The sequence below is a fragment of the Xenopus laevis genome, chromosome 2S (genome assembly GCF_017654675.1).
Source record: "Xenopus laevis strain J_2021 chromosome 2S, Xenopus_laevis_v10.1, whole genome shotgun sequence".
NCBI lineage: Eukaryota > Metazoa > Chordata > Amphibia > Anura > Pipidae > Xenopus > Xenopus laevis.
This window is the reverse complement of record NC_054374.1, coordinates 85,388,843-85,522,795: the sequence shown is the minus strand read 5'-3', so window position 1 is coordinate 85,522,795 and position 133,953 is coordinate 85,388,843. Positions and strand designations below refer to the sequence as shown.

Genomic DNA, 133,953 nt, shown 5'->3' with positions numbered 1-133,953 from the left:
GCAAGGCAGAGGGAAGCACAGGCAATGTTAACTGGCAAACAGAGGGTGAACAGACAAGCAAAATACAATGTAAAGTCCAATGAAAGGCACAGCAAGAACTAATAAAAGAACTAATAAAAGAATTAGGCAGTGGGTCTACTGGGTGTCTACTGAGTCCTAACAACAACCAGAGATGGTGAATTGGAAGGACATTTGTCTGAGTGGAGGACACTGGATAAAGGTTGGGATAGATTTAAGAAGTGGTCCATAGTGAAATATACAGGAGGGTGCCCAATTTAATGACAAATATTCCTGGAATGTACCTGTATTATTGTGAAAGATACAGGTACCTTAGCTTTACTTCTTACATCAAAGCTGGATAATATTCATATCAGTATTCTCAGTAACTCTTTGATGTCTTATAGCTATAGAATCCAGTGTATCCATCTGATTTTCTTTTCTTTTAGCCATTAACCTGCAGGAAGTATTGCACTTCACAGAAGCTTATAAGAACCTACAACTAACCCACTGTGAATGACAAGACCACCAATCTGTTGCAGTCATCATAATAATCAGGGACAAAAGGTCTTTGTCATTTGCAGGCTTCATTACACAGCATGAATAAGCACTGACATCCCTCTTGATGGTTTTTCAGATATTTTGCAATGTGATTCTGTTCAAGAGCAATAAACATTCCCTTTCAGTTAACTACCTTTTGTCTTGGCCCACATTATAGCTTCATAAAAGTGATATGTGATCCATTTAGAAGTGTAATAAAGTTACACAGACAAAATGTTTCTAATGCAGGGAAAGGACCTAGTTAGCAATTCATGCTTTGAAGCATATACCTATTACAAGCAAATTATATTATAGTGTCATAATAGGGGTCTCACCAGATGAGGTTACGGGTCATCTGCGCTCCACCCGCAGGACTTCGAAAGTGTAAGTAATTTGGTGATTGATGTTTTGACTAGCAATTCTTAATTTGCAATTTTGTTTTAATGCCAGTTGTATGTTGACTATATATATTAGGGGACTTCTCACCCCCTATGAGTGGCATTTGTCTCAGGTGCTCTGCCAGAGGGTTCTGCACAGTATCTTGGCTGTTCCCGGCACTGAACTCTTCTGGACAGAGTTCTCTGATGTTGGTCCTGGGATCTATTGGAGCCACTCTCCCAGCTTATGAGTCCAAGCCCCGAGTTCTCCTACCACCACTGGGACCACTTTGGCCTTTGCTTTCTACATCCTCTCTAGTTCCTTTTTCAGGGCTTGGTACTTCTCCAGACAGTACCAGTAATGTAACTAGATTGTGCCAGGCCCCCCTGCGGAAAAAAAACTCACATGCATTACCGGCTCACTCTCCGCTCATGGTGTGGGAAGGAGGAGAATTTATTTAAAGCTGGAAGGAGACCCTGCGGTCTTCCACCTGCTACCACGAGGTCTGCTTTCTCTATAGTTACTCCACTGTCTCCAGCACTGGGAACACTGCACATTTCTATTCCAAATCAAAATCAAATTATCAAATTTGTGTTATTCCTTAACAGAAAGTTCCTTGGCCTGCATTTGGTGCCTGTTACATTCCACAATTCTTATGTATTTCTTGGTTTTGCTTCAGAAACAGCATTTTTGATGTCATTGCAACATTTTTCTATTGGATTAAGATTGGGATCGGGCTGGTCACTCCATAATAATAATCTTGTTGGTCTATAACCAAGATGTTGCCTCTGGTGTATTTGGGGTTGTTGTCTTGTAGAAACATCCATTTCAAGGGCATTTCCTCTTCGGCATAAGGCAACATGCCCTCTTCAAGTATTTTGATGTATTGACACTGATTCATGATCCCTGGTATCTGATAAATAGGTCCAACACCATAGTAGTATAATAAAAATCCCCATATCATGATACTTGCGCCACCATCCTTCACTGTCTTCACAGTGTACTGTGACTTGAATTCAGTGTTGAAACTAGCCATTTTTCTTAGATTTACAGAGGGAATGAACTATAACCAGTATGCACAACATTTGCTGCCTTCCTTCCGTAAATAAGGGCCATAATTGACGCCTGTTTTTTCACACAACCTCACTTATTGAACTCCACACTGCTATTATTTGGAACAAGCCTTTAATTATTGATTCAATTACATAGAATCAAAACAATGATTGTATCAGGTTAATGATGTCAGACTGCTATTATTCTGAACACAACTGTACGTGCTGGGCAACCTTATCCTATTAAAAAGCAAGCCCTGTTAATATATTATTGTATATAGAACATAAATCACACTTTTACACTCAAGCTTCATAAAGGAAAGACTCTGACATAGTTTTTGTCCTTTTGTAGTGTGAAAAACCAAGGCTACCATGGTGAAAACTGGCTAAATATTAGCCATAAATGTCATGCAAAAGGAAAAACAGCACATTCTTTCCTGAAACATATTCTGTTCTAAGTTTTATTGGTACATTTTATTGTTCTTTGTTTGCAATACACAATATAACATTTTTATTCAGCTTAGAATACTTTCAGCATTGGCACGGAATGTAAATGTATGCATGGCAATGCTGAGAAGCAATGGTACATCACAGAAGAGGTGGTTATCTAAATGGTACAAACACATGTAAAGACTGGTCACGTTACCAAGTCTTGAAAAGTTACAAGATAGACACTTTGTGCTCACATAATATGTAGTTAGGCTAATTAAAAAGGTTGGAACCAGTTTTCATATTACATTTCATCTAACATCAAGTTAAGGGAGCTACTAAGTTACTACTGTGGTCTAGAATAATACAACAGACAACTCCACACAATGACAATAACTGGTTCTTAACCTGTGTCACATTGGAAAAGTCTTGGTCAGGAAACATCTAGCAATGCAGAATGAAGCATTTAGCAACTGTGTAGTCAAATAAATGGAGTACAAGACACAAACCTGAACAATGTAGGGGGTTCCAGTCTTCGTGAATTAGAAGAAAACTAAGGGCTAGAGTTGCCTGGTGTCTGACAATAACCCAAGCAGGCTTAATTCATTACATAGCACTAAAAGGCAAGTGGACCCACATGTGAATATAGATAACGAAATCAGAAGTGCTTCAGAATTTCTAAGAATTCAAGATAAAGGTTGTTTTTTTTCTTAAAACAGCCATGGGCTGGATTATCCACAAGAAATAAGAAGTCATTGGTATAGTTGACTCAGATTATATGGAGAGTATAAGTGTATATGTAGAACCAGGCTCATCTGAGAATTTTCACTTTCAGTTCTTTAGTATGGAGTCATACACTTGGTAAACATAGTTACACACCTCTGGGGCACGGCACTTCAAAGAAAGCTGGAAGGAAAATGAAAATACTTCAATCACTCGGCTGAAGGCTAGAATGCTATCACAATTTTTCACTTGTCATAATATACACAATTTTCTTATTTTGTGTGATTACAATGTGTTTGAATCTTCTATTTAACTGCTGGGTCAAAATTGGTGACTAGACTGGCTGTGAAGTTGGCTTTTAGCACCTTTTTGTCTCCAAACAGTATTACAGTTAGATCTAGGAGACTTGAATGAACACGTTTTAATGGTTATAGAGTATATTTCATTTGGTATGTGTTTTATGACAAACCTAACACAACTGTATTGCTGTACATTTACCGTAAGTGTCATCTCAACATACAGTCATTATTTGCATAAAGGTATAAAACTAGAAAAGCAGTATGGCTTAGGGCATGTTCTCTGATAGCTAGGGGGCAATGCCAGAATTACAAGAGCTTGTATTACTATAAATAGGCACAGCAAAAACAAAAATCTTGAGTTGACTGCACCAGAGAACCAGCAACCAATCAGCAACTTCTGTTTGAATTGGTTGCTCTGGGTTACCACACCAGGTACAAACTTGGCGACTTTTATGAAATTGCCCTTTGGACTCACTAAACATGCAGAATGTTGGCCTTAAATGAAGTGATGAACATAAAGGCTAGTATACCAGCTCTATTAGTTAAATATAGATAACTAAACACAAAGTCATAATTCAAAAGTGTAATGTGTCGCCTTACCGTATAATTGGGATTTCCTGGCTGGATCCTCAGTTCTGCTAGGATCCAAATACCATTGGTAAGTTTGAGAGATTGGTACAGCATATCCTGCCCTTCCACATTCCGCTTGGCAATGGTATACACGTTGTTATTCTGAAGCTTGCTGGAAACGTTGTCTATTCACATAATTAAACAAGAAAGAGATCAATTAGTCAATAGGTACAATGGCAATTACATTTGGAAGTTAATAATAGACAAGATTGACAGGTGGATAAATTACAAAAATGGTTGTGATTTAAAAATTTGGGAACTCAGGGAAGGGGAGCACTGTGTATAATTTATTTTACCAAGGTCCCTGTACTTTCTATTAAAATGTCAGTGTGGTTACCTATTAGGTGCCTTGCTCTGTGCATAGTTGTGGGCAAAGTTCCCAAAATGTACTCATGCAAAATCTAGACACTAATTCAAAAGCTTGAATTCATAAAATAAGGTAGATAGGGTTTCTTTAATAAGAAAGATGAGCTTCTCCATTCAATAGGGCGGATTTAAACAGTACAATGCATTTGCTAGATTTGCTTTCATTATTGTTCATCAGTGCAGTACCTATTGCCATACTTCACTTGAAAGAAACAAAATGGATTACACAAGTATAACAGCAAAGGGCCGCTTTTAATGGAATTTACAGTTGTATTCAGAATAATAGCAGTGTGTGTAAAAAAAAGCGAATAAAGCTAAAACTCCTTATAATAGTTTTTATTTCCATACACCAAAAATTGCCAATATTGCTTTCATCTGTCTACAAAATGTTGCACCATTTCTCTTTAGGCCAGTCAATGTGTTCCTGCCGATAGCTTGGCTTCTCATAGGGGTCTTCCAATTGTAACAGTAATCACAGGTAATCACAGGTTAGACCATCTTTGATCTTCCTGGAGCTGATCATTGGCTCAGTCTTTGCCATTTTGGCTATTCTTCTATCCATTTTAATGGTAGTTCTCCATTTTCTCTGGTGTTCCAGGTTTTGCTTGCCATTTTAAAGCATTTGAGATCATTTTAGCTTAGCAGCCTATCATTTTCTGTACTTCTTTACATGTTTCCCCAGTCCAATCAACTTTTTAATCAAAGTACACTGTTCTCCTGAACAATGTCTGGAACTACCCATTTTATTCCATTAATGATTGAATGACAGAGAATCAGCAGCATGCATGTCATGACTGTTGGGTCTGTTGGTTTTCTATTACTCTACTACAGCTACTAGTAAATTACTTGCCATGTAGAAATATAATTTGTACCAAAAACAATGCTTGATCAGGGTAGTGATGTCGGACTGCTATTATTCTGGACACAACTATAAATCAATCTTATATGAAAAAGCATGTTAGAATAATCACAGATACACACGCAGTGATTCTACAGGGCAACGAAAAAGCCAATTTTCCCCCTAAATACTATAACAGAAGATTAAATTCCTTGAATAAGAGCACATTTCTGATCTAATGTTATGGCTAAACAGCTCCCTTTCTGGTTTTACAATATGGGGATAAAAATGAAAGCTCTAAGAATAAAAATACGATGGAGAAGAAATCCAGTCCAGTTAGCGCAGGCTACATTTAAGAAAGGATCATTTATTGAAGCAAAATACTTCTCCTTGGAGGCTTTTTTGTGACATAATTTTAGCAGTAAATTGCAGCTAGTGTACAAAGGATCTTCACATGGCTGAGCTAGTGAGTGGTGTAGGCAGATACAGCTACAGATGCATAATACACAGCAGATGCCTGCACATATCCAGACTCCAGTTACAGTCAGGACAGCATTTCCAAGTAGATACTAGCAGGCAGTGTCATTCCCTCTGCCATGGGCGCACAGATGTTACTGACAGCTAAAGGATCACAGTTCTGATTTATAACCCGCAGCACTGAATACATTGAATGCAGCAAGGGTTGATTTGCTTCTTATGGTGGAAAACAATAGCAGGCACTCTTTAATGATCAGCTGCAGCGCACATTGTGCTTTGATATACTTTCACATGCTCAAGCTGCTGGCACACATCCGTGGTATTCCCAAGGCATCTATGGGTTAACTCTCCATCTCACACAATGTTATTCCTGCAGATGGTCATGTGACCGAGTGCTATTTTTAGCAAGCATCACTCTCAGTGCTAAGCGGCTGAACTGAAATCCACTGCACTGCTTTCCACAATGTTCCCCATATTTCTATGCAGGAGAGAGCGGGTGGTCTGGGCACATGAGTGCATGTGGTGGAGATAATAGAATAACAGGTTCACTCTTAAAGCAAACGGTTGACTTTGGGGTATTAACTGCCTGCACCTCTTTATCTGTCAGCTGGAAAAATAGGACACTCCCCTGGGGCACAAATGAAGGTGCAGGTCACCCCTTAGCACCTTATGCCGCTTACACTTTAACCACAGCACATCGGTGGGTCACTAACCAAAGGTTATGTAAGGCTTTCAGTTAAGTGCATTCAGGTAATAGCCATACGTGATGTGCTTAAAGCAGTCTGCCATAAAAGCTAATTCTACACTGTGTAGTTTTAAATAACCAAACTGCATTTCAGATTCAGTTTGAATGAGAATAGGAGTGAAAATTGAGCAACCATGGCTTTTGCAGGTAACAATCTCAGTCTTCTGCCATCTGCATACCTGACTCCTCTTTCATACCCCTTCCTCCTTTGTTTGTAATCTTCTCTCACTTTTTTTTATGGTTCCTTTTGTTTTTATTTATGTTATTGACCAATATCCGAACACAGTTTATGGTCTTTTTAAAAATAAATGAACAGTGTGTCCGGAAGTCACTGGAATTATAAAGCAACTAATAAATCACAGCAAACAAGGCTACTAATGACCACTTCTCTTTCACTATGATGTATCATTTCATTGAAGTGGCTGATGCCATTTACTAAAAAAAAAACCATCTGTGAGCTTCACCTATGGTCTTGGTAGAATCATCTTCATTGTCTGAGACAGACCTAGCCAACAGAAGGCCCTGCAATCATCATCACAGTGAACAGTTGTAAGCTCAGCAGGTCATGGACACTCCACCTTCAGCTCTATATTGTTCTCATGTGAATACATCAGTGAGATCAGAGAGGATGAACACTGATGAAGCATGAGACATATAGGAGAATAAAGCACTGCACATGACAAAACCCTTCCCCCTCACTTGGTCTGATCAAAGCAATCCAAGTGGGGAACACTTCAGAGCTGCAAAATCGACTCCTTCCATAGGAGAATCTGAAGGTGACTTCTGATTATGCAGGTTTATGTGACCCCTCAATATGATAGTTTGACCCATCATTAGGCTGATTTGTAAACCGCAATAACCTTAAAGTGGCCGAGGATTTCTGCCAGTGCAAATCTAGGACACGCATGTCTTCAAAGATAAAGGATAAAAGGATAGCTTGACAAGAATCCTACTAGTATTTAGTGTCCACTGACAATGCTCTGCATAAAAGTGAAGGAATCATCCAAAATTCATGTAAAATATGCTTGTTCTCCCGAAAACATTTTAACAGTAAGGCAAGTTTAAACCTTAGCTTATTGGAATTTTCTCTTACCTGCATTCAAATGACAATCTTTGATCTGAAACTGCAGCTCATTCTCATTTGGGATGTCCTTCCATGTGGCCAGGAAGACTTGACGTTCTGTGAAAGAGACAGCACATGCACATGTATAATATAAAGAAACCGTGTATGCCATAGGGCAGGGATCCCCAACCTTTTGAACCGTGAGCAACATTCCAAGCCAGGAATTCAGAAATAAGCACCTGCTTTGAGGCCACTGGGAGCAACATTCAAGGGGTTGGAGAGCAACAACACATACCATGTCTGAATGTCTATTTGCAAAAGCTGAAGGTTATGATTTGATGGGTCCATCTGGGCTACAGGTTTAGCATACTGCATCTTTGGAAACAGTGGTTGAATCAGAGGCAATTGAACTACACTTATCAGTAGAGTTGCACACCATTACTAAACAGTCAGCCTATCTGTCATAGTTTCAATATTGTAAATAGCTCATGGATATGTATTCAAATATGATTCATATGATTCTTATTTGTAACAAAATACTAATTTGGCAAAATGAGGAAATAAGAGTACATAACCAAGAAAATCAGGCCAACATTGAATGTGTTTCTCTGCAAAAAAGCTGTTAGAGAAATCTCAGTACCCATGACTGCTGGCCCCATATGCCATTTCTACAATGATGTACACCTGTAAGTATCCCCATGGGGCAGAATTTGGCCCCAAAATACACATTTAAGTGTTTTAGGGCAAAAATATACCAGATACTTTAAGCAATGCCAATAAAATAAAGCAGATACTTTAAGCAATGCCAGTCATAGATGTTAGAGCCCCTGCCACATTTTAGAGCTGGTAGAGAAAACGCCTCATACCTTAACCTTAATAAATGGTTAATCTTGCAGAAAATTGCCTAGAAATTGCCCAAAGTTACTGTGGATGGAAGTATCCAGACTTGCATTGGAGTTGGTGGTTTTGAGTAAGTAAGTAAGCCAGGAGCGCAGAATCGCCGTTTAAATCGGCGTTTTACACCATAAAATGTGCCTTGCACCTACAAATAAATAATTTCTTGTCGACAACTGCGTAATCCTAAATGAGAAAGTTTTCACTCTATAGGTCTACAGTGAGCATTTGGCTTCGTGCAACAACTAAAACCACTGAATTCTACACCGCTTATCTGGTATCTGCTATGAAAATATACACCCTATAGCCCAATTTCAATAATGGAGAAGTACACTGGTCACTGCTGATTAAAATTATATTAACTATAATAACAACTCATCAAACAGGGATTTAACATGATCAAGAGCCAGAAGATTAACTAATCTATACTAAATATTGGGGCTCATTTATAAAAACTGGGCACATTTGCATAATGGGCATTAACCCAAAGCAACCAACCGGTGACTGTCTTTTTCTTAGGCAGCTGCAGGCAGAACAATGAAAGCAAACATTTGATTAGCTGGCATAGACTGCTGTTCAGGTGCAAATTTGCCAAGCGTTAATAAATGAGCCCCAATGGGTTTAAGGTGCTACTGGTCTAGCAAACCATTTTCAATCAACCAGAAGGTATTATTTACTTGTCACCAAGATACTGTCAAATTTGGTAAATCTTGGCACGGTTTATCACATTACTGGATATAATTTCAAGATCTTTAGCCATGGCAAAGATGGTTCAAACCAACAGAGCAAGAAATGCAAGTGTCTGTAAAGCAGATAGATACTATAATTAACATGCTTTCATGCACATAACAGGATTCTGACACAATCACCAAGAGACATAAGAGTTTGTGTTGTCATAATTCACGATTTAACCACTGGCATTGTTAGACTGGGAATACATTATACTAAATTACTACTCTTACAGCATTGGAACATTTTACAGCTTTTCCTAGTAGTTGAACGTTAAGATGTCCTTCAGCACAGGACCAAACCTAATAAATCCAGGCTATAATCTGTAAGCACTGCTGCAAATGTCTCTGCATAACCAATGTCTGCCTCCAATACCTTTTTATAGCTCCCCTGTTGGGTTTTTAAACTCCAAGTAAGCCCCCAGTAGAGAAGGTACCAGCTAGCATGGAGTTAGCACAATCTTTACATTTGAGAGGAACTACCATGCTCCATTACCAAATGCAGTATAATGTAATAGAAATGCATGCTATACCAAACAAAATCATGATAAATTGCCAATATTGCATTTTATATGCATCCTACAGAAGAATTTAAATGTCATCAGTTTTCGGACTGGCCCACAGGGATACCAGGAAAACTCCCGGTGGGCCCAGGTGTCAGTGAGCTCTCCTGCTTCAAAACATTTGGCATATTTCACGGCCATTACCTATTTCTATGAGAACAAAGAGACTAAATAGATTGAATATATCATGTAAAGAAAAGAGACTAGCAGAATAGAGGTTGCACAAGGAGAGGAATTATAATAATACTGAGAGTGGGTCAATGATCTAAGGTCTTTTTGTGGGCCCCTGGTCTAAGGTTTTTGGGTGGGCCCTTGGTGTCCCAGTCCGACATTGAATGTCATCACTAAACCTTACAAGTTGGTTTATTTTGGTAACATTGTGCCTTAACTTACCCATTTTGCCATCTTCCACAAACAGCACATGTAGAGGGATGAGGCAACTGAAGTAGAACACGTCAATATTATTTTTCACGGCCACCTAGAGTGAAACGTAAGAATTGTGGCAGGTTCATAGCAATCCTTTAGCCAATATCAAGGTTTCACAACAGCTATTAACACTTTTTAAGCAGCTTCTCAGAATTCATCTTCTCAGCCACAAAACTGACAAGTATACATCTACACAGTTCTATAAACAAGTGGGTGGCTTTTTAATTACAACCCGGTTAAAGAACTTGTACAATGACCTGATCCATTTTATGCCTTCTGGCTATTTTCTTGCCTTGCATAAATTAAACAAAATATGGTAAATGTTCACATTTAGTACTGGAATTTGCCAAGTGTATTATGTGCAGAGTTTCCTTTTTACTCACCATTGCTGTGTAATATGATATTGCTATAGCTCAATAAATATAGACATTACATAATCATCTGGGTCATACATACATACATAAGATATGTCCTGAAGCTTGCTTGATTTAGCATTTACTCTGAATGCACTGCTAACTCCAACTAAACTATACTTAGAAAGCAGGTTTTGATGTGATTATTCTGTTCCCCAGAGTACTCATAAATGAACAAAACCCTGACAGCCAGTTAAGACCCAAGAGACAGAACACTGCCTCAGTATGGCCTTGTTCAAATCAATTTCCTAGCTCCATGTAACTGAATTATAGTACATCAATGACACAACTCTTATCTATTGAGCAATATGAAAGTCAGCTATAGGTCTATTTCATCCTCCATCCACATACAAAAGTATGAACTTGAAACATTAATGATACCCATGTAAAAAATATGATGCTGGTTTATTTGGGATTAGTTTCAGGTAGAGGTCAAGGGAGTAGTGTTGCACACCTGTTTGTTAAAGGAAACTATACATTTAAAAGCTACAAAAGTATAAATGTACAAAAATAGTAAGTAGCTGCACCATATTATAAACAAAACTCCTGCCTAGGGGTCCCAGACACACCAGTAGTGTGGTGTTCACATTTTTGGCTTTACCATAGTGGGTAATGATCGGCGCATTCACCCATGAATTTTGTATGTAAAAAAATGAATGATCTCTGCTATGCTCTTTAAAGCATAAATAGGCAAAATGAGCAATGTGTTATTATTCTAATCTGACACTAGATTTTCAACATACGTACAATAATATTTAAATTTAAAAAGTGAATAAAAACGAAGTTGTAAAATCATATCCTTTCTGTTCAGATGAAATACCCGACAAATACAAATGCTATGAAATGGCATCATTTCTGAAAAAGCCTGGCACTAGTTAATAGAGTCTTTTGGTAATAAATGGTAATAAGCCCCACATCATGATCATAAAAACTGCTACAATGTAAAAAAAGGAGATTACATTTAAAAAGGTGATATACATTACCTGGAGATTGTTAAGGGGCTCCATTTTCATAACAGGCCCAAGAGTGTTAAGAGGAAGAGAAATGTCAATACTTTGGTTGGGCATGAGGGGTGTATGAATGGCCAGAGGGGCACTGGGAATGACACCAAAGCTAAGGAGAAAAAACAGAAAGAAATTAGATACTTCTGCACAATCCACGTGTCATGAAATAATTATTAGGGTAACTATCATTTCTTAAATCAACTATCGCAGCATGTGCTGAGAATCCAGTGTGACATGATGCAGGAAACTGCTCAAAATCAGCAGATGTAAGGGGCTGCTCTCACGTGGTACAGGTACAAAAGCACAGCACAAAACTAGCTAGACTGAAAAAAGCAGGGCGATACACAGAGATTGCAAATCAGCCAATTAGATAATACCTAATGTACACTTCATAATCCAATTATTCAGTGTCCACACATGAATTTACCTTCAGTTGACATTATATTAAGAAAATGAATCAATCACAACATCCTTTAAGGCAGGGGTTCACCAAGCTTTTTTACCCGTGAGCAACATTTAAATGTAAAATGAGTAGGGGAGCAACACAAGCATGAAAAAAAGTCTCTGGGTGCCAAATAAGTGCTGTGATTAGGTAGCCCCTATGTGGACTGGCAGTCTACAGGAGGCTATGTTTGGCAGTACAACTGTTTTATTTGCAACCAAAAGTTGCCTCTAAGCCTGGAAAACAAAAATAAGCACCTGCTTTGTGGCCAGTGGGAGCAACATCCATGGGGTTGGTGAGCAACATGTTGCCCACGAGCCAATGGTTGGGGATCACTGCTTAAAGGCATAACAAGTAGTTGTCTTGCCTATTCTGTTGAGACTAATTTTGGCAGTTCACTTTCCCACAATGTTTTTGGGCCCTCTTTACTGCTTGCATTGGTCAATAGTTGCTGCTAGTTTGTACGAATTTAAATATCCTTTCCTAATTTTATATCTTTGCATTATATAGTGATGCTTTATAAATACTTCAGAATAATATAGAAACTGGCTCACAGAAGAGTTTTTTTCAGTAAGCTGAATGTTAATCACTCTCGGACCTCTACAGTAAACTAAGCCTGACTTTCCATTTGATCCTTACTTTTAATTTAATTTAATTTAATGACCAAGACCTTCTGTGTTACTTAACACACTATATCTACTGTTTTATCTGAACACTTTTTATGGTTGTTTTTTCCTTTTTTTCATTTATTATGTTTCACTGTATACGGTAACTGGGAATAAAAACAGTTCCCTTTAAAAAAAAAAAAAAAAAAGTGCACCTTCTCAAATTTGCCAACCATACCAAATTTGTGCCTATCAATGAAGAGAAATAGGCCATGATACATGCAAGATTTGCAGCTTAGGGCAGATTTATCTGAAATTAGAGCTCACAACAGAAAAACTCACCCATTATCTATTTATTCCTATGGGAATTTTTAGAAGTGTAATTATCAAATGGCAAACTATGACTGTCACCAATAAAAATCCCATAGGAATGAAAAGAAAGTAGTCAGTTTTTCCGGTCATGAGCTCTAATTTCACACTTTGGGGATTACTGGACGATTACCAATATTTTATGACCTTCTGACCAAATAGAACATCCCTTCTGTATTACAGAAAGTAGTTTAGAGGACGAATATTCTACAGGACAGAGGAGTAGTGAGAAAACTTTTTATAGGCTGAATAATCAGTAGTAAGAATTGTCACTTAAAAAAAACTATACCCAAAAATGAATACTTAAGCATCAGATCTCTTGCCTTGAACCACCATTCCATGATGGTCTGTAACAAAGTGTTGAAGCAAAAGACAGAACTCTGTCTGCTAATTGGCTCATGTGACCTAACAAGTATGGTATGTTTGTGTGCACAGTGAATCGTACAATGCCAGGGGGAGGCCCTTATTTTTTAAAATGCTTAAAATTTTCTATTTATGATTACCCAATGGCATACTAGAAAAGTATATTATTATGAAAATGGGTAATTTACATGAAGCAGGGTTTTACATATGAGCTGTTTTATGCAATATCTTTTTAGAGAGACCTACATTGTTTCAGGGGTATAGTTTTCTTTTAACAGATTTCTCAAACACTTGTCCTTTTTTAACAATAATGTTAAATATCATTATATTATAAACACTTCTGTTTAATTTGCAGTACTGCAACAATGCTGGTAATTTATTAAATTACAGCTGAATCATGTGACATATAGATTTGTACACATGGAAACAAAGAGCCCAGAGAGATATAAAGTAATAGAAATATGAAACATGACTACAATGTTGAAGAACCCAGTGGGCTGATCTAAAGCAAACACCTTATGAAGAAGCTGACCCTTCTGGGTGAAAGGCATAAAGGACCTTATTCTGTAAGCTACACAGGGCAGGGACAGATATACTGTAGATAAATAATCTCTGTGAAGTGCAGATAAACATGTTACCACTATAACAAACACAAATGTAAGTGTCTCACCTGTTCTTATTAAATTGTATTGCAAAGTCAGTCATGTGCTGCAGAGCTTTGTTGGTGAAAGTCATATCCATGTAGATATGTGCTTGCCTGTGGGAGAATGTACCAGAGATCTCCAAGCCTTTGGCTTTTACAGCAGGTAACCAGACCTGTGAGAAATATTCCAGAGTTTCATGAGTTGCAAAAAGTGTTATTTACATCACAAGTACAAAAAACTCACATACATTTAAAGGGCTACTGTCATTGGAAAACATGTTTTTGTTCAAAATGTATCAGTTAATATTGCTTCTCCAGCAGACTTCTGCACTGAAATACATTTCTCAAAAGAGCAAACTGTTTTTTTATGTTTAATTCTGAAATGTGACATGGGTCTAGACATATTGTCCGTTTTTCAGGTGCCCACAGTCATGTGACTTGTGCTCTGATAAACTTCAGTCACTCTTTACTGCTGTACTGCAAGTTTGAGTTATACCCCCCCCCCGCTGCAGCAAAACAATGGGAAGGTAAAAAGATAACAGCCCCCTAGTAGATAGCACTCAATACTAAAAATCCCACGAGACACCTTCAGTTACATTACGTAGGAGAAACAATTATTGTAGCAATGCAGTATATCTAAAAACATAGAAATCTATAATGTGCTAGTGCGTTTTTAGCAGTGGTGTCTCCCAGGAGATAAAACTGAGCTTGCTAAATACAGCACTTCCACCACCACTCCTAACTATTATGGTCTAAGAGCTAAGACATAAGCAAATCATAAAAAAGAACAAAAGATAAGTAAGAGTGTGATCAATTGGGGTGGGGTAGTTTGGTGGAAGTGGAAATAAAAAATAGGTACTTAAACGTGAAACATTTAAGTGCAGGAAATGAAGTTATAACAGGTTTTCTAGTTCGAATGCATGCTTATGGTTGCTATTACAGACAATAAAAATGATGGCCAATCTTGTGTGTAAAGTTAACATTTCACAGAAATAAGTGTATGGAACCGACATACAGCTTTTTGGGCTGCATATCCTCCAGGTGCCATCCCAATACCAGAAGAGAGTTCAAACAAGTCATTCAGTCCACTGCTAACCACTGCTGGTGTAGGGGATGGAGCGAATGTTGCCGGGACTGAGGACGGAATGAAGGTTTGCCCAACCTGTGATCCAATAAAATAGTAAAGTAAGTTAAGAATTTAGGCAGTTTATTTATTATTATTATTATTATTATTATTAACATGTATTTATATAGCGCCAACATATTTCGTAGCAGTAAAGTAAAGTAAATGTGTTTATACAACTAAATCACATGAATTACATACATAGAACATATGGAGTTACATACATCACAATCAATACCGGTACAAAAGGTGAGGAAGGTCCTGTGCAGAAAGAGCTTACAATCTAAAGTTTAGTGTAAATTGTAGCTTTCATACTCTCTGCAGTTACTTACAAATACACAACATAAACATTTTTAGATAAAAAGATTATCATATACCTATATTATATACCTTTTCATGCCTCTGCTTTTTACCTGCAGCCACTTGCCTAATAGAACAGATACCTTCCTTTTAGAAACTACAAGGCTCTGCAAGCTTTAGGAATTCATTAGGGAAAATACTGGGAACCATCACTTTCCTGTTCTGTTAACTGCCTTATAATAGTTATATATAATCTAATTATTATGGAATGCTTCCAGATTCTGTACAAGTATTCTGGACATAAAATTTGAATCCAAAAGGAACATGGCGTGCGGTGTACTGTGGGACAATGCATTTTTAATCCACTTACCGCTGGACTTCCACCAATGCCGCCACCAAGGTCACTTCCCAGCTAGGAAAAAAAACACAAAGTCAGCACAAATAAATTTGAAACAAGACCAATTCTTATGACAGCTCGGGATCCTGTACCTAATTCACTTAGAACATTTATTCTCTTTTCTTGTCTCACCTGAGCACATTCTTTTAAGTGAATTTAAATGAAAAACTGTTAGTAATGATTTATGTGTCTAAATACAAAAATCTATGTGCGGTTGACATTTGTTTTTGTGTGCCGGTGTCAAGTACACTGCTTAGAGGGAAGGCTGCTATTAAAACAGGATCTGTGAATGTAATGAAGGCACAGCTTCTGAATCAAAGGGTTGCCCTTTCCTGGGCATTTCAAAGAGCAGATTATTATTCAACAAAAAAGCAGATAAATATTAAATAAAAAAAATCCTGTTAGCTCCATGCTGAAGCACCCAACAGCACTAAGTTAACCGTTTCCTTGCCAGAAAATCCCGGAAAATAGGGAGAATAATGTGCATTGGGCAATACCTGGAACAAACTTGAAGGGCCCTTAAGACAAAAGGCTCAGCAATCAATATACATTTTAAGGAATCATTAGTTTAACACTTGGGTCTTTACATGCCTTTGACAAAGCCACTAACATCTGATGAATGATCAATGAAATCACCAGGATAAAACCTCCTACATTTAGGTCTCTTCTATATCTACATAATATCTACAAATTAAAGGAAAACTATACCCCCCAAACAATGTAGGTCTCTATTAAAAGATACTGAGTAAAACAGCTCATGTGTAAAACCCTGCTTCATGTAAATGAACCATTATCATAATAATATACTTTTTTAGTAGTATGTGCCATTGGGTAATCATAAATAGAAAATTGCCATTTTAAAAAATAAGGGCCGCCCCCTGAGATCGTAAGATTCACTGTGCACACATACAAACCACATGTAAGGTCACATGAGCCAATTAACAGACAAAGTTCTGCCTTTTGCTTCCTCACTTCTTCCTGTTACAGTTAGTGTTGTAGTATTTCTGGTCAGGTGATCTCTGAGGCTGCACAGATAGAGTCACAAAATGGTGGTTCAAGGCAAGAGATATAAAAGGGCAAGATTCTTTAATATGTCATTCAATTTGATATAAACTATCTGTTGCTTCAGTATTCATTTTGGGGGTATAGTTTTCCTTTAATTACATGGAAAAGTGCATATCCAGTCGTTAGTTGTGCAATATTTAAAAGAGGGGATTACTGTTTCTTGGGTGTATTTTTCTGTGCCAATCTGCAAAGATGAACTGTGCCTTTAAAAGGATATTTATCAAGGTGTCTTGTCTATTCCTCTTATTCAGTGATGACATATATGTCATGTATGTATCCAGTGTACAGTATCACAAGTTATGTTTATTTACATACAGCAATAATGGCACATCCTTGCTTCAATATAAACATCCAGTTCAGAGTAAAGCACGCAACATAATTCTCTCTTCACTATATATATATATATATATATATATATATATATATATATATATATATATATATATATATATATATATATATATATATATATATATATATATATATATATATATATTTTGAAGAGAGAATATTATATATATATATATATATATATATATATATATATATACACACACACACACACACACACACACACAAACATATATAAAAACTGGAAAACGATATGACTAAATTTTTGTAAATAAGCACTTATAAAATGAACATGATTTCACAGCTATTTTTAAGCCAAGAATTGATAGCTGCATTAAAGCTATAATAAACTTAGCTAATGATAGATTTCAAAGCAGCTAGGAAGGACCCATCATTAGAGAAACACATAGGGTACAGTTTGGAAAGTCAGAATGAAAAGTACTCTTCTTAACTGGTCTCATTATAACACTTAATAGTCAGCAGGGAAAAAACTAGGACTAAAGGGAGCACTATATGGAACTCTGTAATGAACATTCGATGTAAAAAGTAAATGGCATGTGTGGATCTAGCACTTTGAAGGTAACAAAGGAAAAAGGGCTGAGCCACAGTGCCCAACTGACAGGAACTGAACAAAAGGAAGGAATTTGTTCTCATTCACAAAGTGAAACTGGATGTTTATAAACCAAATGTTCATATCTAGATGTTAATGACCATGCAAGAAGGCCACCTGATGAGAAGAACAGTGGCTCGGTAATGAAGGGGGAAGTAAAGGATAACTTGAGTCAATCACAAAACTACTGAGTGAGAACCAGTTACCCATTGCGTATCCTCTCCCATCTGCAGTGGTAGGCGGGACGCAGGAGGAAAGAAGCAAAGAGGTTACTGTCAGAGACAGCTCAACTATATAAAGCAGAAGTCAGTGCCCATAACAGCAATTCTAACCTGACAATTACCAACTGCAAACAAGTAGTTGCTGTGCTCATCAAATCAGCGGGAGTGCTGCTTATAGTGTTTGGGTGAGAACAGGATGTTCCAGGCATGAAAAAAGCAAAAATGTCTTATGACATAGCAGGTTACAAAAATCATTGTTTAACTTCTTCAGCCTTGGAGAACCCCTGTGGGGTCAAACTACAAAGCATTCTACCTCTTATATCATATGTGTAAAGAACCATGCAGCGAAAGGGAGAATGATCTTGCTGGGAAGGTTATTTTAAGCAGTGTGCAAGAATCTTTTGTAAAATGGCAAAATACCCATCTGCCTGCTTTCTCTATTATGTTTCTGACTAATAAAAAAAATACAAGGCCATCCAACTGCATACAAATTATGATGACTACAAAGTGTCCCTGGAGGCCTTGGGGTTGATTAATAAGGTCAACCAATGAGAACTTGAGTAAAATTGCACATATATAAAACTGAGAAAGACTGGTTTAATTGAATAGAAGCAATATAATCTTGACAGCAGGGAAAAGGTTATTCTTCAATAAGTAGGGTGTCCTTTGGCAGCAACCTGAAGATAAACCCTCATATGTAATTAAAGGCACATTCTTGTCCAAATGCAGCAACCCAGAGCAACAAATAAGATATTTGCTTTAAAATAGGTGACCAGTAAATGCTTCCTGCTGAAATTGGCAAAAAAAGGTATAAAAAGCTGTGTAACATAAATGACTATATAAAGGTGTGTTTTATTTAAAATCATGCGAACACCAGATTTATTATTTTACACAGCTTTAGGCCTTTGTAAATAAGTTATGACGGAAGTTGCTCAAAGTAAAAGTACAAAATGATGCCATTTTTTAAGATGTTTTTTACACCACATAATAAATCGGCCCCTATGTGTGTTATATTACAGAACCCAAATAGACAAATCAAATGAAGTGGAAAGGGATCAGAAAATAATAGTCTTTCTTGCATCCTCAGTTCTCAGTCTAATGGTGGCCATACATGCTACAATTACAATCTTTCCCATGACCATTGGTCGGCAAAAGATCTTTTGTCCACTCTACTAACGTTAAGAGCTGAATCGTCAGCTATGAAGGTAAAAACAAAAATAATTGTTTAGCTCTATCTGATGATTCAGCATTAACGATACGATGTTGGGCTACCTTCAAGGTGTCCAATCATAATTTTCAGTCCTGCCCGATCAACGATATTGGTCATCGTCTCCCACCACACATACACCAATTATCGTACAAAAGATCTTTGTACGATAATATCTGTGTGTAGCACCTTAAGGTTTGACCAATTAAAAACACAAAAGGCATTCTTTTATCAAGTCTCCACCCAGCAAAAGTTCATATTGTGATAGTGGTTCAGCAATTACATTTACTTACCAAACTATCCAGACCCCCACCTAGGAGGTCCACTGCTCCCATCTGCATTGTGGACACCTGTGGCACATTTCCTGGAGGGCCCAGATCGAGATTAAGAAGATCTCCAAGGAGGTCACCTTGTGATGGAATAACCTGGGTTTGTTCGATTCCAGCAGACGGAGTGGGACCAACAGGGCTGTCTCCAGTATCAATGCTAGGTACAGAATATATCATTTTATGGAAATATCAATTAAGCCGATACATAAACAGGACATCATAAAATGACATTATGACAGCTCCATAATGCTCTGTAGTAAAAAGTGATTTGGGTGGGAATAAATAGAGCAATTAAATTCTACCTATCCCATCTAGGATAGTAAAACCTGGCACTGGTTTAAAAGAAAATTATAAATGCATTTAAAAAGCAAGTAATTTTTTACTAGTCAAATGATAATTAAATAATAATGTAGGTGTCCACTCAGTCTCCATTTTGGTTATAGATAGGCTTCAGTGTGAATGTACCATGTGCTGTTCACAGAAAAAAAATGCACTGGTGGCTTATACAATTTAACCAGCTGAAAGTGACCTAATCATATGATAGTGCTGTCAAATATGGACACCATAAGACTTCTGATTATATCAAAGTGCTGACATATTGCTCTTCTAAGCAGCTTAGCTTGAAGAGCAGTTTTTCTTCTTTATATACATTACCAGCGTCAATGAACAACCACTAGGTATCTAAAAGTATGAGGTATCTAAGCTAAGCATTTACAGTAAATCCTTGATTCTAAGTACCCCGATTTAACGTTTTCCATGGTTCTGCCTGTAAATAGTCAATTCCAATAAGCCTGCACCTCATCCAGTCCTGTACCAATCACTTATTGCTTTAGGTTGTGCATGCGAGTGGCACATGCTTAGCCCTTGTTATTAAAGCAGTAAATATTATATTTAAAAGTAAAACTGACTGCTGTGCATATATTCTTTCAGAAGAAGAAAAAGTCTCTTTAATATAATTCCCTTGATTTTACATTTTCCCGGATTTTAAATAATTTTTTCCTGGTCACCTGAAAAATGTATTGAAACTAAAGAGATTTTTGACAAAATGCAAACTCCTTCTGCATCCAATTTAGCTTTTCTTCTCCAAAGAAAAGCTACTATATACCAAGGAGTTAAAACATCTCTGAAAACACAAGGGGATAGCCCAGGGTCAGTTTTCATATATTACAATGCCACTACAGATGACATTTCTTCATCTTAAAAACAAACCTATATTAAGTCACCTGGAAAAAGCAGTGTTTCACATTTCAAAACACTCTTGGCTTAATAAATGTGATTCATTATTTCAAAGTCCATTTACCAAAGGCATAAACAACAGCATTATGGGATTAAGGAATGCAGTCTGTGATGGAAGAATCAAAATTTGTAAAAGCAGGAGCAAATTCTGAATGATCAACATCCAACTGATAAAAAAAGCCAATGCCAACTGGAAGGTAAAAAACAGCCACTCATATACCAGTATTTTTCTCACTCTTTATCATCATCATTGTGATAAGAATGCAATGATAAAATGTGAGAGGTTCCCTTTGTATGTGTAATGGATTATGAGTAATTAAATGTATAATCATTATTTTAGTGCATTCAATGCCTTATATAAATGTAACTTGCTATCTTTCCCTACAGAACTTTTTTTTTGCTTTTATGCCATGATCCTTTTTTATCTCTTAAGTCTGCCATATTTAATCAGGTCTAGCTCTTAAACATGAGGGCATTTTGGGTTTATTTGATTATTCAAAGTCAAATTAAACACCTCCACATGTCAGTAGCAGTCAATGGCTAACAACAGGTTTAGCTGGCAATTAACCTAAGATGGCCATAGATAATATAATTATCTACCTCACAAGGACCAAACATAGAGTAGCATACATTTTTCCTATTTGACCTGTTTAGCTGAAGAAATAAACTGCAGATTTTTCTTGATTAAAACAATAGGCAAAAAATATGTTCAGCACAAGCCGCATTTCTTAAACTTATGTTGAACAGTGAGGTATGTTGGCCCTTTAATTGTAGCAACTGCTTTAATAATAATCACAAATAAAATAGTTAATAATGCCAAAAAAATGCAAATACATTATTAATCAAAACTATTTTTTTTTAACAGTATGTTATGTGAAAATGCCCTTTAAGAAGCTTAGTGGAATGTCATAATTTACAGGGGAACATTACGACAATTTAATATAAGCTTCATCCCACTGAAATAAAAAATATAAATCGATGACATTGCTGTACCATATCTGAAATAATCAAGTTACTCTACACTACTCTCCTCTCGGCATATGTCTGTTTTCATTTTCTCTTCATGTAGGATCTGATTGTCAGATTTTGATTGACAGTTAGATTTAATATATCTTTTGTTGGGGAGAGAGGCATGTAGAAAGATTTCTGGCGAGGCTTACATTAAGTTTTTAAGTTCACACAAGTTTTTTTTAACGGAAAGCAGGCAAATTAAATTGCTTTAACTAGTTAAATCAAAAGACATAGGTGTTGCAAAAACCTACAAAAATGGTGTTGAAAGACCTGCATATTAATATACTTGACAGATTATGCTCACCTTCCATGCTGGATTGGAAGGTGCTTGCGATGCACTCCATGACTCCCTTCCACAAAGGCGTTAGGTGGCTTGTGGTAGACAGAAGCCAGTGAGCCAATATGGCAAATTAATTCATCCAACAGAGTGGGTTCAATCAAGTCTGTCTCTTCAGAAATCAGTGGCTTCTCCGAGAGCACCACTTCTTTGGCAGTTACTGGATCAGTAGAGAGCAGTCGCCAGTAAATATAGCCTCTATCTCTCAGGTCTGGATTATCGGAATCCTGTAAGATTGGAAGAAACTACTGAACACAAAATGTAATATATCAAATCTTTGCCAACCCATTCCCCAACATAATTTTTTAATGTATAAATTATAGTCTTTTCAGGGAGCTAGCACTAAACATTGGAAATGTTTTTTTTCATAAACAATAATGAAACCACACCTCTAGCACTGCTTCATGCTGCTAAATAGCTAAGCTTAGATAATTTGCTTTGTTGCAAGTGGAAGGTGTCTACCAAGGCACGCAATATGGCAGCTCACATTCACATAAATAAATATTGATATGCAGAAGAACTTTCAGTGCATACAAATCACCCATTTTTTCATAACTAAAAATTTGCCTTAAAGAAGGCACTACTAATGCAGAAACTAGAAAAGTATGTTCCTTAACGTGTCGGTGTCTAGCCCAATTGCAACAGCCTTATTCTATGTTTTGCTACTGAAACACATTAAGAATTGTTGAAGATCGTTGATACTGCTGCAAAAAAAACAAGTTCTAGGAAAAGACAAATACTATCAAGAATTTGCTAAACACAGGGGGGCAGGGTTAATCCGTAGCCTGGGCTGTAACCCATAGCAAAACCAATTATCAGTTGAACAATGAAAGCAAACATTTGATTGGTTGCCATGGGTTATTGCCAAGTTGCAAATTCACCCAGTTTGATAAATGAGACTTGATTTGATTTCAGAACTGAAAGGAGATCTTGAGGAGTGGTCAAAATAATTTATACCATGGTTTTGAAAAATACACGCTGACCTTCTCTCCAAACATTTTATTTTTAAGCAGGACACTCCCAATACAAATGCCTTACAAGATACTAGATAATTTACAAAACACATTTTTAACAGCCCTACAATGTTTAGCCATCCATTGGCGGGAGGGTTAGGCCTTCCTCATCTCGAAATGAACTGCAATACAGCTCAACTAGCATAGTTGGAAAAATTTGCATGCTCAACCCACTGAAATTAGCAGGCCAGCTTTGAACAAATGTTTGGACAAATATGCAACCCTCCTATAAGTTTAACCTTTGGTTACCTCTTTTTGAAAAAGTCAACATCTCAGTCGAAGAGTTTAGTCAAAGTTAATTTGGTGGGCTATACAGAAAAAAACACTGTTACAAATCAAAAGAAGACAAAACTAAAGATTTGTATTTAAGATCAACACTGTAAAACTTGACTATTGTCAGCATCAGTTGGTTTCTGTAGATAGACAATATTATACAATTATCAAGAAATATGTATTATTAAATTCAGCAGTCTTTACAGCTGTACAGTTTCTAACTGCCTGGTCTCAACAGGACACATCTCTATTCTGGCATACCCATGGAAAGGTTTGCCAGAAGCAAGCTGGGCTAAATGTAATGGATTAACAAATGTGCACTTGGAATGCACTGGTGGTTGAATTCTCTTAAGAACTGAGACTAGAGAGCCTATTGTAAGCATTTCCAAGCCAGCATCAAGCAGTAATGAGTGCAATTAAAGGTTAACAGCTGTTTCCTGTTTTAGAATATTAACCAATCAATACCTGTGTAGCCAGGCTGAGAACCTGCTGAACCAGCTCTTGGGTTTCTGATGGCTTCTTCAGAAAGAGTTTGACAATAGCAGTAAGTAGGGTGAGTTGAACCTAAACCAAGAAGGAAAAAGTATAAATGAGAATAAATGAGTACAGTTTTTGAAAATCTATAGATGAAATATAACAGTGCATCATATACATCATATGTCAGCAAAACAATTCTACAAGAACCTTGCTTTATCCTCAGTGGCATTAACTTGCAAATACTGGAACAGGCTTGTGTTGATAACTGGCTGCAGATGGGTGTTTGATTACTATCGGGGGAATGTAATTAAAGTCGCAAAGCGCAAAACAATTCGCGCCGATAAGATTAGAAAGCCACATCTCGCAATGTAAAATTGTTCCTTAAACTGTTATTGCATTGCGAATTGTAATTGCGCATTGCGAATTGTAATTGCGCACTCTAAGAAGTGCTTGAAGGTGTCGTAATCTTTTGGAGCAAACATAACGACTTTTTCAGTAAGAAGTTTTATTACATTGACTGCGCATTGTCGCAAACTATAAAATTCGCAAACGGTCTTCCACTGTCGGAAGCGGTCGCTAAACAGTTTCCGCGCTCGCAAAAGCTATATTAAATTTGCGCAAAGCAAAATTTGTTCGCGCAAAGGCTATTGCATTGCAAATAGTTTTTCCGTTAGTGACTTATATTACATTCCGCCCTATGTTTATATAGTGGGTAACCATCCCCCTTCCAGTGTAATTCAAACCCTATTATAAGTACAATTTAGCACCCAATCCAAATTTTTTTCACATCAAACTAATATGAACTGTCTTGTATCCTTCAAAGGCACAACACATTACAGAGTTCAAAATTGTAAGAGCTGCATTAAATTGCCTCTGCATAGTATTTTACCGCTTCATAAATCACAACTTAATTTCCATGACTGCTGGAACAACTATGTCAATTGTGATCTAATGATAAAGCAGAAAGGGCTCACTAATGAATCTCTGTTACGATGTGCTCCACTAACTTACAATTACTCCAACAACACACCAAAATGTTTGTACAAAATCTAATCTACAACAATTTTATTATTGTGTATTACATTTGGAAGACAAAGAATCATTTAATAAAACGTATTCTGATAACTCCAGCATTGATCATAAACTGTCTTTTTGCTTAAGGCACACATGGCATTTTGTCTGCTTTTGTTTTTAAGATGATTCAGCCCCATCTGTGTGAGCATGGCCAGGAATGGAATCTGCACACAGAGAGCAGGCTTCAGACACAATACTCACACGAGCATTTGCTTGCTGAAATCTTCACTGCAGGAAGATTCCAGTCCTGTTAATATACACGCATACAGGGCAGAGGATAATAAACAGTGGGTATATCCACACCTAGGCAGTAACCCAATGCAAACAATCAGATGGTTCCTTTAATCACTCATTGGTTGCTATAGGTTACTGTCCAGGTACACATTTTCCCAGTGGTTTTTATAAATGGGCCTCACACACACAGTATGCTGTATTTTATGCAATGGGCACATATTCATGCATGTTGAACTATTGAACACACAATTACCATTTATTTCCATTACAAAAAATATGACATGCTTAAAGGAGAAGGAAAAGCTAAAATGAAGTAAGTTTTATGAGAAAGGTCTATATAAATACACCAGTAAACCCTCAAAATAATGCTGCTCTGAACCCTCTGTCAAAAGAAACACCACATTCCTTTCCTTTTATTGTGTACACATGGGCTTCTGTATCAGACTTCCTGTTTTCAGCATAAACCTCCAGGGAAGGGCTTGAGCATGCTCAGTTTGCTCCTGGAGCCTGATTTACATAAATTGTGTTGAATTCACTACATATTAATGGAGTTGGGAGTTAGGGAAATGTTCCATTGTTAAAACTGCAATGGCACATGGAAAGATAAATCACCCGGACTAAATTACAGCTCCCAGCATGCTTTAACCTTGACAACATGGTAAAGTATTATGGGATTTATAGTCAAGCAACAACCTAAAGGTACTTTTACAAAGTTTGTTGCTAAACCGAACTGGACTAAGGAGCAACGGAGACAAAGATCATTAGGTTCAGTAATTCACAAAAGCCAACAATTTCTCACTTTTTTACTGATCCAATAAACTTAAAGTAATACAAACAAACAAATAATAAGGGCATGGCAAACTCTGCCTTATGTGAATACATAACCTACTAAATTTTGGGGGCATTTTCTCAAATGTGCATATGCCAAGTGGGGTTTGAGAATTTTCTTGTGGAGGATTTGGTGAACCCAAAGATTATGAATTCCCATTTAAAAAAAAACAAAAAAAAACTGGCTTGTCTGCAGCAAAAAAAATGCATCACAAAAGGACAATGTATAGCAAGAGAATACATTTTTAACTTTGATTTGATAAAAATACAATGGTGATTCTAAGATATAAGTTAAAATTGTCTTGCATCTCCAGCATTACCCTCCATAGAAGTGGCTTCAACCTTGGAAAAAGCACCTTTGGTTCACAGTTTGGCCACTGATGCTGTTAATGGCAAGCCAAAAAATGTACCTGTGTACTCTCATCATGAAATCCCTCCAAGAAGCTTTCCAGTAATTCATCAGCATTGTCAATGCGTTCGGCATATTCGCCAACAATCCAGATCATGGCACCACGGGCGTCTGGTTCATCCAAAGAATCCAGATTTTCACACAGTGTGGCAATTATGCTCTCATACCTGGCATAACACAGTGAAAGATGGGAAAAATACCAGAAAAGGTTATTTTTTTAAATATTAAAAGAGTAAAAATTGAAGTCTGTAAAAAGGGAAACCCTTAAGGCAACCCTCCAGCATCCATATAATGACATTTCATCACTGCACACTTTTAGGAGCACAAGTAATGTATCTAGTAGGTAATATCATTTGGTGTTATGAAATTCATTAGATAATACTGATGGCCAAACTTTCTGTCACGCAAAATCCCTGTAGGTGGTATGAATACAGTGTAAGCAATAAATACAGACGTATATTGACCATGTTCATAAATATCTGTAAGGAGGATCTGCATTTGTTAGAAAGCAAGCGATATTTTACAAGATGGAGAGGACACATACTTGTTGGGATACTTGCGGAAGATGTCTCTGATGACAACTATAGCTTCTTGAACCACATAGTTAACCTTGGTCTGGATGAGGTCCAGGAGGGTGCTCACACAGCGCTCTGCAGATTGCTAATTTTCCAGAAACACAAAAAACAAAGGCACTGATTTTTTTGCTGACCACAATCCTAAATCGATACAGACACATTGTTATAAAAATCATAGGAACGCGTCAGTATGAAGTAAATGCTGCACCCGTAATCATTTCCCTGAAAAGCCCCCCTCAAAGCTGCCACCAGCCCCACAAACCTGTGTGCTGCTGACCCGCTGAAACTACTAAAAGATCTTCCAGGTTGCTTCAGTGACGCAGGGCTGGAGCGATCCTTCCATAGGCTGAATTCCTGTTTTCATTCACAATCAGCCTATGGAAGTATTGCTCCACCCCCAGCCCAGCGCCACTGAAACTGCTCAGAAGGTATTTTAGCAGTGTTGGAGGGTCGGGTGAATGCAGGTTTGCGGGGGTTGGGGGTGGCTTTGCGGAGGGCTTTGAGGCGAACGATTATGGTGCAGCATTTACTTGATACTTTACTAGGATTTTTATAGGAACGTGCCAGTATCACTTTAATACACTAAACACGTTTTTGCATTGACAGGTTTTTATTCACATTTTTTCATATCTGAAAACTGAAATATTAATACAGTAATAGAATTGCATTGCATCCATGTATCTTACCTTTTACTGCATGTGTGTGCATAAATTATTGTATGCGATGATTTAGATGGAGAAAGTGCGAAACATACACCATAAAAATAAGAAGCCTTATGAATATTTATGCTTTTTAGTATTACCTAAACAAATATACATATACTTTCTGGTACCCTACAGAAAGGGGTGTTCCTGGTTTGATTTGCATTTGTTGTTGAAAGTGAAATATAATAAAGTCTAGGAAAGTTGTTTTAGTAGAAAATGCCACCCTGGGCAAAATAATGGCACTGGGAATGTGATGCATAACATTTTGAGCCACTACTATATAAATAAGTATTCCCTAAAGACTTCAAAAAACATAAGCTAATCCATTCTTACTAAAATGATCTTACCTCAACTTTAATGGCACAGCGACCAATGGCACGGACAGCTTTTCTAACAAAATCAACATCCACCTCTGTGGCATATTCTTTAAGCTCAGCCAAGACCTACAAAAAGAAACAAATTGTTAGATACTGTGTCAAACTCTAGGTTTTAAAAACCCTATACTTTAAAGAAAGGCTAGCAGGTGCAAAAATCCCATTTTATAAAAATCATGAAGCAAAATCTACTGACCTGAGCAATGTTAGCCTGTGATGCCAGGCGAATCATTATATCCAGTTTTTCCAATTTGACATAAATAGGGTCATTGTACTTTACAAAGAAAACTTTAATTTCTTGTTTAAGAATTTCAGGTCTGTAGAAAGAGGCAGTGTACATGGTTAGCCAAAACCTAGCTTATATTTACATATACAATGTAGTAAAAGTAAAAAAAAGGGTACTGTGGGGCCCCCATGGGTCTGGTTTGTGGTCATGATTATGTACTGTTCTGTGCAACTCAAAGCAGGTAAAAAGATGTTGTGTGAATTACAAGGACTGGGACTCTAGAATGGATGTGGAGTCATTTGACTCTCCATGGGTTTTAAATGTTCCTGCATCCATCTGCATGGGTCTCTAGTCGGTACTCAGGTTTTTTTCCACACTCCAGATATATTAGGTTAAAGTGGACCTGTCATCCAGACACAAAAATCTGTATAATAAAAGTCCTTTTCAAATTAAACATGAAATCCAATTTCTATTTTTTATTAAAGCATTCATAGCTGTTGTAAGCTCATTTAAAATTTCAGCTATCAATTAAATATCGTCTGCCCCTCCTCTATGCCTTAGGCATAGAGGAGGGCCGGCGATTATTTCACTTTCCATTTTCAGCACTTCCATTTTCAGCTCTCCCCAAATTCCCCCTGTTCTAGAAACCATTTAATTGTGTAACCAGGGCATGGGGATGGACATCAGGTCCCCCATCTGGTGCACAAACCAGATTTTGAGATAATGCAAGGCTTGCCTTAATAACAATGTCCACAAAATGGCTCCTGCCTGCTTGCTATAATTCTGAATTCACAGACCGAAGGAAACAAGATTCAAATAATTTATATTGTATAATTAAAGTTCATATTGCTTGACTAATGTGATAAAATAGGATTTTGAATAATATTTTTGGGTGACGGGTCCCCTTTAACTGACTCATGATAAAAACTGATCCTAGCATGTGTGTTGTGTAAATGAAATAGGAAACTTAGATTGTAAGCTTCGCTAAGACAGGGACTGATCTGGACATTGGATAATCTCTGTAAAATATGAGCAAAATGTGGACAAAGGATGTTAAACAAATAAGATTGCACAACTGTGTTCATGAAAATTGGGTGGCATACACGCTTTTGACTAGCTTAGCATTGGGTGCACTTTCCCCAATGTCATTGCTGCTGCTCTTGATGTAAAATATGAAATGGATCACTACCTATGACTTTTTTTGCACAATTGTTCAGCCAAATAAAGCATTTTGATCAATATTGGTCAAAAGTATACCTTTGGTTATTGGTATGTAGTATGAGAAAAAATATCTTTCAAGAACATAGTTTTTTCCATAAAATATACTATGTTTAGCTTTAATTAGGATTTTTAATTTTTTCAGACTACAGCTAAATTAACCATACAACATTGCATTGCTTTATTAGCCAATGTCATACTGTTTTCCATTTTGCTAATGACATAAGGCTGAGCATGCAGGCCTATGCTTTGCAATCATTTTCAAGGCCACTTGATAAAGCTACTTCAAGAACTTGATAAAGCAAGTCATCTATCATAAAAGTGAATCCATATGTTGTTTATACAACTGACAGTCTTGACTAATTTTATCCTTGATCTTTATAGATTTACTGCATTGTTTCCGGTTTATACTTTACTGAAATAATATCTAAATGGCTTAGTCATTATTGACATTCTTCATTTGCTAAACAATTATTGGCAGTTTTAAATATGCATATTTATTCATTGTTCAACGTGTGAGCAACTTCTAATCCGGCTATACTTTACCACGAAAATATGTTTAAAAAAAAAATGAAGTAGAAAGAGCATTACTCTATAATTTACCTTTTCTGCACAATAAGGTTGATGTTACGAAGTGCTACATACTGCACTTCAGGCTCCCCAGAGAGCAAGGTGACCAGAGGAGGAGCCAGTTTCTTCAACAGCATGGTATAGTAATCAGAGTCTTTAGGCAGTAACTCTAGGAATTTCATCAAGACTTTAACAGCAGACAGCACCACAGCAGAATTGGCATGGGAAAGCCGAGGAGTGACACGTTCACAAATACTGCATAAACAACGGTAAAAAGGAACTTAAAAATTGCAAATAAGGCTGCAAATATAGATGCAATATTTTGTTTAAATTGAATGACACATGTAAGCAATAAACTATGGAATTAGTAAAGATGCACGTGGCCTTTAAACCCAAGATCAATGGAAGGTTGCAATTTGTCAGGTACAGGCTTAGTAATTTTAAACACTAACCTAAGACATCAGTCAATAAAACAAAAAAGTATCTGTTGCCAATAGCCATTTGTTTTAAAAAAAAAATAAAAATAAATGTCTAGGGTGTTCTAATGATTACTGTGTGATTTTGACCGTTGGTGTAGGTCAATAAATGTGTGCAGACCTACTCCATTTTAAATATATAGCATTTTTTTAATTCTTCATAGGAAAAAAGAGAATAGCCATATCTGAGCTGGAAAACAAATTGCATTGATATTTTTGAACATATTATCAAGAGTTCATAGAGCTATTTGAGAACAAATAAACAAACTAGCAATGAGCATGAAAATCTGTCACTGAAATTCTAGCAATTTTCCAACTCTGACTAAATAAACTGTATTGTATTTTACAAAATCAAAGGAAATTGCAGTGTTACTTGAGAGACAGTGCCATAGATACAATTATTGGTGCACAATCAGTTACAATAGGCTGCAAAAACACTTTCCAAATGTATTTATATGATGTGGGGGTTGCTATGGTGGTGATACGTACCTCTGCGCCTCCCTCTCATCCTTGGGATTATAATTTGATAGACAGTCCAAGATAAAGATCTGCCCCCACTCAGTGCATTCATTTAGAGCAGTCAGCAGTTTGTTGATGTTCTGAGGATTCAGATCCAACAGATTGCTGTTTGGGTGCGACTCGCTTATCTCTGACAGAGCAGCTACTGCATTGGCTACCACCTGACAACAAGAAAGAAAAAAAGAACCATAAGAATGATTTCAATTTATATTTACAAAAGTGACATTAATCAGTGACTTTAAGGACATAATATCTCTCTCTAGAACATTTTCAGAAAAAAAGAAGGAACTCACATAAACAGTCCTATACATGCATTAGTGAGAATAATTTGGGAGTCTGCCAACAGCCCCCGAATTAGGTCCCTCCCTGTTGGAGATGTAATTGCACCATTTGTGAAGCTTTGTTGATATGTTGTCTGCAAACAGCCCCTGTGGGGATTTGAAATGGTCTCCTACACCTATAAGCCTGTTTTGAAAGTATGGGTGGGTTAAAGCAATTTGCAGTTCTGGCTTCTTGTGTTGAATGCATTATTCACTGTATTAACTTGCTTAAGCAATATAACCTCCAAAGCTCAGATGAATGGATGCTTATAATTGGAAGAGTCTGAAGTCATTATCAAGGTGATTAAGAGTAGTTATTGGTGAACTGGGCCAAAACACACATCAACCAGTATACCTGCTGGTAGGTCAGGTTGGGGCCAAGAAATTTTCCACCAGATACAGGTTCTAATGGGTGATTGGCCAAAATGTAGGTGTCCTCCCTGTTGGTGATATACTCACACCATTTGTGATGCTATTGGAAGTATCAACACCACGTTAGACTTCGAGAGAGGAGTGTTTAGTTCTAAAAGTATATTTGTACATTCACTTAGGCGTGCAGTCAAACATATATGGATAATTGGTCTGTGAAATAACTGTTAAAAACTAGTTCAACATAATCTGAAAAGTGGTTCCTGACTGAAGAAAGTGTAAAGTATCGGGACTAGTATTCCCTGTATCGGGACTAGTATTCCCTGTATCGGGACTAGTATTCCCTGTATCGGGACTAGTATTCCCTGTATCGGGACTAGTATTCCCAGTATAAGCGAGGATAGACCCTGATTTGAAAGTGTAAAGTATGTTACTGCAATGCTCTAAATATATTTTCAAGTGTAATCAAACAACTCAGACATTTACAACTGGGCAAGGATCATAAGCAGCAGATCATGCTAACGCAAGCCTTGCTCAAGAATTATTTGTAGGATTTTTTATCTGTACTCTAGCAGCCATTTCCAACTCACTTGTCTTTATCTGGAAGTAGCTTTGAATCACTGCTGCCAGTACCTGTTTGATTATACTGAGTAGATAAAGTTTTACAGCAAACATCCTCAATGTGAATGGTTCAGAAACTAAGTGATTTGAGAAGCACTGTTATGGAAATGACACTTACTGAAAAATTTGAGAAAATTAATATGTGCACAGCAAATGATCATTTTAATTAAGATTGCAAATAAGCCAAAGGCCCATAAAAGTTATTAATGTATCTATAAAATGCTCCCAAATTCTAAGTCTAGCCAGGCGATATCTCTAAAAGCAGAAGGGAGATTGAATGGGTGTTTTAAAAGAGGAAATTAGGTCCATTGCCTCTGTTACAGTTCATTCTTTGCAGCATAACAAATGTAAAGGAGTTATAACTCATCAAATCAACCACCGAGTCTTAGATCTGTATGCTTCAATCAAGAATAACATACCGGATCAATCCCTTCAAGCTTCAAATACTAATTTGGGCAGAACATTCTCTGTGTGCTGCTTTGTACGCCGTATTTCTCAAAGGGAACAAGGGAAATGCAAAGTGTTCACACTCTGTCTAATCAAGAAAAGACAGAGCAGACAAAAGTCAGAGGCGTTTATTTCAGCAAACCACCAAGGAATTGCAACAATTGTCATTATCAAGACTGTAATCTAAACTTGTGCTCAGTTACAAAAGATTATAGAGATGGGAACCAAGTGGGCATTGCACCAACAACTTCATTTAAAATCATTCTCCATTCATCAGATGCTGGTTCTGACTGTACACTACAGGAGACTGGAATGAGAAGCAAGGATTGGTAAGGAAAGCCGAGACAGCAGCATGAATAAGAGTCGGCCCTCAGACTGCTTTGTTACTGTCAGAGGGTAATTGGGAAATTAACTGAGTGTGTAACACAGCTAATGAGGTGTAATAAGCTTCTGATTAATAGGAATCTTCCACTTACCAACCTGTTAAGAGATTATCATTAGAAGTGTTGGTAGGGGTGTACAGATAAGGGAGGAGGTCGAAAATAAAAAAAAAAAAAAAGGTCTTGAGCCAAGTGTTGAACTTCATCACAAACTCAAGCACTACCGCCTTAAAGAATATTAACTTAATTTTACAAAGCAAGAGGGTGTAGACAAAAAAAATCACTTGTGTTTTTGAATAGGAGTTTTACGGTGGTGGTACACGAGGCTACTGGGGGAGATTAGTCGCACGGTGGGATGGCACTCGGATCACTTGTGCTTAACACTAAACACATGACTGACCATACACATAGATGACCAAATGCTATTGTTAGTTTCGCACAAGCCAATGGCCAGAACAGCTGGATTTAATTTTCTGATCTCTAAACAGTTTCAGTGTCAGTATAAAAAAAAACATAGTTTTGAGGACTGGTAAGTCTCCCTGTACAACAAACACTCTGTTTGCTCTTCCCACTGAATGAATAAATTGCTTGCTTAAAGTCATCAAAAAGTCATATATAGATTACATTAAAATAGTTGTCTCACTGTTTCTACACCAAGGAAACAAGAACACATTTGCGTCTGGCCAGTGAAAAGTCTGCAGCAAATGAAATGAACATGATCAAGCAAATGTATACTCCCTTGTGGCTTGGTTCTACACATATAATACAGTATAGCATGATTTTATTATGCTACACAGACAGAGCAAAAACCTAATGTGCTCTATATCAGTTGCATAATTCCGTCACTTGGCTTTTTTATAGTAAACACCCAGCAGTTATTCTGAGAATTATATATAAGATGTTGGAGAAGGGACAGGAGTGGATCCACATCTCTCTGCCTGCAAAAATACACAGGCTTAGGGCAGTGGAGCCTACAGTTCCATGTGCCCATGGCCTAAGGGCTACCAGACTACTAGGACACACATAAAACATATAACACAAGTAAGATGGAACCAAGCAGAATTACTGCATCATGGTTTATTTGCACAAGTTGAATGATAATGGGTTCATGCTACCACAACAGATATTGTGAGTATCCCTACTTGGTTCCAGCTTGCTTGTGTTATATATAATTTAACCAATGGTAATGTCAGGAAAGGACTTATTAAGAAAGAATTTTGGTATCATCTTGTTGTTTGGTGGTGGACCATATTTTAGTAATAGGACACAGATTGTGACTGACACTTTTAACTGAACGTTGCCATTGTTTTTAATTTTGTATGGTTTCTAAATTATTTGGCTATTTGTTCAGCAGCTATTTGTTGGCTAGGGTGCAATATACTCTAGCAACCAGGCAGTAACATTAATGAGAGAGTGGAACATGAATAGTTGGAGATTAAGGGGCAGATTTATCAAGGGTCCAATTTCGAGGGTTAATAAAAGTAAAATCCTTCGAATTTGAATATCGAATCCAATGGATTTTAGCGCAAATACTTTGATTGAACAGTCGAACGATTTTTACTTCAAATCGTTCGAGTTGAAGTCGAAGTACCCAAAAAATTACTTCAAAATTCTAATTTTTTTTTTTCCATTCGAATCCTTCACTCGAGCTTAGTAAATGTGCCCCTAAATATAAAGATAGTAATAACAACATAGCATATAGCCTTGAAGAATTATTGGGCTGCCAGGGTCAGTAGCCTCCATTTGAGAGCTGAAAAGGGACAGAAAAGTAAGGCAAATAATTCATAATATATATATATATATATATATATATATATATATATATATATATATATATATATATTAAAAAAATAAAACTAATTAAAAATATGATAAGAATAGGCTATTCTTTAACATACTAAATGTTAAATTAAAGGAGAGCAACACCTTTAAACTGCAGAAGCTGATAAAAATAATGATTGCCGAAGGGCCTTCACTACAAAACTTACATCTGGTTTAAAGCATGCAACGCAATGCAGGCTGCCTTTAGGATGGTTACCCCTTTTAGAAATTGCATCAGGGCATGTTACAGTGCAAACAAAAAAAATCTAACAGAAGGTAACATATACCTGTTACAACAGCAGTTTAGAGGTGGATTAAGTACTAAACAGATTTTGGGGTTTCTGTCACTTTAAGACCAATGAAAAAAACCTTGCTAAGGATGTGTACTCATATTGCCAGGAATACTTAATTGCCTATTTAAGAACCAGGATTAATTCTGCTCTTAAACACTATAGCGGGCAATGCAAAAACTTCTGCAAATTAAATATTCTATCTTTCAATATGGAAAAGGCAAAACAAAAATAGTTACACATAATGACTTTTAATAGAAATTAGAATCTCAGCAGACTGAGGATAAACCAAGAAAGACAGGTCAGGTTGCAAAGCAACCAACAAACGCCGCACTGATCCAGATCATCACTTCACACAGAGACTGCCAGAGATGGGACCAGAGTGTTGCTAGGCAACCTGCTGCTTATGCATGCAAATCAACAAAAATCTTGCAGGGTTTATGGAGTTACTGTCAGCACAGGGAAACTGCATTAGATGTTACTATAGCAAAATTTCTTATTTTCATTGTATTATGAAATAAAATTCTAATCTATTAATATGTGCTTATTTTTAAACAGGCATTTTATCAAGATCAGACTCAAAATGATTATTATAATTTACAGATCAGAAATCTTAACAGTGTGTAGAAAAATGTACAGTGAACAGTGCAGACCATCCAATCCCCTGCCTTAAAATTCAGCTGCACATAGCTTGCAGACACAAATACAATTGTCATTTACACCCCAGTAAGGTAGGATGGAGGTAAATTAAGGGCATATTTATCAATGTTAGAATAAATAATTTGGATTTTCTCCTATTTATCTTTCAGTTAAACATTTAAAGTCACATTATTTCCAGCCAATTGATTTCCAGCTCATTGTGTGGGCAGCAAAACTTTAATACTGGTACAGTATTAGTTATTGGCATTGACAAAGGCATTCTTTCCACAAGGAAATTCACAGTATTTTATCACCCACAACATACAACAAAAGACACATACACTATGTACTGCAAGAGTCTCTAACTTATTTATTCCAGACACAGAAAGTAACAAAACAGGATAACATTTCAGGGGACATGGGAGTCTTTCCCCAAAACACTATCCTGTTTTCTCATGTTCTATGGCTTCTATGGTTAAAGGAGAACTAAACCCTAAAAATTAATATGACTAGAAATGCCATATTTGATATACTGAACTTATTGCACCAGCCTAAATTTCAGTTTCTCAGTAGCAGCAGTGATCCGGGACTTCAAACTTGTAACAGGGGTTCACCATCTTGGAAAGCGTATGTCACATGCTCACTGGGCTCGAGCAGCTGTGGATAAGCTAAGCTTAGGGTCATCACAAATAATCAAGCAAAAAAATGAGGTTTGTCTGTAATATAAACTGATGTTACAGGGCTGATTATTAAATTCTGATGCTAGTTGCACTGGTTTCTGTGCGGCCATGTAATAATTACTAATCAGTCTTATATTGTGACATTTCTATTCTATGTGTACTGTATTTTGTGAGTGGGTCCCTAAACTCAGCACAGAGCATGTGCAGTGATTCAGCAGAAAAGAAGATGGGGAGCTACTAAGGCATCTTTGGAGACACATATCTTTACTGCTAAAGGGCTGTGGTTGCCTTGGGCTGGTACAGAAGCACAAAACATAAGGTACAACATTTCTACCTACTTCTTTAGTTAAGCTTTAGTTCTCCTTTAAACACCTGCAGTATATAGTTTGTGCAACTCCTATTCTATGTTACGGATATGTTGATGTTACAATGAACCACTGAAAAAGGTGTGGAAGAGTTCATGTGCAGGAAAACTTTAGCCTGAGCACAGGAAAAGTCATTATCTGCCTCTATTCCGTAGCAAGGCAACACAAAAAAAAAAAAAGATGATTATGCACATACTTTATACATGATATCCACTGGACCTTATATTACCAAGCCAAACATTTCAGTTATACATACACAATATATACATATAGAAGCCATTTACTACAGGACCCGTTATCCAGAATACTTGGGATCTGAGGTTTTTCGGAATAAGGATATTTTCATAATATGGATCTCCCTACTTTAAGTCTATTAGGAACTAATTTAAACATTAATCAAACCTAACAGGATTGTTTTGCATCCGATAAAACTATCCCAGAGGCAAACACAACTCGCTTTCCCATTTTATCTAAATAGTGTGCTGAAAGAAAACACGGCCCACCAGTTATCAGTTGCACATTGGCTGGCTAGATCCCTTTGTGACAATTATAACAAGCTATCTTAACAGCAAGGGAATTCTCTGAAAAAAAGTATTTTGAAACATTCTGTTTTTAATGGGAGCAACTTTGTCTAATGGGTTGCATGGGAATTATATTTTTATGTTGTTGCCACCCTTTCAGGGTAATGGTCTGCTGGGTTTCTTGCCATAGAATACTGGGCTTAGCTCCCAGTAGAGCAGAGAAATAAATGTACAAAGGAAAATTTCTTCCTTAGAAATATATCATTTCGTCTATGAAATAATTAATATAAATTTTCTTTAAATATTATAGGTTTGCTCAACTAATTTATAAAATGCAAATAATTTTTATTTTGATAAAACCAGATAAGGGGCAAATGTAGCAATAAAGCAGTAAAAAAATATTTAATTTGATAAGTCATTTTGTTGTCAAAATGACTTACATCTAAGGAATACTAAACTGTATCCAGGGGTTCCATTTGCGACCCCTTGCCCCAATCAGTAGTTGCAGAAAAGAAACCTAGCAGAACTGGCCTGATCCCGACTGCACTTGAATCCCAGCCATCGCTTGCTGCTGATCTTCCAACCCTCTGTTGTTTGGTGGAGATCAATCAAGAGCATGTGCACTTGAAGTAGGGAACAGTTTGTCTTCAAGAGCTCATGCTCCTGGTCAGCAAGGACTGCCAGAGACCTGACACCAGAAGTGAAGCAGCCAGTCACTGCATCCACTGCATTGCCAACCAACCTGTCCTTTCACTAACTACCATAACATCTCCCTTTTTTAAGATAACTGTAGTGATTTTGTTCAGATTAAAGGGCACCTATAATATAAAAGTGGTTATAAAGCATGAACCACAACTTGCCTTGTTTAACACAATGTAGGTATGGAAAAGGACATTTAAACTAGCAAATTCCAAGTACATTTGGCTACTTTCACATATATAAACAGGTGTATGTGTTCTGTTGCCCTCATTCTGCCTAAATATTCATGAAACAAAATACTTGAAATTGCTCTGCCATAACCCAAATACAAGCTGTTTAAGTACAGGTATGGGATTCGTTACCCGGAAACCCGTTATCCAGAAAGCTCTGAATTATGGAAAGGCTGTCTCACATAAAATCCATTATAATCAAATAATCTCAATTTTGATAAATTTCATTTGTCTGTAATAATAAAACAGTACCTTGTACTTGATCCAAACTAAGATATAATTAATCCTTATTGGGGAAAAAAAACAATTTATTTGTTTTTTTTAATGTTTACATTAAATTACAGAAAAATCAGTTAGCATTCTGGATAACAGATCTCATACCTGCAATAAATTTACATATAGTTTACATATGTCTGAGATTTTTGTGATGGCAGAACCTAACCTACCCTATATTGTATTGCATGTGACAAAAACTATTAAGTTATTGTGTACAATGAATAATTCCCTACATCTCTGTAGGAATGATCAAAGAAACTGTCTACTTGCTATTGTGTTTTGTCAGATATATGAATGTTCTTTCAAAATGTTAACTTATTAATAAAAATGCATGGCTAGCCTTCTTTATTCCAGCTTCTCTTTTTCAACGCCAGTTTTTTTTTATACAGCAGCTTACCATTGGGTTGGAGTCAGCAATCAGATCCCGCAGTGAGTCCAAAAATCCCTGATCTTCCACCATCTGGGCATTGATGTCATGGAGTTTGGCTACACACACTGCTGCTGTCTTGCGCACATAAGGGTCTTCGTCCTTCAGGCACTTCCGCAAAGGCTCACAAAGGTATTCTGTGATCTTATCAACACGTATACAACCCATGGTGCGCACTGCCAGGGCTCGGATTAAAGGGTTTGGGTCCTCACAATCCTGAGTAAAAAGACAATTTAATCAATGCTATTCAACACTGCAAGTCACAAGGCCTGCTGAATTTAATGTTTAATTTGCTTAATAAATCTGATTTCTATAAGAAAATAAGACATTTAAAATATTTAATTTTATCAAGTAGGCTAAATCCTACAAATACTTCTGGCACTGGTATATCAATATAAAAAACAACATAACCAAGACACAAAAAAAAAACAAACCCAGACAGATAGCCACCTTGACAAAGCTATTTACAGCCATGATTGCCATGTCTGGCTGGCTTTTAGCATAGTTCATCAGGTACAGGTAAACAAGTTTCTTCAGTTCCAGATTGTCTGTTTGCATGCAGTTCACCACATCTGGAAAAAGGGAGCTGTAAATATTTAATTAAAGGGATAAATTAGTGAATATATACAGATATGCTGCACAAGCCAGTCAATACTCCTTTCAAGACTAAATTTTGCAGTAAACACATTTTAGTTACCTCTTCTTACCATGAAATGCAAAATGTGACTGATATAAAACTAACTCAATGATGAAATAAAAATATTGATGCATGTGGACTACATATAAGCATAGATGAGAAATTCACACTTATAATAATAATATAATATATATAATAATAATATTAATATAATAATATATTATTTCTGTCTATTTTTACGGAGGCTGAGGCCACCTAAAACCTTGTGCTTATCAAATCTCTAAAAAGGGGGGAGATAACAGCATGCTCAGTGTACTTCACTTATGGTAATCCCTATGGTGTTCATGAAAATGTATGTTTTTTAAGCTGTTCTGTTCGCCATATAATATTAGGTTTGCATTTTTACAATCTATATTTCAAACAAGGATAGAACAACAAGGGAAAATAGGAGAAATAAAACAAGAAAGAAGAAAACACATGATTTAGTAGAGGTGCCAAAGCAGATTCTGTAGGTTGCAGGGAAATAATTGACTGGGTGAAGTGTGGGACCCTGCACCAAACTGTGCACCAGGATACAAGAACTCTAGCTCCTCAACTGACTTTCCCATAATGCATTTCTTTTTTCTCTGTTTTCGTTTTAAAGGACAAATAAAGTGGTGAATACAATACATTGCCTATTCAGAGGTGTCCCTCCTGAACAGCTCAACCCGCACTACCCTATACGTCTCTGTTCTTAAGGGTATGGTAGTAAACCCTAAGTTGTACTGTGGAGTTGACAGCCACCATATCTGGTTGGTTCCTGTCCTGGTTGCTATGACTCATCAGTAGCATTTATTTGAAGCTGATCTGGTCCTTACTTCAACTGTGCATTGTTTAGGTCAGCGATTGCCATCAGACAGCTAGCAGCAGGAATTTAAAGGCCAGACATCATTCAGACATTGCTTTGCTATCACAGGTATGGGGATGCTGTGCCTCTTTAGGAGTCTGTGATGAATGCATCAATTTCTATGACCCTTAATAACACGTAATCAGCACATTGATTATCATTGCTACTGAAAAGTAGTAATTCACTTTGAGTAGTCTTCAGCAGAAAAATAGAGAGTTCTGTTGGCCAAAAGTTGCGGCTCCAAGCTAGACTGAAGAATTCTATATTCAAACAATTAACTCTGTGTAACATCGGTTATGAATACTGGCTGTATTTAATTGTTTTAATACCTGACATCCTTGCCCACAGTCATTGCAGCAATAACCTTCTTTACAGCTTCTTTCCGTTTCTCTTTCTTCTCATTATTCAGTTCAGCTTTCAGCTCAAAGATCTCCCCTAAACACAAGTGGAAACCTTAATTATGCATACATGCACACTGACAAGAGATTTTTTCTTTTGAGACAGACCAATGTTGATCTTAACAATAATTCAAATTGTTACATTTGTTTATAGGGATGCCCTGAATTGAGTAAATCCATTTGGGATTTGGCCAGGATTCAGCCTTTTTCAGCAGGATTCTGGTGAATCCAAATGCCTCGCTGAACCAAATCAGAATTCTTAAAATTAGGTGACATTTTGTCACACCTAGGAAGTTATATATTTTAACACATCCTAGCCATAATTTGCATATGCCAAATTCAGATTCGTTCAACAGAATCTTTCAGCCAAATGTCAAAATAGTGGATTTGGTGCATCCCTATTTGTTTACATCACTTCAAGCTTTTTCTGAAAACTAGATAAACAAAGGATACAAAACATACAGGCATCGGTCCTCTGTTAAATTAATAATGCAGTATGCTAAAGTATATAAATACCAGGCAAGCCAAATTGCCCAATGTCTGGCAATCATGGCTACACGAATAGTGGTTAAGCTGATGCTAGCATGAACGTCTGAGCAAGAGACATCAACAAAATGGAGCTATCGTGGACCTATTGTCCATACTGTCAAGGAACGATTTTTGTACATTACTTAACATGGAATCTATATATGTAGATATATAAATATATTCAAAAGATCACAATAACAGTACCTTTTTTGTTAGTTGTGAAATACTTTGAATCCGTCATATTTCTTTCTGACTTCAATTACACTAGAATACAAATTTCTTTTGGTTAACATCACATACATCATTTGTAAAACTAATAAGGTAACCAGAGCCTTACACATGTTATTTAATCATTTACCCACAGACATCTTACCTGTGAACTAGCTACTGGGCAAGGTAAGTACTAGCATCACTCAGCTTGGCACGCTATGTCTATGTCAAATCACATATATCATCAAAGGTGTGATGTGGCAAAATTCCTCAAAAAGTTGGTCACCAAGCCTGTTTGAACTATGGGCAGTTGTGAATACTCTATATGCATGTTACTCCTGTGCTGAATGAAGCTTATCTAACTTGCAAAACAAATACAAAGGAGGCGAACTTCGGTAAACATAATTCACATTGCCATGCAGTTCTCTAAAATCTAACAATAAAGGGTTTATTCACCTTCCAAACACTTTTTTCAGTTCAATTGTTTTCAGATTGATCCCCAGAAAAAAATGACTTTTTTCAATTACTTTCCATTATTTATTTTTGACTGTTTTTCCAAAATCTAAGTTTAAAGTTGAATTTGTATCTGGTGTTTGAGTCTGGCAGCTCAGTAATTCAGGTGCAGACTCTAATTTTGCAACATTTAGTTGATGCATTTCTCAGCAGCATCTCTGGAGTATTAGTAACTATTGTATCAATTCAATCAATTCAACAGCTGCCTGTAATGAAACCCAGGGATTCTGCTCAGCGGGGACAAAGATAAGAAATGCATTAACTAAATGTATGTATGTATATTTTTATTTGTATAGCGCTCCTTGAGGGCACTGTATCAATTTAGAACAATTTATATGGTCGTGGACCCGCCCCCCTCAAAGAGCTGCTTTAGAAGGTAAAAAATTACACTTTAAACTGTGACACATAGAACAAAGAAAGTAATTGGAAAAAGTCGTTATATCTGAAAACAACTAGTTGTTTTATGGTGAGCAACCCCTTTAAGGATCTAGATTAACTAGAATCTCCCTTGAAGAACTCTGTCTTCAATACTGTAAAAACTTCTTCTACGATAGCAATTAAAAGACTATATTTTATTTGTGACTTGGCCAACAGTGGTCTGACAGCTCCTTAATGTCACGTAAGTAATTTTAATTGTCTCATTTGAATGTGTCAGGCACTATAGAGGGATTGCAATATAGGTGACCATTCTAGAGAGTTAGAATACCAAGCAGCTTGCCATAACCTTGCATTTTCTACGTGTCTGTCATAGGCATCTTTGAGTGATTTTGAATGCACTGCCATGACCATGAAAAAATAAATGACACTCAAGGATCTTCATGGGATCACATAGGTTAATGATATTGTGGATTATAAAAATCAACACTTGTGTTCAGAGATGCTTATTGGCATTGAGAACAACCTTCCATAGGTGCAGTAAATGAATGCCCAATTAACATACCTCCTAGCATAGGAATTCTCATGAAGCAGAAATCCTACAACAGAAAGGCGGCTCCCTGCGCCCTGCCCATCCCTATCTCCGCCGCTATTCTACTGCACAAGGCACGAACAGATTTAGTGCTTCGACTTACCGATAACCTATTTGAAAAAAAGAAAGGCTTAAGAACGAGAGAGAAATGAGCAGATGAAGACAATCCCAGGGTTTAGGTGCTGCACGGATAGCTGCCCCGGAAATTCAGAACAAATTACACACTGCTACCGTCTGCGTTCCATACACCGGAAATGCGTAAAGCGTCTCAACAACCGGAAAAAGGATTGATTCCCTGCTGTCACTTTGCGTTCCAGGTTGTGAAATTGCGAAGTAGTGAATGCGATGTCGTGATTGGTGTTGCGGGGCTTGCATTGCTTGTAGTCTGATCAACTCGACGAGTTCGGAGGAGACTGAGGACTGGGCAGAAACTCTGAAACAACATGGTAATTGTTTAGGTTGGGACACACGTCCCAGTGTATGCTATAGAGAATTGTGTCTCTGGAACGCATGCACTGTCACACGTGTGCATATAATACGACCTTTCACCTTAGTTTCGCATTGTATTTTAGAGCACAATGATATATACTAGGGGCCTTTAATATTTGACCGCCTTCTGCTACTGCTTTATTGGCTTGGGAGGGGATGGAGACAACTGCAAACTCCTTCTGATCAGTTGTTTAGCTTCTTCAAAATGTGCTATTTTTCCACAGAAGCATGTATGTGTATGTCCTAGTGCATACACCGTATTTAAATGCACAAAGTTGCCTGGTCTATAATATATTTCTTTATGGCAATTATTCCAAATTCCCCCCTCTCTTAATTTACTGTAAATTTACTTTTTTAGTCTCCTTGGATTAAACAGGAACATTGTGGAAAAGGTTAAAGTTGCAACCAGCAAACGTTTAAACTTTGCCAGTGTAATTAAACCTCCGAAATGGCAGAGCGGGGGGCCCACATTACCACCACTTCAGCGTCTGATGACCGGCCCAGTATTTTTGAGGTGGTGGCTCAGGAGAGCTTGATGGCAGCTGCCAGACCTGCTTTGCACCATATTGTGAAGGTGAGTGCAGACTGGAACCATAATATATTGTATGTCTGATTCTATAGATCTGTTTTGCAGCTTATTTGCACTGTAAGTTCGATCATTTTCTGTTTTTAGTGTCCTCATTCTTGATACAGTCTTAAACATATTTGTAATTCACTAAACAAGTAATGGTGGGTTTTTATGCTTTGTCTTTTTTGATATATTGTCCTTCTTTGATATATTGTCCAATGTGCCGCTCATGCTTAAATGGATGACATTGGCTTTAGGCATGTTTTAAACATGAGTAAATTGAACTTTATGGTCTGTTTAAAGCTTAATAGCATTTTCCCAGAGTGTGCCTTATTATCTTAAAATTCAGATTATCTTCACCCTAATTATTAGAGAAACTTCTGACATTCTAATAAAACATACATTGTACAATAATTCCCCTAGCAGTGGCATTTAAATGTGCTTAGCGTCTTTGTGTGCAGCAAGTCACCGAGACAAAGCCTGCTTCTAGCAGAGAACAAAATCAATTAATTTGCAGTCTAAAAGGGTGCCAGTCCTCTGAGCTTCTAATGAAAGTCAATAGGGAATAACACTTAACTTGCCTCAGACCTTGCCAATGACCTGAAAATTCAGGTACATTTATAAAAACAAATGTTGGCTAAATTATATGACAATACACAGTAGGATGTAAATGTATAATGCAGCCTTATAAAAGACTAATATAAAATCCGAAATTATGACTACTTAGTTCTAACTTATCCCTAGTTAATGCTGTCTATAAATCTGCTCACCCAATTAAGGTATAAACTTTGATAATGTACAGTATTTTTTTTTATATTTTATTTATTGCCCCAGTATTGCAAAAACAGTTTTTCTTGTAACTGGCTCTAAGCAAGATTGAGTAGAGGGGAGCCAAGAGAATATAAAAGGAATAGAGATCTTCCATGGGAAAAGACCAGCATTCAAATGCTTCAGTGGATATTTCACCCACCCTTTATTCAACTTTCTCTGTGACTTGTTCAGAGGTTTCTGAATGGTTTACTATTTAACCATTACATGTCTCTTTGACCTAATACCCTCATGCTACCTAACACTGTTCAGTTATCTAAACACTCAATTTTTCAGATAGTAAGATATTTATTTATTAGCTTCTACACCCTGACTTTATTTAAAAGGACACTGTTGTCCATTTACTCCACAAACTATGCAGCTGCTTAGTAAATGAGCCTTTCAAAACATTATTTTACAAACCTACATTAGTTAACATTTTACTTCTTATCATTTTCAGGATTAAGCAAATAAATATATTTGTGATGACAGTGTTCCTGTAATATATGTGCCCATATGTTCTTGAACATTTGCTTCACTCCTGACCGTAATTTCATTCTTTACCAGCATTTCCAAACAATCTCTTCTGCCTTTAAGGGAATGATGCATAGGCTTTTTAGACACTCACGTGATTTCTTGCTCAGAGCTGGGCAACAAATTGTCCCATATGCCATAGCTGAAATCTTTCTCTTTTTGTTCCACATCTCTAACATTCAGTTGTTTTCTACATATTTCAATGGGCTGCATCTGTGTTTAATCACCGCAAGTTCACTGGTTATGAGTTTCCTCCCTCCTGAAACACTGTAAGCTAGTTGGAGTAGGAAACTACTCCTCTTGACTCTCACACATCACAAGGCAAATTGCCACACTATGAACAGGATTGGAACTGGGGCCAGAGAACCCTAGTAAAATTGGGGTATTTTAGAATGGGTGGGTCAAAGGCATGAAGGAAGTTAGCCTACATGTTTGTAAAATTGTAAACCGTACTATTCTAAATCTGTTTGCATCTGGTATCCATTTTGTTTGACAACTTGAACAATTGTTGGAATACACCAAGTTAAAACAGTGACTCACCATATAGGTTAGTTGAATAGGGAAAAACATTTTTTAATAAAATAAATATTTTTATGTGAAGTACAATTTTTTACTTTCTTTTGTATAAAATCTTTGTTTTCTTTATTTTTGTTGTTATATAAATGTTATTGTAACAGTATAAAGAAGAACTAAACATAAAATCACTGGGGGGTGTTAAAATGTTAGGCACCTCCCAGTCATTAAGATCACTTACCTGACACCCTGAGCCTAACATTTGGTACCTCCAGTAGTGATGGGGCAAATTTATTCGCCAGGTGCAAAGTCGCGTGTTTCGCCGCTGGCAAATAAATTTGCCGCAAATTGTCCCTGTCAAAATGTGCGTTTCGCAAATTTTACCAGTTTCGCAAATTTCACGAAATTTGTGCCGAAACAGGACAAATTCGCCCATCACTAACCTCCAGTGATGTTATTTTAGTTCTCCTTTAAAACATAAAATAAAAGGGGGGAAATGTTTTCTTTGACCACCTGAAATATAAAAAGCTTTGTGATTTCCATGGGCAGTGGCCTATATTAAACAGGAAGCAGCCTTTTTAATTGCCAGGCTAGATTCTTATTAATACTTGTGACATTTTTAAGTTCAAGCCCCTTTCTGTTCACCTTCCAGTTTGTCTTTCAAGCTAGTGCCTGTTTGCTAGAGGCAGTGAATCCAACAATAAGATTTAAAGCGATACTGTCATGGGAAAACATGTTTTTTTTAAAAAACGCATCAGTCAATAGTGCTGCTCCAGCAGAATTCTGCACTGAAATCCATTTTTTAAAAGAGCAAACAGATCTTTTTATATTCAATTTTGAAATCTGACATTGGGCTAGACATATTGTCAGTTTCCCAGCTGCCCCCAGTCATTTGACTTGTGCTCTGATAAACTTCAGCTTCAGTCACTATTTACTGCTGTACTGCAAGTTGGAGTGATATCACCCCCTCCCTTCTCCCCCCAGCAGCCTAGCAACAGAACAATGGGAAGGTAACGAGATAGCAGCTCCCTAACACAAGATAACAGCTCCCTGATAGATCTAAAAACAACACTCAATAGTAAAAGCCAAGTCCCACTGAGACTGATTCAGTTACATTAAGTAGGAGAAGTAACAGCCTGCCAGAAAGTAGTTCCATCCTAAAGTGCAGGCACAAGTCACATGACTGGGGCAGCTGGGAAACTGACAATATGTCTAGCCCCATGTCAGATTTCAAAATTGAATATAAAAAAAAATCTGTTTGCTCTTTTGAGAATTGATTTCAGTGCAGAAGTCTGCTGGAGTAGCACTATTAACTGATGCGTTTTGAAAAAAACACGTTTTCCCATGACTGTATCCCATTAAGTAATTTAAATTAGAAGATGTGGAGCTAATGTCAGGGAGCCAAACCTTGCTGAAGGTAGTTCAGTAGTATATAATGTTTTTTGTAAGCCTTTGTTATATGTATAATGTATCCCAATGAAGGGAATGTCCACCTGTTTGCAAATACTAACAAAGTGGTAGGACTTTGCAAAATATAGACTTTTCCCAGTGCAGCCTTTTAAGATAAATGGCCTCTTAAGTAATAATTAACTCTACAGAGTTGACATTCACCGCTAGAGAAGAGGGTTCACTGATCTCCTTTTTCTCCTGCAGAAGATAGGCAGCGGGAGAAAGAAACTGGCTGTCTCAGCTTATAGTTGTTGTTTTTGTTATTCATTTGCATACCATAAACCCTATTGACAGCCAATATTAGTGATATGTAAATGAACATAGTGCATCGGCAGTGGCTCTTATTAATGATCATATCAGTTTGACTCCACTCCTGCTGTCAATCCGTGCATAAGAAGAGTAACCAGAGATGCTTCATTGTAATTTAAATACCATTTTGTTACAGGTGGACAATATATGTTAAATGTATAAATAATATGTTACTATTTTATCTTTTATATCAACTTATTTATCTTAAAGGTCCTTGCTGAGTCTAATCCTTCTCGCTATGGCACTTTGTGGAGGTGGTTTGATGAACTTTATACCTTGCTGGATTGGCTTCTGCAGCAGCATTACTTGTCCTGGGCCAGTGCCTCTTTCTCTGAGAACTTCTATGGACTAAAACGCATAACACTGGGGAAGGAAGTAGGGCAAAGAAACTTGCCAAGGAAAGAGTACTGGAAGTCCCTGTTGCTGCTTGTGCTTATACCTTATTTGCGGGTTAAACTAGAGAAAATAGTGAACAGGTTACGAGAGGAGCAGGATTATTCCATACAAAATCCAACCTCTTTTCACAAAAGATGCTACAAAGCTATACTGGCATCCTACCCCTTTGTGAAGCTAGGCTGGGAAGCTTGGTTTCTCTTTTACCAGTTGAGGTATATTCTCTGGAATGGAAAGAATCACTCTCCACTGCTCAGGTTAGCGGGGGTGCAGCTAACTCGATTAACTATGGAAGACCTGCATGCCATGGAGAAACAAGAAGAGATGACAAACACTTTATCTAATGCAGTGAGGTGAGTTTTTGCCTAGGGGCACGAGACACTATGTCTTCTTGAATATACAACTATGTTAAAAGATTACCAGAGCAGGTTGAGTTTACCAGAACACTGGAAGAATTGTGGATACTTGTAGAAAATTAAGTTTAGAAGGGCTGCACTGATTGCATTTTATTCAAATGTTTCCAATCAGTGTAGCCCAGCAAATATATTTATTGGAAGTGTCTTCAAATGGTCTGGTAACATTATACTAGATAACTAGATTGGACATTTTATTTCCTACAGCAATATTCCATAGAATGACGTTATGCCTAAGGTGCTAAAAAATTTACCACTTCTGTCTCCTACCGTGGGATCCCTTCCTCATTGTCAATTCATGAGTGCATGTTTGTCCACACGTACTTGGCAGAGGGCTAGTGGCTGGCCCTGTTTTTGGTTTTTTTGGGTTTGAAAAAAAGGGCTCACAGGTTTTTCCTTTCCTTGTGGAAAGTTATGCCCCATTCTGCTCCAGTGAGCAGTTCTGTTGTTGGACAGGAAAGCACAACTGCAGTATATTTTCAAAGTTAGACGAGGTAAGTCCCTCACCAGTGATCAGAGCACTCTTTTAGAGTGTGCCGCTTTCCTATATTGAAGTAAATGACCATGGGAGTGTACAGTGGTGCTTGAACATTTGTGAACCCTTTAAAATTTTCTATATTTTTATATGGATGTGACTTTAAACATCATCAGTATTCACTTACTTTTACTTAATGTTTGTGTGTGCAGCAATAACCACAACTAAACGTTGTGGTAACTGTTGATCAGTTCCTCCATATAGAAAAGCTTCAGCTCTTGGATATTGGTAGGTTTTGTCACATGAACCAGTCGCTTTACATTTCAATTGGATTAAGGTCAGGACTTTGACTTGGCCATTCAACCGTTCTGTTGTAGAACAACTTGTGTGTTTTGGATTTTTGTCTTGCTGCATGCATCTCTTGACAGATGTCTTGATATTTTCCTTTAGAATTCTCTGGTATAGTTCAGAAATCATTGTTCCATCAATGATGGCAAGCGTTCTAGACCCAGATTCAACAAAACAGGCCCAAACCAGAACACTCCCACCACCATGTTTCACAGATGGGATATGTTCTTATGCTGGAATGTAGTGTTTTTTCTTTCTCCAAATGTAACGCTTCTCATTTAAGCCAAAAAGTTCTATTTTGGCTTCATCTGTTCCCAGAACATTCTTCCAGTGTCCTTCTGGTTTGTCCACATGATCTTTAGAAAACTGTAGATGGCCAGCAGTATTTTTGGGAGAGAGCAGTGTCTTTCTCTGCTACCCTGCTATGCACACCATTGTTGTTTAGTGTTCTATTGATGGTGGACTCATGAACATCAACATTCACCAATGTGAGACAGGCCTTCAGTTGCTTAGAAGTTACCCTCGGATCTTTCGTAACCTCTCAGATATTAGAAGCCCTACAGTTGGAGTTATCTTTGATGGTTGACCACTTCTGGGTAGGATAACTACAGTCTTGATTTTCCTCTATTTGTACACAATCAGAAGGCATCAGAAACCCAAGAATAGAAAGTGATTTATAGGGAAACCAAGAAGTAGACATAATAAAAAAACAATACAATTAGAAGAAAATAAAGCATTGAATAATTGAGATAGAGGGAGGGATATGAGGAAAATTGGTCAGTAGGCCTCTGGCAACTCTGTATAGGCATGGATTGGTCACAGCAGGCAAAGATTTGATGCAAGCTATCTAAAATAATTAATAGTTTGCCTTAGCTGGCATGTATAGGGATATTGAGAAGAGTTGGATAGGTTGCAGAGGGCAGGAGGTGATCAAAAGAAATAAAGGGGAAGTTCATTTTAGAATGAAAATGTAGGCCTGTGGAACACCAGGAAATTTCCACCTCCTTGGTTCTCTTGGGGAAATAGGATAGTCAGTATACCATGCTTCAGTGGTTGTTGCTATCCATTTAGGAATAGAGAAAACTATTGCAATGGCAGAATCTTGTGAATAGTCCCCATGTTCTATAATATGTTAGCAAAGTAATGAATATAACGCTAGAGGAGATGTAATGTTTGCTTGAAATCTACCCCCCCCCCTTTTCCTAATTTTTCTACTATCTTCTTTCACTCTGCTTCTTAATTTTATTTGGTTATATTTTTGAAAAATCAAATACATAAATGGTAAATAAAAATGTAGAGCAGTTTTTATTTGCATCATTTGCATATAAAGAATGAAAATCAACTATGAAGTTGCTTAGAATAGGCCATTCTATAATATACGTCATTGAAATTATTTATTTGTGAACTACCCCTCTAACCTAAATGACTACCAATTACAGTCAGGGGAGGGAGTATTGATTACCATATCGCTAAATAAAAAAAAGTTCTAGTACTTTGCTGCGTTTACCTAATACAGAAAATATTTTGATCCTTTGAGCCTGACCACTTTGCTTTGAGATATTTTTGTTTGAGTGTCCAGTGCTATTCTGACAGCTCAATTAATTGTTCCATCTACAACTGAAGATTTATTCCTATGAATTCATATATGGGTTTTTGGTTTCCCATTTAATAAAATGTTTTACAATATGTTCTAATGCCCAATGTGGGCCAGTCTGTCAAGTGGTATACATGCAACTGTCTGATTATTATAACCATAGACTTTATCTCTTACCTTACAGCCTCAGCCAGCGCATAAGGAGTATCCTGAAGAAAGCTCTTGGTGCCGTTGCCCTGTCCGTTTCCTCCAGCTTATCACTTGGCGTTTTTTTCTTACAGTTTCTAGATTGGTGGTATTCAGCAGAAAATCAGGAGACCCTAAAATCCTTGAATAACTTGCCTGTGCCTCCTCCCCCAATCCATTTTGAACTAGAAACTTATTCTCCACTGCTACCCAAGTTAAAGACAGTGTGCCCCCTTTGCAGAAAGGTGCGGGTAAATGATACAGCTCTAGGCACATCTGGCTATGTCTTCTGTTATCGCTGTGCATATTACTACGTGAAGACTCACCAACGATGTCCTGTGAGCGGTTACCCTACAGAGCTTCAGCATCTCATCAAACTGTATACACCTGATGGTTAAACTCTAACCAAACTCTTCGCTAATTCCCATTTGCTAAGTTTACATCTGATGGTGCAGAGGTAACACCAGGACACACATCTGTCCTAGAAAGGTAGAAATGAAACCTGCAATGTGTGTACCTAAAACCGCTTAGAAATGTAGACTTGAGCCGTTTGATTTGCATGAATAAGCATTAAGTTAAATGTGGCCTAAACCAGAATTTAAAATGAATGTAAATGTAGAGTTCTCCTCTGCAGTTTGAAAGTTATTTTTATAATTATTGATTTGGAATTAATATTGGAAGTTTTAGACTGCTATTAACAGGCTAAGCTGACTCTAAACCACCAACATAGTCTGTTAAAAAAAAGACTGAGGTTGGGCATACGCCAGAATGTTAACTAAGTAGAAAAAGACATAATGAGGTGCTCAAGAGTATATAATTGTGCACAAAAGAAGAAAGACCCTGCTGTTTACCCCCCAAGGGTTAGAAAACCAACATCTCACCAGGGACATCAGCCAAGCTCACATTATAAACAACATACATGGCATTCTCACCATGCCTACTTTGGTATAGCTTATAATTTATATGGATGCACATTTTGTATAAAAGCTTTATCAAAATGTTGAATGATGGCGTTTGAAAAGTACTGTTCTTCAGAAAGTGTCTGAATATATTTGGCAAATGAAATTATATTTCCCAGCAAATTGAGATGGTATGGCAAAGCCACAAATCCCTACCTGGATTAATAAATTAAAAAATATGAGCAGGCTTTTTATTCCATTTGCATTTTTGAGCTATTTACACCATTTGTGTATTTTAGCAGAGACAATTTTTAGTTTTATCTATGGCAGGGTATTTTCTGGCATTTTGTGGCCACAACAAAATGTGGGCAACAAATAGCACTGTGTGTCATTGCCCTAAGCATAAACTGTCTAAGGGAGGTTTCCTTTCTTCTTATTTGTGCCGTCTTTTCAACTTAGGGTTGCTGACACAGTAGCTCTAACATATGTTGTGCCAAAAGTCTGTTATTAGCAGTCTAAAACTGTTAATATGGTGTTTGGGTTTAGATCCCCCTTTAATTTTTTTTTTTGCTGCTATAAATCTAAGCCAGTTTTGCCGAAATGTTTTTTTTGTAAGTAAGCAACATGTATTATTTGATACAACTTGTTTGAGTTTCACAGCTTCCATTGAAGCACCAACTTTCTACAAAACAGACTGCATTCTAGTAGTTTGCCCGTATGCCCCTAAGGTCAGGGAATGCATATATAAATGTAATGTGGTACTGGATTGGACCAAATACCACTCTATACTCCTAAAAGATAATTTTTACATGTGCAGTCTACAAGAAGTTGCAGGTAATGTTGCTTTTTCTGGCAACACCTGAAGCATTTGAAATGCATTGCTTCATTGATAATGAAAATTAGAAAAAAAAAGTCTGTCCAAATATTCATGGACCTAACTCATTTCAAATCATCTGGTAACCTTACATACTGGATATAGATATACCCAGTGCCATATGCTAGTTCAAGAAAATTGAAAACATTATTTTTTTTTCATTTTCTGCAACAAATGTATGAGACCACCACTAGGTGGTGCTGTAATAGTAATTACCAAATGTTCTAGATGCAACGTGAAGCTTTCTGAAATCAGAAGGTATTTACTTGTTTAATGCCATACACACATTACTGCCTAGATACCAAAATAAGAGTTTTAATTCTCCCATAAGGCATCATGGGCAGAGACATGCAAATCACTCCTTTATGTCCCTTTGGCCAACTATGCATCCAGAACCGCTGTTCTATAGCACAGATACAGTCTATTGGTTCAGAGCCATACTGTATATCCAAACTTGTTTCAATCTTGTTAGATCTCATCAGTGCAAGATATTGGAACATGGCTTCTGAGAGGTAGGACTTGGAGAGTAGCGAAATGGGAAACTGCACCTGGTTAGGGCGAGAAGGGCTAAAAGGTTCTAGAGAAAGTGTGATGAGAACAACTGAGAACTAAAGTTTAACTAAAGAAATAGGCTAGAATTGTTGAACATTATGTTTTGGGCTTCTGTACCTGCCCAAGGCAACCACAGCCCTTTAGCAGCACTAAATGTCACAATATAAGGCTGATCAGTAATTAATACAGATAATTTCAACATGGCAGCACAGAAACCAGTGTAACTAGCATCAGAATTTAATAATCAGCCCCTGTAGCATCAGCTTATATTACAGACAAACCTCATTTTCTGCTTGATAATTAGTGACGACCCCTAAGCTTAGCTTCTCAACAGCTGCTCAGAGCCCACTGAACATGTGAGAGTCGCAGACACTTTCCAAGATGATGACCCTCCGTGACAAGTTTGAAGTCCTGGATCATTGCTGTTATTGACAAGCTAAAACTTTAGGCTAGTGCAATAAGTTCAGTATCTAAATTATGGCATATTTAGTCACATTCATTTTTAGGGTTTAGTTCTCCTTTAAGTAAGTGATAAGTGTTACAATGAGCATGTGGATATTTTTAAGTTAACCTTTAGAACACTAATGCTAAGGGTTTTCTGTGTATTATGCTTTTCTTACAATGCAGCAAGGACACATTTTAATTTCTTCCCGTACACTTCATTGTAAAGGAAATATTAGACACTGCTGCGACTCACTGCTGCTAAATTTATGGAAAATTAATTAAATCAATATTGACAAAAAAAGTATTGGGCACAGATCTTTTACATTTTCACTTTATATGTTGAAAAAAAATATGGGCCCCAAGCTCAAGAGTGGTCTGCCATTGCTGTATGTATATTTACTGTTTACAGTGATAATACTGCAGTAAAATGCCATTTTCAGAACTACAGCTCTGTATATTATATTGGACAGTCCTACTGTGTGTTCACTTTAAGGATTCACCGAATCCACTATTTTGGATTCGGCCGAAGCCCCAAATCCTTTGCGAATGATTCGGCCGAATACGGAACCAAATCTATATGCTAATTTGCATTTGCAAATTATGGGTGGGAAGGGAAACAGTTTTTACTTCCTTGTTTTGTGACAAAAAGTCATGCAATTTCCCTCCCTGACCCTAATTTGCATATACAAATTAGGATTCGGTTTCAGTTCGCCAGGCAGAAGGATTCGGCTGAATCTTGCTGAAAAAGGCCAAATCCTGGATTTGGTGCATCCCTAGTTCATTTTGTCTTTGTCCCTTTTCCAAAACTAGTTCAATGATACGAGCTTGTGCATACATTTGTTTGTTGTGTTCATTGACAGTAAAGTAACAGAGTCTACTTTTAGTTCTTATGAGCAAGTTAAAACAAATCAGCAGTCCACTTAGGATGGCCATAGTTGCACCAATGATATCGTACAAAACAATATTTGAAGCGCGTATGGCGGGAGACGTGCCTACTAGTGATGTGCGGGCTGACCTGAAACCCGTGGTACCCGCACATCACTAGTGCGTACTGATGGCGGCAAAAGACTTCATATCATATCATTCGGCTCGTCGATTTGGCCAGCCAGGAAATTTGGATTGAGTTCCTCAACGCGTCTGTATTGAAAACAAACAATCTTTCCTGTGACTTTCGAAAGATTTATAGCATCAATGGTGGTTCACCTTAAAGTTAACTTTTAGTATCTTGTAGAATGGCAATTTCTAAGCAACTTTTCAGTTGGTGTTCATTATTTATTTTTTATAGTTTAAGATATATTAGCTTCTTCTACTGACCTTTTCTCTTTCAAATGGGGGTCAGTGACCCCATCTAAAAAAAACAAATGCCCTCTAAGGCTTCAAATGTATTGGTATTGCTACTTTGTAATACTTATATTTCTATCCTGGCCTCTCCTATTCATATTCTAGTCTCTTATTCAAGTCAATGCATGGTAGCAACCAGATTGCTGAAAATGCAAACTGGAGAGCTGCCAAATAAAAGCTAAATAACTCAAAAACTACACATAATAAAAAATAAAAACCAATTGTCCCAGGATATCACTATCTACATCATACTATTGAGTGAATTTAAAGGTGAATAGCCCCTTTAAGAAGCCCTATGTAAAATTAGCTGTTATTTACATCAAAGGCTAATAAAGGCTGTATCTTGGAAAACGGAGAGTTTGTTTATACAGGGCTTCTCAGTGGAATGGTGAAGAGTATAAAATGTCCTTAAATAGGAAGGAAAATGCAACTTTGCTTTCAGTTCAAGAGTTTGCTTGTTTTGACTGCAAGTAAAATAGGATTCTAGTTTGACTAAGGCAACATCTAAACTCTTTGTAATAAAAACCAATTGCCAACTCAGCTTAGAAGGATTTTGGTAACGGCAAAATTGTCTGTGGGCTTCAAACTGGTGCTGTTTCATGCTGGAGTCAGTGAGAAATCACCTGCTGAGATTCTCAAAACTTTGATCACTGTACAGCCTGTGGGCCACAGAGCTAAAGAAATTATAACAGAGGTAGAGGTGGTAGATGTTGTTGGATTACAAATCCTGCACAGCTTAATCTGATGTCCATGCAGTCTAGTGGCTGAACTATAATACAGGATGCTTAGGACCTGATCTTTTTCCAGGTAAGGTTTTCTGTAAGTAAATCAACTAAAAACATTCACACATTAAATTAACCCAAATAGGATTCGTTTGACATTAATGATTTGTGCAGCTTAATTTGGATCAAGTATATGGCACTATTTTATCATTACAGAGGAAAGTGAAGTCATTATGAAAAGGTTAGAATTATTTGTTTAAAATGGAAATGGGGGCTTGCCTTCCTGTAATTGAATGTGAATAGGCCTTGTGCTAAATATACCTTTTGCCAATAGTTTTAATCACCGAAAAAATGATGGTTTCTGTTAATTACTGTATTGAATTAAGCAGGGCAAACAGAAAAAATGACCCCTACCCATGTTAGGTCCTTGCAAAAATGGTAATATGTAAGATGGTGAACAAATGCCTAGAAGTTTTAAGTATAGCAGGCACTAGGTGTCTGAGTTAGGATAGCTAAAATGGGTAGCTTGTTGCCCCAACAAGGACTTTGGTGGGAACAGTTCCCTGTGGTTATCCCAAGAGATAGGGACCCAGAGGAAGGAATTAGGTGAGTTAGGGTTAACAAGCTCTTAAAGTCAGAGAGCTGCCAGTGAACCCGATCGGAATTACAAAGGGGTGCTGGACGAGCACCGGATTATTGAACTAGGCAGAGGAAAACCCCAGCTGTAAGTGTTAACCCGGTACGGGAATTGTGACCTAACCCGGGGAAAGTGAAATGGTGTCTGATGCTTGTGTTTAGATTGTGAATGTGTCTGTTTGGATTCTTGTTGCCAATAAAAGAGAAAATGTTTTTATTCACAACATTCTGGCTCAAATCGATTGTGTGAGGGACTAACAGCTGGTAAATACTCTTACAAATTAGATTACCAGGGCACAGAGAGACAGAAGTGCAGGAGGTTTTGTCTGAGCTCTGGTAATCTAATGTAGGGTGATACACTGGGCTCTGTGCCACCAGGGATTGAGAAGCAATGGTGTCTACAAGTGGTGTGCAAAAGTTTGATGTGTTGAACTAGGATTTGCCTCCAGTCATATAGACACATGTGTTCAGAATAGTAGCAGTGTGTAAAAAAAAAAAAATTAAAAAATAAAAAGGGAATAAAGCTCAAAATCCTTATAATAGCTTTTATTTCCATACATGCAAATGCATTGGGAACACTGCACAGTCTATTCCAAATCATCATCATCATTGGCTGAGTCTTTGCCATTTTGGCTATTATCTATCCATTCAAATGGTAGTTATCTGTTTTCTCCTACGTCTTTCAGGTTTTAGTTGCCATTTTAAAGCATTTGAGATCATTCTAGCTGAGGAGCCTGCACTTTTTTTTATATGTTTTCCCCTCTCCAATCAACTTTATTATCAAACTACACTGTTCTTTTGAACAATGTCTGGAACAACCCATTTTGCTCAGATTTTCAGAGAGAAATACACTATAACCAGCACATTTGCTGCCTTCCTTCCTTAAATAAGGGCAGCTATTGACACCTGTTTTTTCACTGAATGAATGACCTCACTAATGGAACTCCGCACTGCTATTATTTCGAACACTGCTATTATTTGGAGCAAGCCTTAAGGGCAAGGCCAGATGTGGCGTTTTTGCAGCGTTTTTAAGTTGCGTTTTTAAAAAAAGAACACGCAGGCGTAAATACGCCACTGAAACCACATGCGCCCGTCAACATGCGTTTTTCATACTTTTTTCAGCACGTAGGATTCTTTTCCCAACATTCACTTCTCGTTGTTCTCATTTAGAATTTGGACGCCATATGTAAAATACGCTGCGTATTAACGCAAAGTGTGGTTTCAAACATGCAGATCCCATAGAGTCTATTGATTTAGTAGTTTCTTGACCTATTGGTATTTCTGCTAAAAAACGCCAATACTGGCGTCCTGTGGCGGATTTCAGCTTGCAAGCGCCCTGTGTGAATTGCCATAGTGCCTTTTCCATTCGTTTCAGTGGTAGTGCAGTTTATGCGTATTTACGCCTGGCTGTTCTTTTTTAAAAACGCAACGTCTGGCCTTGCCCTAATGATTCAATTATACAGAATCCGCAGCCTGCATGTCAGGACTGTTGGGTCTGTTGGTTTTCTATTACTCTACTACACCTACTAGTAAATTATTTGCCATGTGGAAATGTAATTTTTACCAATAACAGTGATTGATCAGATTAGTGATGGTGGACTGCTTTTGTTCTGAATACAACTGTACATAAGAGACTAGGTAGAATGGCTTTATTTAATTTATCTCACACAGTAATTATCAATCAAGATTTGGCATAACTTTTTTTCCTCATGCAGAGGATCGACACATCTCCTCTACTCATCAAGGCCACGATCAGGGTAGTCCAAAAAGACACATTTTCATTGTGGATCCATTCTACTTGTTAACAGGAATCATCTCCCATGGGACCCTGGTGATCAGTGGGCTAATACATTGTGGCATTCTGTAATTTTGGTGTCGATGTAGATTTTATGCAATTTATTGTTAACGGAATATGGGGCCTAATGCATATAGTGTCAGATTGGGGTACATTGGAACCATCACAGACCTGCACCCTAGGGGCCCACCAAAACAATAAATGCTCCTGTCTCCACCCCAGCTATGGCTGCAGTGCACCACTATATACACAGATAAGCAGGGTCATTTTAATAATATATAGGGGTCTAACGTAAAAGAGAACACTGGTGCCCCACTACAGCATTATTACCCAGATATGCCGGTATGATTACAGAAATACCAATGAGCACTCAATTAACTCCAGATATGCCAGTAAGATTACAATTAGAATTAATTCATATATTAACCCCTTTCAAAAGCAAGCGTCTGATTGCAATAAGCCTTATTGACTACAATATCACAACCAGAACTGCTATCCTTGAAGTGAGTGCTTTCTCCTTACTTATTATGGATTTATTTAATGGTTAAATAATTTTAAGTAGAAAGGGGAAAGATCCCCTAGCCAGAGAATCCCAGGTCCCAAGCTTTCCATATAATAGATCCCAGTTTTGTCCCCAGGAAAAAAATGTAAAGGAGGAGAAAAAAGGGGTCTGTCAGGGATTAAAAAAAAAAACAAAACAGGATTTTGCAGAGCGGTTGGACTTTGTGCACTTTGGGAATACATCACTCGGCCCTAGTGGCTTCCGTTAAGTTATTATTATGGCATGAGTGAGGATTATTATGGCGGTTGGTTGCGGATGACAAGCCAGTCAACCACAAAAACGTGCCCATGGTTGAGTCCACCAAAAATTCTCTGGGGAGAACTATGATTCTTTACCTGTATATGATAATACACCTTCTGCTGTAATTGATGAGTCTATTTCATGTCACTAAGGAGTCACCAGGATTACAAGGCCACAGGCCAAGTGCTTTTCTATTCTAGTGTAGCCTGTTATATAATCATTTTAGTATTTACAGTATTAAATGTTATGCTGTTGGCACTAACATGGAAATTGCCTTAATCTACCTGTAATTTCATTTTATTGCATCAATTTAAACGAAACACGCACACACCTTCATCTGCACAAATGTATCCCTTTTAATGTGTCCTACAGTTACAATATTTTATTTGTCAGCAGAATTAGTGAGCATCATTCTAATATAGTTTTTGATGGGACATTGTGTGTTTCTATGGCAGAATTTGAGCTAGGGTCGGCCATCTTTACATGTACAGGTATGGGACCTATTATCCAGAATGCTCAGGACTGGGGTTTCCAGATAATGGATCTTTCTGAAATTTGGATCATCTTACCTCAAGTCTGCTAGAAAATCATGTAAACATTAAATAAACCCAATAGTTCACTTCTGCTTCCAATAAGGATTAATTAAATCTTATTTGGGATCAAGTACTGTTTTATTATTACAAAGACAAATGAAATAATTTTTTGGTATATTTGGTAGACGACCATTCCGTAATTCATAGCTTTCTGGATAACGGATCCCATACCTGTATTGCCAGTAATGGGAGGAAGAGCAGCTAAAATTGTATTTAAAAAAAATAAAACCAACCCAGTTTAATCACATAGACTAAAACAAAAATAATTTATGTCAATGGAAAAAAAGTTTTACATTTCATCTCTGTGACAAAAGTCTTCAATATATAAGTTTTTCTTAGTTATTTTTCCATTGCATACACAGTTGGACAACCACAAATGTAAATGAAAGGGAATGCATGTGATCCATAGCACAAGACAGAAGCCATGATAACAGTCACTATGCATCACTCACGAAACAGTCTTGATGAAACCATAATCTAGGCATTTAACCAGGGCTTCCCTAGCCACATTAATAATGTGCTGCTTGTTGGGAACATCTGCCTGCTTTCCAATCACTGTTAAGATCTCCAGCATCTCAGATTCCACCAATTTCTTTGCCAATTCTTTTTCTGCACTAATAAGGTTATATGTAATCACAACTCCACGATGCTGAACTTGCAGGTCCTCATTTAGGCACAGTCTCTGCAGAATCTCCAGCCACTGACTTGTCTAAGAAAAATGAAGGCATGTTAATGTTATTTCAGTACTGTTGCTCATGTTAGATGACCCTCTGAATATGAGCATAGCTCAACTGTGGAAGCAGTACATACTGTATGTTATATATTTTCATAGAGTTAATTGCAAATTTAAGAAAAGCAAATTTGACCTTTTTTGCCACACTGAACGCTATCAATACTTCAGTCTTACTGTGTGCAGTGCTTTACTGATTACTGAGCTTGGAAAATTCGCCAGCGTGACGTCATTTCAGAACTTCGCCGATTTACTAACGGGCGCTGGGTAACTTCGCTAGCGAAGGAGATAGGCTTTAGCGGTACTTCACGCCCTAATGCCAGGCGAAGTTGCGCTCTGGCGAACGAACGTAACTACGCAAATTCACTAAGATTGAAATTTGACTGAACGTTACCTCTTGCGCCAGACTTGCCTTCGCCAGCTCAGACCAGGCGCAGTGCAATAGAGTAGATAGGGCTTGGTTAAAAAATTGTTGAAATTTTTTCTAAGTCCCAAAAAATGCTGGCGTCTTTTACTTTTTACAGGGTGATAGGCTGCAAAAGGATACATTTTTGGGGGGTACCCGGCTCCCCCTCTACATTTCCTAACATGGCACATAAACTATACAGTGGGCTCATGCGTAGAGCAATATAACAACTCTATAGTTCCCTGGGCTTTTGTAGTGTAATGTATTGGCTGAAACATATATGTCCTTTTAACTTCCCGCCGTATACAAATTAGTCAACGCTAGCATAACTTCGCTTTGCAACTTCAGATCTTCGCAAATTAGCGTTGTCCTGGCGAATCTACACCTGGCGAAGTTTTGCAATGTCAGTGAAGCTGTGGCTGGCGCAATTTCGGAGATAAGTAAATTTGCCCCATAGGCTGTAGGAATGCATAATAAAGTAAATAGAAATATTATTATGGACTAACCCCTGCACATCTGTTCTCTTTTTAAACCCTTGCTAGCCTGATATCTAATATGACACCCTATTGGGCACCTGAATAATTAACAGAGCAAATAATAGAAGTTGGTTCCTCCTCCAATGCTAAAGCTAGAACAACCGGTGAGGCCTGTCGCTAAATTCTGAGCATACATGTATTACACTGGACCTACTATTTACATATACTCACCACTTCTGTCATCTTGTGACAAAGCTTCTTCTCAGCAGCAGTCAATATTGCCAGTGTCCCAGCAGCTGCCCTTTGCAGCTTCACCTCCTCATCCTCCCCGCAAAGCAGCACTATCAATTTGAGGCGGTCATTCCCTTCTGCCGTAAACCTCTCCTTAACCTGTTTAAATTCAGACCATAAGAAGAGTCACTGAGAATCATTATTCTGTTTCACTGCCACATTATTTTTAGACTGTGCACACATTTTAAATGATGAATTCAGTCGGACGCAGTGGGTTGCTGCAAAAACTGTGTTTTTTATTTTAACACATGTTTCGAGCTGTGCTCTTTGTCAAGTGTGACACTTGACAAAGAGCACAGCTCGAAACATGTTGTGTTAAAATAAAAAACACAGTTTTTGCAGCAACCCACTGCGTCCGACTGAATTCATCACTCCTTTTCCTACAAGTTATTGTCTTCATTGGACGGAAGCACAGTGAATGAACAGTCTAATTGAATCCGATCGATTTACATTTTAAATGATGATTATGTAGGTCAGTGCTTTCACTCACCTCTTTGTTGACAGCTAGGTTACACATACATTCGGTGGCCGCTTGCCTGATCTGTTCATGGTTTTCAAACATGTAGTTTTCAATTTCTGGCAGAGCTTTCTCCTTAACAATTTTTTGCCTTTTGAAATGAGAGAAAATATAAATAATAAATAGTAGATATGTTACAAAAACATATTTAAAGCGCACAGAAAAATGTATAATTTCTCAACCAATAATGAAGAGCAAATTGCAACCAGATAATATTCATATGCATCAGGACCAACAGTAAGGTACTAGTGATATGGGAAGCCTTGTCATTGCTGGGACCCGCTAAATACAAATTTATGATGGACCTCCTCTCAGGAATTCTTGGAAATACATGCAGAATTAATAGGTGTCCTTTCTAACATTCTCTTTAAGGCTCTCTCATTACCCCCTCGTTTATAAAGCCAGTCCGTTACACAGTACAAACGTTTCCAATGTTCAATACATTAATGGCTTTTTTAAAAAAGGTAACCTAGCGTATAAAAAATGATTGAACTAGTCATTCTGTTCAGTAGCAGGCACTAAAAATTCATATTGTTTGAGCAGTGGTGTAACTACAGCCTCCCCATAAATCTTAGTAGGGGCCCCGTGTGCACTGCAACCTCTGCCCGGCCACTTCCTTACTCTCTGCACCTCCACTTGGCTCCACCGCTCTCCGTCACTTGCTCTCAGGTAGGAGAGTGGCCATGGAAGGGGATTCTCTACAGCTATAGAGGAAGCAAAACCCCGTAGTCCAGGAGGGTGACCGTGGGATCTGCTGCCTCTATAGTTTTGCCACTGTGTTTGATGATACATTGGCCTTGGCTACATATAGAATTGTATTACATTTATCTTGTTTGAGGATAAATAGGTTTAAGCTACATATAGGGGCAGATTTACATATGGTCGGATATTGAGGGTTAATTAACCCTCGATATTCGACTGCCGAATGTAAATCCTTCGACTTCGAATATCGAAGTCGAAGGATTTAACGCAAATAGTTAGATCGAAGGATTAATCAATCGATCGAACGATTTTTCTACGACCAAAAAAAACTTAGAAAGCCTATGGGGACCTTCCCCAAAGGCTAACACTGAGCTTCGGTAGGGTTTAGGTGGCGAAGTAGGGGGTCGAAGTTTTTTTTTTAAAGAGACAGTACTTCGACTATCGAATGGTCGAATAGTCAAACGATTTTTAGTTCGAAACGTTCGAAGGAAAACGATGGAATCCTTAGAATCGAACGATTGTACCTCGAACATTGTACCTCGGTAGGTTTAAACTGCTGAATGTATGTAGTCGAAGTTTTTTTTAAAGAGACAGTACTTCGACTATTGAATGTTCGAATAGTCAAACGATTTTTAGTTTGAATTATTTTGAGTCGAAGTCGTGGTCGAGGTCGTAGGTCGAAATTCTAAGTTTTTTTACTTCGAATCCTTCACTCGAGCTTAGTAAATGTGCCCCCCAACGTTGCAACGCTGGTGAATAGTAAGGTACACTTACCAATACTGACAGGGGGTCCAGGTGCTCAAGCCCCAGACCTTCAGCTTGTAGTAGTATCAGACATGTAGAATTCAGTGGTCATGCCTATGACTAAGTGCCCCTGAGGCAGGAAACGCGTAAGGCCACCCTCTGAGATGTTCCTTTTTGCATAATAAAACTTTAAATTTGCATCTATTTTGGAGTGAAGTCCAGTCTTTGTGCCAGCTTACCACTGAATTCTACATAACTTTACATTTGTTTAATACAGGTATGGGATCTGTTATCTGGAAACCCATTATCCAGAAAGTTCCGAATTACAGAAAGGCTGACATTATAATGAAATAATCAAAATCTTTAAAAATGATTTCCTTTTTTCTCTGTGGTAATAAAGCTGCACCTTGTTCTCAATCCAAACTAAGATATAATTAATCCTTGTTGAAAGCAAAACCATCTTATGGGGTTTATATAATATTTACACGATTTTCTGGTAGACTTAAGGTATGAAGATCCAAACTACGGAAAGATCTGTTTATAAAGAGCAAGTCATGTAAGCAATGATGAGCTTTATTGTGGTAAGACAAACCTCAATTTGTCGCTCTTTCCAGATAGATTAGTCAGAGCAAGGAGGGCTTCAAAGTTTTGAACCCCATCCCTTTCTGTATTTAATAGACTGACAAGTGGCCGCACCACTTCATACACCTGTAAAGAGACAAAATAACCAGTTAATACATTGTGCTTTTTCCTAGTACTCAGATTTGATTGCTGCTCCTAGAATAATAACATAATCATGTCTTAAAAAAATGTAAACTTCTAATCAAGCAAATCAAGTAGCCAATAACCAAAATGAGTTACCCTCTCTCCAGGAAATGCAATATCAGGATTTGATACAGCTGCAATTTTAGCCAACCCATGAGAAGCCTTTGTTTTGCCAACATCTGTTCCTTCCAGTGCCAGAGGGATCATAGCCTAGACAACAAAAGAAAATACTCTTTATAGAAAGCTCCTAAAATATCATATTTCTTTGTTTGATCTGCTCCTTTGGTTTTTGTAGCAGAATTACCATGCTTCGAAAAAGACCAACCTAAATTTCTTAAAAAAAAAAAAAAAAAAAAATCAAATTTTTTAACTTCAGATGAATAAGCGGTATTCGATCTTTGGATTCGAATTCGTATTGTATTAGATTGAATTCAAATCGAGGTATTTTCTAAAAACCATCAACAGGTTTTAGATGGTGAATAGACAAGGTTGAATTTCTAAAGAGACAGTACATTTTGATATTCGAATTTTCAAATTCTTTTCAAAATCAATTCAAATTTAGACTATTCCCTAAAATTACCTAGAAAACTTCGGACCTTGATAAATCTGCCCCTAAGTGTGTGTGTGGGAGGGTCTTGGAGAGCTTTCCCCTATAAAAACTACAGTTGGGGTGGATCAGCCTGCCAATCACAAAACCCTTTTTACAAAATAATGACGCCAGTGAAGGAGGTAACAGCCTACGAAAAATATCACTGTGGTAAATAGATCTACTAAATGAGGTTTAACTTATAGGGTTACTTAGCAGATTTTGCGACAATAATTTTGTGACTGTATACTAGAAAATGTGTGGTATTAACAAAACATGGGGACAGGCAATGTGCATTGATGCGGCCTCCTTCCACTTGTGTCTCAACACTTTAATGTTTAATCTACAATGTAATTACATTTATTGCTTCGATTTATTTTTGTACTGTTATATTGTCTCCTGTCTGTCGTATTAATGTGTAAAAGTGAAGCTACAGAAATAATGTTATAATAATACATACTGTACATCATCTCATTTTTAGTATGTTTTATTAGTGTTTGATAGTCTGTGATTCGGAAGTTAGACTTGGACTGCAAAAGAAATTACCTTGCCTCCTCCTTGAGCAACAATGATACCTCGATCCTTAGGCTCGTCACAAAGTGCCAGGAAAACTCTATTAAAGCAGAATGAGTGATCAGTAAAGTATCATCAGTTTTCAGTGAGCTTCATCAGAAAGCAAGACACATACTGGCAATCCAGTGTAGCAAAATAGTATTCAAGGTCGGGGTTGTTGTTCAATACAAATAATATGTAATTGGATACATGCAAACAAACTACAAACTGACTCAGGGCCAAACCAATGACTATACAAATGAGCTGAGTTCAGTCATCTGTTGGCCAATTATCTTAATCATGAGCCAGACAGGCCAACCTGATGCACGAACAATTCAGATATAAGTTCTGTAGGACAATAAAATCTGTTTGGCCAACTGAACTGAACCGAACATAATACTGCTTGACAAGGATCCCTATTTTATTACACTGATATCAGCTTATTTTTGGTATGGCAGAAACTCTATTGTACTATTTTGTTTATTGTACCTTGCTATTTGTTCTTTGGTTTGGTCTGTAAGGATAGAGTTATCAGCTTTCACCATGCAAGAAAGAGCAGAAATAACATCTGCCTGTAGCAACTTCTTGACACGTTTCAACACAAAGTCCTTCTTATCCTAAAAGGAAAGGAAAACAATAATTTTGGCAACTGAAAAATATAAGTCAGTATATGTATATGAAGAATTATTGCAATTGCTGCAGACATTCAGTTATTGGTCTCAAGCTTAAAGGGGTAGTTCGCCTTTATCTTTACTTTAGTTTGTCATAGAATGTCCCATTGTTAGCTAACTTTTCAGTTGGTCTCCATTTTATATATATTTCTATATTCCTATTTTTACATAAAAAAACTCTTGCTATGTGAGGTGCAAATTTTGTCCTAAAACAAAATCAGAAACCATTCTCCAGTTTAAGTTTTGTTCTTTTATGGTGCTTTAAGCCAAGTCTAATGTTTTTCTGCTGTAAACGTAAAGGGACAGTTAAATAGAAAAATAAAAGTGTATTAAAGTAATGAAAATAACTGTACTGTTGTGCTGCACTAGTACATCTGGGGTGTTTACTTCAGAAACTCTACTATAGTTTATATAAACAAGCTGCTGTGTAGCCATGGGGGCAGCCATTCAAAGCTGAAAAAGGAGAAAAGGTTACACAGCACATAACAGATAAGCTCTGTAGTATCCAATGGGATTCTTCTATTTTAACTGCTATCAACTGTGTTTCCTGTGCATGAATGGCTGCTTGTTTATATAAACTATAATTGTGTTTCTATAGCAAACACACCAGTTTTACAAGTGGAGGGCAACAGTACAGTATATGGTCATTTCTATCAAACACATTCCTTTTTTGGTGTTACTGTTCCTTTAATTCCCCAGATATTTCCTTACCTTAGGATGTTGCTCTGGAACATGCTGCTTGGAGAACTTTGCTAGTTGCACCATTTCAGGTATGACTTCCTTAACATCGTAGCTGTTTGTGCAGTTTACCAGTGTAGTAGCCACAGAGTAAAGGATGGTCTTATCACTTGTCTGAAAGGAACCCATGTGGAATTCATTAGTTAAACATTGAGGGGATTATTTACTACACTCTGAATTGCGAAATTCCCAAAACATTTGTAATTTTTTTTTATAAAGTCTGACTTTGTGAAATCCAAAATTTTTCAGAATTTATTAAACCCCAAGGATGGAAAAGTCCGAATCAGAAAATCCGGCATCTCAGACCTGTCGAGGTTGCATATAAGTTAATGGGTGAAGTCCCAATGATTTTCTGATGTGCGCTGGGTTTCGTGCAATACCCCAGAGTTTTCGGGTAAAAAAGCATAAGAATTCTGAGTTTTCGTGTGAAAAATCTGAAAAATTTGTGAAAATCAGATTTTTTCGGAAAATGTAATACCTGTAATAAATAAGTGTAAAAAACCAGAGCGGATTTGATCAGAGTTTGTAGCAGAATATGTTGAGATAAAATAGTACTTTGATAAATAACCCCCTAAGTTTAATTGTAGTTTTATATGGCATGAAATATTAGGAATATATTTACTGATTACAATTGATTAGATACATCAACCTATTCCTTTTTAACACAACATTAATGTAGGGGTGGTTTTCTGATTATATAACATCCTATACAGTAGTACAGGGGATAAGTGAATGACGGTACAAGAAGAACTCTGTTCCCCAGGGTTCGGTATTATGAAAAAGCAGAGAAAACTTTATTTGTTAATTATAGTTTTCAGTAATTTGTTTTAGTTTTGCCAGTTCTGCATGTGATGTTGTATCCAAGCAGGGTCATGTAATAAAACTTTTTCTTATGTTTGCCCACATGTAGTAACTGACACTCATCTGAATGATGCACATGTTAGTGGATGGGTAAAGGGGCGTTGCCTACATCCCACTCCCTCCTACCCCTCATGAATACAACACTGCCAAATGCAATCCTAGGCATGAAGTCAGGTCTCTGTACTAGTGCAGAGACAGGAGAAATTTCAAATGGAGTGGAAGGCATTTTGCAAATTGCAAAAAAAAAAAACATGGATTGTTCCCATTTTTCACTGTGTTTTGTATTGATTTGGTATTGTTGCAGGTTCAGGTCACTAGATGGCAATGTGGGCTAGAGAATACTCTATAGAAGGCTCTGGAAGCAGGAATTAGGGAAATTGCCCAAGTAGGTCTATATAGGGGAGTGAGTGGTTGTTTAGGGCCTCTTTGGCCAGTGAATAGGAAACTGATGATCCCAAGGGCAATGGGACCAACACCTTAGATAAGTACCCAGGTAATATGTTGACATCATCTTAGGCCAGTTAGTGTAAGGACAGCTTTTGTTGAACTCATCTTTGTTGGTGATCAATAGGATTAAGCCAGCTAGCTAAGCAACTGAGGCTTTACCAAGGAGGAAGGAAGGGGAGAGTAACGCAGCAGCATTTGCCAGTTATAGAAAAGATGACAGGGTCAGGACTAGCTAATTTCTTTTAACTGCTTATGGAGTTCTACTTTTTGTGCCTTACTATAGGCTGAACACCTGTTGAACCAAGAGAGCCCCTGAGATATATAGGGGGTAATGTAATTAAGGTCGCAAAGAGAAAAATAATTCACACCAATAAGAATAAAAATCCACATCTCATAATGTAATATTGTTCCTTAAACTGTTATTGCATTGCGAATTTTAATTGTGCATTGAGAATTTTAATTGTGCATTGAGAATTTTAATTGCACACTCTTAAGAAGTGCTTGAAGGTGTCATAATGTTTTGGAGCAAACATAATGACTTTTTCAGTAAGAAGTTTTATTACATTTACTGCGCATTGGCGCAAACTATAAAATTTGCAAACGGTCTTCCACTATCGGAAGTGGTTGATAAACAGTTTCCAGGTTCGCAAAAGCTATATTAAATTTTAGTAAAATGTAATAAAAAGTCAAATTTGTTTACTCAAAGGCATAACTTTTCACATTACGAATAGTTTTTCCGTTACTGAATTTTATTACATTCCTCTAATAGAGTCTCAGGAGGGTAAGCTTTGGGGCAAATTTGTGTTCTGTGAACTTCTGGTGCTGTTTAATGAAATTGTTGATTGCAGAACAGATGGAAATATAATCAGTGACTGAAAAGTCTGTTATAGAATTTATCTCAGCGTCAGCCTGGGCTGGCAGGTCACATAGTAAAAAACAGATATTCCATGTACACTGCCATTGGTCAAGCAACAGGTCAGGTGAGAAGGTTTCACGACATGGATAGGGGAAAGACTCTGAGGTTGGGGTGGTTGGGCTTCCAGACATCCCACCCCAACACTGGTCTATGTGCATGGCCTCTAGGTATCTCTAGTTTATTTATTATTATTTTTTCCCAGACAAAGAGCCCCCTGTAACAGTGTTATGTATTACAAAGGGTTAAATTAGCCATTCTAGCAGGTGAAGTGTTTGCATCTCCAGTGTACCATGCTGGAGCATTGTATATGCATTATACCTTGCATAACTCAAACATGGCCTTCAGTGACTGCTCATCTTCTACAAATTCATCTTTTACATCTGCATCAAGTGTCAGATAAGCCAAGCCTTCCACTGCCCATTTCCTGGTCTGTATGTCGAGACTGGTGTTACACAACCACCTGTTAAAAGAGATTGAACAGTTTCCTCTTAGACAGCTTTTGGGCTATTGACCTGTATAGACTCTCAAACTGAATCCTAGTCTACAGACATACATGCAGTCAGGTGAGAGTAGTTGTTATCCCACAAGAGTGAGCAATACAAACAAAAATTAAGCACACGTTTGAACATATTTCTAGCCTCGTTTTTCTCTGTACAAGGTAAAAAAATAATACAATGGCAATTCAAAAACATTGTTTCATTGGTTACTGGTCCTAATGTTTCTTAATTCCTCCAAGAAAATTGTAAACATTTTCATTAATACACCTGCATTGATTAATTCTTTGATATTGGTTTCTGAACGATGTTCAGTTAGATTCTTAAGTCACATGATTTTAGGGGGGTATTTATTAAAACTCAGATTTTTCTCATTATTTTAAAAATAAAAATGTACTGAAAAATCGAAAAGATAATTGTACGTGCAGGAAAAGTCGCGACAACATCACTCAGCAATTCAAATCGTGCAACTTTTTCGAATTGTCACCCTAAAACACACTTTTTTGGATTTTTGCCAAAAAACATCTTCTGATTGTAAAAGGAACATCTGCCATTGACTTATACACGACTTCCTGGGTTTAGCTAAAGTATTTTCTGATTTTCAGCAGCTTTGGCACGTAAAAAATCTTGAAGAAAATGTAGTTTTTTTCCTCTAAAAATTCAGATTTTTGCCCTTAAAAACTCGCCCAGAAAAATTCGAGACATAATAAATAGGCCCCTAAATGTTCTGCCTAAAGGAATCTAAATTCTATATCAAAATCCACTCGCTAGTAGTTCATACATTGCTAATCATAATGGTAAGGCTTGTGTTCATTATCCGAGTATAGTTTTGCTTTCCATTCATTATAACTGTATTCATTAATACTTACTTTCTGCATTGCTTGGCTAGTTTATCAGTAGATCCCTCTGCAAATTGCCTCAAAGCATAATCTGTGCCACCAGCAGATCCAAGTTTACAAAGACCCTGTAATGCAAAAGACTAGATTAGAGCCCTGTTCTACCAAAGGTTGCCCAAGATTGTTTTGGACCCGCGGGCCAAACATTTGCATATTGATTATCTGGCCGAACTGCATTGATCTCAATGAAAATGGGAAGATGGGAAGAAGCTGTGCCCTTCTCTCTTGAGAAGCAGCCAATGACAAAGGCTTGAAGGGAAAAAAGATCAGCATTCTGGATAATGTGTCTAGAAAACCCAAATGCTGTCTGATAAAAGTCAGGGCAGTCAAAATTGCCTCCAGAGGGGCACCCGAGATACTGTACAATGATGGTCAGGCTGTAAAACCATTATGATACAAACTATCTAACGGGCCTCCTGTATTCTACTGTGATTTAACTGCCAATGATTTGGACTCGTGTTTGCTTACGCCTTAGTCCTTTATGAAAGGGCAGAACAGACTGGTCATTTTACAATACATTTTAAAGAAAATGTTCATCTGAAAAAAAATCTATAGTTTGATATAGACAACAGAATTCTAGGGCAATTTGAAGCTGGTCTTCATTATTATTTCTGTGGTTTTTAATGATTTAAATTTGTTCTACAGCTTTCAAGCTCGAAATAAGAATCTGATTGCTAAGTGTTAATTAACCAAGCAACCAGGGAGCATTAAAATGAACATGGAAGATGAATAGTGAACTGCAGCTTCACATCAATCTGTTTAGTTGCTGGGATCAGTGACCTTGACAACCAGACAGAATTTTCAGCTGCAGGCTTGAAAGAGCTCGGCTAGAAAGGCTATTAATTCAAAAGCAAGAAAAAATAAATAAATAATGAAGACCAAATGAAAAGTTGCTTACAATAGGTCTACATGTAATATGCTAAAAGTATAACAGTGAACTTCCCAATTAAAATGAGAGATTAGTGGAAGGGGATATGTATTTATTATTGTTATAGTTTTGTGCCTAGATTTCATGTGCATTGGGACTGCTGTCTATGTGTCACTACTAGTTCCAAGAATAAACATAAAGAAAAAAATGAATAAATATATTAAAAAAATTACAAACTACGCTTTGTATACTGTAAAATCCATGCCTGAAGAAGAGACCTCATAGTTCAGATAGCTTGCTTTGTAACATTCCAATATAGTTACCCATACTCTTATTGAATTTACAGTTAATTAGTATAGATATTGACATGTAGTAATATATACAAGTGTAGAGGTAGGTCTGTATATGTATGTGCACAAGGGTTCATTTGGAGGGAATGTTGCTATTTTCACCAAAAATAGTAAACTACTTCATACTAAAAGTTAATTTAAAGGTCAGCTATCGAATACAGTTTATTTCGACTGAAATTCTGACTTAATAAAAATGTTTTCATACTAATTGAAAAGAAACTTTAAATGTGCTCACCACAAGTGCACGAATCTTTATTTTCTCATTCTTGGTTTTCTTGTATATATCTTTTAATAAAGAAACCCCATTTGTAATAATAAAGGATGCCCGGCTAAGCTTTGTGGATGCATGAATCAGGGCTTCCACAGCCACCAGCTGATCGACCTCCTTCTCTGATCCTGTCAAGGCAACCATCATTTCCATCACTCCCTGCATGCCAAGGAGAATGTTGCCAAGGTCAAAGGGCCCCTGCAAGATGCCTGATACAGTCTGGATAGCGTGCAGATTCTTCTCCATATCCTTAGGGTCAAAACTGCCACTGGTAAAAAAGAAAGATTTCAAATGTAAAATGAAAAATAAAAACATATAATTTGTTAGGTTTATGCCCTTGTTCCCAAAAAATCTTTAGATGACCAAAGCACTCTTTAAAGATCTGTGCCTTTTGACAGTAACTAGTAACTATAGGGCTTGTGCTCCATTGTTCCTTATTCATAGTCCCTACTGTTCCTTCTTAGGAGTAAACTATACAGTGGGCTCATGTGTAGGGCATTATAATAACTCTATTTTCTTTATTAAGGTTCCCTGGACTTTATAATTTCCGACCGTATGCAAATTAGCCTGAGCGAGGACCTCTAACAAAGTTGTGCTAGGCATAATTGAATGCTAGCGCATCTTCGCTTTGATTGCCGAAGTAACACTAGAGAAAATTCGCCAGCGACGTCTTCGCAACCATCGGCAGGCAAAAATTCGTTCAGACAACACTAATTTACTAAAATGCGAAGTTGCGTCCTGAGCGCCGAACGCTGGCAAGTTTTCGGGAAATTATAAAGTCCAGGGAACCTTAATAAAGAAAATAGAGTTATTATAATGCCCTACACATGAGCCCACTGTATAGTTTATGATCCATACGTCAGAAAATGTATGGAGGAACCGGGTTACCCAAAAAACATTTATGGGCTTTTGCAGGCTATCACTCTGAAAAAAGGAAAAGACGCCAGCATTTTTTGGGTCTTTTTCCACTTAAAATATGATGTAAGTAACAGAGGAATGAGGAAGATCTATGCACTCCAATGCACTTCGCCTGGTCTGAGCTGGTGAAAACAAGTCTGGTGAAAGAGGTAACGTTCAGTAAAATCTGCATCTTCGTGAATTTACGGAGTAAAATTCACCTGCCGATAGAGTGCAAATGACCGCTAGCGTTTGTCTCTTTCTGCTAAGTGCCTGGAAGCGGTAACACTGGCGAATTGTCGCTAGTGTTACTCACTTCACCCTTTAGTAAATCTGCCCCTTAGCAGGTTTGTATTACAGGTGCAGGCTACTTTTGTACACGAGCATTAACTACCCTGCACATGAGTAAGGTACATGTACTACACCCCATATGGTTTAGAAGGATCATGCCAAAGAAATCTAGAAGTTAAGAGGTTGTGGAACAGTGGTTTTCATAGGACTGCAGGCCATGGGAAGTGGCACAGGATCCCTATGACATAATACTGATTAAAGAAGCTCATGTCTATATGCTCTCTTACTTGCTCTTAAGCATATATAATTCCTGTTTTTATGCAATATTATGCCAATATGCACTTCCATTAAAATGAGCAGATTAGCAATGTTATTCATTATTGTACAAATATCTGCTGGTGGTATTTTTCATCTACAAGAAACTCTATTTAAATAGGCAAGACTGTAGTCATGTAGAATGGATGCAATGTATCTGATTTTATACAAAGTGTGATGCTTAATAAAAATAACAATGGCTATCCAGCACTAATATGATACTTTATTGTCATGGGAAGCTAGATGAAAGCAAATATATAAAAAGCAACACTGCAAACTGAACATTCCAAATGAACCACTTACGTGATATATTCTTCACAGATTTTCCTGAAATCGTCTCTTTCTGGGTCGCATCTCAAATCATCGTAAAGTTTATTAATCAGAACTGAGGCATTTAAACGTGTGTTTGGTGTCAAGGGAAGGCAATTTGGCAGCTCTGGGACCTGTCCCAAAACTTTTAAAATTTTTTTCAGTCCTGGTTGAAAGAAGATAAGCTATTGTTAAACAAGAAAGAAAAACGTAATCCATGTTCTTCTGATAGAAGAGATGAAATTTAGAAATACATTTAAAACGCAACAACTTAAAAGAAATAACATTTGAAACAAAGGTGTGTGTATCTGAAAAAATACAGCCATAGTTTATGAAATGACCAAGCAGTGATTTTAACTGGTCAGCCATCAAATGATCTGATCCAAAAGGGTTACATGTGAGATGTAATACAGAAAAAAAGTTGATCTTATTTTGCTTATTAAACCGTGAAAGTGAAAAAATAAAATGAAAACAAATGTTAATTGTCAGTGAGTATATGCATGCATGTCTCAGTCTGAGCTGGCTTTAACAAGATACACTCAAAGTTTTTATCCCTTGCACTCACCTACATCCACCACAAAGAGTGTCTTGGAGTTATCTTTATTCTTGAGATCATAGCGTGGGATGTTTTTATTTAGGAGATTAAGTGCTTGGTCCCTGCCATGACCAGATACCTTCTTACTAACCAGCATATCCAACAAATGGGTGGTGATTACCTTCAGATCCTTCTTAGTGTCTGTAAATAGGAGGCAGAAAAAATGTTAGAAAACACTGTCTCAAACTCAAGTCCCGACTTCTCAGCAAATGTCACTATACAAATACATTCAGTAAGAGGTAAAAAAGAATGCATGTTTATTTGGTGTAACACGATTTATAAAACCCCTATAGGTATGGTATAATATTTTTGCTCATCTTGTTTTGTACAAACAAGATGAGTCTGAAGAGAAATACTATTGCAAAAAATAGAAAGTTGTGCTAACTACTATATTATAAACAATTAGGCGGGGTGTAATGAGGCTGTGACCACAAAATGAATTCAGAAAAAGACAGGATTTGTTTTGTTTATATATTGCAATAAAAAGTTACATGTACAACTTAGTCTCTGTGTAAAATGTATAATGCAGCAATAGAATTCTTAATGAATCAGATGAAAATTGAGCATAGGACTGGCCAGATATGGGATGACTTTGATGTAGTTGACCAGCTTAAATATATTGCAATATATGGACAAACAATCCCTGTTTTGTTTAAAGGGTAAGGCATTTTTCAGTAGCAGTATGCACAAAATGTTTCTGTCTTAAATATATTGATAATGGGTTAAGTGTAGAGGACTCTTGTATTTGTCTGGAGAAATACTATTAATTACCATACTTGGATGACTATTGACGTTCTAGAGCTGCTTTTGTACTTCCCACTGCTGCCAAAGGGAAGCAGCCAGCAGGTATTCAATAGCACATCCACAAAACTAATAGTGTTTTTCATGCATTAACATCAGATGGAATTCTGCTTCCAGTTATGTATAAGACCTACCCTTAATAGCAATTCCTAGACTTGTAAAATATGCAGCATAGGACACATCTTACTTCTCTGTGAACAATTCTTACCCAATACAAGAGCTTCCTCCTTTCCATGGACTTTCTTATCCTCTCCTGTTAAAGAATCCACAATGTTTTGCAACAGGTTACATGCTGCTAGAGCAATTTCTTCGTGGTCTACTGCCATAATACTGCAGATCTTATTGATGCCCACAAGGTGTACAATAGCTGTTGCCTATAACAGAGAAACAAAAGTGCTTGGTAAGACTCTATGAGCGTTTTGACAATACTGTATATTTTGTATGTACAATATACAGATAAGTTGAACTGAAATGTTTGCCTTGACAGATAAATTCCGCATTATACCTTATAACATTTTCAATTAAAGTTATGTATAACATTTTCCAAGCTTTCTACAGGCATATGAAATCAATACAGTTTAAATACATCACATCAACATTGATATATTATACATTTTCCAGTTACCAATCAGCACTTTAAGATTATTTATTGGATCAAACCAGATTTTAACAAGAAGGCGATGGACCAGGCTTTTCCCTTTCCTTTAGATACCTAAATAGGTGAGGATCCCTATTAGGAGGAGTCATGCCAAGCTCACATAAGGGTCTATAGTTGCACTAGGATCCAGACTCCCCTCATGGAGAGCCAACCTTTGTAAGGAACCCCTTAGCTTATAACTAACTGTAAAAGGGGGTGCCTGCCCTTCAGCTCTCTGGGTTGTAGGGATTAGTTGGGCAGCTAAGACATATTTAAGGGCCTTGGCAAATGTGCTGCTGAACATAAAAGTTTTACCCGTGCTCTGTGCCCAGTGCACATGCCAGAGAGTGTTCTGACTGCAGAGAGAATTAGTTCCGGATCCTTGGTTTCAATCAGCTGCATAAGAAGATTTACACCATTGTTCTGAAAGATCCGTTCAGCTCCTGCATCTTCTCGGCCCAAAACTATCAAGTTGTTGGCTGCCTACAAGCAGGATATAAAAATACAAATGAATCCTTTACCAAGTGATCTCTTCATATTAAAAGCAAAGTATCCATGCATTCTACCGCCCCAAAATTAGCCAAAGTAAAAAATGATGTTTTTGAAAAAGGAATTTCGACCAGATGTTTTTGTTTAAAAAAAAATTCAAAAAGCAGTTTTAGTATAAAAAAAGTGAATACCATAACACTAAAAAAAGAAGAGGTTATTTAAAAATGATATGAAAAAATTGTAGTGTACATAAATACAGTGTGGACTGTTAATAAATGAAATAATCTCACTTCTTTCGCTGTAGTAGTGGTCACATATGTTTCCTTAAATGAGTGTATTTAGCAAGAATTTCAGGGGGCCTACATGTGTCGCCACTGTGATTGTTCCATTTGCTGTTTGTACAGTATACTAACAGCTGGAGAAGTTTGACTTGTATTGGACTAATGGACACGAACGATCTGTTACCTGCAACAGGTAGACATTTTGTGCCGATATTTCTGGATGATTTCTGAAAAATGCTTGAAAATATCTCATGATGTTTCTTGGAAGCAGCATTTACTTGTGTTCAAACATGGAAAAAATCTAACTTAAAAATCTAACTTAAAAATCTAACTTAAAAAAAGTAACAATGTAGATTTGTTATTAATGACTAATTGTACTTTCATGTGTTAACCCCCTAATTTGTGAGTATAAAGAGCTCAGCGAGCCCCCCCGCATATTCACTCCCTGTACCAGATATGTGGTGCTCTGGTGTGGTCAGCAAATAGACCAGTGCATTTTAATTTTACCTTCTCTCTCTTTTCTTTATCGCTGTTCTCATCCAACAGGATCTCAAACATTTTTTGAACCCGGGAGTCTGTGGAGAACTGAACATGTAGCTGTTGGAGAGTAAAGCAGAGTAGGAAACAAAAATAAAATTAGACTCCGACCTGGGCATAATATGCAAGGTGAATGTGATAAGGGCCTTAGACCGGGGATCCCCAACCTTTTTTACCCATGAGCCACATTCATATGTAAAAAGAGTTGGTGGGCAACACAATCATGCAAAAAAGCTCATAGGTTGTGCCAAATAAGGGCACTTAGTGGCTATTTGGTAGCTCAATGTCAAATGGCAACTTGCAGAAGGATCTGTTTGGTAGTGCCCCTGATTTTTTGTTTCTTCAAGACAGGAATTCAAGAATGAGCACATGATTTAAGGCCACTGGGAGCAACATCAAATAGGTCGGTGAGCAACATGTTGCTCACGAGCCACTGATTGGGGACCACTGCCTTAGACTGTTCCATTGTGACAGCAGCTGATTATTAATCTCTGCAAAGCACCTCATGCATGATATGTGGCATTATATATAGCATCATAATAATGTAATCAGTCAGATGAATAGCTTCTGCTATAATAGAAAACCATAAATGGGGTCTACCTCTGTTTACATGTGCACAGCTTATTGAACTTGAATTCCCTGTATATTTTCATTTATTAATATATGTATCCATCTTACATAACTCAGTGCAGTGTTATTGTTGAATTTCTGCTGACATGATTTGGCTCCTAAGTCTGTTGTAAAATAAAAGCATGGTATGCCAATTCTGTGTGTCATTACTAATACAAGTTCTACACAATAGAATGGGAAGCCACTGTTGGCAATTGTCAGGGAACAAATGTGAAAAAAATGTTTCATAATCTTCACCTTTTCTTGGATATTTGAACCTAGTCTGTGTAACATCTCCAAGAATGTACGATTTTTGGGCTCAAGTGTTGCACATCTTTGAACGTCTTTATAGGCCTGATCGAGCTTGCCTAGCTTCTCCAGAGCCTGGCAGCGCCTGAAAAGAGCTTTAATATCTGATGCATCCACATCGATAGCTGCATTAAAAGAAAAATAGTTATCTAAAACTAGAAATACTATTAATGATCATAATGAACATATCAATTAATTAAGATTAAATAAAGCTACTAAACGTTGCAGAATGTATCTTTTCTAGGGAGGCTTAGCCTGAGGATTATATTTTGGGTTTCTGCCCTGGATAGCCATGGAAGTATACTAGAGTGACTATTATGAGATGTTACATATATCTGTAATGTTATTATTAAAGAGGAACTATTGTGAAAATAAGCATTTATTATAAGCTTCAGCATACTGAAATAAGAAGTTTTATAAATATAATCAATTAAAAATTCTGTACCGTTTCTGAAATAATCAAGTTTATATTCACTATCCCTCTCTCAGCATCTGTTTCTTTTCATTCTGTCTTCATGCAGCAGTTGCGTGTCAGATATTTATTGACAGTTAGATCCAATATATCTTATAGGGGGGGGGGCTCCTTTTGCCTAGAAGATGTATTAGAGCTCACTCTATTAAAATTACCAGAAATTCTGTCTCTCTACATGCAGAATTTGTTCAAAAGGCAGTTATTTTGTTAGATTTTGTTTGTACTGTAATCAGTTATTTGAGTGAGCTCTAATTCATCTGCTATGAAAGGAAGCCCCCCTTTAATATGTATTGGATCTAACTGTCAATGACTATCTGACACCCAACTGCTGCATGAAGACAGAATGAAAAGAAACAGATGCTGAGAGGAATAGCGAAGATAAACTTTATTATTTCAGAAACAATGCAGAATATTTAATTGATTGTATTTAGAAAATTTCTTATTTCAGTATGATGAAGCGTATATTACATTTTAATTTTTGCGATAGTTCCCCCTTTAACCAAGGGGATGTCCCAAATAAACATGGGAACCTAAGCACAAAAGAATCTCTGCTCTGAATAAACACCTGGAGGGAGTCTCCTACTGCCCACCCCCAACCATCTCATTTACATGTGTACAAAGAAAACACTAGGGTAATGTTTCAGTAATCACAATAGATTTTAGCAAGATCAAATGGGCCCAAAAATGTTAGTGGATAATAGCACAGGTTAGGGCTAGTCCACACGAGGAGATTCGGGGAGATTTTGTCGCCTGGCGACTAATCGCCTCTTCTTTTGAGTGACTATCTCCCTGAATTGCCTCTGCGTTTTTCCCCATAGGTCACAATGCAAAGTCGCCTGTGCTAAAGCACATGCATCTGAACCAGCTTCGGGCGACTATAGAAAACTCATTGCCGCGTGTGAATTAGCGCAGGCGACTTTGCATTGTAGCCTATGGGGAAAAACGCTGAGGCAGTTCGGAGAGATAGTTGCTCAAAAGACGAGGCGATTAGTTGCCAGGCGACAAAATCTCCCCGAATCTCCTCATGTGGCCTTACCCTGAAGAGTAGTCCTTATGTACCAGACACTGGGCTTTTGCATATAGTCTGCCAGTGCATGAGTCTGCACATTTGCAGGTCCCTAGCATTTGGTGACAGTGGGACAAATTTCTCATGGCATTCTCACTTAACAGCTAATTATTTTCCTATGAACTAACCTTTTGATGCATCTGCTGCTGCTTGTATGTAGTTTTCCTGTTAGAACAAACAAGAGACGTGTAAACAAAAAGAGGGTTTCAAAGCAAGATTGTAAGATTATGCTATTATGATTTTTATGATTATAAAAAATCAGTTGGGTTCATGCAGAAAAGAGTAATCTTTCTACATGTTTTCTACTTTTAATGCTGTTAAGCTCTGTGGATGACAAATTGTCCATTACAAACATAATAAATAATATTTAAGTAAAAGGGTCAAAGACCTCAAGACAGTTGGCAGGACAAACCTTGTAGTGTGTTAGGCTACTGCCACACAGGGCTTATTCTTGGCCTGTGTATAACCACAAGTTGAGAGTCAGCCAATCCCTTAGCCTCAGCTGGCTCCTGAGTCTGTGCCAAGAAGCACTGGTTTAGACACTAGCATGCATACTCATGTGTTTCTATGCCAAAATACAATGTGTCTGAACCCAGTCTTACAAAGTGTCTCTTGGTGTAGACACAGGCGCTTACTGAAAATCAGCCCTGTGTGGCAGTAATCTTAGAAAACAGTATTGTGTTACTAATTATGCAGCTGGCCTCCCTCAAAAATATTAGATAGGGGCCCTTTATTGGCTGTATATGCAAGGTGTACTGGAACTACAGCTAAGGTTGCCACCGTTCCTAAAATATTTTACCGGCCGGTGTAGATTAAAGGGGGCGGGCTGTGATGTAAAAGGGGGTGAGTCACTTCACTGGGGAGTGAGGTTATAATATTAAGTACTGGAAGAAATTGTGCAGAGCAATGATGCAATAGCGCATCCAGGGCAGACTTCAGGGAACAGAAAGTGACTGGCCAGATCAGGGGCTTGTGTGGGCAGGTCAGGGGATCAGATTAAAGGTATTTAAACTTTTTAAATTGCAGGTAAATCTGTAATACTCACCCCAGCCTAGGCAGGTGTTTTACTAGCTAGGCTGGTAAAATACCACCCAGGTGGCAACCATAACTGCAGCACACCTTAAATTAAACAGATATCACTTAAACATCTGTTTATTTTGTTTAGTTAATTTTATTTCAAATAAATAATTAAAATAAGCAACCAATACATAAAACTGTGTATAGTGCAGTTAGGGTTGCTACCTGGCCGGAATTTTACCGGCCTGTCGGTAAAAATTATGGTTGATCCCAATGTTATTAATAGGGAAAAAAGATAAATATATAGGAAGGCCAGTATTTTTTTCCAGTCGGTGGCTGGACTGCTCTGTGCTGCTAACCATTAGGGCAAACCAATGCTGCATAAAGGTGCTGACATTTTTTTTTTGCTAAATCTTCTATTGCTTACTTCTTACTCCTCCAGGGTTTTTTGTTTTTTTTTAAAATTAAGGTGAATATTCAACTATATTTTCTCCCTTACCTGCTTTAGGTAACAGGCAGACCTGTTCCGATAGAGTACAGCCTTCATCTTCTTATCAGTTATAAGCTTCAAGGCTTTGCTGTAACACTCAATAGCATTGCCATAGTCATTGGATTGGAAATACTTATTCCCCTCTTCCTTTAGCTGCACGGGGTCTTCCATCTGCAGATAAAATGAGTCACATTTGCATATAAGAGTATTGTGTATCCGTGTCACCCACTCTGCAGCTCTTATGTTGATGAAGTGTATCAGAAGGATGTCAGTGGTACTGGGAGTTATAGTTTAACAACAGTTAAAGATCAGAAGTCTTTGGTATGCAAATTCAGCACTCTCTTTTTTAAATCATATGCTTAAGCAGAGCTGAATCAGAACATTTAAAGCCGTATCATTTTAAAGGATTAGGAAAATGAAATTCACTGAAGGTGAACCAGGGGCATATGCCTAGGAGTGGCGTTCGCCATCTATTTTTTTTTTCCCAGAAGTGTCTTTCAGCTATCCAAGATAGTGTGCATGTATAGAAGAGTTGGCAATGTAACTCTGCTGTGCATGTACAGTGTCCAGAACACTAAAGGAACAGCTGAGATGAAACAGAAGATGGCTGAGCTCTTATACCCCATGCCTGTGAGTTTTTTTTAGTGAAGCCCCAGTCAGGAGTCAAAGTTTAGTGATTATATTCACTAGTGGGTCCTTAACAGATCAGCACTCCCCAGTGAATTTCAGTTTCCTTATCCTTTAAGGTACTGGACACCTGAAGGTGACACATTTTAATTTTTTTGATGCCATATCTTTAGAGATTTTGTTTGCATTTGAGTAAAAATTAAGGTTCAAAAAAGAAAAATCTTTTTTGAATGATTCAGTATTCAGTTCTATTTACTAAACTGAAAAAGAGGTTGGAACAATGGGGTTGTATGTATTCATTTATTTTAGCACTGCAACAGGCAAAGATTGTCATTGACTTAGATGGATGAAGCAAGCTGTTCTTACATAGCGCCAGCAGAAACATTGCACAGTTGAGTATACAGAGATAAGATTATGAGATTTAAGTGATCTGTTTTCCTTGTGTGTTTTGTGCCCCCCTTGAAGTTCCCACGTGGCACTGAAACAGTTGTGTCTATCAGCCTGGGAGTCTCACGTCCATATATAGAATACAATCTGCTTATGGTGGGACATGTGTTACTGTCACCTGTTACAGAGTCATGGCACCGAAATTTCACTTTACATTCCCCTCCTCCATGCAGAAACAATGCATTACAAAATGATTAATTTGCTCTATTTTGTACAGTAAACCTTCCTGTTTTTTAAACTTTGTATAATGGTTACAACGATCATCAATGAATACTTTTTATTTTTCAGTAGTACCGGTATGATGCAAGAGGAAAACAAAGTAAAACAAACTAAAAGTAGAAAGAAATGGGGATTGTGTGTTTATGTGTATGTGTGTGGCTACGTCCATATGAGCTTGCCCACACTTTTATTTTCAAGTAATGCTGTAGTAGCAGATACCTGTGTGTATGATACATTATTTAACGTGTAGTTCCTGCAGCTGCACTGCTTTTAATGCACCATCAAATGTATTTCTTTCCAAATGGACACAGAAACTTGTGTGGATAATAAATTTGCACACCAGCAGTAATTCTGCTTCAGTGTCCTTTCTGTTCTCAACTCTCGTGAAACTATATTACTAAACTTTGGTGCTGGGACGGAGCACCTGCGAGACAGCTATAGGACCAGCTATACTCTCCACCGTGTATATATCTACTATTTGGGACACAGAAACTCTGTTCATGCCCTCATGGAATGTTCATTCTTTAACTGTTGATTTTTCTAGATATATTCTGGGTAATGATCCTTGATGTATGACATAAATGTATGTTATATAAGACAAGCTATTTCATGCTTCAGTCACAGTCACCTTTCCTTAAATCATCTATAGAGTTACATATGCGCCCACTTAAAACCAGTGTTATAACAAAAGCCTCATGGGCCCTGGGGCAAAATTTGAAAATGGCCTCTCCAGGCTGCACATACAGTACAGGAAAACTTGTTCCACACCTTAATCTTGTAGAAGATTGCGACAAGGTATCCCCTTCAAGCCTCATAGGGCAGCAGGCCCAGGTGCAGCTGCACCCCATGCCCCCAAGCAGTTGTATAATTATTGAGAGCCAGGCCTTCAACCTTCAGTTTTTCACACCACCCGGCTGCTGGCAATTAAACCCGGAGAAGGGGCTTGTAAGAGGGACTACCATACAGCAGAACCTGCATTCCAGACTACACCGCATCCCTTGTTGGGTCTGCTGTGTGGTGGTGACACCACTGCCCCATACTAAATATGTATGTGTTCATGGCAGTATCAATGTTCTTCATAGTTATCCCTCAAGTAACCAATAGTTTTATTGCAGCAATGCCTTCTTAGTTTTTTTTTTTACATATAATATGTATTAGGTTTCATAGGGCTAAGCAGTATGGGGGAAACATGCAAAAAACATGTGCAAAGCACCACGGGTCACAAGGTACTGGACAGTCCTTTGCTCATTGCCTGACTTGCTGCAGATTCTTAATTCAGCACAAGATACAGCTGTCATAGACTACAACTGCTAAACGGCTGTAAGAGACCCAGTTTTGTACTCTTGCCTGAGGCAATTGCAAATGAGCCCTATTTAACATCCCTATGAACTAACTTCTCTACATGGCAGTGGATAGTTAGACTTGTGAAAGGTTAGACTCCCACACATGAATATATTACAAATGAAATTAATTTAACTGATCAAGTCAAAAGAACAATTAGCGTGTGTGCAAATTGCAAGCCTTTTTTTTCTAACCCTCTAGTTAGCGTATCACAAACTCATCACAAAGTAACAGGAAAAAGACAAAATCCCTTTCTCACCCGTTTACTGCTTCATATCACAACGTACCTTTAATACAGCAGTATGAACTCCTTCTATTCTTCTGTGTCTCCTCTGCTCTGAAGTCAAACTTCTGTACCTTAGCAGTCTCTTGGCATGGAGCCGCCCTCTCGGTTATTTATAGATCTCAATGAAATGGCCCAGTCCTCTGGAATACCACACAGGCAAAGAAGAACAGGGACTTAACTTGAGCAAACACGAATGCCTAAACCCTGCTTTGATAAGAATTATCTATGCCAAGCTATGGGATATAACTGGAAAATCTACAAGCTCTTCCCTCTTTGCATGAGTTGCCATTATGAACAAAGGAGACAGTTGTAGTTGCAATTAAAGTTAGCAGACACCCCTAGTGCAATGGACAAACCCACCTGTCCCTCCTTTTTTGGTTCTTAATGACAGCTGCCTGCTGGCAAATCAGTGGTAATGGACTAGTGATTGTAGGAGACGTTCCAGAGCAGCTGTCATTGCTAGAAGTGGCTAGTACCTTCTGGAATATACATATCCATATCACTAGGCTGGGATTGCTCCACTCCTGATTTTAATTCTCCTTCTTGCAAACATGACACAGCTAACTTGTATTATGAAATGATGTACATCTGGTTGAATGCACATACTAATGAAATCTCATATTTTTGTTAGGATAAATGACTGCTGCAGAACTATCCATACTGGCAATGACTATACATACTGCTTGAAAGCCAAGCACATCAAGGAGGGACATACAGTACTACTGCTCAGGTATGGGCTGAGACCCCAAAAAGGCCTGGTCATTTCCTATACACAGTGGCCCAAACAATTATCCACCAGCCCAATAAATAGTGACTGTCTATGGTATCTTAAAGCAGCTCCTCCGACATTTACAAAAACCCACATGCCATTCCAGGCCTCCTAATGCTAGGCACCCTATAAATGCAATGTGTATTAACACTACTATGCTATGGAAATATTATCTCCCAAATATCACCCTCATTATATTTTAGGACTTAGTCCATTCTTCTGGATTGGGCCCCACTTTTGGAAACCCTTGCAATTAAAAAAATGTCCGTTTTTCTTTCCCAACTGATTCCAGCACTGCAATTTATTGTATGTTTTTTAAGCTGTCCTAAAACATTGTGTAGTAAAACAAGCAATGTCATTGCCAGCAATTAACAGTGTCTACAACCACACAGTGTCACATGCTATGATGTGTCATAAATGTTGCATTTTGTATGCTACACTTGCAGTAAGAAAAAAAATGACCCTTTACTGCTTGTCTGAAAGTTACCTGACTCCTTTCTTCTCTGAGACACCAGCAAACTATATTTGTACTCCATTTCCAAAGGTATTAGATTGACATTGTCACAGTTACATTTTATAATACTATACATTTTACAATACCTTAGTTTTTTATTAGCAGACATTTAGGTTTCTGGTGCATTGTTTTGTCATCCTTGTGTTTTCAGGTAGGTATGACCTGCTATAGCTGTTATTTATCTGGTCACAGCTGGTCTGAGTTTCCCATCAGCTTCCCTATACTGTATACTCTACCTCAGAACTCATATTCATATTTCCATTGTAATGTGACGTTTGGCTAGCCTAAAGAACCAGGAAAGTAAAGGTGGCCATAAACGCGTAGATTTTTGTTCTGGAACAATCTTATTGGCTTAAAGGAGAATTCAACCCTAAATTTAAAAAAACCCTACCCCCTACCCTACATAGACCTTCCTCCAGTCCCCTCAAGCCTAAGTGTTACCCTGGGCAAATGCCCCTAACATTTTACTTACCCCTCGGTGCAGATTCAGGCATCAGAGTTCACGGGCACCATCTTCATGCGCTTCGGTAGTTTTCATATGGTAAATTCATCTATGGTAAACGATATATGAGGAGACTTTGGTCATGTCTTTGTCGTGTTGGCTGCACAATGTTGCATATATTAACTGATGGCATGCGCAGTGAATGATCGTTTAACAATGATTATCCGACTATACCATCCACTGACAGATTTCTTTGTTTCAGATTTTTTTTTAAACTTGTCCAATTGACGGTTGGGACTATTTTGTCGGAACAATAATATTGTTCGCAAACCCATCAGTGTTTTAGTGGAAAAAGCTAAAAAAACAGTTGTTTCACATGACAAAATCTTAAAGGTGTATGGACTAAAGTCTTATTTAGGCAATATTTGGGATCCTTGTACTGGTCAAATAATTAGGGATATTAGGAAGCAGTTTTAAACAGCGATTTTGTTGAGGCTATATTTACTACACATTCAACCAAGGGTAGCAGATTTAACAGAGGGGGGGGGTTGGTGGCCCTCAAGTGCCTTCATGTGCCTGTAAGGACACAGTTGGCTACAGTGTCGGACTGGGAAACTAGGGGCCCACCAAAAAACCTCAGACCAGGGGCCCACCAAAAGTTTTTAGACCAGGGGCCCACCCTCAATACTATTTTCTTCCTCTCCTCACTCAACCTCTATTCTCCAAGTCTCTTTTCTTTACATACTATAATCTATTATTTCATCTGTTTAGCCACTTTGTTCTCATAGAAATAGGGAATGGCCATGAAATAGCCCAAATGTTTAGCAGCATGAGGGCCCACTGGTTGGCTAAATCCTGCAGATAAGAAAGGATACCCCTCCCTTTAGGGTAGAGACACACGGTCAGATCCGGGGAGATTAGTCGGCGGGCGACAAATCTCCTCTTCTTCAGGGCGACTAATCGCCTCTAACTGCTTCCCCTGCCTTCCCGCTGGCAAGAATGTAAATTGCAGGATGGTACTTGGAGCGATTCGTTTTCCAAAGTCAACTGAAGTTGCCTCACGAGGAAACTTTCGGCGACTTCGGAAAATGAATTGATCCGAGTGCCATCCCGCTGGCGATTTACATTCTAGCTGGCTGGAAGGCAGTTTGAGGGAGATTAGTCGCCCCAAAGAAGAGGAAATTTGACGATGGGCGACTAATCTCCCCGAATCTGACCATGTGTCTCTGCCATTAAGATTGGCACATGTGCAGGTCTGTAATTGGAAGAGGGCAGCATTAAGCCCTGTGCCTAAGCCTAATGCAGAAGTTGACCTAAATAGATCAAACAGATCTTGTTGAGAAAAATAGACTGGCACAAACTGGCCCTCAGAAGTTCTGAGTGCCTACTTATATTTTGGTGATTTGGTTTAATTCACTACTTTTTGCTGCAGGTTTGGGACTTGACACCCAAACCCAATGTTTCTACTGGTGAGTAAATACTGTATGTGCTTTGCATCTATGGGGGTTATTTCCTGTCCTGATAAGGCTCTGTTCCAGCAAAAAAATATTCAGGCTGAATCATTGAGTTATAATAGATATCATTCTGTATAATATGCGCTTAATATAGGATATTATTATTATCATCTACTATATGTCAAGAAAATTACAATTGGAGACCAGGAAGCTGAGAAATAAGGCAGATAATGTAATTCTAACATTAACAACATTATGTTATGTGGTATGGTAGTGCCCAGTGCTCACTTGTAAGTGATTATAATCAACATCCAATTATTATGCTTTTCCTTCTTTAACACAGCTTAGTTGTGGTTGGCTCACAGCATGATAATTATCTGGTTAGGACTGCTCATTACACTGAAGTGAGATTTTGCAGTGTGGTCTAAATACCATGCTGGGTGGTAGCATATGATAAAGAGTGTCAGCACCTGTCAGGTTAAACCCAGGAACCATGTGTTGATAGGCTTGTGGTTGTGCTTCTCCTGGCTGAGCCACAGGAGGCTTTGTGGGCTTGACCTTATTATAATGTTGATGTTTTTCTTACTTCTGCTGGATCATTGTCCTGAGTTTTTAGCTGCTGTGTATGAGGGTGTTTCTGCCTTGTCATAATACTATATATCTTGATTTCCTTTTCTCTATCTTGATCGTCATCCCTGCTCCATGACTATGCTCTCTGTGCCCCCCAGGTCAACTCCATGGATGTTAGGCCTGCTTCCTCTATAGTTACATTGCAGCCCAGAGCCACATGATAAGGAAGATCAAAACTCTCTAGACCTGCAAGTGAATCTCTTACAAGTAAGTAGGTCTTACAGTTTCAGAAACACTGCAATAATCTCATGCCATCTTTATAGAGAATAAAATTTTATATATTTACATATACAGGCCCTCTTTATCTTTTGTATTGGTTAATGACTGAATTCAGTATGCGCTCATTTAATGTGAAATATGTTGGCTTTTTATATGTATGTGTTGTTAATAATAATAATAATAATAATAATTACTTGGAGTCAGAATAAGGTTGAAGGTTGAAGTGCAGCACAAATCAAAAGTAATACCATTTTTAGAAATTTGATAATCATGTATTTTATGTAATAATTGTCTATTTTATGTAATAATTATGCATTTTCTGGCATAAAAAAAGATGTATCATAATTTAATGTTTTTGCCAAGAAAAGTTATTTATAGTTTTGATCTCAATTTACCCACAACCATACCATTATACATAGAGGTGAGAATCTCATCATTTATATTTTAGGCTATGCATGTTTTCTCTGTGTAATACATGTTGGTTCACCACAGAAGTCTGCACACAGTAGAAATTACTGCACAACAGCTTTGCTGTAACACAGTATTCATCGCAACCACGCCTGCTCAGTTCATCTGATTCTTTGGAACAAAGTCATTCTGTGATAATCTATTCAATATGCTTGTATTCTGCGCACAAGTTATGGGCTTTGGTAAACTACTGGACAAGTAGTGTTTTCCACATTACTGCCATTCCAATTACCTAGAGCTCTGTACTGCATGAGTCAATAAGTTAAGTAAGGAAAATCCTGCATATCTGCCAGTGTTCAGGTGTTTGTAAAGCTTATGCTGCACTCTTGCAGAACATTTGTCCGAAGAGCTACTCTTTGGGAAATTTACAAATCTCAGATCTTCCCTGTCATTCAGGATCACTAAAGCACCAACATATTTATTTAAGACAGGTATGGGATCCATTATCTGGAAACCTGTTATCCTGAAAGCTCCAAATTATGGAATGGCCATCTCCCATAAACTCTACTTTATCCAAATAATCCAAATTTTTAAAAACGATCTCCTGATTGCTTTTATTATGCAAAGTGTTATTTTTGAATGTATACCACCTTTATGTGTTCTATAATGAATTCTGAAAGTGTGCTATAAATTGTTAGTCCATAAATATTGCCTGCCCAATGCAGGTTTTGTTTTGCAGGCTAATAATTTATACAGCCAGTAAGTTGGCTTATGGCACCGGTTTACATAACCTGTATTCTTCAAGTGAATTGGATAATTGAGAAACTCTCTGATTCTGTAACTAGGAAAGACATATTAAGTATAGATCAGTACAGTGCAAAATAAAACAACAAAAATAGCAACATAAAGTCAAAGAAAATTCTTGGTGTCAGAACTAATTAATTACAACTACATTTTACAGGATATGGCCAATTTGACAGATTCTTGAAGGATATTCATATCTGATATTACATTTTCATGTATATTGTTTTAAACAAAAATGTATGTATATACTCAAAGATCAGTAGAAATAAGAAATGTGCAACTGTAACAGATCTTCCTACCAGGAAAGTGTTGTTTTGTGAAGGATTCTCAATATATCTGCATTGCAAGTTCAAGAGGCCGATCGTGTCCCTCCTCTCACCTGCTTAGTTTGTTCTGTAAGTATGCCATAAATTGGATGTAAGATGGATGGAGAGTGTGATCTTGAAACAGAAATAGATCATTTAAGTGATTATAAGTAAAGTGTTTTCATAGTATATTAGTAATATAATAGAATTCAAAATAGTAATACTATAAAACTCTACTCAGGGTCATTCTGGACATCAGTGCTACAAGCATACAGAGGCTTGTGTTGCATTTAACAAGCCTTTCTTTGGTGTATTGTGAAGATTCCAGGCCCCTCAATATCTGCACTAGAATTTCAAGAACCAGATCACATCACCCACCTACTTAATTTGTTCCGAAAATATGCCATAAATCATATTTAAGATGGAAAGAGGGCACTTAAAACAGAAATAGAAACATCACATACAGATGTAATCATATCGAGGCTTGTTCAGGGCCGGATTTGCATAGCAGGCGCCCCTAGGCCCACTTAATGTTCATTGCCCCTGTCCCCTCCCTGGGCTTGTCCAATTCAATATATCTTGAATGTCATTTATATTACATACTTTATGTAATGTACATTTACAGTATAAGGTTTATAGTATAGCCACTATTCCCACATAATCACAAGAACTAAGGGTTTTAATCCTTGATTTTGTAATGGAGGTAAATGTAGCTGAGGCCCAATGCATTCAATAGCAGTACATCTATAAGGATGAGGCTCATATGGAGCAGGCCATGTCCAATATATGTCATTCATTGTCACACCATTAGCATTCCTTTTTAGAGACACTCTGCAAGCTTGGCAGAATGTAAACACACACATGAATTAGAAGTTGATGCATTTTTAGCAAGGCCACAGTCACGCTGCCATTCTCCACCTTTCAAAACAAATTGTGATCCAAAAGTAAGGGGTGCTTCCTTTGTCTTTTTAGAATCAACCTTTAGGATGTCCAAGAAGTCAGGAAATCTGTAAGGTACAAAGGGTTAAGGAGATGCATGTGAACTGAAAATGCAGCAGTGGGGAAACTGCCTATTAGAGTAACTGGTAAAATATAAGTTGCCAAATTGTAAAATTGCCTTACCCTAGGTTCAGGCCAAAGGTGTGAAAGGAAGGCCCCCCCGAAGGTCAGTTAGGGTGAAATGTAGGGGAACATGCTTATTTTATGTCCTAGTTTTCTCAATGAACCCTGCTGGAAGATAATGGGCTTGGGAGTTAAAAATAAATATCAGTGAAGCTAGCTAATCTTATTATAATTTTGCATTATGTGGGGCCCCTCATAAACCACAGCTCTGAAAAGCAGCTCATGAATAGTAGAGTGCCCCACTTTAAGAACATGTATTATAACATTTGAGGCAAAATGTATTTGCTATTCTAGATATCCTTGAAAGTATAATATTAGAATTCATTCAAAATATTTTCATATATCACTAGCTTTAAAATAACGAAGGAACTCTGTCCAAAATGTAACAGAGGCGCTGAGAGAAACAGCCCTGATTCAACACAGTAATCAGAATTCAGAAGGTCATCACATTGTGAGAACACAGACAGTTAACATCAATAGCTGCCTACTGTGCACTCAATTAACACCACACAAAGCACCACACTCAAAGTCACATCTATATGCAAATAAGTAGACCTCATTTTAGACAGGTGGGCTTATTTAGTATACAAGTGCAAAAAAGTTGCAATTTTACTCACAATCCATGCAGACAGTGAGAAAATGTTAGGAAAGTAGCACGTAACTCCATTAACTTGTGATAAATCCTCAGCACTTTCCCAAAGAATGTGAACAGATAGCAATTAAAGGAACAGTAACATCAAAAAATGAAAGTCTTTTAAAGTAATGCAAATGTAATATACTGTTGTGATACACTGGTACAACTGGTGTGTTTGCTTCAGAAACTCTTCTATAGTTTATATAAACAAGCTGCTCTGTAGACATGGGGCAGCCATTCAAAGCTGAAAAAGGAGACAAGGCATAGGATACACAGCAGATAACAGATAATCTCTGTAGTATACAATGGAATTCTTCAGAACTGTTCTTTTCCCTACTGTGTATCCTGTGGCTACACTGCAGCTTGTTAACATAAACTATAGTTGTGTTTCTGTAGCAAACACACTAGTTTTACAAATGGAGGGCAATGGTACATTATATTTAAATTTTTTTGATGTTACTGTTCTTTAACAGTATGGGCAAGGGTCTTTTCAGGTTTCCAGTAGTGTAGGGGAAAGTTGTGTCTTTTCTCCTACAGAATCATCCCACCTCCTTTAAATAGTTTGCAGGTTTTTATTCAAGCAAAGATGAACACTAGGGGGCACATTTACAAAGCTCGAGTGAAGGATTCGAATAAAAAAAACTTTGAATTTCGAAGTGTTTTTTTGGCTACTTCGACCATCGAATGGGCTAGTTCGACCTTCGACTACGACTTCGACTACGAATCGAACGATTCGAACTAAAAATCGTTCGACTATTCGATCGTTCGATAATCGAAGTACTGTCTCTTTAAGGAAAACTTCGACCCCCTAGTTCGGCAGCTAAAAGCTACCGAACTCAATGTTAGCCTATGGGGAAGGTCCCCATAGGCTTGCCTATGTTTTTTTGATCGAAGGATATTCGTTCGATCGTTGTATTAAAATCCTTCGAATCGTTCGATTCGAAGGATTTAATCGTTCGATCGAACGAATAATCCTTCGATCGTTCGATCGAAGTATTAACGCTAAATCGTTCGACTTCGATATTCGAAGTCGAACAATTTTACTTCGATGGCCGAATATCGAGGGTTAATTAACCCTCGATATTCGACCCTTAGTAAATGTGCCCCTTGGAGCCAAGAAGCAATGTGCATGCGATAGGTCCAAGTTGGCCTTACCTGAAGGACAGGCCTGTTATAGCTCAACTCAAAAGGTAGCTAGGTTAGTTAGCAAGGACAGATATCATGGCAATATCAGAAGGTAGCAAACCTAAGGAGCTTCCAGTAGGGGAAAGGTTATTTGATGCCAGAAGACATATACAGAGACAGGAAGAATAACAGAGGGTACCTGTACCAAATAGCATTTTTACCCTGATGTATACCTACAGAGAACTGTGCAGTAAGGTTAGACTACAAGTCTTACCTGTAGTGGGAATCGATGTGTTGTAAAAGAATGTGAGAGAGGTATAACAGCAGAAGTAGATATGCCCCTTAGTGATGGACAAATTGAATAGGAAAACTGCGAAAAATTTGGCAAAATGCATTTAGGTATATGGGTGTCAATTTTTTTTGTCGCAAAATGCGGTGCGTAAAAATTTTTTTGACAAACAACACTTTTTTTCATCCATTGCATAAAAACTCGGCAATCAATCTCACTCATCACCAGGGTCGGACTGGGCTAGCAGGGCACCAGGATAAAACCCGTTGGACCCCGGCCCTCATGGGCCCCCCCAACCCAAGTCTGCTCCTCTCCCACCAACCCCCCATAAAGATTTCATGATGCGGTGTGCACATAGGGGGAGGGGGTGGGTTTGTGACTGTCAGGAAGGAGGTCCTGGTGATCGTGAGAGGGGCCCTTAAAGTCAGAGCTTCTGGTGGGGCTGCTGCCCCAGTCCGACGCTGCTCATCACTAATTATACTGCGTAAAACGAAATTCTATAAAAAAAGGTATAAAAAGCTATGTAAAACATTGCATTGTGTGTATAATTTTACATCATGCGAACACAAGATTTGCCGCCGTTATTATTAAATATGCCCTATAATGTATAACATTTCTGCCATACTTCTTTAGTTAAGCTTTAGTTCTACTTTAAGCAATAGTGTACAAACTAACCCCTAGTTCCAGCCCTGCATTTTTATATACGAACTATACTTTACCTTTACTCGTACAGTCTGAATCATCTGTAGCCATATTGAACTACAGTAAAGAAAAGAAATAACATTTATTATAAAAACCCACAGTATTTTAAATGTAAATGAAAAAATCTTGTTACACTGTAACTGAGCCTACTTGAACTGGTGCCTCACAGCAGTGATGTAAATTGCAGTTTAGTGACATTGAGAGGCCCATAAGATGCCAAAAGACTAGACATTATTTATGTCAGTAACAAGACTTGCAGGACCGGATTTGTAGCGAGGCCACAAAGGCCCGGGCCTAGGGCAGCAAGACTGTGGGGGTGGCATGCCGCCCAGCTGCATTCTAAAAAGCGCTAATCGCCAGCGCTCCAGTGCATGCATGTACGCGCTCCAGCGGGAGGGCAGGGGGTTGCGCGTAAAAATTGTCGAGCGCTAGGACTCCGCGGGGCGACAATGGGCGCTAGGACCCCAATGTATTTTGAAAGTAGACTACCCATTTCTATTCATCCATTCATATTTATTCCATCTATGCTACTGCTATCCAGCCACCTTTATCCATTATGAAATAATTTCTGTAACAGAACTGTAGAAACACTATCCCTCTCAGAGATTGTTATGACCCACATACTGACCAATGTTCCATAGATTTCTTGCATGATATCAGTTTAAAAAACATTTTTCATATGAAATTTTGCCTCACTCTGTGGAACATGTTGTCTCCCTGCTCAGATATAAGCAATCTCTGGAAATCTATCTGCTACACTGAGAATCCAGCCCCACACGCACACCATTAGTGCAAAAACTGCCTATCAACACATACATTTTGTATTTTAATGTACATGCAATATTGGAAAGCAAAGCAATAATAATGGACATGATATTCATATAATAGACATTAAGATCATTACATTTTGAAGTGCAAGCAGGAGGGAAAGCAATAGAGGGAGGTTCAAGAAATCAGACAGGAGATAAAGCAGTGCTGAGTTGGGATGGCAAACTGTTCTTTTTTTCAGGCAAGTCAGAACCTCTCAACCAAGAGCTGCAGTCTTGCTACCAATAAGATCCCTTCTTATTTTCCATAGCTTTATTTAAGCTTTATATTATATATATATTCATTGAGATAAAAGGCCTTGTACTATAACTCTAGCATCATATCTTCTAAGAATTGTTCGAATGTTCCAAAGCACTGGCTGACAATTCAAATAAACCCAATATGATTCGTTTACTCTTGATCTCCTATGAGTAGAAACACTATACTACTTCTCAACTCAGCAAATTCCCCATATATTTTTTAAGTGTAACATATGGTATTTTAAAAAAAAGCTGTTTCAGTATCATAAACTGAACTGATTCAAATTAAATTATCAATAAGCCTATTAAATACAATACATGAATAATATGCAAAAAACAAATTGAGAGAATGAGAGTACACATTCAGCATGGATGAGCTCATAATTTCATGAAGGCATTAGACTCATAAAGGCTCCTGATTGGTGTGAGATTCAACAAGAGACTGTAAAAGTTCTGCTCATTTGTATGCAAAGTGAATGGCAAAGCAGGTTGTGTTTAAAAATTTTAAAATGCAGCCTTCCACTTACTTCTTGCCAGTACGGTATTCCATTTGACCACTACACTTCTTGATTTTTATCCATGCACTTGTCTTATATATTCATTCTATAAGGATATACTGGTTTTTTAGCCACAACGGATTGTGACTCTTAACAGACCGTACTGCTACCATGCAAAAGGATTGCCATCTTGGGTGCTGTAACTTAATTTCAGCATGGATTCATCAGGTGATTCTTAACAATATATCAGAGCTGAAGAGCCTTTTAAGCATTTCCGGACCTCTGGTAAGCCACTGGCAAATTAAAATATATTTAAAGTCCTGCATTAATGCACTGTAAATGGTGTAGTCTTTACTTTATTTCACTATACATAGGATACACACAATTACTGTATATACACATATAGAATTATTAGCTGGGCTTGCAGGTTCTGCAATAATCATTCACTGAGATCACAACAGTGTCTCATAATCGCTAATCATAAACAGCAGATTTTCACATCATCATGACACACTCTTTATAAAGACTGGAGTATTGTATTGTGCTCATTTTACAGATTATAGGTAAATGTCAGGTATGTCACATGTGTATCCATGCAAGTTTATTTTAAAAGACAAAATAACTACGCTATCGTTAGTAAAAGTCATGTGGCAAGCAATTTTAGCTTTACTGAACACAAAACCATATTGTTTATGTATTACGTTATTTCTTTTAGTGAAATATATGTTTAGGTAGATAATGTATGTATCTATAATTTCATTTAAATGAACAAAAACCTAGTCCTGTATATAATTTTGTTTAATTCTCTTTGCCACAAACAACCGTTTTTTATTTCACATTCAAAAATGATATCTATTTTCCATAGAGCTTATTATACATTGGGGAAACAGATTTCTTTCTAGCTTTTGTATTGCTCCGTGTTACCAGTAAACCTCCATCAAAAGTTTGGACTTCTAAATGTTGTTTGTATGCTTTACTTGTTTTCATATTGTCTATGGTAGGTACAGAAAGCAATGACATAGTAGATAATTGAAATCCTATTTTCATTTGTCATTCATGGCTGTAGGACTGGTTCCAGTTGCTTTGAGTTTAAAGTTACTCCAGTTCTCCAAATGGAGGAATTCTTTTCCCCACAGGTTTAAAGGTGCGCTATCAACAAAATATATACCACTTGAAATTGTGTCAAAATTTTTATATTTATTTTTATTCTATTTTAAATTAGCATTGCTTTTGAAATATTTCAATTTCCTAGCAGCAGTTTTGTGTCCCTTTTTTTATAATGGAGCATCAAGTAGCAACAGTCCAGGATCTCTAGCAGCAATTTTAATATCTGGGTCACAGCACAAATATGGATCACTATGCAGTTTAGGATTGGTCACCTTGATTTCCTTTGACAGAGTCAATTCCTCCCCTGTACTAGTCAAAACTGAATTAACTTCTTTGCTGAATGGTCCTCTTCTCATTATACTTTACTGAGACTTTTTTAAAATAACAGTGTCTTCTTCTGCTGCATCGAAATGGAATACATCCTAAGGATTTTGCTACAATATGGGATCCTGAAAAATGTTGTATTTCTAACCCTTAGGGGCATATTTATCAAGGGTGGAATTTCGAATTGAAAAAAACTTCGAAATTCGAATTCAAAAAGACCAATCGAAATTAAGTCAAATTTTTTTTTGGGTTGGATAGGTTCCGATCGAATAGGTCCATATTCGGCCGAATTCGAATTGTACGAATCGAAGGAATAGTGCATTCGATCTAATTAGATTCAAAGTTTTCCCCAAAAAAACTTTGATTTTTCAAAGTCTACCAATCGACTCCAGATAGGTTCTAGGAGGTCCCCCATAGGCTAAAACAGCAATTCGGCAGGTTTTAGACGTCGAATGGTCGAAATCTAATTTTTAAAGAGACAGTACATGATAAATTTTTAATTTTTAAATTTTTTTCAAATTCAAAATGAATTTGGACTATTCCCTAGTCAAAGTAAACAAAAAATAGCTCGAAAATCGAATTTTTTTTCATTCGAAAATTCACTTCAACCTTTGATAAATCTGCCCCTTATTGTGTGGTGTCTGTACCTTGGACTAAAATAAAGTGGCTCATGCTCAATGAAACAAACTAACCAAAAAAACCCATGTGATTTACTAGTCCCTACTTCCATGGACAGGGATAAAGCATTTTATACAACACAATTTGTATTTTACTACCTTCCCATCCCAAATCCAAATCCAGAGGACCAGTTTTGGAGGTGGACAGTTCATGTTGGTGGCAGGACTGCCATCAGAAATCGCAGGGCCCCAATACAACAAAATTTCTAGGCCCCCTGGGCTGCACCCACCAGGGCCAGGGCCCCTTAAACGTACATGCCTTCCCGAAGTCAGCAGCTATCAGAAAGATGGGGGGCACGGCTAATCAAGTAAGTGCGGCGTGGCCGTGCCCTCCTTACCCTCGGGCCCCCTACAACTCTCCCCCCTGTCCCCCCCTGATGGCTGCCCTGGTTCGTGGTATTGTGCACTCTGCACTCAGCGGGCATTAAAGAACAGTCTAAACACAAGCAGCAGGAATGAAGTACATTTGGATACAGTATTAAAGAAGATCTAACCCCCCCCCACAAACAACTGCCATCCCTCACCCCTCTCCCCGCCCGAAGAATCTATTACATGGAAAGTATCCCTGACGTATATATATGAAGAGTAGCATAGCGGAATTCACAGGTGCCATCTTCTGTATATTTGAATTTTCTTTTATTGGTTCACTAATGTGGAGCTAGTCCCGAATTAGCTTAAAGGGGCACTATCGCACAAATGAAAGTTTAATATAAGCTTCCTCATACTTTCTAAATACAATTAATTGAATATTCTCTACTGTTTCTGAAATAATCAAGTTTATATTCCCTATTCCTCAGCATCTGTTTCTCTTTATTCTTCAGGATATATTCCAATATATATAAATAACTAATTTCAGTTTAAACAAAATGTAACAAAATAACTGCCTTTTGCACAAATTCTGCATGTAGAGAGACATGATGTTTGGTGATTTTAATAGAGTGAGCGCTAATATATCTTCTAGGCAAAAGGAGCTCTCTTATAAGAAATATTGGATATAACTGTCAATGAATATCTGACACCCAACTCCTGAATCAAGACAGAATGAAGAGAAACAGATGCTGAGAGAGGAATAGTGAATATAAAACTTGATTATTTCAGAAACAATGCAGAATTATTAATTGATTGTATTTAGAAAGTTTCTTACTTCAGTATTAGGAAGCTTATATTACATTTTCATTTTCGCGATAGTTCCCCTTTAAACGGCACATGGGTCAGAAAGTTGCATCCGGCACCAAAGTGACAAACCCAGACACTAAGGACCTGAGGCATGAGGTGCGGCAGTATGATTAACAGCTATGGATAATTAAATTTAAAAAAGAATTTGTGTTTCATGTTTAATTGCAATTATTTTTTATTATTTTTATTTATGTCCGGGGGACAGGTCTCCTTTAAGAACTTTATGTTTCATGGTAGTAGAGAGTTAAAGTGCTTTTTATCTTGTCCCCTTCACCCACTGCTATATTAGTCATTGTTACTATTTGGCATGGTGGTGTTAACCTCTTTGTGAAACTTTAGCTAAAGGCACAATTGTCAAAAAAAACTAGTTGTGACAAATATGTGTGTCTTGCATTGGATCTGCAACATTCCTTGCTTACATCTAATTTTTCTTGCCTTGTTTTGCACACTTGTAAAGAAAACTGGAATTGAGAAATATTTGCAAGGTGAAAAAAATGTGGGATGCACCAAATCCAGGATTTGGTTTAGGAATCAGCCAGGATTCGGCCTTTTTCAGCAGGATTCGGATTCGGCCGAATCCTTCTGCCTGGCCATACCAAATCCCAATCCTAATTTACATATGCAAATTAGGGGCAGGGAGGGGAATCATGTGACTTTTTGTCACAAAATAAGGATGTAACAAAATGTTTTCACTAATATGCAAATTAGGATTGGGATTCGGTCCGGTATTCGGCCGAATCTTTTGCAAATAGTGGATTCGGTGCATCCCTAGAAAAAACAACTAGGTTGCAAATAAAAACAGAATTTGCTGTTTGTGGAAAAGCAAGACATTCAGAGACAATACAGGGCTGTCACCATGCAAGGGGATTACCATTCTGGCTTATTTAATTAATATTTAATTAAAGGATATTTGAAGGCTGATCCCATGTAAAACATTCATTTTGCTTACACCGTTTTCAGCTTGTTTATAAAAGTAAGTAGATTCAAATGTTCTATTATTTCTAAACAAGCTGAAAAGGAGGTGCAGAAGGTTCAGATTCAGGAGGACATTAAAATGAATGCTATGTAGCAGTATTCTTATATTTAACATGCTTGCACTTTTCAGCCACAAAGCTCTTGTGTTTTTTGGCACTTTTCAGTTTCAAGGGCTCAATAAAGCAGAATGATTGCTTAGGGGCAGATGTATCAAGGGTCGAATATCGAGGGTTAATTAACCCTCGATATTCGACTGCCGAATTAAAATCCTTCAACTTCGAATATTGAAGTCGAAGGATTTTGCGCAATTCGTTCGATCGAACGATCGAAGGAATAATCCTTCGATCAAACTTTAAATCCTTCGAATCGAACGATTCGAAGGATTTTAATCCATCGATCGAAGGATTATCCTTCGATCAGAAAATTGTTAGCAAGCCTATGGGGACCTTCCCCATAGGCTAACATTGGCCTCGGAAGGTTTTAGGTGGCGAACTAGGGGGTCGAAGAAATTTTTAAAGAGACAGTACTTCGATTATCGAATGGTCGAATATTCAAACGATTTTTAGTTCGAATCGTTTGATTCGGAGTCGAAGGTCGTAGTCGAAGGTCGAAGTAGCCAATTCGATAGTCGTAGTAGTCAAAAAAAACTTTTGAAATTTGATTTATTTTTCCTCTATTCCTTCACTCGAACTTAGTGAATGGGCCCCCAAATGTGCTATGTTTTCTACAAACAATGCCATATTTCATACACATACATTTGTTCAGGTTAGTGAATGGTGTGCTTTTGGATTTAAGTAAAGGAGTTGTAAAGGCTCTTCTTATATATTTAATGAGCTGCAGGTCTCATTGGGCATTACAAATAATTGGTAAACTATTTTGGATATTTTGAAGTACAGGTATGGGATATGTTATCTAGAAGCCCATTATCCAGAAAGCTCCTAATTACATAAAGGCCATCTCCCATACTCCATTTTATCTAATAATCTAAATTTTCAAAAATGTTGTTCTCTGTAATAATAAAATAGTCCAAAGTCAGATATAATTAATCCTTATCGCAGGCAAAACCTGCCTATTGGTGTTGTTTAATGTTTATAGGTTATTCTAGTAGACTTAAAGTATGAAGATCAAAATTACGGAAAGTGGTTCAGTATACCTAATTGGTAAACAGTTCTATTAAATGTGGGCTTCTTATGCAAAGAAAGAAAGGAAGTTGAAATAAATGTATCTTAGTAGTACATAGAGTTATAAAATAATTTCACAACTTGGTACTAGTTAGAAATCATTATTTGACTCTTTTCCACAATTCACATTTTTTGGGCCAAAATCATGAATTTGAATTTGAGTTTCTGGATTTCGAATGTTCCCAATTTATTAAGTGCGGAAAACTCAAAGATAAAAATATGTCAATCTAAAAGCTGGCAAATTCATGTAGAAGTCAGTAGGAAGTTTTCAAAACATATATAAAATGTGGCAGACTTAAAATTACAGGTCGAATGGGATTCTGCTGCATTTGAGTTCTTTTTTTCACCTTTCAACATGATCAAGTTTTTGAATTTCAAGGTTTTTAATAAATAAGCGCATATTTTTGAATTTTCATGTGTCTGATTCAATGAAACACCCACACAGAGTCATAAGGACATGTCAGGACGTGCATGATGATGAAAGTGCTCCAGTATAGCTGCTGTTGTTTAGGTCACCTGGCTAGTGATACTGTAGGTCCTCCTGTTGTTCCAGTAAGTAATTGCTGTCTGTTCTAGTACCTTTCTTCTTGACCTAGCATATAATCAAGTATGCATACCTATTTTTAAATACCTGTCCTATCATTGGGGTATATTTATCAAAGAGTGAATTAGAGCCACAGGCCGCTAGAGTGAAATTCCGCCACTCTCCATTCATTTATATGTGATATTTATCAAAGGATGAATTTTCACTTTCACCTACTGATACTGTAAATACTCTTTTTAAAATCCCACAGAAATGTATTGAGAGTGGCGGAATTTCACTCTAGTGGGCTGTGGCAATCTCTTACTTCACTTTTTGATAAATATACCCCTATGTCTCAGTTACGGCTTCCTCATTGATCTACTCTGTACTAATGATGAAAAAGATGTCCTGTTGCTGAACTTTCAGAGACTGCAGAATTCAACACTTGTTTTTTTCTGTCCTAGGTTTTAACATATCTTTTAGACGTGGCACCTATACTAATAACGACTGTGTTCTGTGGACGCCTGGGAAAGTCAGAGCTTGATGCATTTGCACTTGGAAATTCTGTAAGTACAAGTAAATCAGTCTTTTTTCAATTTCAAACTTTAAAAACAAACAGCGCAAAAGACTATTGATTGCAAAAATAAGTGCAACCATCAAGAAATATCAGTGTTTTAACCCACAGAAGCCATACACATGTAGGGGCCTCCACCCAGAAAGTGTAAGCACAATCGGATCTTTGCGTCTATGGCCAGTTTAAGGGGGTGTTTTTGGATGCTTTGCCATTTGCAAATCTCCCATGGTTGATAAAGTGCCATTTCTAGCCTTTCCTTTAAGGGCAAAATCCAAATTGTTTCTCAAATAAAATGCTTTATTTATGTAGCGAGTCAGTGAGCCTCTTCTATATAAAAAATACCCTGGTCCAGGATACTTGGTCAGTGAACACTGCACTGACATCCCTTTTTGTTTCATGATTGTGGTGGGTGCATGTGCAGTACATTAGAGGGGGAATTCACAACAGTGCTGTAAACTGAAGTTGGAGTAAAAAAAAATCTGAAGGTAAAATAAGAAAAAATTCATAAAAGCCTCAAACGATTTTGTTAATATTGTGGTTTTACAACTCTGAGTTAAATTGTCATTACACACTTTGGAGGAGAGTGGAGTAAAAACTTGGAATTTAGAAGATTTGATGTAAACAATCATCTTAATACCATTATTTTGAATTTCCCCATGGACGCTCTAAAATGATTATACAGGTATAGGATCCCTTATCCGGAAACCCGATATCCAGAAAGCTCCGAATTACGGAATGGCTGTCTCCCATAGACTCCATTTTATCCAAATAATCCAAATTTTTAAAAAACGATTTCCTTTTTCTCTGTAATAATAAAACAGTAGCTTGTACATGATCCCAACTAAGATATAATTAATCCTTATTGGAAGCAAAACCAGCCTATTGGGTTTATTTAATGTTTAAATGAATTTCTTGTAGACATAAGGCATGAAGACCCAAATTACAGAAAGATCCGTTATCCGGAAAAATCCAGGTCCCGAGCATTCTGGATAACAGGTCCCATACCTGTACTACACAGGCTCTCAGCCCAAGCCAGTGCAAGGAAAAGCTGGGAAATTAAGAAAGATGGCAGCACATATCCCCTCAATCATGTACCCCTGGCTAATGTGTTTTTATAGGGATGCACCAAATCTACTATTTTGGATTCGGAGGAACCACTGAATCCTTTGTGAAAGATTCAGCCAAATAACAAATCCAAATCCTAATTTGCATATACAAATTAGGGGTGGGAAGGGTAACATTTTGTTACATCCTTATTTTGTGACAAAAAGTCACGTGATTTCCCTCCCACCCATAATTTGCAAAGGCAAATTTGGATTCGGTTCGGCTGTGCAGAAGAATTCAGACGAATCCGAATCCTTCTTAAAAAGGCCGAATCCCAAACCGAATCCTGGATTCAGTGCATCCCAAGTTTTTTAACAAAGAATTTCCCCAGTACCAGGTACAAGCTTAGCCTAATTTTATCAGTGGAGGGAGCCTATTGATTTAAGCCCAAAATGATTTAACCATTAATATTAACAATATATTTCTCATTTTATAGGATCAAAATTAGTGGCATTAATAGGTGATGACCCTTAAACATGTGAGAACTACACAATTTTACACTAAACTGAAAGAAGAGATTTTCTTACCATTCAGACTGATTGTGTTGAACTGTTTGCATGTATAAAACTCTGTTTAATTACATTTTTTTTTAGATTGTCATATTGGCTGGTCAGTCTATAGGACTGGGTATATGCTCTGCTTGTGACACTTTCTTCTCCCAGGTAAAAATGAAAAATAGATTATATTTACCTTTATTCATTTATTCCACATTAATGCATTTTTATGATAAAAGTTTAACAAAGGAATCAAAGCCAGGAAGTAGAAAGCAACAAGCCAAAGAAGCAGAATTATGCACAGTAGGCAGTCAGCTCTCTGGTATACAAACTCCAGGCAGTTCACACTGTGGGAGTAGTTGATAAATTGCAGCATATTATTCAATACCATTATTTACCCACTTTTTACATATATTGGGGGCTTTTTGGTGTTACAGGTGAAATGCAACAAACATAATAATGCCTTATATATAAGAATATAAGTATATGTTAATATTGTGTTGGCCCCTTCACACTGAGTCAACAGTTTACTTTTAGTGATGAGTGATTTTTTCGCCAGGTATGGATTTGCGGTGAAATTCTGCATTTAGTCTTCTGCGAAATTTTTCGCGAAACTTAAATGACCATGAATAAAAATAATAACTAAGATAAGATGTCCCGAAATAAAGCTTAATTTAATATTGTTTGTTAACAGGATCAAGCTAAATGATTTTGCATAGGTTGAATGATGATGCCATCTAGTGTGACTTGGCAATAATGCAACATAAGTAAAGCTTTTATTTCATCGCATAGTTGGAGTTATTTGTTCTTTATTCATATATTTATTTTTTATGTGCATTTGTATAATTTGTTTGGCTTCATGTGAACAGATTGCTACATCTGGGCAAACCTCTTACCTTAGAAGTGGAATGCTATGAACACTGCGCTATCTGTCACAACAGCACTGCTTGCACAATGCTGGGGTAGTCGGGTTTGAGCATTAACATCTGCAAAATTGAGAATGAGACAAGTGCACACTCCTTAGTGCTCATTTAGGAAGCACTTGCATCCCATGGTAAGCTGAGCTTTGCTACACATACAGGCAGCTACGTGTCTTTATTGCCTGTCTTGTAGTGCAGGCACTGCCTCTTCATTGTTGTCGTAAAGAGGGACACAACAAAATGGTGTGTGCAGTGTGGTGCAACACTATTTTAATAAAATAACACCTTTTTTTATTGTAGGGTATGCTTTCCCTATTGTTTTTTCACCTGTATCTAATTTTCTCTGTTATGACTTTTCCATTTCTGACCCTATGCTTATTTCTTCTCCCAATTCCACTTCTTTCTCTGCACCCCATTTATACTTATACCTGTTATATGCTGCTCTGGGGCTGGTGTAAGATTTGAGATATTAACTAGGGACAGCTGTGGGACAGCTGAGAAGTCTGATTCAGATTTTTAGGACATCAACCCACAGACACTAAGTGGGATGTAGTCCACTTTGCAGGGTAAATCACAAGAGGGCAATGGACACTTTGGAGTCAAAACAGGTGGATTACAAAAAGTACTCCAGAAAGTGCATCAGAAAGAGGCAATGTTTTTTTTTAATTTGCTCACTTATAAATATGCAAATTACAGTTTGGATTTGGTTTGGTAGCTGGCCAAATGTATTGTAGAGGATTTGGTATTTGGCCAAATCCAAACATTGTGGATTTGGTGTATCTGTACTGTTTTGGCAATTACTTGAAAAGCCAAATGCATTGAACAAATGGATTGTCACATATCAATGTCTGGTGATGGAGCAAGAGGCATCCCCTTGGATTCCAGTGGCAGAAAAATGTAACTCTTGTATAACAGTAATATAATGTGTTTTGCTTTCTTCTAAGATTTATGGAGGGAAAAATCTCAAATTGATCGGTGTGGTCTTACAACGAGGGATCCTTATCCTGTCTCTTTCCTGCTTTCCCTGCTGGGCATTTTTTGTCAACACGAAAAACATCCTATTGCTTCTTGGGCAAGATCCAACAGTGGCAGGGTACAGAGATACATATTTTTGTTTCTCATGGAAAGGGTCAGTTAGGTGTTGGTGGGAGGAGGTGGTTTTCCATCAAGTTAGGGTTGCCTAGATGAGATAGAGACTTCTGTAGGCCATGGTGGGACAGAAATTCCTCTAAGGCCTCTTTAGTTACAATTAGTGGAGAAGGGGTGAGAAGGGGTGCATTGCCAGAAACCTAAGGTAGGGTGCCACAGTAGGGAGAGTCCTCCCCCTAAATGTAATGAACAACGTTTGCCCAGGTGCAGTAAATAATACCAGGAGTACAAAAATATTGTCACATATCAATGTCTGCTATAATAACAGCCAGAGATAAAAGTAATATTCAAATAACTTTAAAACAATTGAACATTTATAATGAATACATATTAGAAAATTACTATATTTTCTTTCACTGTGGAAAAATTGTGGATTGAACCCTTTAAAAATTTGGAAGAACTGCGGAATGAATCAATATCAAGGCATGGATAGTGCTCCCTACATACTTACCGCAGCTAGCACCTCTGTCTGTTAGGTTACAGCACCATCTCTAACAGAAGTATATTACATGTTCCTCTTTGCTAAGCCATGGAAGAGAAAGGATTGAGATTCACATGCAAGGAAAACTGTAAATAACAGGCAAAGGAACGCTGGCTGAGGGAAGCAGCACACAGTCACCTTTCCCAATACTTCTCCATAAAGTTTAAATTGAATCTGTCTCTTTGAGAACTGTACAGATCCATTTTAGAATGTGTGGATCAAAACTGATTGGTGGAATACGAGACTGTTTAATATTTTTTGGGGTCAGCCAGCAAATATTTGCCAATATTATATATACTATAGATGCAATACCAGATACCAATTAGCTCTTTAATAAGCAAATAAACACATATCTGTTGAACACATTTAATTAAAACAGATATTTTTGAACAATTCAAAAGAAAGTACACAGAGATTGATGGCATAACACTATCCATTTAATATGTTTTCTCAAATATTCCCTGATGAAATAACAAGTTTAATAATGCACTAAATTTATAACAATCTTGTGTTTTGGACAGATTGGCTGAATTATATGTCTTGACATGTATCCCAGCTCTTGCAGTAAGTAGCACTAGATTATATCTAATACATAAGCGCAAACTAAAGCTAAAAAAAAGCACTGATGAAAAAACATCTCATATCAAATATGCTGCATTCAATAAACTTACATTTGTTAAAAAAAAATTCGGTGATACGGTTAATGCTTCACACACTATTTGTAATGCATATGTATTTAATGGATTAAACAGTAGAAAGGGTTAACAAGCTGTTTTTCAGAAGAAAACAATAAATCTATATTCTACATATTTAAATATAAACATATTTTACCTATTGCAGCTATTACATGATCTTTTTTGTTTTCACAGGGAATTAATTTTTTTAATCTTGAAATTCGGTACTTGCAAAACCAGGTACAGTACAGCTATAGAACTATTAAAATTAAATATTCATTTCCAAAGGCTTATTCCTGAAGCAAATATTTTTAAGGCATATGACATGACACATGGCAGTTTGGCCCATGTGGTGCTCTAAGCAAGAACAGAAGTGGTCAAAGCACTCTTAAAGGGTAACAAATAATTATGTAAAATTGGTAAGGGTCCTTTTGCAAATAATTTTGCCATTTAAATTTTTTTTCACTTTCAGAACTATTTCAGTATTTATTAATTGCTAATATAGTAAATTTTGTACCAACAGTGCCACCTGCTGGTCAGTTCTTCTAACTGTACAGTCAGAGAGAGATACGTTTATAAGGAAAACAGAGACGTGTTTTTATGTTACTCTGCTCAGGAAAGAGATCAGATGCCTGAGCAGAGCAACATTAGAACACTTCTCTGTTTTCCTCATGAAGGTATATCTATTTGTTGTACAATTACAGGAACTGACCAAGGCTAGAAGAAGGTTTGAAATGAAACCCTACAAAATTGCCAGTTTCCACTTTATAATTCACAGTGCAGGCTACCTAATCTATAATACCAGCTTTGACAAGGCAGTAAGTAAAGGGCTCCTTTTGCATTTGGCATCTATAGGTGCTTAATGTTGCAGCAGTGGAACTACACCGAGTTGAAGAGTATGTAATCACACATACATGTCCCACCAGTGTGCCAGGTCTTTCTTTGCAGGGGCAAGCTGCACTTGTCAGTTTACAATTTAAAGGGAGCAATTGCGAAAATTAAAGTTTCATCATACTGAAATAAGAAACTTTATAAATACAGTCAATTAAAATTCTGCATTATTTCTTAAATAATCAAGTTTATGTTCAATGCACAATCCCTCTCTCAGCATCTGTTTCTCTTCATTCTCTCTTCATGCAGGAGTTGGGTGTCAGATATTCATTGACAGTTAGATCCAATATATCTTATAGGGGTGAGGCTTTCTTTCCCAGCAAATTAATTAGAGCTCATTCAAATAACAGATTCCAGTACAAACAAAATCTAACAAAATAACTGCCTTTTGCACAAATCTTGCATGTAGAGAGACAGGATTTCTGGTGATTTTAATAGAGTGAGCTATAATGTATCTTCTAGCAAAAAAAAAAATGCTGAGAGAGGGTTAGTGAAGATAAACTTGATTATTTCAGAAATGGTACAGAATATTTAAATGATTGTATTTATTTTAGTATGCTGAAGCTTATATTAAATTTTCGTTTCCGCTATAGTTTCCATTTAAAACTGAGAGCAAATATTTGCACCTCTTGTATTTGATGCAGAATTGAACCCGGTTGCAGTTAGAACTCTAGAAATGAATGTAGAATTGTGCTCAGATTTCTCATTACTTTGCAATCCTTTGCCCTTAGGGAAGGACTACATGACCGATTCCGTCGCGGAAACAAGGTAAGTAATGGCAGTGTCGGATCGTGTCGCATTGTTGATGCAACACGACTGTCAGATGCAGACGCAGCGTGCAGCATCTGCATCCGACAGTCGTGTCGCGTTGCATCAATGCAGCGACACAATGCGACAATTGAAGTACTTACCTTATTTCCGTCGCATCCGACGTGACGTCTGCGATTTTGCACAGCGCGTCGGATCTCGGCGGAATCAGTCGTGTAGTCCTGCCCTAATTACTCTACACAGATAATTAATGTTCATATACATTCTTAAAGCTGCCTTTGCTCAACACAAATCATGAAATATCTTCTCTATATTATTAATTTCCTTACAGGGAATTATTTGGCCACAAGTCGTTGCAAGTGTTTTGGCATGCATAATTAACGGTGTATTGAATTATGTTTTGCTGTTTGTACTGAAAATTGGAGTCATGTGAGTACACTGAGTTAAACTATTACACTAACTAAACTGTTCTGCTGTCTCTTGACCTGCATTGCTTCTAGGATTTATAACAAGGTAAAGAATTTAGTAACTGGCTACGTTTAGATTTAATTAGAGAATAATAGTAAACTATAGGATTATCTTTAGAACTACATGTAACTCCACTGGGAGCAATCTTTGTGACCACTTCAGTACTATGCAACTTAAGGGGGGCTCAAGGGTAAAACAATTATTTCACTAATAATGATATATTGTTCAATGTAAAGGGAGCAGCAATATATAATATGAAATAAAGAAACAATGAAATATGCAGAGACTGAAAGATATGGCTGTAGGTATGTAGAATTTCTAACAATTGTCCAGTATTCAGTATTATTATCAGGAGAGGACAGTCTGACTGTAATCAAACATAAAAATTGGGGATATACTGCTGTTGACATGGTCTGTGATAGAAGGTCTGTAATAGAACCCCAAATCTCACTTCAAGTTGGGGTAGCAGTCACATTTAGGACAACTAAAAGACATTCCTTGCAGAATGCACTGTAACTAGACTAATGATAGCACCCCAGTCAAAGCTCTTCACCCTCCTGGTGAGAGGTGAAATCATTTAGGAATTTCAGCCTTATAAAAAAAGTACTGTTCATACTGAAATAACTTGTACCTAAATTCTCAACATTTTTCATCATCTAAAGGAATGTTGGAAGGTACATGACAAGTCTAACAAAAATTAAGCTGGTCTAAGTGTAAAATTCTCAGGATGTAGTCTATTTGCAATTCATACTACCTTGTTAATTATATTTTCAACTATCAGCGTCACATGATCCTTTAAGTCTGTGGATTGTCTGCAAAAGTTACTGCTAAAACCACAATTTCACAATTGCCTTTGGGTAATCTGCCGAGAAAATGTCATTTCACAGGGAGGAGTAACAGAACGAATGTTTTGTATCTTGAATTTCTGTAGCTTACTGCATAGCTATTATACTGCATGTTAATAATTTATGTTCAGAGAACACAACAGATAATGTAAATATATATTTGCAGTCCTAGATATTCTTGAAACTATGGCTGAATTAATATTTTCCTAAAACTTGAGCTATTTTATGAGCCCAACTCAAAGTTCAGGGCTGCAAAATGGGCTCAGACCAAAGGTTCAATCACAAATGGGGCTGCAACTGAAAAGGTCTGATGACCACTGCTTTAAGCAGAAAATGTATTTTAGATTAGAACCTCTGTGTTAATATAAACTGTGAACAAATCTCAGCATCTGACATAGGGTACTCATATACTGGCTATGCTCTATATGTGGGTTCAAGATCAGAGCAGTGTGACATAGAAAACACAGTGGGTGTGTCTAAGTGACAGATACTAGTGATTAGTGAATTCTTTGGAAATACTGCACACTACTTAGAAAAGTCAAGGACAAGCAGCAAGTACAGTTTAATATTCCAGATTGCCTTAACACAGTTATTTTTTCTTTTAGTGGTGCTGCAATTGCTGTGACAGTTTCTATCATAGCTAAAGCCATCCTTTTGTTTTTCTATATATGGATAAGAAAGATCTATGTGGATACTTGGCCAGGTACACCTATTTATCACATACACATGGAGAATATTATTTACATAGTAAATAATTTGTGTTATGTATTCTGTCAATAAATATGTTTCTCGATATATATATTATCTTATTGTTTATAGTTTTTTTTCTGAGAACCAGCACACTCTGCTCTACCCAGCTGCTTTAGGAGGGATCATTTGCATCCAGGGCTCTTTTCAGAAATCACCTGACCAAGCAGAGACCAGTTATACAAAAATGTGTCCCTGATTCACGATCCAACCAAAATGATTAGACATTTAAATAAAGCAGCTGGCAGACACAGACCAATATTCATGGATTAACCTCTTGATAATCTTGTTAGGAGCTTGTGTCTTCATTTCCAATTAAACCTCTTACTTTTAAGGGTGGTGCCACACCTGGAGATTTGGGGGAGATTAGTCGCCCAGCAACAAATCTCCACTACTTTGGGTCACTAATCTCCCCGAAATGCCTTCCCGCCGGTCGGTTTTCCGAAGTTGCCTGAAGTTTCCTTATGAGGAAACTTTGGGTGACTTCGGAAAACGAAGCAACTCGAATGCCATCCCGTGGGCGATTCACATTCTTGCTGGCGGGAAGGCATTTAGTTTAGTTGCCCGAAGAAGAGTAGATTTGTCGCTGGGCGACTAATCTCCCCCAAATCTTCAGGTCTGCCACCACCCTAAAACATTTGTGTGAGTAGCTTTCACATCAAATTCAGTTTCAAGAGAAAGTAATTTTTTGAGCTACAACTACTTTGTGGACATTCTAAAAAATTGCTGCCACTATTTAAAAGGCAAGTCAATCCCAAAATAAAAATGTGTCTAATAAGAGAATATAGTCCAACAACAAAAAAAGATAAATGTATTGAGACCCCTGACTTCAAAGAGTTGGGGTTGCTTTCATCTTCCATCTGTCATGATCCTACAGCAGCCACATGTGCTTTTAATGCATCAATAAACAGTGTTTTATTTTTTGAGAGGGAGTGCTCCATATTTTTTCATTTCGAGTAATAAAAGAAAACAACTTTCCAATATACATTTATTAAACATTTTCAGTGCTTATTTGTAAAAACAGTTGCTATTGAAATCAGCATTTGCTTAAGTCCTGGTTGTTACTTTTTAAACAATGTTGCAAAAGTCTTGGTTCCCCAGCAAAGACAGATCAGTCAATCAGCTGCCTTGTCTTACATTGTATCAACAGTCTGAGCCATCAGGGCAAAGAATAGAAAGAGACGGACAAGCACCGCTTTCAATAGAAATATTAATAATTATATAGAGGTATAGGATCCCTTATCCGGAAACCCGATATCCAGAAAGTTCCGAATTACGGAATGGCTGTCTCCCATAGACTCCATTTTATCCAAATAATCCAAATTTTTAAAAATGATTTCCTTTTTCTCTGTAATAATAAAACAGTAGCTTGTACTTGATCCCAACTAAGATATAATTAATCTTTATTGGAAGTAAAACCAGCCTATTTGGTTTATTTAATGTTTAAATGAATTTCTAGTAGACTTAAGGCATGAAGACCCAAATTACGGAAAGATCCGTTATCCGGAAAACCCCAGGTCCCAAACATTCTGGATAACAGGTCGCATACCTGTATATACAAATAACTTAAAACCATAACAAATGTATAAATGCGTACTGCAAAGTTGCTTGGAATTATGTTTTCTTATGTTTTTTTTAATTAGGCAAAAACAAAATTATTTTGGGATGACATTCCCTTTAAAGAAGCTGTCATTTTGATGCTGCATGTTTTCAGAAAAAAAAGAAAACATATTTTTGAAAAGTAGTTGCCAGATTTGGATGAGTTAGCCGGTTTTGTAGAAGTCAAGCAAACCAGAGGCACACAGAACTGATGCAAGCAAGGAACACCTTGCACGTTTATTGTGGTATACCACAATAAACGTGCAAGGTGTTCCTTGCTTGCATCAGTTCTGTGTGCCTTTGGATTGCTTGACTTCTAGATTGGATTTGGGGTTGCCGAACCTCTACCATTGTGCACCAGACAGCACTGAATTATCTCACACTAGGGTGTGCGAGAGCCAGATTTCTCTTAGCCAGTTTTGTTACAACTAATTAAATTGTATTCCAATTAGCCAGGTTATGAAGCATGGACAATAAGCAGACATGTTAGACTTGCCCCACACATGAATAGAATATAGAAGGTTTAAAAGTGAACTTGGCAATGGAAACTTAGGGCAAGGCCAGACGTGCCGTTTTTACGTTGCGTTTTTAAAAAAAGCTCTGTCGGGAGTAAATACGCCACTGAAACCACACGCGACCGTAAACATGCGTTTTTCATGTGTTTTTCAGCACATAGGTTTCTTTTCCCAACATGCACTTCTCATTGTTCTCATTCCCCATATTTCCGCTGGCTGAAAATAGAAAAGCTATTTAGAAATAGAAAAACTATTTACATGCAAAATGGAACAGGAATGATCATTCATACACAACGTAATTACGTCACTGGCCGTAAAACGTAAATGCGTCTTTTATCTTGTGAGAATTTGGAGTCTATTGATTTGGTAGTTTCTTGGCGTATTGGCGTTTCTGCTAAAAAACGCCAATACTGGCATCCCGTGGCAGATTTCAGCTTGCAAGCACCCTGTGTGAATTGCCATAGTGCGTTTTCCATTAGTTTCAGTGGTAGTGCAGTTTATGTGTATTTATGCCCGACGGAGCATTTTTAAAAACGCAAAGTAAAAACACCACATGTGGCCTAGCCCTTAGGCTGCTGAAATTGAACTAATCCCCATATGTAATAAAAGGGACAAAGTTTACCCAGATGCAATAAACTTTACATTGCACCTTTTATACATAACCCCTAGGGGACCCAATTAAAAACATTTATTTTACAGTTTTCTTTTAAATATGTATTCTTGTTTGCTCTTAGGCTGGACAATAGAATGCCTGAAAGACTGGGGCAGTTACTTTGCGCTTGCACTCCCAACTATGATTATGTTAAGTCTGAAGTGGTGGACTTTTGAAATTGCAATCATTTTATCAGGTAATTAAAATAAACATGCTGATACTTAACATTTATCTTTTAATTTTTTCTTAAAAGTGCTCCATTAAATTGTCTTTCTCTTTAGGTCTCATTAACTTAGTAGAACTTGGAGGACAATCAATTATGCACCAAATGATGAACCTTCTTAACAAGGTACTTATCAAAATAATTTAAGGACATTAGAAAAACTAATTTTGTCTGCTGTTTTATATTACATGTACAATAGATGGATTAAATGTAGTTTTGGACAAGAATAGGTGGTTAGTGTTATTTAAAGTTTAAAGTTGTTCTTTTTTTCTCTGCTAAGCCATAATGTGTTTGTATTATGGTGCACAAAACAGAGTATATATATATATATATATATTTTTATTTCACATGAGACTCATTATAAATTAATGAGCCTTCAGAAAGAATAGGACCTTCAGTGTGAGAATAAGTTTGGGTTAGTAACAAATTGGCATGGGCTATATGGGTGTTTAGTAAATTTTATGCCAAAGTAATTAAGGTCATTCTCCCTCTATCCACAGAATATATTTCTTGAAATCTGGTTATTGTGTATAAGACAACAGCTAGTGTTTGTGTCTTATTCTTTGTTAAGGAAGAACAAAAGTCACTTTTACATCATAGGGACCCTATATAGAACCCCTCCTCTTCTTTATCAGCCCTTTGTCCTATAACTTTTCACCAAATATAGAACTAAGCAGGTTTGGCGTTACCAAATACTGTGTGAGTCTCCACAGTGGTAGCAGTTATCACTGCAAATCTTAAGCAAATCAGTGTCAGAAAATTAGAGGTTTGGGGCTGCATAGAGAATTTACTGTAGTTCTCTGTAATAGATATTGGAGAACCCATTCAGAACCTGCTACTTAAAGTGGACCTGTCATCCAGACACAAAAATCTGTATAATAAAAGTCCTTTTCAAATTAAACATGAAATCCAATTTCTATTTTTTATTAAAGCATTCATAGCTGTTGTAAGCTCATTTAAAAATCTCAGCTGTCAATCAAATATTGTCTGCCCCTCCTCTATGCCAGTGGAATAGAGGCGGGGCAGACACTTACTTTCACTTTCCATTCAGCACTTCCTAGATGTCACTGCTCTCCACACATTCCCCCAGTTCTCTTTACCATTTAATTGTGTAGCCAGGGCATGGGAATGGACATCAGGTCCCCTATTCTAGTGCACAAAAAAGATTCTGAGATGATGCAAAGCTTGCCTTAAAGGAAAACTATACCCCCCAAACAATGTAGGTCTCTATTAAAAGATACTGAGTAAAACAGCTCATGTGTAAAACCCTGCTTCATGTAAATGAACCATTATCATAATAATATACTTTTTTAGTAGTATGTGCCATTGGGTAATCATAAATAGAAAATTGGCATTTTAAAAAATAAGGGCCGCCCCCTGAGATCGTAAGATTCACTGTGCACACATACAAACCACATGTAAGGTCACATGAGCCAATTAACAGACAGAGTTCTGCCTTTTGCTTCCTCACTTCTTCCTGTTACAGTTAGTGTTGTAGTATTTCTGGTCAGGTGATCTCTGAGGCAGCACAGATAGAGTCATGAAATGGTGGCTCCAGGCAAGAGATGTAAAAGGGCAATATTTATGTAAATATATATTCCAGTTTGGTAAGATTCTTTATTATGTCATTCAATTTGATATAAACTATCTGTTGCTTAAGTATTCATTTTGGGGGGTATAGTTTTCCTTTAATAACAGTGTGCACAAAATGGCTCCTGCCTGCTTGCTATAATTATGAATTCCCAGACTGAAGGAAACAAGATTCAAATAATTTATATTGTGTAATTAAAGTTCATTTTGCTTGACTAATGTGATAAAATAGGATTCTGAATAATTTTTTTGGGTGACGGGTCCCCCTTTAAGATTATATACGTAGCAATTTATAAGTATCTGTGTTGGCAGTATCTAGGGTATGTGTAAAATTTGACCTCTGTATTCTAATGAATTATTCAATATGTTTACATGTTTAGCCAGGTAGTTAATGCTATAATTTAAGTGTTATCAAGGCTGCTTCACACTTTGCTGGATCTAGTATATTGAACACCAATTTGAGCCTGTATGTGAAAATACTTCATGCTATTGAGGAAATGTTTTCTGACACGATTTGGTAAGTACATTCATAGGAGCAGCATGCCGCCCAGCCATATCTATATTTACGGGTTCCTACAGGGCACCCAGAGTGAAGTTACAGGGGGAGCAGAGGAGCCAACAGGAATAGGTGAGATACTGTATTAATGTGCACACAGGCATGTGTATCATGTGAGTACCATGATGAAACCCAAACAAACTACTTGCAGGGCTTGGATTTTTTTTTTTAAAGAGCATGTCAATCCCAAAATAAAAATTTGCCTAATACAAGAAAACATAATTTTAACTTTCCAATATTCATTCATTACAAATTTTCTGTGCTTTTAAAGTTAGTTGTAAAAACAATTGCTATTTAAAGCAGCATTTGCTTAACTCCTAGTTTTTAAACAATGTTGCAACAGTCTTGGTTCCCCAGCAAAGACAGGTCTGTTAATCATCTGCCTTGTCTTACATTGGATCAACAGTCTGAGCCGTCAGGGCAGAGAATAGAAAAGGACAGACAAACACTGCTTTCAATAGCCATACATATAAAAAATAACTTGAAAACCATAGAAAATTTGTAATTAATGTATATTGCAAAGTCGGTTAGAATAATGTTTTCTTTTATTAGGCAAATTTTTAATTTGGGGTTGACTTGCCCTTTAAGAAAGGGCTAACAACTACCTCTTTAGACAAGAACTTAAATCTCTGTTTGAATGTATTCACACAATTAAATGTTCTCTGTATTTGCATTTGAAGTTTTCATTTCATATCTTTCTCACTTTTTGTTTCCATCATAGCCACACTGAGGGGCAGATTCACTAACTTCGAGTGAAGGATTCGAATGAAAAAAATTCGAATTTCGAAGTATTTTTTGGGTACTTCGACCATCGAATTGGTTAAATTCGTTCGAATTCGAACGAAATCGAACGATTCGAAGTAAAAATCGTTCGACTATTCGACCATTCGATAGTCTAAGTACTTTCCCTTTAAAAAAAACTTCGACCCCCTACTTCGGCAGATAAAACCTACCGAAGTCAATGTTAGCCTATGGGGAAGGTCCCCATAGGCTTGCTAACCTTTTTTTTGATCGAAGGATATTCCTTCGATCGTTGGATAAAAATCCTTCGATCGATCGATCGCAGGATTAGCGCTAAATCCTTCGACTTCGATATTCGAAGTTGAAGGATTTCAATTCGAGGGTCGAATTTCGAAGTATTTTTAACTTCGAAATTCGACCCTTAGTGAATCTGCCCCTGAATGTTAGGTTTTAGCTCCTACTGTTACTATGGGGTATATTTATCAAAGAGTGAAGTTAATAGTAAAGTTCCGCCACTAGAGTGAAATTCCGCCACTCCATTCATTTCTATGGGATTTTTATAGGCGTATTTATCAAAGGGTGAACTTTCACTTTCACCCATTGATAAATACGCCTTTCGAAATCCCATAGAAATGAATTGAGAGCTGCTGAATTTCACTCTAGTGGTGGAACTTTACTCTTTGATAAATTTACCCCTATATATCATTGTAGTGGATTTGTATGACCACATGATTTCCTACTTCCAGACCAATGTTCCCTCTCTAAGCTGTGTGAGGCCAGCGCTCACAATACATTGTGATACAAAGAATTTTATGTGAGAACACACAATTTTTTGACCTGCACTCAAAGTTTTTTTAAAAATGTACACACAGGTTTAGAAACTGTGCACACATTTATTTTTTTCTGCACACAGTCAAGAAAAACTTAGAGGGAACATTGTTCCAGACTCAGCATTAGGCTACATACTATAATTGTGGACCCTGACATACAGTTCCTTCTGTCCTTCAAAACTCAAAAGTGACCAAACAAAGAAATACAACCTATTTAGTCTCCCCCTTACTCCTCTATTAAATGCCTAGAGAAGGACCTTCTAGGGTTAGGAGTGGATCATCCATGCAGGGCTCCTCAGACTACAGCACAACACTCAATTCTACAGTCACTAGGGAATAGCTAGATATTTATTATATACACATGCCCTAAAAGATTCTCATATACTTTACTTAAGTATGTCCTTTTTCAAAAGAGGTCAGATGGTTTTCAAAATCCGAAAATTCGCGGATTTCCTGCAAAATCTGCAAAATGTCAAAATTCGCAAAACATCGTGAAATCTGAGAGTTCACGGAAAAAATCGTGCAATTCTAAAGTTTTCACATAAAAATCATGGAATTCAAAGTTTTCACGAAAAAAAACAGCGCAATTCTAACGTTTTCACAAAAAAATCAAGCAAATCAAACGTTTTCACAAAAAAATCGAGCAATTCGAACGTTTATCGAGCAATTCGAATGTTTCCACTAAAATTGAGCAATTCTAACGTTTTCACAGAAAAATCGAGCAATTCGAACCTTTTCACAAAAAAATCTAGCAATTCGAGCATTTTCACGGTCAAAATTGAGCAATTCAAACAAAATTTCAGGAAAAAAATCGAGCAAATCAAACGTTTTCACAAAATTGTGAATTTCAAACGTTTGCACAAAAAAATCATGAAATTCAAAGTTTTCAAGAAAAAAACGTGCAATTTGAACAGTCACTAAAAAAATCAAGCAATTTGAACGTTATCCTGAAAAAATCGAGCACTTCGAACGTTTTCACAAAAAAAACTAGCAATTCGAATGTTTTCACTAAAATCGAGCAATTCAAACGAATTCACGAAAAAATTGTGAAAATTGGAAATTGACGCCGGTGAATTTTCATGGGAGATTCGCAAATTTATTCGACAGCGGCAAAACGCAGAAATGTGCCGCAAATTCATGCCAGGCCATCACTAGATATAAGAGCATATGTTTTCTGATCCAGGGACCAGAAGCAGTTCATTGTTAAGACTTATGGTTCATACTGGTGATATTCATTGTTGATATTTATGAAATTGATATTTTGCATACATGCTGGATATACCCAATCATATTAATTAAACTTCTTACTATATTTCAGATTTCACTGGCACTAAGCCTTGCTTCCTGTATTAGAGTGGGTACATTTTTGGGAGCCGGAGAAACTGAGCAAGCCAAAAAATCTGCTAGACTGAGCTTTGTCATAGCAGGTATGATTTACTCAATGGGGGGCTTTACTTAACTTAGTAGTTCCTCTCCCTGAGGGTGTGAGTATTAATTTTTGCATCTGGCAAAGAATCTTTTTCCACTTTGGTTAATGTGATAGCCAGACGACAGCCTTGTAAAGGTGTGGGATCCATTATTTGGAATTTCCAGAATCCACCAGCACACCCTGGCCTCTCCAGCATAAGTTGGCCCGGTGCACAGTCAGAAGGGATCGGCAACCCCAATTGTAGTCAGCGTAATAAAAGAAAAACTGGCACTCAGAGCTCGATGCATGCGGGCAAAGCCCTGCGTGTTTATTACAATGTAACGTTTTGGGGGCGGGCCCCTTGGTCTGACGAAGGGGCCCGCCCCCCGAAACGTTACATTGTAATAAACACGCAGGGCTTTGCCCGCATGCATCGAGCTCTGAGTGCCAGTTTTTCTTTTATTACGCTGATCCATTATTTGGAAACCCGTTATCCAAAAAGCTCTGAATTACATAAAGTTTGTCTCCCATAGACTCCATTTTATCCAAATAATCCACATTTTTAAAAATGATTTACTTTTTCTTTGTAATAATAAAACAGTACCTTGTACTTGATCCCAACTAAGATATAAATAATCCTTATTGGAAGCAGAACCCGCCTATTGGGTTTTTATTCTTATTTGTGACAATTGTTTTGATCAACATGAGCTATAGGCAACTTCTGATGTACATTAATATTTTGAATAATATTTTTTTAGTGTCAGTATCACTGTGAGGTTGACATGATTTAGTTATATGTCTCTTCTATGGATCCATTGTGTAGTTTACTATATTAATACTTTTATATGCAAACTATTCTTTTTTAGCCTTTCCAGTTTTTTTAGGCGTTGGTCTACTTATTGGTTTGCGGCATGAAATTGCTAGTATTTTCACCAACGACAGGTATGTGATTCTCTTTTTCCATATAGGTTCATTTTAATTGGCATCAACTTTTTTTAAAAAAAGCTCAGAACTAACACTGATTCGGAACAGCTGCACACACAGCACACATAACAGAGCTTTCATTTAATTGGAGAAGAGTTCTAACTGAACTTCATGCATGGCGGCTCCATATCTGACTGTATAATTCTCTGCAAAACTGGTGTTAATATTTGCCAAAAGACAAGGGACACATGGGCTGCAAAATGATGTGTTTATATAAAGATGGAGCAGATGTGATTTAAATCTGAAACGCACATTGCACACTATCACTATACATGTCATTACCATGTGAGCCAGACACACGTCATGTTCTGTTTGTAAAGTACCTTAAAAAAGCCTTTGTGCCCCTAACCCAGAGTTTGTTTACCTGCATATCTAGGTATGTGTGGAATCTAATCTTGGAGGATAAAATAAGTGGCAGTTTTTCAATTCCATCATCATATTCACCTTATCTTTTTTATATCCTTTAAGGAATATCATATTCAAAATCATATTCAAAATAACAACTAATAATATGTAATTTTGTAAACATGTGTCAGTTTAATTCCCTTAATCAGTGCCTGTTCATAGACATCATGAGGGTCACATAGTTAAATAAACGGCACGTTGCTCCTGTACTCAGCACTGTTGGTAGATGAATCCTCCTGCTTTTTGCACTTTGAACCTTGTTCATCAGAATGAACACTACACGTGCTTGACAATTTTCCACACAGGTGGCACATGGTCAGCCCCTCTTCAGGGCTGGATTTATGCGAGCAGCGCCCCAAGGCTTGCACTAGACGCTTCTCGTGGCTGCATGGTCCTAGCGCCGGCCCCTGTGCCCCCCTCCCTCCCACCCCCCAACCTAGCTGCTACCCAGGGCAAATGGCCCAAACTCTTTACTTACCCCTCGGAGCAGATTCTGTCCAGCGGAGTTCATGGGCGCCATCTTCTTCTTTTCCGTAATCTTCAGAATGAGACTGACGAAGCCACAACAACTGCGCAAGCGATGAAACTCACAAAATTGCCGAAGCGCCAGTCTCACTCCAATGATCAGCGAAGCGGCTGAAGATGGCGCCCGTGAACTCCGCTGGACAGAATCTGCACAGAGGGGTAAGTAAAGACTAAGGGGCAGATTTACTAACTCGAGTGAATTTTCAAAGTTAAAAAAGTTCAAATTTCGAAGCAATTTTTTGGATACTTCAACCATCAAATAGGATACTACGACTTCGAATTTACTTTCGACTTGATTCAAAGTAAAAATCTTTCGAATATTTGACCATTCGACAATCGAAGTACTGTCTCTTTAAAAAAAACGTTGACTTTATACTTCGCCAAATTAAAGCCACCAAAGTGCAATGTTAGCCTATGGGGACCTTCCACAGCACTTTTCTAAATTTTTTTGATCGAATAGAAATCCTTCGATCAATCGATAAAAATCGTTCGATTGGAAATATTTAATCGTTCGATTCGATCTTTCGATCAATCGAATACGCTAAAAATTCTTCGACTTCGATATTCGAAGACGCAGGTTTTTAATTTTAGGGTCGAATTTCGAAATTCGACCCTTAGTTAATCTGCCCCTTAGGGGCATTTGCCCAGGGTAGCAGCTAGGATGGGAGGGGAGGGAAAGGGGGGTTTATGTAGGGTACGGGGATAGGGTTTTTTTTTATTAAGGGTTTTTTCTCCTTTAAGGACACAATGCAACAGAAATTAACACAGTATTGTTTATGCTCGTGTAAAAAAGAAATGAGAAATAATATATGTTGATGTTTTTATAAGTGATCTCATTTTGTATTGTGTGTAGTTTATAATTATTCCTATTGAGAGCCCTGACTGACATGTATTTTTTACATCTTCAGCTCACTACTATCCCTGGTCTCTGACATAATGCCACTATGTGCTGTTTTCCAAATCGTAGGCTCCGCGTGTGTAAGTAAAGATGTGCGCCTTTTAAAAAATGGCTCAAAACAAATGAAAGTATGATCCTCGGTTCACAACCAGGACATTATGTAACTAAAGTGTGCAAGTTGGGTAAACCTGTTTATGAAAATTCATATTTGTAAATTTCTTAATTCTAAAACTCACCAAGTAAACCTTTAAAACCACAAGTAAATTGTGTACTTATTTATTAAAAAGTCTTTGAAACTCCGTCGCTTAAAAACATGAAAAAAACTAAAACGAAGCAGAATCACATGCTACTCATCATTTTCAATGAGTATACCAAACTTTAAAAAATACTCGAAAAACAAGAATTGAAAAAAAACCCACTTCTATATCAGCAACGCAGCTTTTCGATGCCAAATTTTTTAATTTGAAAATCCTATACGGTGCCCAGTCAGTGATATTTTCATTGAGTCTATCTGTTTGATTCTTTATGAAACAATGACTGTGTATGTGGTGCCTACCTAGTATAAAAACATTGTACTAAGGTCAGTAGTCTCAAATAGGGATTTATTGGTAAATTAATGTGGCTACTGAGAAATAATCTGCAAACCTTTACTTTCCGTGCCCCAGAAACAGCTGAGTGTTGAGGTTTTTGCATTGTGTAGCCTGGCTCTATCATTTAACTATCATTGTGCAGAGAAAACATATATATTTCTATATTGGGGTATTTGTGTAGGTAAGCCATTCATATACAGCAGAGTTAGAGCAACCACACTCAATATAATTTAGAATTGTTTCTGTTCTGTTTTTTACAAACTTGTTTTGGGAACCAAAATTACATCACTGATTTGTCATTGTCCAGAATCTTTTCTATGGAATTCTAAGAGGGATTGGAATGCAGAAGGTTGGAGCTTTTGTGACTGTTGGTGGCTATGTTCTCATAGTCTTCCCAATGGCTGTTCCACTTATGTTTTCAGCAAAGCTTGGAGTGAAAGGTATGAAACCAATTATTATTATAACATGCCAAAGTAAACAGTCTTACAAAAGTAAGTTATCTGCAATATGACAGGTCATGCTGCACTCGGGTTGTTATTGAATTCCCAACATACCCATTCACATTTGAAAACATTGTTATAGGTTTATCGTTCTGAATAGAGATTCATCAATCAATTTGGCGATCTTATTAAGTACAAATAGCAAATTTAAAGGGGTGGTTTACCTTTGAGGCAACTTTTAGTATGTTATACAATGTCCAATTCCTAGCAACTTTGCAATTGGTCTTAATTATTTATATGTTATAGTTTTGGGGTTATTTGCCTTTTTCTTTTGACACTTTCCAACTTTCAAATGGGCGTCATTGACCCCCATCTAAAAAACAAATGCTCTGTAAGGCTACAAATGTATTGTTATTGCTACTTTGTATTACTTATCTTTCTATTCAGGCCCTCTCCTATTCATATTCCAGACTCTTATTCAAATTGATGCATGGTTGCTAGGGGAATTTGGATCCTAGCAACTGGATTGCTGAAATTGTAAACTAGAGAGCTGCTGAATAAAAAGCTAAAAAAAAACTCAAAAACCACAAATAATAGAAAATGAAAACCAATTGCAAATTGCCTCAGAATATCACTCTCTATAGCATACTAAAAGTTAATTTAAATGAACAAGATGCAATTTCAGTCTAATTCTAGAAAAAAAACATCAAATCAAATCAAATAATTAGGATAATAAAATTAAAAATAAACATTGGGGGTCACGGGGACACTGAATTCCTGAAGGCTGTGGATGATGATAATAATAAAGATAGGCTAATCTGATTACACTGGTCAGAATTCCAGAGATTGGAAGCATAGAAATGATGCACAAATCTGGCAGGATTCCATAGCATTATGGAATGGCATTAGCCATGCGATATCGTCTCACTGGTGCTTAGTAAACCCCAAAAGTGAAGAATATTTTGTGTAGTTGATTAGAAGGGTTAATCAGCATATAAATTATTGCACCTTCCCCTGTACTAATTTGTGTTATGCAATGGTCAATTGATACTTGGTGCTTCTAAACACTGTGTTAAATGTCTTTTACAAACAGTATGCAAAAAAGGAAGCAATTGACAATTTTTTGCATTTTGTATACTGCATTCTGCTCTTTTGTAGTGACTGCAGGCCTCTGCACTCTGTATCTGCCACTTTCCAGACAAATACAGTGCTCTGTTATTGAGGGGCAGGAGAGGAGGCATGTAGACATTCTCTTACCTGGCTCCTTACTTGTGCATCATTCAGACACTCAAGTAAAGGAGTGCCAGAGGACACAGGCAACAATGGAGCATTACCACCTGCCCTGTATCTGCAAGGATACATTGCCAGTAATGACCAACCTGAAGCATCTTGAGATGGCTACATATACTGTATGTTTTTAAACTTGCTGGAATCTTCTTGGAATCTAAATTATGATCAGTCATACTGAACTGGCAAATCTAACCTTATGCATAGTCTGGATATATAAGAATATGAAATTATTCATTGCTCATATACTCATACTAATATTGTTCATATTTTTTGTAATTGTATGCCTAAATAATTTCAGGGGGCCATATGAGACTATTCTAGTCTTCTGGTCATACGCTCTATTTTTGTTTTATTTAGGTATATAATGAAACAATATTTAATGCTAACATTGACCCTTTTATATGGCAAAATAATTCCTATTCATTGTGATAGATAAACATAGACAGGTTGAAGTTTGATGCCACGTCATCGGTTAAGAGTACCTCCTCTGCATTATGTATATATATATTATTTCTTTTTTAACATAGGATTTTGGACTGGAATAAATGTTGGACTTGCTGTCATGGACATTGCTTTTGTTATTTATTTATGGAATGCGAACTGGAAGCTCATAACAGAAAAGGTATGCTTTCCTTCTGTTATGAATTAATTTTTCAAAAACGAAGGTGTAGTAAATACAAGAACTGTGACTATGCTTTTTTATATTTGTCTAATATAATTGTGTCTGTGATTACATCAACCCTAAAAGTAACTGTAATGGTGAATGATATGCCTAATGATCAATCTCCAAAACCCCTGTAAACGTAGATAGGCACAGGAAAATATCCAGTTTGTGCAGATGGAGCCAATGGTAAAGGTTAAACTGGGCAAACAGACTGCTAACTGAAAGAGTTCTGGGTTGATTCAGTGGCGTAATGTTAGGGAGCCAGGCCCCCACCATATGGATGGAAGTGGTTTGCACCCTCAACCTTAGAGAAGACCCTGCATCTGGTCCCCCCTCTGAGTTGTGGTGAGCTGTATGGTAGTTACACCACTGGTTGTTCAACTTTCTTTAGACATTAACCAAGAACTGCTGAAACTTTATTTAGATAGCACTGGAGCTGTAAGGCATGAGCTACAGGTTTGTCACTTATGTTTAACATTTAAATTATTTAGATAAAAATGAACAAGGTATTTACACTGAATTGTTTACACAGCTATGAGAGGGAGTGGCTGATGCAGTCGCTGTATTCAACATTTAGCAGATCACAATCTGTCTTCACATAACTTCTCTGAACTTCTCTGAATACTGAATAACAGTATATACTGAATAACAACACGAAAATCCCAATCAAATTAGAATTGAGTTTTCCTCAAAAAAAACCTCTAAGATGTCAGGAAATGTCAGAAGATTAACATCTTCAAATGGTTCAACAAACCTCTCTTATTGACTTCTGCATGAACTCAGCAGGTTTTAGGTGGCAAAATATCGCATTAGAACTGTTTCCAGGGTCGGGGTGGGATAAATCACACATTCAAATTTGAAATTGTAAGTCTTGACCAAAAAAAGTTCAAAAATGTTGAATTGGAATTTACCATTTGAACCTTAGTTAATCTGCCCCTTAATGTAGTATGTGATTGAGAGTTAAATCTGACCTTTGTATTCCCTTTGTAGTACCTTTGTCAAACCAACAAGTTTAAGTGAGTTTGACCTATATAAGTCATCTAGCTGCCTTTCAATATTCCTTCTATACAGAAACCACTTATACTCCATTCGATTGCATATGCAATCAGCGCTCTTAACCTGGATTAAATGTTTCTTTAGACTGGCCCTTTCTGTCAGTGCAGCTGCTATGGGGTTAATTACCCACCTACGGAGGCAGGACAGAAGAAGAAAAAACTTTGGCTCCACCCTCATGGTATAATCTCCTGCCCCTTCTGTTTCCCTAAATTTTTTCTTCTGTCCTGCTAGAAGTTAGGACAGAAACATATTTTTTTCTTTTTTCTCTTTTATTACATTATATTTATTTTTCTTATTAGTTGAGATCTCTTGATGGTTTTTATTATTCTAGGGATCCTGGCACACAAGAGGTTCCCCTTACAACTAAGGAGAACTGATTAGCCCATACCACTCCACAGGACTGGCGGGCAAATCATTATTGTGCACTAGTGACACAGTGAAATCTCTCAGAGATACTGTAACCACTGTTGTCTAGGATCGGATCGCGCAGTGTTCTGCCCCTCTCGCAAGGAGACAAATGGAATGTGGCACTTACACAGCGGCCACACTTCTGGGTTCAGGAGTTTTGCCGTCAGATGTCACACAACACGTACGCTGCAAGCGAGTGCCATCTTGGATCCATGGAATGTGCAGATTCACAGCTCCGGATGGAGAGCAGCATACAGAGCGCACAAAAAAGGTCAGAGGCTCTGCTAAGCGCTCCAGTTAGACCACAATACATACATAAGTAATCCCAACACTGCATAAGAGGGTATAATGAGCAGGTATTAAAGGTATATCAGTCTGCAGGCTCACATACCATCTGTATAAAAATTTCCCTAAAGAGGTAACTACCTAAAGGCAGTAAAGAGGGCATATTGGCCAGGATGTGGATATTAAATTTGTACCAAATGCATGTTTCCCATATTTAAATCAGTATCTCAGATAACTGCCAATGAGTGGTCAAAACCAAATCATTAACTCACACTGACTCAGCAGTTCCTCAATACTTATACAATGCCGGTAGAACAGCAAAAGATCTGGGACAAGGCTCTGAAAGTAGACTCAGCGGTGGCTTGTCTATCCAAAAATACCACGCTACCAACAGAGGAAGCGGCCTTCAAGGAACCGATGGAAAAAAGGTGGAGGTGTCCTTAAAAAAGGGATGCAAACATGCCACAGCAATCCTCCAACCAGTAGTGGCATCAGCAGGATTAGCATGCACAACAAGATTCTGGTGTCAGAAATTACTTAAAAAACACCACATCACCAGAGGATTTACCGGAGGAAATTTAACGCATCAGTGCAGCATTAGCTTTTCTATCCGATGCAGCCATAGATACTGTTAGGCTGTCAGCCTAAAACCAGCATTGATACAATCATAGCTGGAAGGGCTTTGTGGTTACGCAATTGGTCTGGAGACACAGCATCCAAGACCAAATTACTCAATCTACACTTCACAGACGACATGCTTTTTGGGCCCGACTTTAAGCAAATTATTACAGAGGTTATGGGTGGCAAAAGCACCTTTTTGCCATTAGGCAAGAAACCTAGGTCAGAACCACAACATAGACCATACAATAGGCAATGGAACTGACAAGGTCATTCCTTTCGCCCTTTCAGAAACACCTCTTTTCGCTTGGCACAAATGAGCGGGGACTCCAAAAAGGTAGACCTTCCTGGCCCAACCAAGCAAGGCAGAACAGAAAGCCAGGCTCTCCTAAGTCAACCTCTACCTGACTCACACAACTTGAATCCAGGAGGAGTATATCTTCAAATATTTTTCAAATTTGGCAAGTTCACACACAAGACAGTTGGGTACTCTCCATTGTCAACAAAGGGTACATTTAACAACCTACCCCCTCACACATTCAGATGATCATCCATTTCAAAAAGCCCAAACAAGTTAAGAGCCCTCATGACTATAGTCAAAGAACTGTACAGCAACAATGTAATAACAACAGTCCCTCCATAAGAACACTACAAACGGTGTTAAACTTGAATCTCATGAATCCATTTGTGTCAAAGCAAAGATTCCGCATGGAATTGATTCGATCAGTATTAATGGCAATGACAGAAAAATGCTACATGACGAAGGTAGACTTTCAGGATGCATACCTGCACGTCCTTATCAGAGAGGAATCACAACGATACTTAAGATTTACAATTCTCGACAGTCATTACCAATTCCGAACTCTTCCCTTCAGCCTATGTACAGCGCCAAGTGTATTCACCAAAATACTCAGCCCTCTCATTGCACACCTCAGGCCCTGAGGGATTACGCTCCCCCCATACCTAGAAGACCTGCTAATAAGATCCAAGTCATACGAACAGAGTCAATTAGATACTCAGGTATGCGTAAAAACACTCACCCAACACGGCTGGCTCATAAACCACAAAAAGAACCAACTAATTCCAATACAGCACATTAAATTACTAGGAACGTGGTTCGACTCCTCCCTACAGACAATATCACTGACCGTAGAAGATTCAAACAATCACGGACGCAGCAAAACTAATTTGCCGTCAGAGCAGGGTATCAGTGGAACTTTGCCTCAGACTACTAGGATATATAGTAGCCACATTAGAGGCCCTACCCTTCGGAAAGTTTCCAATACCACTTTCTAAGCCATTGGAACAAGAACCATTACAATCTCAAACAACAGGTTCCCATGACCAGGCCAGTCAAACCCTCTTTGAAATGGTCACTGGTACACAACTTAGTCCAGGGCAAAACTTGGGTCTCACACCAGTGGACAGTGGTGATCACAGACGCCAGTCTCAAGGGCTGGGGAGCAATATTTCCACCCGGCACGTGTCAGGGGAGTTGGTCACCAGAGGAATCAAGTTTACCAATCAATGCCCTAGAAATCAGAGCAAGAAGAAACGCCATTCTTCATTAGTCAAAGGAACTGAGGGGCAAACCTCTCAGAATCAAGTCAGACATTGCCACAGCAGAAGTCTACCTAAACAAACAAGGAGGTACATGCAGCAACAGGGCAATGCAGGAAGTATCTCAGATACTCAATTGGGTCCAACTTTCCGGCCATTTCAGCAGTCTTCATACCGGGAGTACTAAACTGGGAGGCAGATTACCTAAGCCACCATGGAGAGTGGGCCCTACATGCAGATGTTTTCAAAGAGATTATGTCTAGCGATGGGCGAATTTGGGGGCGTTTTGCTTCTCTGAAAAATTTGCGAATTTCCCGTGAAATTTGCAAAACAGCGAAAAATTTGTGAAATGGCGCCAGCACCTCATTTTTGGCGAAATTGCGCCGGCGTCTAAAAATAAAGGACGCTGGCGAATTTTCACGGTAGTTCCTAAAATGTATTTGCTGGCGGCGATAAATTCTCCCATCACTAATTATGTCCATTTGTGAAATGGCGCCGGCACCTCCTTTTTGGCGAAATTGCGCCGGCGTCCAAAAATAAAGGACGCTGGCAAATTTTCACGGCGGTTCCTAAAATGTATTCGCTGGCGGCGATAAATTCTCCCATCACTAATTATGTCCAGATGGGGAATGCCGGACATTGACATATTGGTGTCAAGACTCAGGACCCGGGGCCAGCATATGTAGACACCTTAGTCATTCCGTGGATCTTCAACAGAGTCTACACCTTTACCCCACTCACTCTCTGCAAGATCGCAAGATCAGACTAGAAGGGCCACTAACGATTCTCATCGCACCAGATTGGCCAGGAGATTGTGGTACTCAGAAATGGTCAATATGACGGTAGCTCCTCCGTGGAGATTACCCCTCAAGCCAGATTTGCTAACTCAGGGCCCAATCAACTGTGCCAATTTATCACTACTGCATTTGACGGCCTTGCTATTGAATCCAAGATCTGGTGCTCCAAAGGTTTCTCTAGACAGGCCACCCACACATATTCTAATGAAAGCCAGAAAACCAACCACCACAAAGATCTACTATAAGACATGGAAGACTTTCATAGAGTGGTGCAATTCCAAAGGAGTGCAATGGCGGCAGGCCTCCATAAAAACTGTAGCTGAATTTCTCACACAACATTTCCAATTCAGATTAATGTTAGCAATGCTAAAAGGGCAAATTTCGTCTCTCTCTCTTCTCCTCCAACATCAGTGGGCAAAGGAACCAGACCGTATTCAGTTTTTGCAGGGAGTAGGTAAAGTCAGACCACCCTACAGAGATCCCACACCTCCTTGGGACCTTACTACAGTACTTACAGCTCTACAAGGCCTCCGTTTTGAGCCCTTAGCATCATGCTCTCTCAGGTTCCTTACCTGGAAGATGACGTTTTTTCCTCGCAATTACATCCGCAAAGTGGGTATCGGACATGGTAGCCTTATCCCAAAAAGAATCATGGCTCATACTACATCAGGATAGGGCAGTATTCAGAAAAATTCCATAGTTTACACCCAAAGTAGTCTCAGCATTTCACAACAATGAGGAGATTGACTTACCATCTCTCTGCCCCAGACCTTCTAATGACAAGGAGAAAGCCCTACACAAACTAGATGTAGTTAGGGCAATTAGGTATTACCTAGAAAGGTCTAAAGCGTACAGCAAGGCTGATGTCTTTTTAGTCACTTACAGTATCAATAAGGGGTCATCTGCATCAAAATGTACAATAGCCAGATGGCTTGTAGATGCAATAAATTATGCTTATGACCTTAGTAAGAAACCCAGGCCATTTAAAGGTTAAAGCACACTCTACCAGAGTACCAAGTATATCCTGGCTGATACCTAATTCAGCTACTCCAGATCAAATATGTAAAGCCGCCACTTGGGCTTCTTTATACTTTTTGCAAAGTTTTACAGACTTCATGTTTTTCACTCTGCCCCTGCAGCATTTGGTAGGAAGGTCCTTCAGGCTGCTGTAAGGCAGCAGTAATAATATCCCTCCCTAGTTACGGGACAGCTTTAGGACATCCCCATAGCGTTTGCACTAACAGAGAGGGCCAGACTAGCGAAATGAGGATTTTTCACTTACTGGAAAAAACTTTTCTAGATGGCCCGAACTGTCAGTGCAGTAAGCCCCACCCTTCTGAAGTTAAAAAGAACACGTTCTGTTATAGTTACATACTAGAATGTTATGAACCTAATATATGTTAGCTATAGAATGCTATTAATCTGCATACTGTTATAAATGTACTGCATGTTGGATGTCTCTACTCCTATTTCTCGTACTAACTAATCTGACAAACACAAACTGAGGGAAACAGGACGAGCAGGAAATTATATCAGGAGGGTGGAGCCGAAGTTTTTTCTTCTGTCCTGCCTCCCGACCCTAGCAACCAGATTGTTTAAATTGCAACTGGAGAGCTGCTGAATAAAAAAGCTAAATTACTCAAAAGCCACAAATATTAATAAATGAAAACCAAATTGCAAATTGTCTCAGAATATCACTCTCTTCATCATACTCAAGTACACTCAAAGGTGATCAACCCCTCAGGTATCTATATAGAAAAATCGGCCGAGTACTGTGTAATTTGAGTTGATGCAAATAATGTGTTTTGATGCACCTAGAAATCACTATACTGCTTTTAGCTTCATTGGTGATGTCTAGTAAAAAAAATACTTTTCTATTTTCTTTAAGGCTCTGGAGCGGGTAGGATTGAAACAGTTGAACGAGAAAAACCCTACTGCTCTAGCGGCAAATGGCATTACTTCCTCTGGTATGTTCACTATGTTTTGGGAGGGAGTATGTAAACTATATAATCAGGTCCGGACTGGGATTCACAATAGGCCCTGGCATTCCAAGTACACAGAGGACAAAGCAGTCCCCCACCAGCCCAATAAATAGTGACTGTCTATGGCAACTTACAGCAGCCCCTCTGGCATTTGCCAGAACCCACAGATTGCCGGTCCGGGCCTGGATATTTAATGTGATCAATATCATGATATACTGTACATAATAAAATGCTATTCTTCAGGAACCCCAGAAATGAATGATAGTTGGTGGTGGAGTTGGATGGATGAAGCAGCAAAAATAAGCTTATAGCTGCAAATAATCAGGATCTCATCCCATATCTTCAGTGTTCTGGTTGAATATATGAACCACACTACATAAAGGACAAGTAAAGGTGAACTCACCGAGGTTGCAATTTGTTAAGCACTCCTTAATGAGCATCTGTTTGGCCTAACCCTCTTACAGAAAACACACTGGCCCACCACTTGTGTCCACCCGAAGCCAATGCAAGGGCTACCTGGGAGAGAAAAGAACAACAAACACATCCAAGATAAGAAACCCACCCTGTGCTTTATTAATAGGGAAAAAAAAAAAAAAATATATATATATATATATATATATATATATATATATATATATATATATATATATATATATATATAATAGTATAGTAGAACCGGCACTCACCCTCAAAACATCAAGCCCCGGGTGCTACTTCAAAAGTTTGCATATTGGATCATTTAAGAGCACTCACGGGTGTTGTGAAAAATACTTTTTTATTGGAGTGTTACAATCTACCCCACATCAACGCGTTTCGGTTCTCTCTGAACCGTCGTCAGGATGCATCCTGACGACGGTTCAGAGAGAACCGAAACGCGTTGATGTGGGGTAGATTGTAACACTCCAATAAAAAAGTATTTTTCACAACACCCGTGAGTGCTCTTAAATGATCCAATATATATATATATATATATATAAAAAGCCATTGGTTGCCGGCTCTCATCTCCGTCATTCGATCATTTCGCCGGGTGCTAACCGAATTCAATATAAAGTCCAAAAATAAAAGGAAGCACTCACGGCATAAAGGTTGTTAGAAGTCCTTTACTGAATCATATAAACATCTACGCGTTTCGGTACCTCAAGGGACTGTCCTGATGCCGTGAGTGCTTCCTTTTATTTTTGGACTTATTATTTAGTAAATTGTATAGTTTGACTGCCATGTTAATATTCCAGCTTTTGTTTCCTTTCAGAGCACTTTGAATTGAATCATTATAATACAATGAACTCCGGCTTCATTGCGAAACAGGATCACGAGGAACTTTGTAAACAGGAAGAAAACAAGTCAATGAAAAAGCTGATTGTACGACGAGTGTTTGAAGCGCTCGCTATTGTGTCTGTTTTGGGTATTGGACTTATTATTCGATTCACTTTAAAAGATCACTAGTTTCCAAAAAAATTGCTAGATTTTTAGCTAATTCAAGAAATATTAGGGTCATTGTATACAAATTTACCAACTGACCGAAACGAACAGATGAACTGCCTGTTATACATTATTTTATAAAGTATTGTAGATAGAAGTGTAACTTAACAAAAACACATCCCTTTCCACTTGAAAATGCCATTTTGTAGCAATTTAGAACTAGGGTTTACAAATATATATATATATATATATATATATGTTATTGTGTTTTTATTGATGCCACAAACTGTCCACCTAAATGTTACATTTAATGCAAAAAAAATCTGCTTTGCATTGATGTACTTTTGTGATCGCTAACCTGCACATTTCAAATACAGTATATTCCAGTTGCCATTTCCAACAGTCTCCATGAATGTACTGCTGTTTACTGTCTGGGTCAGTGTTATAGAAACCTAAACCCCTGGGATATTGGGATAAAAAGATTTTCACATCTGTTTAAAGTAATTACATAAATTGGGGGTCTTTACCATAAAGGAAATTGATGGCCACGCACTCAACTACTTTTATGAAGCTCTTCTCAACTCAAAAAATTTGAGTGGTGTCTGAGAAAAGAATGTTCAATTATGAAACATTCAAAAAGTATCTCATAATTCACACTTGGTAGTTAATACTCCAAAATTAATTCACCATGTATTACTTGAGATCCCCCAACCAATTAATTTGCACTGAATCAATTGTATGTTACAAAGACCAATTTATCATTACAAAAACAATTTCATATTGCACAGACAGACAATCGATAACATGTCTTACAAAACCCAATTCATTAAATGGTAAACAATAATATCCCAATTCATAAACAGCAGTCCAGATTGATTTTATAAACTGTTAAAAACATCAAGGAGGCTGTGTGTGGGCCAGCTTTACTAAACGCATTTTAGGACATCCTCAGGGGAAATCGCTCTCCTTCATGCAAAGGCTGAGGTCTGGGTCCTCCCTCCTCAGCCTTCAGCTCCTCCTCCTCCTCAGGCATCAGCCCTCCCTCCTTGGTCTTCAGTGCAAACGCTCTTCGTCCTCAGCCATCAGCCCTCCCTCCTCAGCCCTCCGTACAAACACTCTCCATCCTCAGCCCTCCCTCCTCAACCATCAGCCTGATTTAGGAGCTGAGGTCTGAGACAGGAGGGCTGAGAGCTGAGGAGGGAGGAGGACCGAGGAGGTAGTGCTGAGGAATGAGCCACGAGGGGGGAGATAGCAACAGCAAATGTGGGCAGCACGGAGGTGTGACTGCAGTCTCTTTGGATAAGTGAGTATAATAAGATACAAGTCTGCATACTTCTTCGTTAGGAGAGCGCACGCAGGAGCATGTGTTCTCCTGATGATGTCCTAAAATGTGTTCCATACAGCTTTTTATCTTGTTTATCTTTTATTTTGTCTTTAGCTCA

At 37.6% G+C, this 133,953-nt stretch overlaps 4 protein-coding genes across 10 annotated transcripts; 2 read left to right on the top strand and 2 right to left on the bottom strand.

Annotated features, from left to right (window-relative positions):
• Nucleotides 1–2,405: 2,405 nt before the first annotated feature.
• Nucleotides 2,406–43,609, bottom strand: ap2b1.S (adaptor related protein complex 2 subunit beta 1 S homeolog). 3 transcript variants are annotated; one of them, XM_041584094.1, is made up of 23 exons: nt 43,472–43,609; nt 41,883–41,942; nt 41,082–41,187; nt 39,680–39,815; nt 39,200–39,445; nt 31,115–31,305; nt 30,183–30,404; nt 28,332–28,452; nt 28,109–28,204; nt 27,027–27,142; nt 26,484–26,649; nt 23,926–24,024; nt 22,142–22,401; nt 19,555–19,747; nt 18,040–18,060; nt 15,781–15,822; nt 15,003–15,149; nt 14,015–14,160; nt 11,545–11,674; nt 10,116–10,200; nt 7,568–7,654; nt 4,019–4,173; nt 2,406–3,302 (listed from the first exon to the last, which is right to left on the bottom strand). In XM_041584094.1, exons 2-23 carry the CDS (start codon nt 41,917–41,919, stop codon nt 3,228–3,230), a joined length of 2,877 nt encoding a protein of 958 aa, XP_041440028.1. In that variant the 5' UTR covers nt 41,920–41,942; nt 43,472–43,609; the 3' UTR covers nt 2,406–3,227. The 3 variants fall into 3 exon arrangements, with proteins under 3 accessions (XP_041440028.1, XP_041440029.1, XP_018105112.1); XM_041584095.1 differs by having other exon boundaries at nt 43,342–43,476; XM_018249623.2 differs by lacking the exon at nt 18,040–18,060 and having other exon boundaries at nt 43,472–43,608.
• A 48-nt stretch (nt 43,610–43,657) lies between these two features.
• Nucleotides 43,658–52,454, top strand: pex12.S (peroxisomal biogenesis factor 12 S homeolog). Of its 2 annotated transcripts, none has more exons than XM_018249625.2 (4): nt 43,658–43,814; nt 44,216–44,431; nt 48,248–48,783; nt 51,445–52,454. In XM_018249625.2, exons 2-4 carry the CDS (start codon nt 44,306–44,308, stop codon nt 51,842–51,844), a joined length of 1,062 nt encoding a protein of 353 aa, XP_018105114.1. In that variant the 5' UTR covers nt 43,658–43,814; nt 44,216–44,305; the 3' UTR covers nt 51,845–52,454. The 2 variants fall into 2 exon arrangements, with proteins under 2 accessions (XP_018105114.1, XP_018105116.1); XM_018249627.2 differs by having other exon boundaries at nt 43,673–43,814; nt 44,234–44,431.
• A 7,393-nt stretch (nt 52,455–59,847) lies between these two features.
• unc45b.S (unc-45 myosin chaperone B S homeolog) lies at nt 59,848–84,706 on the bottom strand. Its single transcript, NM_001094003.1, is given in 20 exon segments — nt 59,848–60,813; nt 61,948–62,106; nt 62,498–62,615; nt 64,563–64,678; nt 64,832–64,945; nt 65,868–65,934; nt 66,363–66,490; nt 67,256–67,396; nt 69,825–69,966; nt 70,870–70,964; nt 72,350–72,650; nt 74,189–74,360; nt 74,760–74,930; nt 75,799–75,964; nt 76,543–76,710; nt 77,505–77,594; nt 78,402–78,577; nt 80,119–80,155; nt 81,507–81,668; nt 84,419–84,706. Coding segments are annotated over 19 exon segments (2,784 nt in total). The 5' UTR covers nt 84,419–84,706; the 3' UTR covers nt 59,848–60,552.
• Nucleotides 84,707–95,271: 10,565 nt separating this feature from the next.
• On the top strand, nt 95,272–132,904 carry LOC108709615 (multidrug and toxin extrusion protein 2). 4 transcript variants are annotated; one of them, XM_018249622.2, is made up of 17 exons: nt 95,276–95,683; nt 101,826–101,927; nt 103,633–103,701; nt 105,398–105,546; nt 106,605–106,647; nt 106,953–106,997; nt 108,748–108,845; nt 110,335–110,432; nt 113,325–113,438; nt 113,524–113,591; nt 118,501–118,609; nt 119,457–119,532; nt 121,413–121,482; nt 122,300–122,432; nt 124,250–124,344; nt 130,999–131,077; nt 132,342–132,904. In XM_018249622.2, the coding sequence occupies exons 1-17, from the start codon at nt 95,570–95,572 to the stop codon at nt 132,533–132,535; spliced, it is 1,656 nt and encodes a 551-aa protein (XP_018105111.1). In that variant the 5' UTR covers nt 95,276–95,569; the 3' UTR covers nt 132,536–132,904. The 4 variants fall into 4 exon arrangements, with proteins under 4 accessions (XP_041440027.1, XP_018105111.1, XP_018105109.1 ...); XM_018249619.2 differs by lacking the exon at nt 95,276–95,683 and adding an exon at nt 101,168–101,390; XM_041584093.1 differs by lacking the exon at nt 103,633–103,701 and having other exon boundaries at nt 95,272–95,683.
• Nucleotides 132,905–133,953: the final 1,049 nt, after the last annotated feature.

Excerpts from the sequence above, each read along its gene's own strand:
- LOC108709615 (XM_018249622.2), top strand. The coding sequence starts at position 95,570 with ATGCAAAAGGATTGCCATCTTGGGTGCTGTAACTTAATTTCAGCATGG. Across the intron at positions 103,702-105,397 it reads GTGACACTTTCTTCTCCCAG|ATTTATGGAGGGAAAAATCT; the intron begins GTAAAAATGAAA and ends CTTTCTTCTAAG. Across the intron at positions 110,433-113,324 it reads CTATGTGGATACTTGGCCAG|GCTGGACAATAGAATGCCTG; the intron begins GTACACCTATTT and ends GTTTGCTCTTAG.
- ap2b1.S (XM_041584094.1), bottom strand. The coding sequence starts at position 41,919 with ATGACGGATTCAAAGTATTTCACAACTAACAAAAAAG. Across the intron at positions 31,306-39,199 it reads TTGCTGACTCCAACCCAATG|GTGGTAGCCAATGCAGTAGC; the intron begins GTAAGCTGCTGT and ends TCTTGTTGTCAG. Across the intron at positions 22,402-23,925 it reads TTCTCAGCCTGGCTACACAG|GATTCCGATAATCCAGACCT; the intron begins GTATTGATTGGT and ends CCAATCTTACAG.
- pex12.S (XM_018249625.2), top strand. The coding sequence starts at position 44,306 with ATGGCAGAGCGGGGGGCCCACATTACCACCACTTCAGCGTCTGATGAC. Across the intron at positions 44,432-48,247 it reads CTTTGCACCATATTGTGAAG|GTCCTTGCTGAGTCTAATCC; the intron begins GTGAGTGCAGAC and ends TTTATCTTAAAG. Across the intron at positions 48,784-51,444 it reads ACTTTATCTAATGCAGTGAG|CCTCAGCCAGCGCATAAGGA; the intron begins GTGAGTTTTTGC and ends CTTACCTTACAG.